The sequence below is a fragment of the Ovis aries genome, chromosome X (assembly GCF_016772045.2).
Source record: "Ovis aries strain OAR_USU_Benz2616 breed Rambouillet chromosome X, ARS-UI_Ramb_v3.0, whole genome shotgun sequence".
Taxonomy (NCBI): domain Eukaryota; kingdom Metazoa; phylum Chordata; class Mammalia; order Artiodactyla; family Bovidae; genus Ovis; species Ovis aries.
In genome coordinates this window covers 51,876,945-52,000,635 of record NC_056080.1, presented here as the reverse complement: position 1 = coordinate 52,000,635, position 123,691 = coordinate 51,876,945, and the positions used below count along the sequence as shown (strand labels likewise).

At 39.6% G+C, this 123,691-nt stretch overlaps 1 protein-coding gene and 1 non-coding gene across 7 annotated transcripts; one reads left to right on the top strand and one right to left on the bottom strand.

Moving 5' to 3' along the window:
* Positions 1-5,525: 5,525 nt before the first annotated feature.
* LOC114111804 (U6 spliceosomal RNA) lies at positions 5,526-5,629 on the bottom strand. Its single transcript, XR_003587548.1, has one exon. It is a non-coding gene; the product is annotated as a U6 spliceosomal RNA (small nuclear RNA).
* Positions 5,630-7,851: 2,222 nt separating this feature from the next.
* Positions 7,852-114,596, top strand: PHF8 (PHD finger protein 8). 6 transcript variants are annotated; one of them, XM_042242186.1, is made up of 22 exons: positions 7,852-8,278; positions 9,480-9,669; positions 48,001-48,086; positions 48,470-48,578; positions 50,928-51,088; positions 52,455-52,596; positions 53,322-53,508; positions 55,976-56,138; positions 63,961-64,048; positions 64,410-64,516; positions 66,051-66,142; positions 68,471-68,560; positions 70,417-70,719; positions 71,483-71,586; positions 76,213-76,391; positions 76,676-76,761; positions 77,240-77,340; positions 77,983-78,296; positions 95,669-95,764; positions 106,865-106,974; positions 110,759-111,095; positions 112,002-114,596. In XM_042242186.1, exons 2-22 carry the CDS (start codon positions 9,572-9,574, stop codon positions 112,088-112,090), a joined length of 3,042 nt encoding a protein of 1,013 aa, XP_042098120.1. In that variant the 5' UTR covers positions 7,852-8,278; positions 9,480-9,571; the 3' UTR covers positions 112,091-114,596. The 6 variants fall into 6 exon arrangements, with proteins under 6 accessions (XP_042098120.1, XP_011962027.1, XP_060263796.1 ...); XM_012106637.3 differs by having other exon boundaries at positions 77,240-77,373; XM_060407811.1 differs by lacking the exon at positions 7,852-8,278 and adding an exon at positions 17,403-17,466 and having other exon boundaries at positions 9,494-9,669; positions 77,240-77,373.
* Positions 114,597-123,691: the final 9,095 nt, after the last annotated feature.

Genomic DNA, 123,691 nt, shown 5'->3' with positions numbered 1-123,691 from the left:
TATGAAGATCTACAAGACATTCTAGAACTAATATGAAAAAAAAGATGTCCTTTTAATCATAGGGGACTGGTATGTAAAAGTAGGAAATCAAGAGATATTCAGAGTAACAGGCAAGTTTGGCAATGGAGTACAAAATGAATCAGGGCAAAGGCTAACAGAGTTTTGCCAAGAGAACACACTGGTCATAGCAAACACCCACTTGCAACAACACAAGAGATGATTCTACAAATGGACATCACCAGATGGTCAATACCGAAATAAAATTGATTATATTTTTTGTAGCCAAAGATGGAGAAGCTCTATACAGTCAGCAAAAACAAGACCTGGAGCTGACTGTGGCTCAGATCATGAACTCCTTATTGCAAAATTCAGACTTAAATTGAAGAAAGTAGGGAAAACCACTAGACCATTCAGGTATGACCTAAATCAAGTCCCTTATGATTATACAGTGGAAGTGACAAATAGATTCAAGGGATTAGATATGATAGAAAGAGTGCCTGAAGTACTATGGATGGAGTTCTGACATGTACAGGAGGCAGTGATCAAAACCCAATAAGAAGAAATGCAAAAAGGCAAAATGGTTGTCTGAGGAGGCCTTACAAATAGGTGAGAAAAAAAGAGAAGCAAAAGGCAAAGTAGAAAAGGAAAAAAAATATATCCATCTAAATGCAGAGTTCCAAAGCTGAGCAAGGAGAGATAAGGCCTTCCTAAGTGATCAATGCAAAGAAATAGAGGAAAAACAATAGAATGGGAAAGACTAGTGATCTCTTCAAGAAAATTAGAGATACCAAGGGAACATTTCATGCAAAGATGGGCACAATAAAGAATAGAAATGATATAAACCTAACAGAAGCAGAAGATATTAAAAGAAGTGGCAAGAATATACAGAATAACTATATAAAAAAGATCCTAATGACCCAGATGATAATGATGGTATGAAAACTCACCTAGAGCCAGACATCCTGGAATGTGAAGTCAAGCGGGCCTTAGGAAGCATCACTATGAACAAAGCTAGTGGAGGTGATGGAATTCCAGCTGAGTTATTTCAAATCCTAAATGATGATGCTGTGAAACTGCTGCACTCAATATGCCAGCAAACTTGGAAAATGCAGCAGTGGCCACAGGACTGGAAAAGGTCAGTTTTCATTGCAATCCCAAAGAAAGGCAATGCCAAAGAATGTTCAAAGTACTGCACAATTGCATTCATCTAACATGTCAGCAAAGTAATGCTCAAAATTCTCCAAGTAAGGCTTCAACAGTATATGAACTGAGACCTTCCAGATGTTCAAGTTGGATTTAGAAAAGGCAGAGGAACCAGAGATCAAACTGCCAACATTGGTTGGGTCATAAAGGAAGCAAGAGAATTTCAGAAAAACATCTCCTTCTGCTTTATTCACTACACCAAAGCCTTTGACTGTGTGGATCACAACAAACTATGGAACATTCATTCTCAAAGAGATGGGAATACGAGACTACCTTACCTGCTCTTGAGAAATCTGTATGCAGGTCAAGAAGCAACAGTTAGAACCGGACATGAAACAAAGGACTGGTTCCAAATTGGGAAAGGAGTACATCAAGGCTGTATATTGTCACCCTGCTTATTTAACTTAAATGCAGAGAACGTCATGTGAAATGCCAGGCTGGATGAAGCACAAGCTGGAATCAAGATTGCCAGGAGAAATATCAATAACCTCAGATATGCAGATGACACCACCTTTATGGCAGAAAGCAAAGTGGAACTAAACAGCCTCTTGATGAAAGTGAAAGAGGAAAGTGAAAAAGCTGGCTTAAAACTTCAACATTCAAAAAATTAAGATCATGGCATCCAGTCCCATCACTTCATGGCAAATAGATGGGGAAACAATGGAAACAGTGACAGATTTTATTTACTTGGGCTCCAGGATCACTGCAGATGGTGACTGCATCCATGAAATTAAAAGACGCTTGCTCTTTGCAAGAAAAGCTATGATAAACAATCTAGACAGCATATTAAAAAGCAGAGACATTATTTTGCTGACAAAGGTCTATCTAGTCAAAGCTATAGATTTTCTAGTAGTCATGTATGGATGTGAGAATTGGACCATAAAGAAAGCTGAGTGCTGAATAATGGATGCTTTTGAAGTGTGGTGTTGGAGAAGCCTCTTAAGAGTCCCTTGGACTGCAAGGAGATCAAACCAGTCAATCCTAAGGGAAATCAGTCCTGATTCATTGGAAGGACTGATGCTGAAGCTGAAGCTGCAATACTTAGGCCTCCTGATGTGAAGAACTGAATCCTTAGAAAAGATCCTGATGCTGGGAAAGATTGAAGGCAGGAGAAGTGGATGACAGAGGATGAGATGGTTGGATGGCATCACCAACTTGATGGACATGAGCTTGAGCAAGCTCTGGGAGTTAGTGATGGACAGGGAACCCTGGCTTGCTACAGTCCATGGGTTCGCAAAGAGTTGGACAGGACTGAGCAGCGAAATGAACTGAACTGAACTGAAAGTTGTTGTTCTGCAATGTCCATGAGTACCTTTTTATTTTGTAATAATTTACTGACAAAGTTTACTGCCTGAATGCTAGCAGTTCCTGACCCAGTTCTCAGGCCAGAGTTAATATTTGTGTATAGTGGCAGGGACAGGTTCTGTGACAGAAGGGCAAGATTGCCTCTCACCACAGGTCCCATCACTACCCTCATGCAGAGGTTATCCTTTCTATCAGGGCTACAGCTACTGCTGCCTCTGCTGCTGCTGCTGCTACTGCAGCCACCATTGTCAATGGCTCAACATCCCCCACTCCAGGCCCCATAGTGTCCCAGACTGCCCCTGATTTGCTTATACATACCAGGCACTGCCGTGTCCACAGGCTGTGCTCACTGCCACTCAGTATATCTCTTCTGCTCATTTGTATGCTCCATTGTCACACTGGACCATACTTAAAAGACACAGGTTCAAACATAAAATTAAGAATGTCAAGACAGTGCCAGGAGAGCATTAAATCAAGCCTGAAGTCTTTTCTGGGAGTACAGCTCTGTACATCTGGCACACTCCAAGATGGCCATGGAGGAGTGGGCTGGTGTTCTTAGTTACCTAGTTTGGCACCTGGGGGACTATCTTGTTAGTTTTCATTCTAAGTGAGTGTAAACCCTATTTTGCTTCTGTGATTCAAATTGTGCAAATAACTGTTGATCACCTTCTCCTATTACATGGATCTTAGAGTCACCAATTGCTGTTAGATTCACAAATGGAGTGGTGAAAAGCCTGGAACCTGGTCCTGTACTGCCAGGAACCCCAGCTTGCATACATACTAGCCATATGGCCTCGAGCAGGTGGTTTTAAGTGTCTACACTCAGCTTCCTCATCCATAAAATGGGGATAGTACTAGTACTGTCATTGGGTTAGTACCCAATGTACTAGTATCACTAGTACCTCATTGGGTTGCTGTAAGGATTGAGTTAATGCATATAAAGAGGTTAGAACAGGTGCTTAGCACACAATAACTTCTCAGATAATGTTATTTATCGTTATTCTGTCTTCTGTTTTCACTGTCTTTGTACTTTCCAGTCTATTTTGGAGCAAGTCTGTTCTTATGTAATGCTTTCCCATTTCCCTCTTGTTTTTCTTCATGAATTTTATAGTTCACTTTGGCCCTCGTAATTTTTTTTATCTCAACAGTTATATGTATGTACATTTAGACAGATGAATCAGAAAAGAGCTCGCTGAGGTTCCTTCTAGGAAACCAAGCAGGGATTGAATGGTGGTCAGTGTGGATCTTTAGCCTGTTTGGATGTTAATTTACAATGGGAATGCATTTCCTATTGTTTATATAATTAAAAGTAAATGTTTACAGCTGCTAAGTAGAGGTGGCGTAGAGGAGGAAAGTTTCCAGGGCAGCCTGTGCTATGGCGGCCAGTTCAGATCAAGTACTGATGTTGTAAGGCACAACTGGAGGACACATTTTCAGGGCATCAGCGGGCTCCTGCCCAACCAGGACAGTGTGAGTTACTTTGTCAGCAAATCTAACTGGCTTGATTAGCCCCCTTACAGCTTTGCTTTCCCCATTATCTTTTATCCCACCAACCTCACCACTCAAGATCACTGGGGATAATTTTAGGGATGGGTACCACTGTACCTAGGTCAAACACCACCTCCTGTGAAGCCTTTCTTGACACACCCACTGAATATATTTGAATTAATTGTGGTTCCCTTTCTGTTTATACATGTTATTCATACCTCTAGTTAGCACTTGAGAGGGTTTGACCTTTTAAGCCTTGTTATTATTCATTGAACCTTGCCTTCCTAATTAGATTGTACAGGGTCTCTAATTCATGTCTGGAGACCCCACCCCCAAACCCCACCAGTCCATCATAAATGTTCAGGAGGTGTTATTGAGAGAGAGCCCTGAAATGGCCCCCACAACCAAATTAGGGGCTTTACACTTTTTATTCCTTCTATCCTGTCCCTGGCCAGTTCTTCCTGTTATTCAGGTCTTCTGCTCACATGTCAGCTTCTCCAAGAGGCCTTCCTTGACTATTTAAAATAGACTAGTGTCTATTTAAATCTTTGTCTCGTAACTTGTTTTATTGTCCTCATTGAACTCACTGCAGTTTCAAATTCTCTTACTTAACTCAATTGTCTCGCTCTCTGGAATGTGAACCATAGGAGGGCAGGGACCTTGTCTGAATCCCCAGTGTCTAGAACAGTACCTTGTATATTAGTTGTTGTTCAGTTGTTCAGTCATGTCTGATTCTTTGCAACCCCATGGACTGCAGCATGCCAGTCTTCCCTCTCCTTCACCATCTCCCAGGGCTTGCTCAAATTCATGTCCATTGAGTTGGTGATGCCATCCAACCATCTCATCCTCTGTTGTTCCCTTCTCCTCCTGCCTTCAATCTTTCTCAGCATCAGGGTTGTTTCTAATGAGTCAGCTCTTCACATCAGGTGGCCAAAGCACTGAAGCTTCAGCTTTAGCTTCAGCATCAGTCCTGTCTGCCAATGAATATTCAGGATTGATTTCCTTTGGGATTGACTGGCTTGATCATTTACAGTAGGTGTTCAGTAAATATATGAATGAATTGTACATGATTATTGACTGATCTCCATGAAGAATGTTAATATCACGAGGGCCAGGACCTTATCTGGGTTACTACTACATCCTCACACCTAGTACAGTACCTAGTGCATAGCAGATGCTCAAGAATTGTTGGGTGAGTGAATTAATGTTCAACACACTCTTTAACCCAGCATATTCAGAACTGAACTTAGTCTCTTCTGCACGAAACCTGCTTTTCCTTCTATGTACCCTGGCTCAGTCAATGGCATCATTATCCAGAAATGACACCCAATCCATAAATGAACTCATACTCCTTTCACTCATTCATCTAATATTTTCAATTAGTCTCCTAGCCCTGCCTATTCAACCTCCAAAATACCCCACTTATCTGATCATGTTCTACCCCCTGCTGCAACTGTTCTGATTCAGGCCTCATCTTTTTTTCATGGCTATTGCAACTGCCTCCTCTCTGCCTTCTCCCTTTTCTGCCATTTATTATGGAATCCTTCATAAATTTGCATGTCATACTCATACAGGGACCATGCTTAATCTTCTCAGTGTCTTTTCAATCTTAATATATGTGCTGCTTAAGCAAACATCCTTCTGCCTTCATGTGAAGTTAAGAAAGCTTAGCTGCAGGGTTTGTCACCTGCCATATGGTTATGTGGTTATATGTTTTATAAAGTTTACAAAGTGTAATTAAACCACAATTGGTTAAAATTGCTGTCCCTTTCTACTGAGAGTTTTCCTCGTCACATTTTCCTTGTAGGTGGTGTTGGAGCTGCCTCAGACATTTTTGAGATTCAGCTAAATAGAAGTTGATTTGTGGGATAAATTTAGTTTGGGTTTAGTGGGGACATCTATATGTTTGTGCCATTTCCATTTATAGTTATTACCCAAGTATAAGAATGACTTCTAGAAAAACTTTACCTTTTAATGTAATTTTGCATTTGCAAGTCTATATTCTTTTCCTAATGAAATGAACCTCACAAACTGCATAAGCTTCAGGTCCCACTAAACCTGGACTGTCCTCTGTCTAAGCCACAAATGTGACCCTGTTGCTTCTGCTCAAAAACTATAGTGATTTCTTATTGTTTACAGGATAAAATCTAATAGTCAACTTTTTTGTAAATATTTTCCCTGTGCATCCATGCATTTGTACACTATGTGTGTGTGTGTGTGTGTATGTGTCTGTGCACGTGCATGCACTCAGTGGTGTTTGACTCTTTGCAACCCCCATGGACTGTAGCCCACCAGGCTCTGTCCATGGGATTTTCCAAGCAAGAATACTGCAGTGGGTTGCCATTCCTTTCTCCAGGGGATCTTTCCCACCCAGGGATCCAACCTACATCTCCTGTATCTCCTGCATTAGCAGGCAGATTCTTTATCACTGAGCTACCTGGGAATCCCATTTGTACATCATAATCGTTTTACATACAATGTTCTTGTTAATTTAATGAACTTTTATATACTCTCCAAGTCTCTCTAAAATCTTCCTTGACATCATCAAGCAGCTTCTGAGGCACTTTCTTAGCCTCATTCTACATTTTGCAAGAGGTTATCTGTGTACTTATTGGACGCTATATTCCAATCGTTTACTTGCAGCCTTGTCTCCTGCACTGGCTGGCAATTTCCCACTGCAGTGTCCCTCTTTTTCATCATTCTATCCCCAGGGCCTAACCCCCTCATCACTTAGGAAATCGGTGTGCACACACGCATTTTCTTTTCTAAAGCAGTGGGACCTGTTAAGAAAATGAAATAGTAAGAGGACTCCTAGAGAATTTTCTAGACTGTCTGAGAAAACCGGCGCCACCCTGAAGCATGTGTGTGGAGTTCCATCCCCTCAACCTCTTCTACTCCATCCTCAGGCTGTAGTAAGAAAATCATGGGACAGGTGCATGGAAACCCTTCAATTGTATCTGAACTGAACTGGCGGGGGGTGTGGGTGTGAAAATGAAAGTTGCTCCTTCGGGTCTGACTCTTTGCGACCCCATGGACTATATAGTCCATGGAATTCTCCAGGCCAGAATACTGGAGTGCATAGTGTTTCCCTTCTCCAGGGGATCTTCCCAACCCAGGGATTGAGCCCAAGTCTCCCAAACTGCAGGCGGATTCTTTACCAGCTGAGCCACTAGGGAAGCCCAGACGGGGGTGGGGAGTACCAAAGAAGAGAGATTTCAGAGGGAGCTGGGGAGTTCACAGAGGCTTTATGGAAGGACTGAGGGCAGGACCCCTTGGGTAGTAGAGGGTGCAAGGTTCAGCCTTCTGGCTCTGAAACTCAAGCAACTTGGCCTCCCTAAGCCCGTGTCCTCACTTGGGGATGACAGCTTCTCTTGCATGGTGAAGATTAAAGACCCGGAGACCCTGTTAAACAGGCCGATCTGCTGAAGGTGCTCAGTGAACAGGAGACTCTGTGAGTACTCGCCCTCCCCCATCTCCCCCCACACTGCCACCTATTAAGTTTGCGGCGCACAGTCGCGGAGTTCACCTCCTCTCATAAGAAAAAGCTGGGGAGGAGTGGGAAGAGAGAGTATGTGTGTGTGTCAGTGTCTGTTGGGGGTGGGTGCTTAACTCCCTGCTTGCCCGGAGGGGGAAAGCAGGGAAAGCTCTGGCCCCACTCAAAATGGAGCCAAGTGCCTGCCTCGCCTAAGATGGCGGCCTCTCCGCCTCTTGGTTCCGGGTCCTCGGCGTCGACTGGGTACCTGGGGAGTCCAGCGGGTCCAAAGGTGGCCGAGCCCCGCCCTACTTCTCAAGGTGACGCTCCGCCCCTCATGGCGTCACGCGGGAGCCGAGGCCCGCCTCTGCCGCGGTTACCTCGCGAGTACGGACCTCATAAGATGGCGGTTGGGTCGCCTCCCCACGGCGGTGCCGCCACTCTCAACATGGTAGCTGTTTACCCCGTATTTCTCCAGCCCTCTCCGCCCCAACTTCCTCGTTGTTTTGAATAAACTTTATTGACTACTCCGAATTGCCTACCACCGCCACTGAGCATCTCCCAGCGACTTTCCGGACTGCTTTTCTCCAACCCGGCCGCCGGTTCGTCTCTTTCTTCGTTGGTTTGCCCGCGGCGATCTCCTGCCAGCCCAGCGACGCCGCCGCTAGCCCGTTCATTGGGAGGCCGCCGGACTAGGCCCGAGCCGAGGGCTCCAGTAGGCCCTAACGGCCGGGCCCGAGGCAGAGCTGTGGAGAAAGCTGCTCTGAAGCACCGCCGGGCGGCCAGCGAGACCCAGCGGGTGGTTCGAGGGTAAGGCGAGCGAGGTTCGCCGCGTTGCCGTGACGATCCCACAATTCGGCGCGCGCAGCCTGTGGGGCCGGAACTGCCGGCCGAGCCTCCCGCTGAGAGAGGCGCTGAGCCGCTCCGGAGCGAGCCTGGCCGCTGGCAGTTCGGTGGGACTGGGCTGCGCGGGCTCGAGGACTCTCTGCAGCTTTACGGATGAGGAGGTCCCTGTAGGGTTCGGGACCGAAGACGTTCTTGTCAGGTTTGGGTCATGAGGAGGTTCCTGTCAGTTTGGGAGGCGTGAGGAGATTCTCCTAAGTTTCTGGAGCTGGAAGGATATTCCTGTCACTTTGGGATCTGTGATGAGATACTGTCAGTTTTAAGGGGGCAGAGGAGTCTTGGTCAGTTTGAGGGGGCTGTGAGGAGATGTCTGCCAATTTCAGAGCTGTGGGAGGAAAATCCTCACTTGGTTGCGGAGTGTGAGGAAATTCTAGTCAGTTTCAGGGGTTTTGAAGTGAACTATTTGAGTTTCTGGGGTGCAACAGAAGCCTGTCAGCTTTGAAGAAGTGGGTGAGCTGATCAGTTTTGGGGTTGAGATTTATTTCGGTTATTGGGGTGATGAGACTCCCGTCTGGTCGTGGATGGAATAATTTTGAAAGTAAAGGAGCAGATAAGTTAAACTCTCAGAACACGACCCCAGAACTGTGATTTTAGTTGGGCGCCTAGTCTTGTCTCCCTCGTTCCTGAAGGCATCGAGGTAATTTTCGAGTAATCTGAGGACTTCCAGGGATCCCTATTCTCTCTCTTGTTGCCTCTATTTTTGGAGTGAGAGAAGGGGCTCTTTCTAAGATACCCCCAGCCTCGTCTTCTAGGCTGTCGTTTGCGTCATAATAAAGAGAGCCCTGGGAAGCAGCGTTGCTAACAAGGAGAGGGTGCAGTGAGAGATTAAAGGAGCTTCCTGAAAAGGCGTCAGATCTTTCCCTGAAATCCGGAAAGAAGTTATCACTGACGCAGGGGGCTGAAGGAGGTAAGGAGGGGAAATAAAGCTTCGAGAGCAGAGCGCTGTTCTTTATTTGTTAAAGCGGCCCATGGACTTTCTCCAGTTGCCCCCTACAGCCCCAACCAGCTGTGTTGCATCCCAGCTGCAGCGGTAACTGTCCATTTGAGAGCTGAGGGTTGGTACCCTGGGGGACCTGATTCACTCTGTAAAAGTGTCGTTTGTGCCCAGCCTTGGTCCAGAGGGGACGCGTGCTGCCGCCTCCTGCTCCTTTTGAAGCTAAGAACCTGGCCCACTGCAGAACACTCCAAGGCCTGGTGAAGATGGCTTCAGTACCAGTGTATTGCCTCTGTCGGCTGCCTTACGATGTGACCCGCTTCATGATCGAGTGTGACATGTGCCAGGACTGGTTTCATGGCAGGTAAGGAGGGCAGGGCATCCTGGACAGGGTGCAGTGGCCAGGTGCTCACTGGCTTGCTCCTTTCTCAACTCTGGTTCAGGTTCCTCCTCAGAAACTTAATTTCCCCTCTCTCCAGGACAGTTAGGTCCAACCCACCCCCAGACACAGGTTCTTACATCCCTCCTTGTAGATTATGGCCTAACTTAACATTGACATTTGGTTTCTCCTCTTTTTTCTTTTCCTATATATATTTCTATTTTGAACCCTTCTTCTATTTTTTTTTTTTTCTTAGAAAAATACTTTCTTTTCAGTTACAAAGAATGTATCATCTTTATATTCTGGTAATTTTGTTTTTCCTCAGAGGCTGGCTTTGGGAGAGACTGTACTGCATTTTTGAGATATTTGAGTCCAACAAACATGGATTTGAGTTGTGGTTTTGCAGCTTACTATCAGAGTGACCTTGGACAAGTTGCTTTGCTTCTCTGAGTCTCTTTGTCTTCAGGCAGACAGAGTGTTTTCTTTATTTATTAGATAAAATATATCTAATACAGCCTTCCTCTTTATTTAAAGCATTTTTGCATGCACTTAGTAAATGGAGGCAGAAATGCAATAGTATTTTATTTCTACAGTATTACCTGCAGAACCATCCAGGTAAATTGAATTAAGCAGAGGAGATATTGGGTAAAACAGTAGGAGTAAAACCACTAATGAATTCCCTCCAGGTAACCATGTGTGCACATAAGCACCTGTCACCCAGGATTCCAGAAAGGTTAGTGTGTGGAATAAACCTGTAATATTATCCCATTATTGGGACTTATGTCATCTCTAGAAAGAAAACCATGAGAGGATTTGTACATTGGAGTACAACAAAACAGTGTACGGCGCCCTCCTGCTGTTGCATGTTGTTAGGTTCTAAAATTTTCAGTTGTTAGCAGTCCTTTTCAAAGGGAGGCTTCACAGAGGCTCTAGTGACCTGCCAGTGCAGGAGACACAGGAGACGCGGGTTCAATCCCTGGGTCAGGAAGATACCCCGGAGGAGGAAATGGTAACCCACTCCAGTATTCTTGCCTGGAAAATCCTATGGACAGAGGAGCCTGGCAGGCTACAGTCTATGGGATCGAAAAGAGTTGGACATGACTTAGTGACTGACCACATGTGCACTTCCTGAAGGAGATGTTCCTGTTACCACACCCAAGACCAAACTGAAGGTTTTGGTACTGGTAAAATTCTACTCTTAGCAAGGACTGTCCCATGCAGCACATCCAAATTCATGTTCAGCTGATCTTTGTTGAGTATTTACTGTGTGCCAGGTGCAGAGTTCTATTTACTGCCTCATATTATTTCATTTAAGAGGGGACAGACCTAGATGATGGGGCCTTTTTCTTTCCCCTGGAAATAAATGGGCATTAAAATGTCTTCAGGATTCCTGGTATCTTTGCTAGTGCTGATCAAGTCACTCCTCTGCTTAAAATTCTTTCAGTGATCCTCCTACAGAATAAAAATCAGTCTCTTTTGTGTGACAGACAAAACCTTTTGTGATATACTTGTTCAGTCTCATTTACCATCACTCCTCCTCCCTTGTTCTTTATATCCCAGAAAGAGTTCTGGGGAAATTTTATACTTCCTTATGCCTCTTTGTCTTTGCACATGCAAAGACACTAATGTCCTTCCATTTACAACTCATAGCATACCTCTTTTGTAGAAGGCCTCTTTTTGGGTTCCCATGGCACTTTATGTATATTCTTATTGAAAGGAATTATTTCATCATATCATAGTTATAAATATATTTTTGTCACTCATTAGCAAGAGCTACGTGAGGGCAGAGATGCAATCTTTTCATATTTGGTATCCTCAGAACCTAGTTTAATGCTAAACATGTAATAGATGCTGAGTACATTTTTCAGTGAACAAATGAATGAATCTTCTTGATTTATTGCCTGTGGCCCTTGCTTTGGATTGTGTAGGTTTAAACCTAAAAAGTGAACTTTCTGCACGCAATACAGAGACCCTAACTCTGCAGTGTGGGAACAGGAAATAGGAATGAATGCTTCCTGAGTGTTTACTGTGTGCCAGGCCCCATGACAGAGACTTGGCATACATTTATCTCATCTAATGCAAATCCAAGCCTGAAAGTTAGATATTTCTTTTCAAATAATATTAAAAAATTTTCCCTGACTATGTAAGTGAGACATGCTTATTGTAGAAAATACAGAAAAAGAATAAAGAAGGAAATAAAAATCCATGGGCCTTTTATCCAGCACAATCTACTGTTTAATTTTTTGTTGCATTAACTCCCATTGTTTGACTTAGAATATAAACGTATATTTTATTGGGTTGGCCAAAAGGTTCATTTGGGTTTTTCCATAACATCTTACAGAAAAACCTGAACCAATTTTTTTGGCCAACCCAATACAATATGGGATTGTATTATAAACACAATTTTGTAACATGATTTTTATTCTTAACATTATAAAGTTACAGTCATTAAATATTGATCTAAAGATGATTTCTGATATCCCATTATATATCTATGTCATCAGTTACTCAGTCATTTCCTTTGAGGTTGGATATTTAGGTGGTTTTTACTTTTTTATATTATAAATAATACTATGATGTGAGGGAAACTTTAGGGTTTCTGAAAATGTTTGGCATTTTTATTTGGGTGCTCGTTGAAACAAAAAGGAAAACATTGTGGTAAGCATCTTTGCACAGTAGAGAGCTGACATTTATAAGGAATACCACTGAGGCCTTTAACAGTTCCAAATTTACAATATGAAAATGTGTTTATGGGCCAGGCCCCTTCTTAATCACATTTCTGTGGTGAGTCCTGTGTTTCTGTGCACACCCTGACATAAGTTAACTGCCTTAATTTTTTTTTTCCCATGAAAGAGACCAAAATTTTATCTCTTACTGTGCTTTTCTATGGACTGCCAGAGAATAAGGAAGCCAGCTGAGAATCAGGTCGTTGGTGGGTGGCTGTTCTTGCTTACTAAGTGCATTGCACACATGCACACACATGCATATACACACATCCTAGGCTCATAGTACTTTAGCATAATTGAAAATTACTAAATATTGTGCATTTTTCATGGTTGCCCACAATAGTTAAGCCCACAGATGCCTGTAGATGATATAAATCTGTTCATATCTTTGATGACTTCCAAAGGCCAGATTTCTTAAAGTCCAGTTAGGGATTAGTAATGCCATGTTACTTCCTGGAAAGGTTATAACAAGGAAGATGACTATTCCATTTTGCTGGTGAGAATCTGGAACTCATGGAAGTTGTTACTCTTTGAGTCTGGATTTGAACTTAGAATTATCTGGCTTGAGACCAGGTTCTCAAAAGTGGAAAAAACAATGGTATAGCTCCATTCCTCTATTGTAAGGGGCTGGATTTGGAAGAGCACTTCGATTTGTAGAGCAGTGGTTCTCAAACTTTAGGGTGTATCAGAATCACTTGGAAGACCTCTTAAAAGATGAGATAGGTAGGCCCCACCTGCAGGATTTCTGATTCAGTAGGTGAGTGGGAGCTACTCTCAGAGCCACTGATTTAGAACATTGCTGCTGCTGCTGCTAAGTCGCTTCAGTCGTGTCCGACTCTGTGCGACCCCATAGACGGCAGCCCACCCTCTGTCTCAATTCCTTCCCATTCTTTGGAGTGTGACAGCTTCTGATATTGTGGGATGGGTGGGCTAATATATCATAACTGTACACTGTTGTTCTCAAAATATGGTTCATTAACTGGAAATTTGTTAAAAATGTGAATTCTTGGGTTGGAACCCAACAGTCTATTTTAACAAACAGGTAGATTCTGATGTATCCTAACTTTTGAGAAACCTTGCTGTATACTAGCGGGGGAAGTTAGTTGGCAAGCATATATCTGGGGCTTTGACAAAACCTCACTCCTTTATAGTTTTCCTATCTATAAAGGAAGTATTGGTTGCCACATCCCCAAGGTGGTGGCCGTGGTGTGGACTCTTAAACTCTAGGGAAATTGGCACTGGCTTCAGATCTGGGTTCAAATTCTGACTCTGTTTCTGTTACTTTTTAGCAAAGGATTTCATCTCTGTGAAGCCTCAGTTTCCCCAAGAGAGCTTGTAATGATTTAAATAAAATGGTAATGACCGTTGTTTATTGAGTACTAGCTAGTCTGCCAGTCATTATACTAAACACTTGATGTATGAAACCACCTGATGTGAACAGCTGACTCATTGAAAAGACCCTGATGCTGGGAAGGATTGAGGTTAAGAGGAGAAAGGGACGATAGAGGATGAGATGGATGGATAGCATCACCAGCTCAATGGACATGGGTTTGGGTGGACTCCAGGAGTTGGTGATGGACAGGAAGGCCTGGCGTGCTGCAGTTCATGGGGTTGCAAAGGGTTGGACACGACTGAGCAACTGAACTGAACTATCTTTAATCTTTTTTTTTGAGTTTTAAAATTATCAATTCAATTCATTTAATAGTTATAAGACTATTTAAATTATCTATTTTATATTGGATATGTTCTGGTAATTTGTGCTTTCCAAGGAATTGACTCATTTCTTCTAAGTTGTCAAATTTAGTGTGTATAGTTGTTCATAATATTCCCTTATTATCCTTTTGATGTCTGCAGGCTGGCTCTGTGGTGACATCTCATTTCATTTCTGATATTGAAAATTTTTATTTTCTTTTTTTCTTTTCAGACTTGCTATAGTTTTGTCAGTTTTATTGATCTTTTCAGAGAGCAAGCTTTTTATTTCATTGAATTTCCCTTTTATCTTTCTGTTTTCAGCTTCGCTGATTTCCATACTTTATTATTTCCTTCCTTCTGCTTGCTTTGGGTTCATTTTGCTCCTCTTAATATCTTGAGGTGGGAGCTTAGGTTATTGATTTGAGACTTTTCCTGTATTCTAATATAAGTATTTAGTGCTATCAGTTTTCCTCTTAGTACTGATTTAGCTATGTCCCTCAAATTTTGATGTTTTCCTTTTCATGTAGTTCACTCTAATTTTTGCTTAGCTTAGAGACTTCATGTTTGACCTGTGAATTGTATAGAAGTATGTTGTTTACTTTCCAGGTGTTTGCAGATTTTCCTGTTATTCTGTTATTGGTTTCTGGTTCGTTTCCATAGAATATACTCTGTACAATTTTAGTTCCTTTAAATTTACTGGGTTTTGTTTTATGGCCCAAGATATGGTCTGTCTTGGTAGATGTTTCCATGGTCACTTGAAAAGAATGTATATCCTGCTGATGTTTGGAGGAGTTTTCTGTAAATGTTGATTTACCCCTGTTGGTTGATGGTGTTGCTGAATTCTTCTCTGTCTTTGGTGATTTTCTGTGTAATTGTTCAGTCAGTTGTTGAGAAAGAGGTGAAGCATCCAGGTATAATTGTCAATTTTTCTATTCTTCCTTTCAGTTTTATCATTTGCCTCATATCTTGCAGCTTTGTTGTTTGATGCAGATGCATTTAGGAGTGCTGTGTCTTGGTGGATTGACCCTTTAATTATTATGTAACGTCCTCTGTCACTGGCAATTTTCTCTGCATGGAAGTCCATTTTATAGGATATTAATATAGACATTAAAATAGCCACTCCTTCCTTTTGATTAATGATTGCCTTGTGTCTTTTTATATCCCTTTACTTTCAACTGACACCATTATATATAAAGTGAGTTTCTTGTAGAAAGCATATAAGTTTGGAATTATTTTTTTCCACTCTGCTAATCTCTGTAATTGGTATATTTAGACCAGATATACTTAATGCAATTATTGATGTGTTAGGGCATAAGTTGGTAATTTTTTTGTTTTGTTTGTTTTCTCTGTTCATTCTGTTTTCTTTCTCCTGCCTTCCTTTGGGTTACTTAAATCTTTTCAAGAATTCCATTTTGATTTATCTATAATAAATTTAGATATAAATATAAATATATATATAAATAAGTATAAATTTATCTATAATGTTTTTGAGTGTATCTCTTTGTATAGCTTTTTCAGTGCTTGTTCTAGGCATTAACATAAAACATACATAACTTATCACAGTCAACTTATAGACATTTTAGTAGTTTGAGTAAAGAGTAGAAATCTTATTTTAAATTTCTTTATGCTCTCCTGCTGTAGTTATCTTAAATATTTCATCTATATATGTTGAGAACCATATCATATAGTAGTATAATTTTTGCTTCAACTGTCAAATATGATTTAGAAAACTCAAGTGGAGAAGGAAAATATATTGTATGTACCCATATTTTCAGTCTTTCCCTTGTTCTGTCTTCCTGGTGTTCTTAACAGTCCTTTTATCATTTCCTTTCTGTTTAAAGAACATCCTTTAGACATGCTTTTAGAATTGGCCTATTGGCAACAAATACTCTTAGTTTTCCTTCATATAAGAATGTCTTGATTTCCCTTGAATTGCTGAGGGGGTCTTTTCATTTGATATCAGATTCTAGGTTTCTAGTTCTTTTCAGCCCTTGAAAACTGTTGTGCTACTGCCTTTTGGCTGCCATGGTTTCTGATAAGAGATCTTCTGTCATTTAAATTGGCATTCTCCTTTAGGAAATATCATTTTTCTCACTGATGTCAAGATTTTTTCTTTGTCTTTTTTATGTTCAGGAATGTGATTTTTTTTTTTTTTTTGGCTGTACCACATGGCTTGTGGGACCTTAGTTCATGAACAAGGATCAAACCTGGACCACGGCAATGAAAGCACCAAGTCCTAACCACTAGATCATCAGGGAGTTTCCTGATTATGCTATTTCTGAGTGTGGATTTCTTTGGGTTTATTTTTGTTTTAGTCTACAGGTTGCTAAAGCTCTGTTCATTCTCCTCAGTCAATTTTATTTCAGTTTTATTGAGATGTAATTGACATACAGTACTCTTTAAGGTATAGAGTATAATGATTACCACAATTACGTATAGATACAATAACTATACCACAATAAGGTGTAGAATGAAATGATTACCACAATTAGTTTAGTTAACTTCCATCATCTCGTGTAAATACAAAAAAGAGAGGAAAACTAAGCTTTTTGCTTGTGATGAGAACTTTTATGAATTACTCTTAGCAATTTTCAAATATACCATGCAGCAGTGTTGTCATCATGTTGTGCATTACATCCTCATTACTTATATAACTGGAAGTTTGTATCTTTTGACTACCTTTATGCAATTCTCCTACCCTACTCCCACCTCTGTAGAGTAACCACAAATCTAACTTTTTCTATGAGTTTGGGTTTTTTCCCTAGATTTCATATATAAATGAGATCATAGAGTAGTCTTTGACTTGTTTTACTTAGCATAATGCCTTCATGTATCTGTTGGTCATCTGTGTGTCTTTGAGAAAATGTCTATTCAGTTCGTCTGTTCACTTTTTTAAAAAAATTGGATGATAGTTGCTTTACAATATTGTGTTGGTTTCTGCCATATATCAACATGAATCAGCCATGGGTATACACATGCCCCCTCCCTCCTACCTCCCACCCCATCCCAACCCTCTAGGTCATTACAAACACCAGGTTTGAGCTCCCTGTGTCTTACAGCAAATCCCCACTGGTTATCCATTTTATGTTTGGTAAAGTACATATTTCATTGCTACTCTCCCAATTCATCCCACCCTCTCCTTCCCCAGCTGTGTCCACAAGGCTGTTCTCTGTGTCTGCATCTCTATTGCTGCACTACAAATAGGCTCATCAGTACCAGCCTTCTAGATTCCATATATAGGCATTAATATACGATATTTGTTTTTCTCTTTCTGACTTTGTTCTGTATAATATGCTCTAGGTTCATCCGCCTCATTCAAACGGACTCAAATGTGTTCCTTTTTATGGCTGAGTAATATTCCATGGTATGTATGTACCACAGCTTCTTTATCCATTCATCTGTCAATGGACATCTAGGTTGCTTCCATGTCCTAGCTATTGTAAATAGAGCTGCAGTGAACATGGGGTTACATGTGTCTTTTTCAGTTTTGGTTTCCTCAGGGTATATGGCTAGTAGTAGGATTGCTAGGTTGTATGGTGGTTTTATTCCTACTTTTTTAAGGAATCTCCATACTGTTCTCCATAGTGGCTATATCAGTTTACATTCCCACCAATAGTGCAAGAGGGTTCCCATTTCTCCACACCATCTCCAGCATTTATTGTTTGTAGTTTTTGATGATGGCCATTACAATGACGTAATACCATATTGTAGTTTTGATTTGCATTTCTCTAATAACGAGTGATGTTGAACATCTTTTCATGTGTTTCATCTGCCCACTGTTTAACCAAATTTTTTTTGCTATTGACCTGTAGGAGTTCTTAAATTTTTTGAATAATAACCCATCATTTAATATTTAACATATTTGCAAGTATGTTCTCCTGTTCCATAGGTTGCCTTTTTATTTCTGCATAGCAGAAACTTTATAGTTTGATGTGGCCAAACCAAATTTTTGATTTATTTTTGAAATTATTTATTTTTGATTTTGTCACTTTGTGCTTTCAGTGTCACAGCCAAAAAATTATTGCCAAAGTTCCACATTAAGGACCTTTTTTCCTGTGTTTTCTTCTAGGAGTTTCATGGTTTTCGGGCTTACCTTTAAATCTTTAATACATTTTGAGTTAATTTTAGTGAGTAATATAAGTCAGGGGTCTATTTTCATCCTTTTACATTTGTTTTTTTTTCTTTTCTAATATAAAGTTATTTATTTTAATTGGAGGCTAATTAATTTACAATATTGTATTGCTTTTGCCATACATTGACATGAATCCACCACAGGTGTACATGTGTTCCTCATACTGAACCCCCCTCCCACCTCCCTCCCCATACCATCCCTCTGGGTCATCCCAGTGCACCGGCCCTGAGCACCCTGTATCATGCATCGAACCTGGACTGGCGATTTGTTTCACGGATGATAATATACATGTTTAAATGCCATTCTCCCAAATCATCCCACCCTCGCCCTCTCCCACAGAGTCCAAAAGACTGTTCTATACATCTGTGTCTCTTTTGCTGTCTCACACACAGGGTTATCCTAACCGTCTTTCTAAATTCCATTTATATGCGTTAGTATACTGTATTGGTGTTTTCCTCTCTGGATTACTTGACTCTGTATAATAGGCTACAGTTTCATCCACCTTATTAGAACTGATTCAAATGTATTCTTTTTAATGGCTGAGTAATATTCCATTGTGTAAATGTACCACAGCTTTCTTATCCATTCATCTGCTGATGGACATCTAGGTTGCTTCCATGTCCTGGCTATTATAAACAGTGCTGCAATGAACATTGGGGTACACATATCTCTTTCAATTCTGGTTTCCTCAATGTGTATGCCCAGCAGTGGGATTGCTGGGTCGTATAGCAGTTCTATTTGTAGTTTTTAAAGGAATCTCCACACTGTTCTCCATAGTGGCTGTACTAGTTTTCACTCCAACAGTGTAAGAGGGTTCCCTTTTCTCCAACCCTCTCCAGCATTTATTGCTTCTAGACTTTTGGATAGTAGCCATTCTGACTGGTGTGAAATGGTACCTCACTGTGACTTTGATTTGCATTTCTCTGATAATGAATGATGTTGAACATCTTTTCATGTGTTTGTTAGCCATCTGAAGGTCTTCTTTGGAGAAATGTCTGTTTAGTTCTTTGGCCCATTTTTTGATTGGGTCGTTTATTTTTCTGGAATTGAGCTGGAGGAGTCGCTTGTATATTTTTGAGATTAATTCTTTGTCAGTTGCTTCATTTGCTATTATTTTCTCCCATTCTGAAGGCTGTCTTTTCACCTTGCATATAGTTTCCTTCATTGTACAAAAGCTTTTAAATTTAATTAGGTCCCATTTGATTATTTTTGCTTTTATTTCCAGTATGCTGGGAGGTGGGTCCTAGAGGATCCTGCTGTGATTTATTTCGGAGAGTGTTTTGCCTATGTTTTCCTCTAGGAGTTTTATAGTTTCTGGTCTTACATTTAGATCTTTAATCCATTTTGAGTTTATTTTTGTTTATGGTGTTAGAAAGTGTTCTAGTTTAATTTTTTTATAAGTGGTTGACCAGTTTTCCCTGCACCACTTGTTAAAGAGATTGTCTTTTTTCCATTGTATTTTCTTGCCTCCTTTGTCAAAGATAAGATGTCCATAGGTGCATGGATTTATCTCTGGGCTTTCTATTTTGTTCCATTGATCTATATTTCTGTCTTTGTGCTAGTACCATACTGTCTTGATGCCTGTGGCTTTGTAGTAGAGCCTGAAGTCAGGCAGGTTGATTCCTCCAGTCCTATTCTTCTTTCTCAAGGTTGCTTTGGCTATTCGAGGTTCTTTGTATTTCCATACAAATTTTGAAATTGTGTTTTCTAGTTCTGTGAAAAATACTGTTGGTAGCTTGATAGGGATTGCACTGAATCTCTAGATTGCTTTGGCTAGTATACTCATTTTCACTATATTGATTCTTCCAGTATGTGAACACAGTATATTTTGCCTTCTATTTGTGTCCTCTTTGACTTCTTTCATCAGTGTTTTATAGTTTTCTATATATAGATCTTTTGTGTCTTTAGGTAGATATATTCCTAAGTATTTTATTCTTTTTGTAGCAATGGTGAATGGAGTTGTTTCCTTAATTTCTCTTTCTGTTATCTCATTGTTAGGGTATAGGAATGCAAGGGATTTCTGTGTGTTAATTTTATATCCTGCAACTTCACTATATTCATTGATTAGCTCTAGGAATTTTCTGGTGGAGTCTTTAGGGTTTTCTATGTAGAGGGTTTTCTATCATGTCATCTGTAAACAGTGACAGTTTTACTTCTTTTCCAATCTGAATTCCTTTTATTTCTTTTCTGCTCTGATTGCTGTGGCCAAAACTTCCAACACTATGTTGAATAGTAGTGGTGAGAGTGGGCACCCTTGTCTTGTTCCTGACTTTAGGGGAAATGCTTTCAATTTTTCACCATTGAGGATAATGTTTGCTGTGGGTTTGTCATATATAGCTTTTATTATGTTGAGGTATGTTCTTTCTAGTCCTGCTTTCTGGAGGATTTTTATCATAAATGGATGTTGAATTGTGTCAAAGGCTTTCTCTGCATCTGTTGAGATAATCATATGGTTTTTATCTTTCAATTTGTTAATGTGTATTATGTTGATTGATTTTCAGGTACATTGATTGATTGAAGAATCCTTGCATCCCTGGGATAAAGCCCACTTGGTCATGATGTATGATCTTTTTCATATATTGTTGGATTCTGTTTGCTAGAATTTTGTGAAGGATTTTTGCATCTATGTTCATCAGTGATATTGGCCTGTAGTTTTCTTTTTTTGTGGCATCTTTGTCAGGTTTTGGTATCATGGTGGTGGTGGCCTCATAGAATGAGTTTGGAAGTTTGCCTTCCTCTGCAATTTTCTGGGAGAGTTTGAGTAGGATAGGTGTTAACTCTTCTCTAAATTTTTGGTAGAATTCAGCTGTGAAGCTGTCTGGTCCTGGGCTTTTGTTTGCTGGAAGATTTCTGATTACAGTTTCAATTTTCATGCTTGTGATGGGTCTGTTAAGATTTTCTATGTCTTCCTGGTTCAGTTTTGGAAAATTGCACTTTTCTAAGAATTTGTCCACTTCTTCCAAGTTGTCCATTTTATTGGCATATACTTGCAGGTAGTAGTCTCTGATGATCCTTTGTATTTCTGTGTTGTCTGTTCTGATTTCTCCATTTTCATTTCTAATTTTATTGATTTGATTTTTCTCCCTTTGTTTCTTGATGAGTCTGGCTAATGATTTGTCAGTTTTATTTATCTTCTCAAAGAACCAGCTTTTGCCTTTGTTGATTTTTGCTATGGCCTCTTTTGTTTCTTTTGCATTTATTTCTGCCCTAATTTTTAAGATTTCTTTCCTTCTACTGACCCTGCAGTTCTTCATTTCTTCCTTTTCTAGTTTCTTTAGGTGTAGAGTTAGGTTATTTATTTGACTTTTTTCTTGTTTCTTGAGGTAAGCCTGTATTGCTATGAACCTTCCACTTAGCACTGCTTTTACAGTTTCCCACAGGTTTTGGGTTGTTGTGTTTTCATTTTCATTTGTTTCTATGCAGATTTTGATTTCTTCTGTGATTTGTTGGTTATTGAGCAGCATGTTGTTCAGCCTCCACATGTTGGAATTTTTAATAGTTTTTCTCCTGTAATTGAGATCTAATCTTACTGCATTGTGGTCAGAAAAGATGCTTGGAATGATTTCAATTGTTTTGAATTTACCAAGGCTAGATTTATGGTCCAGGATGTGCGCTTGAGAAAAAGATGAAATTCATTGTTTTGGGGTGAAATGTCCTATAGATATCAGTTAGGTCTAACTGGTCCATTGTGTCATTTAAAGTTTGTGTTTCCTTGTTAATTTTCTGTTTAGTTCATCTATCCATAGGTGTGAGTGGGGTATTAAAGTCTCCCACTATTATTGTGTTATTGTTAATTTCCCCTTTCATACTTGTTAGCATTTGTCTTACATATTTTGGTGCTCCTATGTTGGGTGCATATCTATTTATAATTGTTATATCTTCTTCTTGGATTGATCCTTTGATCATTATGTAGTGTCCTTCTTTGTCTCTTTTCACAGCCTTTGTTTTAAAGTCTATTTTATCTGATATGAGTATTGCTACTCCTGCTTTCTTTTGGTCTCTATTTGTGTGGAATATCTTGCTAGCCCTTCACTTTCAGTCTGTATGTGTCCCTGGTTTCAAGGTGGGTCTCTTATAGATAACATATATAAGGATCTTGTTTTTTTATCCATTCAGCCAGTCTTTGTCTTTTGGTTGGGGCATTCAACCCATTTACATTTAAGATAATAATTGATAAGCATGATCCCATTGCCATTTACTTTATTGTTTTGGGTTTGAGTTTATACACCCTTTCTGTGTTTCCTGTCTAGAAAAGATTCTTTAGCATTTGTTGGAGAGCTGGTTTGGTGGTGCTAAATTCTCTCAGCTTTTGCTTGTCTGTAAAGCTTTTGATTTCTCCTTCATACTTGAATGAGATCCTTGCTGGGTACAGTCATCTGGGCTGTAGGTTTTTCTCTTTCATCACTTTAAGAATGTCCTCCCATTCCCTCCTGGCCTGAAGAGTTACTACTGAAAGATCAGCTGTTATCCTGTGAGAATCCCCTTGTGTGTTATTTGTTGTTTTTCCCTTGCTGCTTTTAATATTTGTTCTTTGTGTTTGATATTTGTTGCTTTGATTAATATGTGTCTTGAGGTGTTTAGCCTTGAGTTTATCGTGTTGGAACACTCTGGGTTTCTTGGACTTGGGTGTCTATTTCCTTCCCCATTTTAGGGAAGTTTTCAACTATTATCTCCTCAACTATTTTCTCATGGTCTTTCTTTTTGTCGTCTTCTTCTGGGACTCCTATGATTCGAATGTTGGGGCGTTTAACGTTGTCCCAGAGGTCTCTGACATTGTCCTCATTTCTTTAAATTCTTTTTTCTTTTTTCCTCTCTGCTTCATTTATTTCTACCATTCTATCTTCTACCTCACTTATCGTATCTTCTGCCTCCATTATTCTACTGTTGGTTCCCTCCAGAGTGTTTTTGATCTCATTTATTGCATTATTCATTATATATTGACTCTTATTTCTTCTAGGTCCTTATTTAACATTTCTTTCATCTTCTTGATCCTTGTCTCCAGGCTATTTATCTGTAACTCCATTTTGTTTTCAAGATTTTGGATCATTTTCACTATCAATATTCACATTTCTTTATCTAGTAGATTCCCTATCTCTTCCTCTTTTGTTTGGTTTGGTGGGCATTTATCCTTTTCCTTTACCTGCTGAGTATTTCTCTGCCTTTTCATCTTGTTTACATTGCTGTGTTTGGGGTGGCCTCTCCATATTCTGGCAGTTTGTGGTTCCTCTTTATTGTGGAGGTTCCTCCCTGTGGGTGGGGTTGTTTGGGTAGCTTGTCAAGGTTTCCTGGTTAGGGAAGCTTGTGTCAGTGTTCTGGTGGGTGGAGCTGGATTTCTTCTCTCTGGTGTGCACTGAAGTGTCCAGTAATGAGTTTTGAGATGTCAGTGGGTTTGGTGTGACTTTGGGCAGCCTGTATATTGAAGCTCAGGGCTATGTTCCTGCGTTGCTGGAGAATTTGCATGGTATGTCTTGCTCTGGAACTTGTTGGCCCTTGGGTGGTGCTTGGTTTCAGTGTAGGTATGGAGGCGTTTGATGAGCTCCTATTGATTAATGTTCCCTGGAGTCAGGAGTGCTCTGGTGTTTTCAGGATTTGGACTTAAGCCTCCTACCTCTCTGGCTTTCAGTCTTATTCTTACCATAGCCTCAAGACTTCTCCATCTATACAGCACTGATAATAAAACATCTAGGTTAATGATGAAAAGTGTCTCCACACTGAGGGAAACCTAGAGAGGTACACAGAGTACATGGAGAAGAGAAGAGAGAGGAGAGAGATAGAGGTGACCAGGAGAAGAGGGGGATTCTAAAGGGGAGAGAGCAAGCCAGCCAGTAATCACTTCCTTATGTGCTCTCCACAGTCTGGATCCCTCAGAGATGTTCATGGAATTACACAGAGAAGAGAAGGGGGAGGAAGGAGACAGAGGTGGCCAGGAGGAGAAAAGGGGGAGTCAAAAGGAGAGAGAAAGATCTAGCCAGTAATCAGTTCCCTAAGTGTTTTCCACAACCCAGAATACATGAAGATTCACTGAGTTGGGTAAAGAAGAAAAGGGGAGAGAGTAGTAGAGGCGACCTGGTGGAGAAAAAGGAGAGTCCAAAGGGGAGAGAGCAATCAAGCCAACAATCTCACTCCCAGGTAAAATAGGGTACTCAAGATTGGGTTCTCAAAGGTACAAAATTGATAACAAATATAAAAAACCAAAGATTAAAAATCTAGAGTAGAGGTTAGATTCTCAAAAAAAAAAAGTCACAAAAATTATAATATATATATATATTATATATATATGTGTATATATATATACACGAAGTTTGCTTTAAAAATAGGGTCTTTTTTTGCGAACTTACAGTAGATTATAAAAATGAAAATTAAAGGAGTAATAGAGGACTTAAAATTTAAAAAAAATTTTTAAATGATAATAGTAAAAATATATCTAGGACTTTGTCTGGTGTCGTTGTGGACAGTGTGGGGTCAGTTCATTTTCAGAATGTTCCTTGAACCAGCTTATACTTCTCAAGATCTATAGGCCCCTTCCTATGTAGTCCGTGCTAATTGCAGGGTTTTAATCTATTGTACCTGTCACTTCCAAAAGCGGTTCCCTCTGTTTATTTTAGTTTCTTTTGTTTGCTGGTCTCTTCAGTGTCTAATTTCTGCCCTGACATAAGGGGGCAGTGGTGGTCACTTTCTTAGGCTTACTTGTTCAGTCGTTCTGTGGGGAGGGCGAAACACTGCAAGCAAATATCACTGGCTCGCAGTGCCTCAGCCACAGTGGGTTTGCCCCCACTCATGGTTTATGTGCTTTCCCAGTCTGCACTGTTCAGGCTCTAGGTTGCTCTGCCGGGAACTGTCTGAGGTGGGCCCTGGGTTCACCTCCACTTCCCAGGTCTAAGATGCTCAGATTCAGGTTCTTGGGTACTCCACAAAGGCGCAGATTTGTTTGGGCCTGCGTTTTGTGCCCTTTGTAGGTCCGAGCAGCTCAGGTGACGAGGTGCTTGGTGAGCGCAGTTGCCCCCAGTTGGGGGCTGTGTCTTATTGCCTCTCCGGTCCCAGCCACTCAGTTTTCTGGGTGTACAACCGGCATGCCTTCTCAGGTGTGCCGTGTGTCTCTTCTGGGGGCTGATCTCTGGCTGCGACCCTTCTGGTGGATGTCGACTGTCCAGAATCCCAAGAAGTCTTGGTTAGCAGTGAAGCCTGCTTGCAGTTTGGTAGATGATGCCTCCCTGGGGCCGCGATTGCCCCCTTCCGGCTCTGGCCACCCTCGCCTGCCTGTCTCCAGCAGGGGATGGGCTGGTCCACAGCCAGCTAGCTCTGCTCAGTCCTTTGTTATGTGAGCAGGCCTGGCAGTGTCTACAGTTCAGTTCAGTTCAGTCGTGTAGTCATGTCTGACTCTTTGCAACCCCATGAATCGCAGCATGCCAGGCCTCCCTGTCTATCACCAACTCGCGGAGTTCACTCAGATTCACGTCCATCGAGTCAGTGATGCCATCCAGCCATCTCATCCTCAGTCGTCCCCTTCTCCTCCTGCCCCCAATCCCTCCCAGCATCAAAGTCTTTTCCAATGAGTCAACTCTTCGCATGAGGTGGCCAAAGTTCTGGAGTTTCAGCTTTAGCATCATTCCTTCCAAAGAAATCCCAGGGCTGATCTCCTTCAGAATGGACTGGTTGGATCTCCTTGCAGTCCAACACCATAGTTCAAAAGCATCAATTCTTTGGCGCTCAGCCTTCTTCACAGTCCAACTCTCACATCCATACATGACTACTGGAAAAACCATAGCCTTGACTAGACGAACCTTAGTCGGCAAAGTAATGTCTCTGCTTTTGAATATGCTATCTAGGTTGATCATAACTTTTCTTCCGAGGAGTAAGCGTCTTTTAATTTCATGGCTGCAATCACCATCTGCAGTGATTTTGGAGCCCCCCCAAAATAAAGTCTGACACTGTTTCCACTGTTTCCCCATCTATTTCCCATGAAGTGATGGGACCAGATGCCATGATCTTCGTTTTCTGAATGTTGAGCTTTAAGCCAACCTTTTCATTCTCCTTTTTCACTTTCATCAAGAGGCTTTTTAGTTCCTCTTCACTTTCCCCATAAGGGTGGTGTCATCTGCATATCTGAGGTTATTGATATTTCTCCCGGCAATCTTGATTCCAGCTTGTGCTTCTTCCAGTCCAGCATTTCTCATGATGTACTCTGCATATAAATTAAATAAGCAGGGTGACAATATACAGCCTTGACGTACTCCTTTTCCTATTTGAAACCAGTTTGTTGTTCCATGTCCAGTTCTAACTGTTGCTTCCTGACCTGTATACAGGTTTCTCAAGAGGCAGGTCAGGTGGTCTGGTATTCCCATCTCTCTCAGAATTTTCCACAGTTTATTGTGATGCACACAGTCAAAGGCAGTGTCTTAGGTTAGGGCTTTTCGTGGGATAGCTATTCCACAGTTTGGGTTGCTATCTCAAGTTAGTTCCCTCAGATTGCCCTTGGGGTATTCATGCCTGGTTGATATCCTAAACAATGCAGCCTGGGCCTGCTTGTCCAGCCCCCGCTTGCTAGTCCTGGATGTGGAGCATCTGTGCTGCTTCTCTGCTGGGAGTTGCCGTTAGGTACATAATCTTTGGGTTTTAATTACTATTTTTTTTTCTTCTTGGTTATATTGCCCTCTGAGGTTCCAAGGCTCGCCACAGACTCGTCGGTGAGAGTGTTTCCTGGTGTTTGAAAACTTCTCTCTTTTTTAAGACTTCCTTCCTGGGTCGGATCTCCATGCCTACCTCTTTTGTCTCTCTTTTTATCTTTTAGATTTTTTCCTACCTCCTTTTGAATACAATGGGCTGCCTTTCTGGGTGCCTGATGTCCTCTGCCAGCATTCAGAAGTTGTTTTGTTGAATTTGCTCAGTGTTCAGACATTCCTTCGATGAATTTGTTGGGGAGAAAGTGGTCTCCCTGTCCTATTCCTCCGCCATCTTAGGACCGCCCCTCCTTTTACATTTGAATATCCAATTTTCCCAGCACCATTTAAGGGACTGTCTTTACTGCATTGAGTATTCTTAACTCCCTTGTCCATTATTAGATGACCGTGTATGCAGGGTTTATTTCTGGTCTCTTGATACTGCTCCTTTGGTCTATGGGTCTGTTTTATGCCAGTACCACACTGTTTTGATTACCATAACTTCGTAATACAATTTGGAATCAGGAAATGTGATACTTCCCACTTTCTTCATCAGAATTGCTTTAACTATTTTGGGTCCTGTGTGGTTCCATGTTAATTTGAGTGTTGTTTTTTCTACTTCTTTAAAAAAATAACATTGGAATATTTTTAAAGATTTATTTTGAATTGAAGGATAATTGCTTCATAATGTTGTGTTGGTTTCTGTCATACATCAACGTAAATCAGCCACAGGTATATGTATGTCCCTTCCATCTTGAACCTTCCTTCTTTCTCCCACCCCATCCCACCCCTCTGTATTGTGACAGAGCACTGGGTCTAGCTCCCTGAGTCATACAACAAATTCCCACTGGCTACCTATTTTACATATGGTAGTGTATATGTTCAGAGAAGGCAATGGCACCCCACTCCAGCACTCTTGCCTGGAAAATCCCATGGACGGAGGAGCCTGGTAGGCTACCGTCCATGGGGTCACTAAGAGTCAGACACGACTGAGCAACTTCACTTTCACTTTTCACTTTGATACGTTGGAGAAGGAAATGGCAACCCACTCCAGTGTTCTTGCCTGGAGAATTTCAGGGACAGTGGAACCTCATGGGCTGCTGTCTGTGGGGTCACACAGAGTCACACACGACTGAAGTGACTTAGCAGCAGCATCAGCAGCAGTGTATATGTTTCAGTGCTACTCTCTCAATTCAAAAATATGAAATGCTTCATGAATTTGCATGTTATCCTTACACTGAGCAGATGACTCACAAACTGGAAAACAATTATACCAAAGAAATTCTCACACTTTTGTGAAAATTTTAGGGCCCATAACAGATTTCCTAACCTGGGGATCTGGCATAGGGACTGAGAACCCCCAGGGAATTTGACTTTGAAGGCCAGTGGGATTTGATTACAGACTTCCATAGGACTGAGGGAACAGACTTTTGGAGGGCACAAACAAAACCTTGTGTGTACCAGGACCTAGGAGAAAGTAGCAGTGACCCGACAAGAGACTGAGTCAGACTTGCCTGTGAGTGTCCAGAAGTCTCTGGCAGAGGTGTGGGTTGACAGTGACCTGCCGTGGGATCAGGGGAAATGAATACAACAGTCCTCGGAGCCATGGCATGCTGGCAGAAGTCCTTTTTAAGGAGGTCATCATTACCCCTGCCATAGTTTGGCCTGAGGCCAAACTACAGGGAGAGAACAGCCCCACCCATCAACAGAAAATTGGATTAAAGATTTACTGAGAATGGCCCTGCCCAGCAAAGCAAGACCCAGATTCCCCTACAGCCAGTCTACCACTCAGGATGCTTCCACAAGCCTCTTATCTTTATCCATAAGAGGGCAGACAGAATGAAAACCACAATTACAGAAAACTAATCAAACTGATCACATGGATGACAGCCTTGTCTAATTCAATGAAATTATGAACTGTGCTGTGTAGGGCCACCCAAGATGGACGGGTCATGGTGGAGAGTTCTGACAAAATGTGGTCCACTGGAGAAGGGAATGGCAAACCACTTCAGTATTCTTGCCTTGAAACCCCATGAACAGTATGAAAAGGCAAAAAGATATGACACTGAAAGATGAACTCCCCAGGTAAATAAGTGCCCAATATGCTACTGGAGAAGAGTAGAGAAATAGCTCCAGAAAGAATGAAGAGGCTAAGCCATAGCGAAAACAGTGCCCAGCTGTGGATATGACTGGTGATGGACATAAAGTCTGATGCTGTAAAGAACAATATTGCATAGGAATCTGGAATGTTAGGTCCACGAATCAAGATAAACTGGAAGTGGTCAAACCGGAGATGGCAAGGGAAAATCGATATTTTAGGAATCAGTGAACTAAAATGGACCAGAATAGGCAAATTTAATTCAGATGACCATTATATCCACTATGTGGGCAAGAATCCTTTAGAAGAAATGAAGTAGCCATCATAGTCAACAGAAGAGTCCAAAACACAGTACTTGGATGCAATCTCAAAAATGACAGAATGATTTCTATTCATTTCCAACACAAACCATTGTATATGACAGTAACCCTAGTCTATGCCCAAACTTCTGGTGCCAAAGAAGCTGAAGTTGAATGGTTCTATGATGACCTACAAGACCTTCTAGGACTAACACCAAAAAAGATGTCCTTTTCATTATAGGGGACTGGAGTGCAAAAGCAAGAAGTCAGGAGATCCCTGAAGTAACAGGCAAGTTTGGCCTTAGAGTACAAAATGAAGCAGGGCAAAGGCTAACAAAGTTTTGCCAAGAGAATGCACTGGTCATAGCAAACACCTTCTTCTAACAACACAAGGAAAGACTATACATGCACATCACCCGATGGTCACTACCGAAATCAGACTGATTATATTCTTTGCAGCTGAAGATGGAGACGCTCTATACAGTCATCAAAAACAAGACCAGGAGCTGACTGTGGGTCAGATCATGAACTCGTTATTGCAAAATTCAGACTTAAATTGAAGAAAGTAGGGAAAGCCACTAGACCATTCAGGTATGACCTAAATCAAATCCCTTACAGTGGAAGTGACAAATACATTCAAGGGATTAGCTCTGACAGTGACAAATACAGTGGAAGTGACAAATAGATTCAAGGGATTAGCTCTGATAGAGTGCTAGAAGAACTATGGATCGAGGTTAGTAACATGTACAGGAGGCAGTGATCAAAACCATCCCCAGGAAAATGAAATGCAAAAAAGGCAAAATGGTTGTCTGAGGAGGCCTTACAAATAGCTGAGAAAAGAATAGATGCTAAAGGGAAAGGAGGAAAGGAAAGATATATCCATCTGAATGCAGAGTTCCAAAGAATAGCAAGAAGAGATAAGAAAGCCTTCCTAAGTGATCAATGCAAAGACACAGAGGAAGACAATAGAATGGGAAAGACTAGAGATCTCTTCAAAAAAATTAGAACTACCAAGGGAACATTTCATGCAAAGTTGGGCATCATAAAGGACAGAAACAGTATGGACCAAACAGAAGCAGAAGATATTAAGAAGAGGTGGCAAGAATATACAGAAGAACTACACAAAAAAAGATCTTCATGACCCAGATAATAATGATGGTGTGATCACTAATCTAGAGCCAGACGTCCTGGAATGAGAAGTCAAGTGGGCCTTAGGAAGCATCACTATGGACAGAGCTAGTGGAGGTGATGGAATTCCAGCTGAGCTATTTCAGATCCTAAAAGGTGATGCTGTGAAAGTGCTGCACTCAATATGCCAGCAAATCTGGAAAACTCAGCAGTGGCCACAGGACTGGAAAAGGTCAATTTTCATTCCAGTGCCAAAGAATGTTCAAACTACTGCACAATTGCACTCATTTCACATGTTAGCAAAGTAATGCTCAAAATTCTCCAAGCCAGGCATCAACAGTACATGAACCTAGAACTTTTAGATGTGCAAGCTGGGTTTAGATAAAGCAGAGGAATGAGAGATCAAATTGCCAACATCCTGTGGATCATAGAAAAAGCAAGGGAATTCCAGAAATACATTGGCTTCATAGACTATGTAAATGCCTTTGACTATGTGGATCACAACAAAGTGTGGAAAATTCTTTAAGAGATGGGAATCCAAGACCACCTTACCTGCCTCCTGAGAAATCTGAATGCAGGTCAAGAAGCAACAGTTAGATCCAGACATGGAACAACAGACTGGTTTCTTATTGGGAAAGGAGTATGTCAAGACTGTTTATTGTCACCCTGCTTATTTAACCTATATGCAGAGAACATCATGTGAAATGCCAGGCTGGATGAAGCACAAGATTGCAGGGAGAAATATCAATAACCTCAGATATGCAGATTACACCACCTTTATGGCAGAAAGCCAAGAGAACTAAAGAGCCTCTTGATGAAAGTGAAAGAGGAAAGTGCAAAAGCTGGCTTAAAATTTCAACATTCAAAAAACTAAGATCATGGCATCTGGTCCCATCACTTCATGGGAAATAGATGGAGAAACAATGGAAACAGTGACAGACTTTATTTTTTTGGGCTCCAAAATCACTGCAGATGGTGACTGCAGCCATGAAATTAAAAGACATTTGCTCCTTGGAAGAAGAGCTATGAGAAACAATCTAGACAACATGTTAAAAAGCAGAGACATTTCTTTGCTGACAAAGATCTGTCTAGTCAAAGCTATAGCTTTTCTAGTAGTCATGTATGGATGTGGGAGTTGGGCCGTAAAGACAGCTGAGTGCTAAATGATGCTTTTGAAGTGTGGTGTTGGACAAGACTCTTGAGAATCCCTTGGACTACAAGAAGATCAAACCAGTCAATCCTAAGGGAAAGAAGGGCTGATGCTGAAGCTCCAACAATCTGGCTACCTGCTGCGAAGAACTGACTCATTAAAAAAGACCTGATGCTGAGAAAGATTGAAGGCAGGAGGAAAAATGGATGACAGAGGATGAGATGGTTGGATGGCATCACCGACTTGATGGACTTGAGTTTGAACAAGCTCCAGAAATTGATGATGGACAGGGAAGCCTGGAGTGCTGCATTCCATGGGGTTGCAAAGAGTCAGACACAAGTGACCAACTGAACTGACTGACTTGCACAGGGGCCATAGTAATCTTCTGTGTATCATTACCATTGGAATCTGGATAAAGATTGTTTTGTATCTATAGATGGCTTTGGGCAATGTGGACTTTTTAACAAAATTGATTTTTCCAATCCATGAACCCAGGATATCCTTCCATTTCTTGTGTTTTCTTCAGTTTCTTTCACTGATGTCTTGTAATTTTCAGTGTAGAGATCTTTCACCTTCTTGATTAAATTTATTCCTAAGTAGTTTATAGTTTTTGGCACTATTGTAAATGGAATTGTTTTATTTATTTTTCAGATAATGTTTTTGGTGTATAAATATGCTACTGATTTTTTCATATTAATTTTTTAAATTAATTTTTTGTTTTTGGTTATACTAGGTCTTTGTTGTAATTTTCAGTGTAGAGATCTTTCACCTTCTTGATTAAATTTATTTCTAAGTAGTTTATAGTTTTTGGCACTATTGTAAATGGAATTGTTTTATTTATTTTTCAGATAATGTTTTTGGTGTATAAACATGCTACTGATTTTTTCATATTAATTTTTTAAATTAATTTTTTGTTGTTGGTTGTGCTAGGTCTTTGTTTCTGCATGTGGGCTTTCTCTGTTGCAGTAAGCAGAGGCTCCTCTTTATTGCAGTGTGCAGGTTTCTCATTATGGTGACTTCTCTTGTTGTGGAACATGGGCTCTAGGCCCATGGGCTTCAGCAGTTTTGGTGCATGGGCTTAGTTGCCCCATGGCATTTGGGATCTTCCCAGATCAGAGGTCGAACCTGTGTCCCCTGCTTTAGCAGGTGGATTCTCAACCACCAGGGAAGTCCCGCATGTTAATATTTTATCCTGCAACTTTACAGAATTTATTGATTAGCTGTAACCGTTTTGGGATGGAATTTTAGGATTTCTTATATATAAAATCATGTCACCTGCAAACAGATAATTGTGCTTCTTTCTTGCCAATTCTGATGCCTTTTCCCCCTCTCTTGCCTGATTGCTCTGGCTGGGATTTCTAGTACTCTGTTGAATAGAAGTGGTGAGAGTGAGTATCCTTGTCTTGTTCCAGATCTTAGAGGAAAAGCTTTCAACCATATACCACTGAGTCTGATGTTAGCTGTGGGCTTATCTTATATGGCCTTTATTATGTTGAAGTACATTTCTTCTATACCCCAGTGAGTGTTTATAAATCAGTGTTGAATTTTGTCAAATGCTTCTGTATCTTCTTTTGAGATCACTTTTTTCTGTCATTCTATTAATGTGATGTATCACCTTTATTAATTTGTTTATGTTGAACCAGCTTTGTGTTTCAAGGATAAATCCCATTTGATCCTGGGAAATGATCCCTTTAGTTTGCTGCTGAATTTGGTTTGCTAGTATTTTATTGAGAATATTTCCATGTGTATTCATCAGGGATATTGACCTGTAGTTTTCTTTTCATGTAGTGTTCTTACCTGTCTTTGGTATCAGGGTAATCCTGGCCACATAAAATGAGTTTTGGAGTGTTCCCTTCTCTTTGATTTTTTTAAAAAAGAGTTTGGGAAAAATTGGTGGTAATTCTTCTTTAAATGTTTGATAAAATTTACCAATGAAGCCATCTGGTCCTGGGCTTCTCTTCTCTTTGGGAAATTTTTTTTTTATTTATTACTGATTCAATCTCCTTATTAGTCTCTTCAGATTTTCTGTTTCTTTCTGATACAGTTTTGTCAGGTTGTATGTTTCTAAGAATTAATCTATTTCTTCTAGGTTGTCCAATTTTTGACTTATAGTTGTTCATAGTTCAGTCTATTTTCTTTCTGTTGTTCAGATTGGATAGTTTCTGTTGTTCTGTCTTTAGATTTACTATTTTTTTCCCACTATTGTCTACATTCTGTTGTTGAGCCCATGCAGTGAGTTTTCATTTAAGTTGCATTAGTTTTTTCTAAGTGCTTCCTTGGTGGCTCAGTGGTAAATAATCTGCCTGCCAATACAGGAGACGCAGATTTGATCTCGGTTGGGAAGGTTCCCATGGAGAAGGAAATGGCAACCCACTCTGGTATTCTTGCCTGGGAAATCCCATGGCCAGAGGAGCTGGTGGGCTACAGTCCATGGAGTCTCAAAAGTGTCGGACATGACTTAGTGACTAAGCAACAACAGCTTTTTCTAAAAATGTCATTGGTTCTTTTCTATATCTTCTATTTCTATGCAGAGATTCTAGTTTTTGCTTATACTTTTTATTTATTCATTTGTTTCTGGCATATTTGTAATTGTTATTGAAGCATTTTTGTGGTTGCCCTTTTAAAATCCGTCAGATAATTCCAGCATCTGTGTCATCTCATTAGTGAGATTACTGATTTTCTTTGTTCATTCAGGTTGTGATTTTTCTTGTTCTTGATAAGCTGAGTCATTATTTTCATTATATCCTGAATATTTGGGGTATTATGTTATGAGACTCTGGATATTATTATATCTTGTTTTTGCAGACTTCTTCAGACACTGCACTTCATTGTCAGGGTAAGAGGTAGGTACTGCTCTTGACTGCCAGGTAGAAGTGGAAGTCCAGGTTCCCCCACTTGCTGTCTGTTGACACTCACTACCTCAGGTCCTGCTGTCATCTGGTCAGGCTGCCTTCTCTCCATTTTTCAGAGTCATTTTACCTTTTATTTTTCTTAATGTCTGAGATTTTTAGCTGTACTTAGTGAGAGTAATAGGGAGAAGTACATTTACTCCATTATTCCTGAACCAAAAATTGACCAATTAATCTTTCAAATAGCTCTTTGGAGCTGTTATTTTCTCTCATGAGGTTAAATAGCTTGCTCAAAGCTACACAGCCAGTTAGTTGTTCAACCACAAGTCAAACTTGGGTCCCTTGGACTCTTGCTGTAGGATATAATACTGTGGATAGTATAAGGCACTGCTGGGTTAAACCATTTTCAAGTGGGAGATAGAGAAAATCAGGCTTATAAGCTCACACACACTCCACATTTTTGTTCCAAGTGAAGTCAAGTTAAAGTGGATACCACTCTCTTTAAAGCAGCAGAAGGGTAACCCACAGCTTTCAGGGTGTGTAGCAAAGGGAAGAGAAGGCCTAGCATTCATATTCAGAGTTTGCTAGATGCAGTGTATGGGCTGCTGAATCCCTGGTCTGGTGAAAGTCTTGTAGGGTGTGGAGTTAGAAGGATCAGAAGGACAGCCTGCTCTGTCAGGGCTCATAGGTTGTCTTTGGAGTGGTGTATTTTTTAAAATAAATTTTATTTTTTAATAATTATAGATTCATGTAAAGTGAAAGTGAAGTTGCTCAATCGTATCTGACTCTTTGCGACCCCATGGACTGTAGCCTACCATGTTCCTCTCTCCATGGGATTTTCCAGGCAAGAGTACTGGAGCAGGTTGCCATTTCCTTCTCCAGAGGATCTTCCCAACCCAGGGATAGAACCTGGGTCTCCCGCATTGTAGGCAGACGCTTTACCATCTGAGCCACCAGGGAAGTCTCAGCCTTAGTCCTTCACATTCTTTTTTTTTTTTTAAGGAAGTTGCAAAAAATGTATGTGGAGGGCCTTTGTACCTTTATGCAGTTTCCTCCATGGTGGTATCTTATATAACTGCAGTGGTACAACTCACCAATCTTATTCCAGTTTCACCAGTTTTATACATACTCATTTATGTATATGTATATTTAGTTCTATACATTTTATCATATTTGTAAATTCATGTAACTGCCAAAATCCAGATTCAGAGCCATTCCTTCACCAGTGGGGTAGCATAATTTTTGCCCCAACTCACCTAGGAGAAATTTGGAATGGCAAATATGTACCAAAGGATGGGTAGTCAGTACCCAAGAGGAGTTATAAAAATTCAGACCAGAAGACCTCATAGGCATGATGCCCAGGAATGAGTTATGGGAACTAAATGAACATCTGCTTTTGGTAATAGAGGAATAGTGATGAAAAACTGGCCTGGAATCCTAACTTTCCCTTTTACTAGCCCCATTTCTTTGGGTAGATCATTTCACCTCTCTAAGTGTCTGCTTTCTCAGCTTTACTCATATATTAAAAAAACTTTTTTAATTGAAGTATAGATTTCACAATAATTGCACTAGTTTTGGGCATGCTATCTTAGCTTTAAAACAGAAAGAATCTATATTTCATTGATTGTTATGAAGATCAGTAAGAGAATCTCTGTAAAGCACCTAGCACAGTCCTAGCACACAGTAGATACCCAGTTCTGGCTGTCACCTAGAATATTCATGCAATAAATATTTCTTGAGTATTTACTCTTTGCTAAGGTGTGAGCTAAGAGCTGTCGGAGATAGAGATGAATGACACACAGGCTGTGACCTCTAGATTATTTCATGTTAGAGAACAAGATGAATTCATTCATTTATTCACTCATTTATGGACTGACTTATTCAGTATGTGTGTGCTATGGTATTTTCTAGACACTGGGAGAGTGGATACAGCAGTGAACATGAGACAGTAAGCTTACAAGTAAATATATAGTGTGTTTGGCTTCCCTGGTGGCTCATACAGTAAAGAATCTGCCTGCAATGCAGGAGACCTAAGTTTGATCCCTGGATCGAGAAGATCCCCTGGAGAAGGGGATGGTTACCCACTCCAGTATTCTTGCCTAGAGAATTCCATGGACAGAGGAGCCTGGAGGGCTACAGTTCTTGGGGTTGTAAACAGTTAGACACAACTGAACAACTAACACTTTCACTTCACTTTCATATAGTGTGTTAAGTGATAGTGCTGTAGAGAAATGTAAAGCAAGATGAAAAGGAGTGCCATCTCCAGGGCTGGAGGCATAGTTATTTTATTGATGTATAGGGTGATTATATGGGTGACACTTGAGCAGAGGCCTGAAGGAAAGTGAGGGAGGGAAGTTGGGGAAGAGGGTTCCAGGTAGAGGAAATAAGGGACCTGAGTGGGGAGCACACCTGGCATGTTCCAATTAAAGTGAAGAAGCCAGTGTTACTAGACAGAGTGAGGAGAGAGTAGTAGAAGCTGATGATAGGGGCTGGGAGTGGGGGTGGGGGCATAAATCATGTAGATCAATGGTTCTCCAAGTAGGACCAGCAGGATCAGCATCACCTGGGAACTGGTTAGGCAAAGTCCATTGTCCTACCCCAGACAAATCAGAAACTGGGGGTCCACTCCAGGAAGCTATGGTTTAACAAACCTTCCAGGTGATTCTGATGCACACTCAAGTTTGAGAACCACAGGTATAGGGCCCTATGACCCGTTGTTAAGTTTTTTCATGCCAAGTGGGATGGGAACCACAGAAAAATTTTGAGTGAAGGAGAGTTGTGATCTCGTTTAGGCTTTGGCTGTTGTGAGGACAGACTCAAGATGAGGAGTATGAGATGAAGCAGGGAGAGTTTTGAGATCACCGTAGATCACTGTTTCTTAAAGTGTGGTCCTTGGACCAGCAGCATCAGCATCACCTGGGGTCTGGTTAGAAATGCACATTTCTAGGCCCCACCCCAGATCTATCAAATCAGGATCTCTGGAGATAGACCTAGGAATCGGTCTTAAGAAGTTTTCCAGGTGTTTCTGATGTGCCCTAATATTTGAGAAAATATTCATCTAATTAGGTAATGGTGATTTGGACCAGAGTCAGTGTTGATGAGAAGTGATTAGATTTTGAGTATATATTGATACAGGATATGCTGTGTGAAAGGACTCAAGTTTTTGTTTTGAAGGGCTTTGATATACAGGGGAACAGAGTAATAAGGCAATAACAGAAGGGGTCACAAAAGGCTTTTTTGTTTGCGTGGGTTTTTTGGGGAGATGAGGTGACACCTTGTTTGTGTGCATGTCAGTGCATATAGAATAGTTCTTTTGGTACATCCAGAATTTAGTGAAACCTGTTATTGGCAGAGTTATGTGCCAAAGACTGGGTAGACCAGAAAAGAAACTTCCCTGGTACACTGAAACTTGCTCAATGTTCTTTGTACTCCTCCAGTTCTATGTGCTTGGAGGCAGAGGGAATTGGTATGAATGGTGGGTGCCTCAACATCTGGGGATGGATCATCCCTGTTTTTATAGATTGTGCTTGACCTGATCAAGATTGTAGCAGGAACCAGAATTTGACTTGGATTTTCTGATAGTTTTTGAATAATGAAGAAAAGTAAAATATTTTCTTTTTCCTCTTTATTGATGAAAGAAGATATTGTTTTTGCAGGCATAGGTGGTGACAGCACTTGGCTCTTTGGACATCCTCAGAGAGCAGAGCTTGAGCACATAAGAAGCTAGACAGGATCCTGAGCAATATTGTTACCTCTTAAGCTTCTCCAGCCCTTAGTCCCCATCTTAGTTCCAAACCCTAGAAGCGTTAAATGCCCACTTTTGTATTCTCATAGCACTTGTACTCTAATAACCCTACATTATATTCTGATATATATTATAGTGGTATAGTGGAGTCAAACGGATCCAGATTTTTATCCTGCTCTTTTATTTATTAGTTTTGTAATGACCAACAAGTTACTTAGCCACTCAGATTTCTCATCTGTTAAGTTAGAATAATATTAATAATGATGTGCCAAGTACTCTCGGTTTCTTTACCTACTTGAGCTCATTTAAGCCTAACAACCCTATGAGGTGGGGTACTATTAATATTCTTATGTTATAGATGCTGAGGCACACCAAAGTTAAGTAAACTGCGTAAGTTCACACAATTAGTAAGTGGCAGAGGTGAGAGTTAAACCCAGGCAGTTTTGCTCCCAAGTTTGTACTTTTAAACTCTGTGCTTCTGAGTACTGTACAGATGCCCTGGTTTGTTGTGGAGGTTAAATGTGATAATATATTCATAGCTCACTTTTCTCCTCAATTCCTTTTATGAAGACTTCAGATTCACTCACCATCCCCTTCAGTTCAGTTCAGTTCAGTCACTCAGTCATGTCCGACTCTTTGCGACCCCATGAATCACAGCACATAAGGCCTCCCTGTCCATCACCAACTCCTGGAGTTCACTCAGACTCGCATCCATCGAGTCAGTGATGCCATCCAGCCATCTCATCCTCTGTTGTCCCCTTCTCCTCCTGCCCCCAGTCTTTCCCAGCATCAGAGTCTTTTTCAATGAGTCAGCTCTTCACATGGGTGGCCAAAGTACTGAAGTTTCAGCTTCAGCATCATTCCTTCCAAAAGAAATCCCAGGGCTGATCTCCTTCAGAATGGACTGGTTGGACCATCCCCTTACCCTGCTTTATTTATTTTATAGCACTTATGAAACTGTTTTTCACCACCCCTCTAGAATGTCCAGTCCATGAGGGCAGTAGCTATTTTCAATCAATGTTTATTGAATTTGTGCACCAACTTATATCCAAATACTGAGTACCTACCATGTGCCGAGCTCTGTGGTACATATTGGGAATGATTCATTTTAATCTTGAGACCTGGTGCTGTAATAATTGTCCTCCTCACTAGGGAAGCAAAACAGCATTTAGAAACCTTGGTCCAGGTGATAATTATTGAGACAGTGCAGCCAGAAGTCTGATGTGAGATGTTGTCTAGCCCAATGAATTGGATTGAATAATAAGCTGACTTGGGAGATGGATAAGGTGAGGACTTGGGGTGAACAAGAGATGCTGTCTGCTGTATGTAGTAGAGGCAGATAGCAAGTAAATGGGCAATTGCAAGTCTGTAGGGTGGGTGCTGAAATAAGAATAGTTGGTGAGGGGTGGGTGGCATGGGAGTAGGGAAGAGAAAGAGAAGGAATGTTCTGGGCATAAGGAGCCATGTGTGATGAGTGCCAGAGACCAGAAAGAGCTTGGCACTGAGAGTTCAGCTGGGTTTTTAGAGCAAGGCTGGCTTCATGGCATGTGTGACAACTGTAGTCACACACAGCCTCATATTTGAAAGGGGGCCCCATGCCCATGCTTGAGGTTTAATGCTATGTGATTGTTGTCTTGAAATTCTTAATAATTTTACCTTTGAATTTGTGTTTTGTATGTGAGGTTCAATGGGATAGTGTAGTTTGTCCTGGAGACCTGGAGCTTCAGCTCACCTGTGGTCCTACTTCTTGCTGCTTCCCTGCCTCCCTGAACAGATTCTCAGCTGGCTGCCTGTATCACCAGGCTTGGGTGCAGTTCCTGGAGAGTCAGGGTCAGGTGCATGGGTCCTGCACTCTGAGTGCCTGTGAGGGCCTGTGCTTGTCCTTTGAATAGTCCCATGCCCAAGGGAACATGACAGGAATTAGCAAATAAAAAGCCCCATGACAAGTTTGAGAGAGAAATCATGGAAGAGAGGAAAAAGCTTTGTTCGTTTGTCAGCAGGGAGGCCCTGATTTTCATTTGCACTAGCCCCACAAATTATATATAGCTGATGCTGTGTGTGAAGGGCAAATGGTGGGGCCTTTTAGGCCATGAGAAGTTTATACTTTACCTTAACAAAAATAGAAAGCATGTGGTGGGTTTGAGAAGCATTGACAGGATCAAATTTGCATTTAAAAATGATCACTTTTGGCTGCAGTGTGGCTGGCCATTTGGGTGAGGACAGAGTAGAGGCCAGGAGCCCATTTAGGAAGGCAGGACAATAATCCCAGTTAGAGATAATAGTGGCATGAATTAGGGCAGGGGCTGTGAGGATGACAGGACTATCTAGTGGACAGGACACTAGTAGAAGGGCAATTGATAGCCAATTAGGACATGGTGATAACTTGGATGATAATAGCATCATATACAGAGCACTTGGCCTGTACAAGGCACTGTTCTAAACACTATATAAAATTAACTCATTTACTTTTGAGAGAAGCTTTATGATACACAAAACAGTTTTTATCCCCATCTTACCGACTAGGAAACTGAGGCATAGAGAGGTTAACTCGCCTAAGATCTCACAGCTAGTTAAGTGGAGGTCTAGCTAGGATGTGGGCTTCCCTGGTGGCTCAGCCGTAAAGAATCTTAAGTGCCAATGCAGGAGACATGGGTTCAGTCCCTGCATTGGAAAGATGCCCTAGAGAAGGAAATGACAGTTTACTCCAGTATTCTTGCCTGGGAAATCCTGTGGACAGAGGAGGCTGGTGGGCTACAGTCCATGAGGTTGCAAACAGTTGGACACAACTGAGCAATCACACTAAGCACAAGCACTAGCTAGGATGCAAACCCAAGCAATCTTGGCTTAAAGTCTTAACGTCATGAGCTTGAATACCTACTAAGGGTATAGTGGAGGGAGAAAGATGAGAGGCACGTCATTAGTGGCTGCCAAGTTTCTGACTTAAACACCTGGTAAGCTTATGGTGATAGTTTAGAGAGGGAGTAGGTTTAAGGGACAGGCAGGGAGACAAGTTGAATTTGGACATGTTAATTTGAAGTGCTATGTAAGTGGGCTATCCAGTAGAAATATCCAGGAGACATTTCAAGGGAGTAGTCTGAAACTCACCAGAGAGATCTGGCTTGCAGTTGTAGGTACATAGAAGGCACATGGAGCCTTGGGAGTGAGTGAAACCAACGAGGAAAAAATGAGAAAAGGGTGCCCAGGCAAGAGGACCTAAGAAATGTCAACATTTAAGAAGGGGACAGGAGAAAAAGAGTGCACGGAGAAACAGAAGGAGCAGCCAGAGATGTAATTAAGATCACATCACATCCCTGCTCATAATCCTCTGGTGGATTTCACCCAGTTTTTCACTCAGGCAAAGCCAAAGTTCTTTATGATGGCCAACAGGACCCTATTGCATGAGCCTTTCCAACCTGTTATTGTCCCCCTTGCACTCTGCTCTTCTCTGTTTCCTTAATAATCTGGGCAGACTCCTGCCACAGGGCCTTTGTACTTGCTGTTCTAATTGGAGTGCTCTTCTCTTATATACATATGGCTTGCTCCTTTACTTCCTTCAGGTCAAAACAACAATTCAAAAGTTGTTTTGTTGGTGAGACCTTCCCTGGCTGCCCTACCTAAAATTCCAGCACCGCTGTCATTCCTCTTGACGCCCCCCAACCCACTGTGTGTGTCTGTATACTTGCATACACATGCATACATATTCCCCTTCTGCTTTATTTTTCTACTTAGCTCCTCTTACTATCTAAGGTACAATATATTTCACTGATATATTGAGTTACTTTGTTTCTTGTCTGCATCAACCATTAGAATGTCAGCTTCTAAAAGAATACATTTGGATCAGTTCTAATGAGGTAGATGAAACTGGAAGTAAGCCAGAAAGAAAAACATCAATACAGTATACTAATGCATATATATGGAATTTAGAAAGATAGTAACGATAACCCTATATGCGAGACAGCAAAAGAGACACAGATGTATAGAACAGTCTTTTTATGATTTGGGAGAATGGCAGTGAAACATATATATTATCATATGTGAAATGGATTGCCAGTCCAGGTTCGATGCCTGGGACAGGGTGCTCGGGGCTGGTGCATTGGGATGACCCAGAGGGATGGGACTGGGAGGGAGGTGGGAGAGGGGTTCAGGATGGGGAACACATGTACACCCGTGGCTGATTCATGGCAATGTATGACAAAACCACTACAATATTGTAAAGTAATTAGCCTGCAATTAAAATGAATAAATTTATTTTAAAAAACAAACAAAAAATGTACTAATCATACCACTGCTGAAAATTTTATCAAACTAGTCAAAAAAGTTAGTGAATTTTGGTTTAAGGTCCAAAATCAAAAAATTTGCAAAATTATTTCGCCATATAACACTTTTGGACCTTCAGTTCAGTTCAGTCGCTCAGTGGTGTCCCACTGTTTGCAACCCTGTGGACTGCAGCACAGCAGGCCTCCCTGTCCATCACCAACTCCTGGAGTTTACTCAAACTCATGTCTATTAAAAAGAATGTCAGCTTCTTAAGGGCAGGGATTTTTGTATGCTTGTTCTGTGTCTTTGTTTCTCCAGCACCAAGACCAGGGCCTGGCAGATGCTCATTAAATATTAGCTTGAGGAATGGACCCCAGGCAAATGGGGTATTATGGAAGTCAAATAAAGAGAGCATAGGGTCAGTACTGTGATAATGCTGCTAGGTCAAGTGAGATAAAAAAGAGAAGTACTTATTGCATGTATCAATAAGGAGGTTAAGATATCAGTGAGGTCTGTTTTTGCTTTCGAACTGTGGTGCTGGAAAAACTCTCGAGTGTCCCTTGGACAGCAAAGAGATCAAATCAGTCAATGCTAAAGGAAGTCAATCCTGAATATTCATCGGAAGGACTGATGCTGAAGCTGAAGCTCCAGTACATTGGCCACCTGATGCAAAGAGCTGACTCGTTGGAAAAGACCCTGATGCTGGGAAAGATTGATGGCAAGAGGACAAGGGGATGACAGAGGATGAGATGGTTGGATGGCATCACTGAATCAATGGACATGAGTTTGAGCAAACTCTGGGAGATAGTGAAGGACATGGAAGCATGGCATGCTGCAGTCCATAGGATCACAAAGAGTCAGACATGACTTAGCTACTGAACAACAAGAAGACTAAAATCAGACTGCAGCAGTGGGTGAGAAAGTGTACACAGCAACCTGAAAAAATTCTTTTTATTGGTTTGGTCCCTGTGGAAAGTCTCTGGATACTACCAGTTGGCTAGGAATAGGAGGGAGACTTTTTTAAAAAAGATTTTTTTTTGATGTGGACCATTTTTACCGTCTTTATTGAATTTGTTACAATGTTACAATGTTGTTTCTGTTTTATGGTTTTATGGTTTTTGGGGTTTTTTTTTTTTGCCACAAGACAAGCAGGGTGTTAGTTCCCCAACCAGGGATTGAACCCTCACCCCCTGCACTGGAAGATAAAGTCTTAACTACTGGACCATCAGGGAAGTCCCAGACGGGAGACTTTTCACTGTAAAACACTTCTGTACCTTTTGAGTTTCATAAAATGTATAATTGATACTTATTTAAATAAAAGTCATTGTGAAGCTGCATAGGTTAAACAAAGAAGATATTTAGCTTTGAAGTGACAGAGAAGGGCAGACAGGAGGGAGGGTGTTGTCTTTTTTATATCTGTAAAGATTAGTGAGCTAGTTTAAATGCTATTATGAAGGAGAAGGTGAAGAGGGAGAGGAAAGAAAAGATAATTTATTGAGAAGGTAAAAATGTGACCCGGGTAGAAAAGCTGACTTTACAAAGAAGGAGAGAGTTCTTTTGTTGTGGCAGGAGGGAAAGAAGGGTGTAGAAGGAGGTGGATTTGGTGTGGGAAGTTGAGGTAGTTCCCCTCTGTTTACTTCATTTTATCTAAGAAGTCGGAGGCAAGGTCATTTGTTTCAAGAAAAGAAGAAGTGGGGTCAGAGATTTGAAATAGCCACTGTGGATAATGGAGGAGAGAACTGAGCAGGGAAATACAGGAGAATTATCAGACAGCATTACCCAGATTGTTTTTTAAATAGGCTTTATTTTTTAGAGTAGTTTTAGGTTCACAGCCAAATTGAGTGGAAGGTACAGAGATTACCCATTTGCCTCCTGCCTGCACATGCATAGCCTCCCCCATTAGCAACATCTCCCACCACCAGAGTGGTATGTTTGTTAAAGTAGATGAACCTATGTTGACACATGAGTTACACCCCAAATCCATAGTTTACATCAAGATTTACTCCTTGGTATTATACATTCTGTGGGTTTTGGGCAAATGTATAATGACTTGTACCCACAATTATATTGTTTTAGTAGCAGAATAATTTCACTGCTCTAAAAATTCTATGTGCTCCGCCTATTCATCTCTCTTTTCCTGCCATCCCCTGGCAACTACTGATCTTTTTACTGTCCCCATTGCTTTGCCTTTTCCAGAATGTCATGTAGTTGGAATCATAAAATATGTAGCCTGATGGCATTCTTTCAGTTTCTTTCATATCTATTCATGGCTTGATAGCTCTCTTTATTTTTTTTCAGTGCTGAATAATATTCAGTTGTCTGAATGTACCACATTTTATCCATTCACCTACTGAAGGGCATCTTGGTTGCATCCAAATTTTGGCAATTGTGAATGAAGTGGCCATAAACATCTGTGTGCAGATTTCTGTGTGGACATAGTTTTCAGTTACTTTGAGTAAATGCCAGAGAATGCAGTTGGTTTTGTAAGAAACTGCCAAATTGTATTCTAAAGTGGCTGTGTTTTGCATTCCCACCTGCAAAGGATGAGAATTCCTGTTGTTCGACCTCCTTGCCAACATTTGGTGCTGTCAGTGTTCTGAATTTTGGCTATTCTGATAGGTGTATAGTGATATCTCATTGTTTTAATTTGTATTGTCCTATTGATAGATGAAGTGGAACACCTTTTCATATACTTATTTGCTATCTGTACATCTTCTTTGGTGAGGTATTTGTTCAGATCTTATGCCCATTTTTAATCGGGTTGTTCATTTTCTTACTGTTGAGTTTTAAGAGTTCTTTGTGTATTTTGGATAACAGTCCTTTATTAGATATGTCCTTTGCAAATATTTACTCTCAGTCTTTGGCTTATCTTTTCATTATCTACCTTTCATAGAGAGGGTTTTCATTTTAATGAAGTCTGGCTTATCAATTCTCATTTTTCACGGACTGTGCCTTTGGTATTACATCTAAAAAGTCATTGCCAAACTTAAAGTTATCTAGATTCTCTCCTATGTTATCTTCTAGAAGTTTTTTAGCTTTACATTTTGTATTTCGGCCTGTGATCGATTTTGAGTTCTTTTTGTGATGAGTATAAGGTCTGTGTGTGATTTCATTTGTTTGCATGTTCAGTTGTTCTGGCACCATTTGTTGAAAGACTGTCTTTGCCACATTGTATTACCTTTGCTCCTTTATCAAAGATCAGTTGACTATATTTCTGTTGATCTATTTCTGGGCACTCTGTCCTGTTCTATTGATCTGATTATTCTTCCATCAGTGCCACACTGTCTTGATTATTGTAGCTTTTTAAAATTTTTGCCGCACCATGCAGCATGTAGGATCTCAGTTCCCTGATCAAGAATTGAACCTGCTACCCCTGCATTGGAAGCACAGAGTCTTTACTGCTGGATCGCCAGGGAAGTCCTGATTACTGTAGCTTTACAATAAGTGTTTGAGTCAGGTAGCATCAGTCTTCCAACATTGTTCTTCTCCTTCAGTGTTGTGTTGATTATTCTATGGCTTAGATATTTTGGACACTCAGTTTATTGTGGCACCAATTCATTGAATGATTTTTTTTCTTCTAGCCATGTCCAGTTGTTCAGTGGATTGAGCCAGGGCTTGGATTTGCACATGGGAGTGATGTAAAGGCAGTGGGGCAAGTGAGTTGAGGGTATCTGTAAGAGAATGGTTGAAGTGAGGAATGATGGAATCTATAAACTAGATAGGGAAGAAGGGTGAAGGCAATAGTAGTTGAACAGGTGAAAAGTAGAATCAACAGATTTTGAGGGCAAAGAACAGGTGTAAAGAATGAGAGCTGGATGGATGACCTTGTGGTCAGAGAGTGATGTGTGCATTTTGTATTCCAGAGGTGGAGCAGTTGCAAGTATTGATAGGGTTTTGGGGGATGGCCATGAGAACTGGCAGCTGAAATTGGAGTGGAATCTCTGAAGATGAGAAGGTCAATGTGCTAAGAGGCTGAGATGTTAGGCTTCTATATCCTTGATTATATCATGTGAGAGGTTGGCAGGACTTGAGATGGAGAGGAATCTGTGAGCAGGTTCTTCAATGAATGAAAAAGGTATGTTTGGGAGATAAGTAGCTGACAGTGAAGAAGAGTGGGAAGAGGTATGGATGAATGATATGAAACTCAGAAGAGTAGGAGATCTTATACAAGGATAGAGAAGAGATGATTTCAGAATCTCACTGGAAAGTGAGGGGGACGTCCACCCCCAGCCCAGCCCTGAGTTGTAAGGGTCTGGGAGAATGTGCAGCTTCTACCTGACCAAGTTCTAACACAGTGCTTCTGAGACTTTCTGAGGTGAAGGACCAGGGTATTTTTTAAATTTCCAATCTGTAATGGACTAATGCTTTTATGAAATAAAATGTCCCCAATTTATTGATCTGCAACAGATTTACAAGGTTAGCCATGGGGAAGGTGGTGGCGTCCTGATCCCAGGAAGTCAGTTCATGAGCATGGTCTTGAACCAAAATGGTTGGAGCTCTGCCTTATTTTTATGTACCCTGTTCTGTGTGGCTGACCAAAGATTTTTAAGAGTTAGATCTTAGCCAGAAGATTTTTAGAGGGCTGCTGATGACTTCTTTGGTGAGGAAGGGTTTACATTTTGTGAGATTACTAGCTCACATACATGTAAACTCAGATTTTCAAAATTATGTTTTTCTCAGATATTATAATATGAAATTAATAATGTGTGCTCATTGTAGAAAATTAGGAAAAACAGATAAGGAAGAAAAAATGGTTACCATAATCCTTCACTGAGAGGGAACCACTGTTTTCATTCCTCTTCATTTAATAAATTGCTCAATAAAGTTAAGAAGAAGGCAATGGCAGCACACTCCAGTACTCTTGCCTGGGAAATCCCATGGACAGAGGAGCCTGGTATGCTGCAGTCCATGGGTCGCGAAGAGTCAGACATGATTGAGCGACTTCACTTTCACTTTCCACTTTCATGCACTGGAGAAGGAAATGGCAAACCACTCCAGAATTCTTGCCTGGAGAATCCCAGGGACAGTGGAGCCTGGTGGGCTGACGTCTATGGTGTCACACAGAGTTGGACACAACTGACGCAACTTAGCAGCAGCAGCAATAAAGTTTAAATGTTTGATTTTATATAGGCATAATATTTTAGATATAGTGGTTAAATAAAATATTATTAAATTATTAATAAAATTAATTTCACTTGTTTCTTTTTACCTTTTAATGGGGCTATTAGAACATTTAAAATTATGTATTTGACTCACATTATATTTCTGTCATACAGCACTGCTCTAGAGTCTCTTCCAGCTTTGACCATTCTGAGTCTTAATGAAGCTTTATTGTCTACATTTTTAGGTCTGTCATAATTATTTTAGACCATTGTGGTGCAATAGAACTTTTTGCATTGACAAAACAGTTTGATAATCTGCCCAATATGGTAACCACATGTAGCTATTGAGCACTTGAAATGTTCCTAGAGTGATGGAGGAACTGCATTTAAAATTTTACTTAATTATGTATTGAACAACACAGTTCTAGACCTTATGAAAAATAACATTTCCACAAACATTGGCTGATTTTCTCTTTTCTAGTTGTGTTGGTGTTGAAGAGGAGAAGGCTGCTGACATTGACCTCTACCACTGCCCCAATTGTGAGGTCTTACATGGGCCCTCCATTAGTAAGTAGATCTTGGGATTTTAAAGAGAAGGCAATCCAAAGAGACAAAGCAAAGGAAGCTTGGAAGGGAAATTGCCTTCGCCTGAGTTCTTCAGATTTGTCTCCCTTGAGAAATAGGAGAAGCTTATGTAGGTCCTGCAGGCCAGCAGCTGCTCCACTGAGAGGGCAGAAATGTAGTTTCACCTCCCTCCCTTATTTAGGGATTCCCCAAAGGAAGCACCTATCCTCTCCAAGTGCTTTTCTGAGTCCATGAGGGCTTCCTTGACTCCAGATGCTCCAATAGGTTGTTAGATTGGAAGAGAAGCAGGATCTGCTGAGGCTTTTACTTTTAGAACCATAGCCTGTAGCCATTTTGACTCAGTCTCTTGTCTTTTTCTGGCTTAGTGAAAAAACGCCGTGTATCTTCAAAAGGCCATGATACACACAAGGGGAAGCCAGTGAAGACGGGAAGCCCTACATTCATTCGAGAGCTCCGGAGTAGGACCTTTGACAGGTGAGGACCCCCTACTCCACGGGCCAGTGAACACTACTGCTCTGGGAAGCTGGGACCCATCTCTTCTCAGCTTTTCCACTGGCTGTCCCACTAGGTACCTCCATCATTTGGTGATGTCTGCAGGGCTCTGAGTTCCCTTTGTGGGGAGATCTGTTTTAGTCAGTTTCTGAGAAACATTGTTAGAGTTTCATTTGATGTACAGAGTACATTAAGGTCTACTTGTAGAAACTATGAGTAGATAGAGAGGCAGTTTTTGCCTCAGTCAGGAGAGGATATTTACATGTACCTAGGGAATGCTATAACTAGAAAGAGTCTTAAAAACTAGAAAGTTTAATTCTTGCATTGTAGAGAAGTGGAAACTCTCTGGAAAAATTTTTTTTGAGTAGTCATGTATTTCTTTTACAATCAAGAAAATATTTATTTCCTTAAAAAATTAAGATTGGCTTATTGAAATAAACTACTTGAACAAAAATAATGAGTTAGAAAAATTAACGAAGAAAGCACTGTCTTTTGCTTAGTTTTTAATTCATTTGACCATTTTCAGCTCTCCTGTAAATGAAGTGTTATTTAGGATTATAAGTGTTTCTTCAATTTAATATTTGTTTTATTTAAAGGCAATGAGTTTCGTTTTTACTCTACCCCCTCAGGTCCTGTCTCCAAAGTCAACCAATTTCTTGTGCATTCTTTCAGAAATAGTTTTTGTTTATACAAACATATATGAATGTGTGTTTCCCCTTTTTTAAAATTAAAAAACACAAATAGAAATACTTACTGTTCTATATCTTGCTTTTTAAAAAATATAAATTCTATATCTTAGAGATCAATCCATAACAGCATATACCAATGTTCCTCATTCCTTTTCATGGATATTTAGAACTCCATTGTATGAATGTATAGTTTATTTAAGCAGTCCTCTTGATAAACATTTAAATTGATTCTAGTATTTTGCTATTAGGAAAAGAATGCTGCAATTAATGTCTTTGTACTTAAGTGTTTGCATATGTGAGTGAGTGTATGTGTAGATTTACTACCTAAAAGTAAAACTGCTAGGTTAAAGGGTATGTGCTTTAAACATGTTTATAGATATTGCTAGGTTGTTTCTGATGTGACCACATCATTTCATACTCCCACTAAACAATGTGTGAGGGTGCCTATTTCCCTATTATCCTGGCTAACACTATTTATTATCAAACTATTTTGCCTTTCTGATAAGATAAAAAATGAGATTTCACTGTTTCCATGTGGATTTCTTTAGTGATTAAGGAAGCATGTATATTATGATGCATTTATAAGTCATCTTTATTTTTCTTCTCTGTTAACTATCTGCTTACATTGTTTGACAGTTTTTCTGTTGGGTTACTGCCTATTTCTTGTTGATTTGTAGTAGCTTTCCATGCAGAAAATTTTAAATTTTAGGTAGTTTAATTTACTTATTACTATTTTTAATGGCTACTGGGCCTTGTCTTTTCCATAATTTTTTCTACCCTGTGGCTTTATTTTTTTCTAATTTAATCTTTGTTCCATCTAGAATTATGTAAATAATGAGCCAGACATTGATCTTAATATTTTTCCAGATGTTTATCCCAACACAATTTGTCAAATAGCCCAGCTTTTTCTCCAACATGATTTTAAGAAAACCAGAAACCCCTGTTTTCTAGTTAACTATGTATGTCAAGAGAGTAGTTATAAAAATTGTTTTTGTTTTCTAAATCAGTCTTTTCTCTATTTTCCAGTATTTTTAAATTTGGTAGTACTTCTCTGAAAGTGAAAGTCACTCAGTCATGTCTGACTCTTTGTGACCCCATGGACTGTACAGTCCATGGAATTCTCCAGGCCAGAATATTGGAGGGAGTAGCTGTTCCCTTCTCCAGGAGATCTTCCTAACTTAGGGATCAAACCCAGGTCTCCCACAATGTAGGTGGATTCCTTATTAGCTGAGCCACCAGGGAAGCCAAAGAATACTGGAGTGGGTAGCCTATCCCTTCTCCAGCTGAACTACCGGGGAAGCCCAAGGTGCTGCTCTGGGTTAGTGTAAATCAGCTAAACTTGTCTGATACATCTTTTCTTCTGGGGCAGGTGGTTGACTGATTTGTTCCTTTGTCATCTAGAGAAGAGCATCATATTGACAGGATATCCTGGATTTAACTTCCCACCTCTGCCAGTGGCCTGGCTTCTTGCCTTCGATAGGTCATTTCTTAGCTGGGATGTGAAGTTTATGCCACTCATTAGTTGCCAGCCCACACTAGGTCCCCTCAGGAAGACCCCACACCTTTGGTGAGTGAAAGCATCCAGTGAGACCTTCAGTAGCAGAGCTTGTAGGGTTCATGCTTTCTCTTGTGTGGCCCACAGTTCAGATGAAGTGATTCTGAAGCCCACTGGAAGTCAGCTGACTGTGGAATTCCTGGAAGAGAATAGCTTCAGTGTGCCCATCCTGGTCTTGAAGAAAGATGGATTGGGGATGACGTTGCCCTCACCATCATTCACTGTGAGGGATGTGGAACACTATGTTGGTAAGCACCACAGACCCTCTTAACTGTGACATTGTTCAGTCCCATCAAAACATATGACCCTTCCCTTCCAGTTTTCATTTCTTTTCTAGCCATCTTGGAAATCTAAGGTAATGTACCTTGCCCAGAGTCATTCTTAGGCAAAGCTAGAACCAAAATCCTGGTCTTTTTTCCTTTTTCTCCTGCTGCTGCTGCTGCTAAGTCGTTTCAGTCATGTCTGACTCTATGTGACCCCATAGATGGCAGCCCACCAGGCTCCACCATCCCTGGGATTCTCCAGGCAAGAACACTGGAGTGGGTTGCCATTTCCTTCTCCAATGCATAAGAGTGAAAAGTGAAAGTGAAGTTGCTCAGTTGTGTCCGACTCTTAGCGACCCCTGGACTGTAGCCTACCAGGCTCCTCCATCCATGGAATTTTCCAGGCAAGAGTACTGGAGTGGGGTGCCATTGCCTTCTCTGCCTCTTCCTCCCACTGCTGCTAAGTCACTTCAGTCATGTACAACTCTGTGTGACCCCATAGACGTCAGCCCACCAGGCTCCCCCATCCCTGGGATTCTCCAGGCAAGAACACTGGAGTGGGTTGCCATTTCCTTCTCCAATGCATGAAAGTGAAAAGTCAAAGTCAAGTCGCTCAGTCGTGTCTGACTCTTAGCGACCCCATGGACTGCAGCCTACCAGGCTCCTCCATCCATGGGATTTTCCAGGCAAGAGTACTGGAGTGGGGTGCCATTGCCTTCTCTGCCTTTTCCTCCTAATAGACCACAAACTCCAGGCTGAGCCCCATCTTTTACCTGGGGAATTCCAAAGATTGTTTTGACCTCTCTGTACTCTGTTGAAATGAGAAAGCCTTTGACTTTTGCCCTCATATGCTAGTTGTATTCTGGAGATGAGTTTTAGGGGAGAGGAAGAGAAGTGAGGAAGCAGGACCCAGGCAGATGGATTGTACTGTGAGACCGTGTGTCAAGCATTTCTGTTGCCCTAGCATGTCTGGACCTGGCACATAGGTCTAAGGAGAGTGTGAGAAATACCTACCCCCACTTCCTATATGTGTCCGACTCTTTGCGACCCCATGGACTGTAGCCTGCCAGGCTCTTCCATCCATGGGAGTTTCCAGGCAAGAATACTAGAGTATGTTGCCATTTCCTTCTCCAGGGGATCTTTCTGACCCAGGGATTGAACCCGGATCTTCTGCATTGCAGGCAGACTCTCTGCCATCTGAGCCACCAGGGAATCCCCCACTTCCCATATATGTGTAGATAAATACATTGAGAGAAGTTTTCAGTGTAAGGTCACTCTAGGAACTGATTAGGGGATGAGTGTTCCCTGGTCCCTGAGGCCACTTGGTACAGAGCCTGTCTCTTTATTCCAGGTTCTGACAAAGAAATTGATGTGATTGATGTGGCCCGCCAGGCCGACTGCAAGATGAAGCTTGGTGATTTTGTGAAATATTATTATAGCGGGAAGAGGGAGAAAGTCCTCAATGTTATTAGTTTGGAATTCTCTGATACCAGGTAAGAGGGGCAGGGGTAAGTAAAAAGCATCACAGAGTACCTAGGACTTGTATATACTGAGTATGTATTAGTGTTCCTCTCCCTTCCTTCGGGTGGTTTCTTCCTTTGGCATGGGGAGCTGGTTTATACTTTCTAGGGTAGTTGCTCACATTATAACAACCAAATCATGTTTCTCCTTTACAGTTTCTAGCATTGGATAGATTATTCAGTGGCTGTTTTAATTAATTTTTGTCTCTTTTAAGATCCAGGACAGCTTCCTTAGACCTTTTTTTCTGGTATGTAGATTGTGGCATGGTCACTGTTTAACTCCCAGGATAGCTCCACTGTCCCAGGTAAACACTTCTTTACCTGGAACTGAGCTCTGATAGGTTTCTCTACTTGATCTTCATAAAGAAGAAACTGTGAGATAGGGACAGTACAGTACTGTTAAACACCACATGCCAAGTGAGTGGGCCTGGGTGTGGAGATTCTGAACATTCAGTGGAGGAAATGATCACCTTTGACTGGGGATGGCTGTGGAGCTGGGACTTGGAACTTCCATAGCTGAGTGGAAAGAGAATGCTGACTTGTCTTATAAAAATAAGTGTACTGTGTGCTCTTGGGGATTCTGTGGAGAGAACTTCTTTGTCTTCCCTGATTCTCACTAGGATGGGGGACATTTTATACTGGCTTCAACCTTCAGTTCCCAATCAGCTGACATCTGCTCTCCACCCCTTCCTTGATAGGCTTTCTAACCTTGTGGAGACACCCAAGATTGTTCGGAAGCTCTCATGGGTGGAGAACTTGTGGCCAGAGGAGTGTATCTTTGAGAGGCCCAATGTGCAGAAGTACTGCCTCATGAGCGTGCGGGATAGCTATACAGACTTTCACATTGACTTTGGTGGCACCTCGGTCTGGTACCATGTGCTCAAGGTAAGAATGGGTATGGTTTCTGAAGACAGCCAGGCCTTGGGCCTCCCTGTTTGTTTCAAGTGGTAGCATAAAACAGGCTGCTAAGGCCTTACCTGCATCCCAGATTCTATTTGGGTAACATTTACACTTAACTGCTCTTATCAAGGTTGGGTATTGAGTGGATATGCAGTATAAGTTGTCTCTGCTTCATAGTTTTGATGATTAACTTTTTAAAAAATAACAGATGTGTAAGATTTTCTCTGTTAATTGAACCAATCTGTACTCCTACCTCTAGGTATGGAAATGTCCATATTTATTGCAGAAATTTCTGGTAACATGAGATACTCCGCCTCCTCCCAAGTTTATTGAATTATAATTTTTGTACTATGACATTCATCGATTTTAAGTTTATAGTTTGATGAGTTTTGACAATTGTATAAATAGTTGCATGACTGCCACCACTGAAGATAGAGCATGTATGAGCTGTTTGGTTTTTTAAAAAAGTTTTTATTTCTTTCTTTTTGGTTGCACTGGGTCTTCATTGTTGCACATAGGCTTTCTCTAGTTGCAGCAAGTGGGGGCTACTCTCTAGTTGTGGTGCATGGGCTTCTCATTGCACTGGCTTCTCTTGTTGCAGAACATGGGCTGTAGGGCACATGGGCTTCAGTAGCTGTGTTATACAGGCTCAGTAGTTGTGGCTCGCAGTCTCTAGAATGCAGTTCTGTAGTTGTGGCACATAGGCTTAGCTGCCCCAAGACATATGGAATCCTCCCGCATCAGGGATCAAACCTGTGTCCCCTGCATTGGTAGACAGATTCTTAACCACTGGACCATCAGGGAAGTCTGAGATGTTTTTTTTAAATGTCAGCCTTCCTATAGCTTCCCTTTTCATGGTTGTTACAGTTTTGTAATTAGCATATTGATTGTCAGTATGTGCATCTGAGTGAACTCCGGGAGTTGGTGATGGACAGGGGGGCCTGGCGTGCTGCAATTCATGGGGTCGCAAAGAGTCGGACATGACTGAGCAACTGAACTGAACTGAAACAAATTTCTTAAATAACTTGTTTTCTACCACTGTTCATGCTATTTAGTTTTCTTATCAGAAATGCCAAGAAAAGAGCAGAAATTTGGATATAGCTCTTGTCCAAATGATCACAAATCCTGAACTAGTTGTTTATCATGAAGAAATTGGAGTGTGTAAATGAAACTGCTGTTATACAAATGTTATATTTAACTGTTTATTTTATTTTTTGACTTTTTATTTTGGAGTATAGCCCATTAACAATGTTGTGATAGTTTCAGGTGGACAGCAAATGGACTCAGCTATACGTATACATGTATCCATTCTCTCCCAAACTCCCCTCCGATTGAGGCTGCCATATAACATTGAGAATTCCCTGTGCTATACACTAGGACCTTGTTGGTTATCCATTTTAAATATAGCAGGAGATCCCAAACTCCCTATCTCTTCTCCCATTAACATTTTAATTTTTAAATAGTTTCATTTTTACAGAAAAATTGCTAATAGGAAGATTTCCTGTGTGCCCTTCACTCAAATTCCTATGTTACTATTTTATTATATTCTCTTTCTCTGACGCAAACATAATAAAATAATCTTATATATATTTTTTTCTGAAATACTCGAAAGTATTTTCAGACATGATATCCATTTATCTTGTAATAATTCAGTGTGTATTTCTTAAAAACAAAGGTATTCTCTTATATCATCATAATATAGTTATCGGAATCAAAATTAATATTGATACAGTACTATTATCTAATCTGATCTGATTCAAATTTCTCCAGTTGTACAGTAGATATTTGCTAGTGTTGCTTTTCTACACTGAAATGTATTGTCATGAAATATTGATTAAACTAATCAAGCTATGGGTTGGGGAGACTTTTGTGCTAGTGGGTTTTTCTTTCTTTTCTGCTAAATTACCTATGTGGTGATTATCCAGACAAAGCATAATTAAGAAATAAAATGTTCTTCCAACAGATAATCACGCAACATATAATCTTCCAGAAGTCCTTGGGCGATTACTGAACTTTTAAACTTTTATTAGCTGTGATTACAGGTGTGAGAAGAAACAGTCTCTGCAAATGGCATTTAAAGGCAAATTCAATTTTCTTCTCATTAGTAATGTGGCCTTAAATTCTCCTGGGGCTGGCAGTATTGATCTGCTCATCTGTAGAGGACATTTTTCATTTGGTATTGCAAGAGCCTTTGGTGTACATTTGACTTAAGTTGACAATTTTGTTTGAAATGCCCTTTCCAGATTGTTTTTGTTAGTCTTATAGAAACTTAAAAGTACAAAGTGAAAAGGAACTTTTGAAGTTTTCCATATTTGTATATAAATGATCCTTGGACAGAAAGAATTCTAGCATACTACATGGTCCTGGAACATGAGAGAATATTCTTTTGGAGAATCCTGGAAGTCTTTTCTGGAAACCCTTGATGTCTTTGGCCCTTCCATCTTTGTTTCAGGGTGAGAAGATCTTCTACCTGATCCGTCCAACAAATGCCAACCTGACTCTCTTTGAGTGCTGGAGCAGCTCCTCTAACCAGAATGAGATGTTCTTTGGGGACCAGGTGGACAAGTGCTACAAGTGTTCTGTGAAGCAAGGACAGACACTTTTCATTCCTACAGGTCTTCCCTGGGCCCATCTGGGAGGGTTTGAGGAAGGTGGGAAGACGAAGGGAACTTGTGGCACCAGAACCAACCCCTTCCCCTAATGTTTTGACCTGAATGTGAGATACCCCTCTCATATCAGTTAAAGACTCAGAATTGCACATCAGGAAAAATCAAATGGTAACCAAAGTGGTGACCAGTATGGTTGTTTGGGGAAGTCCAGAAGGAAGTTGATAGGCTTCTTTTGCACTGAACTGATGTCAACTTGGTGGACAGTTAGAAAACAGGACTCTCAGCCCCATGACTCTAGAGATAGTGACTGGAGAGACTGGCATTGTAAGCTATAAGTCAGAATGACCTGGGTAGGGATAGGTTTTTTTTTTTCTTCCCTGAAACAATAAATGCCTAGGCTTTACCCCTAGAATTATGAATTCATAGATCTGAAGTGAGGTCTGAGTATGGCTATTTTGGGGGAAAAAACCTAGTTGTCTCAACTTGGGGAAAGTTGACATCTTTAGTATGTTGCATCTTCCATGAACACAGCGTGTCTCTCCATTTATTTAGATTTTTCTTGACTATCTAATTTCTTAATTCCTTGATTTCAGAATTAGTGTTAAATTTTCTCAAAATGTTCAGTATCATTCTCTATTGCAGCCTCACGGACCTAGAGCTTTCCTTTTGGGAGAGATTTTAATTAACATCCAATTTCCTTAAACTTTATTAGGCTATTCAAGTTATTTTTTGCTGGGTGAGTTGTAATAGTTTGTGCTTTCGGAGCAATTGGCCCATCTTATCTAAGTTGTCAAATTTATATGTGAAGAGTTGTTCATAGTATTTCTTATTATTCTTTTGATATCTTCTAAGTCTCTAGTGTACCCTCTTTTCATTCTTGATGTTAGTAATCTGTGAATTTCAATTTTGTTGAACGTTTAAAAGAATCGTCTGTTGTTTCATTGTGATTTTCAATGTAGTCTTTCTGTTTTCAATTTCATTGATTTCTGCTTTTATCTTTTTTCCTTCTTTCTGCTTACTTTGGGTTTATTTTGCTCTCCTTTTTTTCAGTCTCGAGACAATAGCTTAGATTATTGACTTAAGATTTTTCTTCACTTTTAATGTATTTAGTGCAATAAATTTCCCCCTCAGAACTGATTTAGCTATGTCACATATTTTGATATGTTGTAGTTTTCATTTTGTTAGATGTGCTTTTTTAAAAGAAATTTATTTATTTATTTGGCTGTGCTGGGTCTTAGTTGTGGCATGTGGGGATGTAGTTTCCTGACTGGGGATCAGCCCAGGCCCCCAGCAGTGGGAGCACAGAGTCTTAGCCACTGGACCACCAGGAAAGTCCCCTAAATGTGCTTTCTAAAAAGTTGAGATATAATGCACATACCATTAAAATTACCGTATTGTTAAAGGGTACAATTCAGGTTTTCATCAAGTTGTACAAGCATCAGCACTAATACCAGAAAGTTTTCATCACTTAAAAAAAAAAGAAACCTTGTACCTATTAGCAGTCACTCCCCATTCCTTCTCCTCGCCAGCCCCTATCAGCTACTTTTGTACTTTTCTTTGTATATGAATTTTCCTTTTCTGAATAGTTCATGTAAATGGAATCATGCAGTGTGTGGTCTTTTATGTCTGGATTCTGTCATCCAGCATATCAAGGTTCATCCATGTTATAGCATTTATCAATACTTCATTCTTTAAATGGCTGAAAAGTACTCCATTTGTAAGGATACACCACATTTTGTTTATCCATTCATCATTTTATAGACATCTGGGTTTTTTTCGCCTTTTGCCTATTATGAATAGTGCTGGTATGAACATTCATGTACAAGTTATTGTGTTAACAGATATTATATTTTCAGTTATCTTGGGTATATCTACTTAGGAAAGGGATTGCTGAGTCATATGGTAACTCTGTGTTTAACTTCTTAAGGAATTGCCAAACTATTTTTTAAAGCAGCTGCATTTTACATTTCCACCAGTGATTTATGAGGATCTCAGTTTTTCCACATCCTTCCCAACACTTGTTTTTGCTTATCTTTATGATTATAACCATTCTGGTGGTGTGAAGTAGTAGCTCACTGAGATTTTTATTTTGTGTTTCTTTAATGGCTATTGATTTTAAACATTTTTCCATGTGCTTATTGGATGTTTATATATTTTTTTAAAGAAATATCTATTCAAAACTTTTGCCCATTCTTTAATTAGGTAATTTATCTTTCTATTGTTGAATTGTAAGAATTCTTTATGTATTTTGGATTAGACTTTTATCAGATGTATGATTTGCAAATACTTTCACTTATTCTCGGGATTATCTCTTCACTTTCTTGCTATTGGTCTGTGAAGCACAAAAATCCAGTTTATCTATTTTTTTCTTTGCTTGTACTTGGTATTATATCTAAGATACCGTTGCCTAATTCAGAGTTATGAAGAGTAACACCTGTGTTTTCTTCTTCGTTCTTACATTTATGCCTTTCATCCATTTCAATTTAATTTTTGTGTATGGTGTGAGATATGGGTCCAATTTCATTCCTTTGCGTGTGGATATCCATATGTCCTGGAACAATTTGAAAAGACCATTCTTTCCCCATTGAATTGTCTTGACACTTTTGTCAAAATTCAGTTGACTATACAAAACACTCCCCCATCAGTATTTATATTGATTGCTCAGACCTAATTTAAAAAGTCCATGACCCTTATTTGTACACTGTTAATCAAGTCATTAATGTAGTATAAGTTATCTGTGAAATGAGTCTTTGATCTTTCATAGAGAGAATTCTTTTTGCATTTAAAACAAATTCACATTTTTTGTAAAAGTCACTGTTTTGAGCACATTTCTTTGAAAAATGTTGATGGTTTTGTAATTATTTATTTTCTTAGATTTCTTTCGCACTACAGTTTTTAGGATCCTTTTGAAATAGTGTGACTACTACCTTTTGCAGCATGAATGGTAGTAAATGGTCTTAAGTTCTTAACAACAAATAGATTTCTCTAGAGAGACCAAAATGGTGACTAATCAGTTTTTCTTATGCCCCCTAAAAAGTGGCTCTGCTTCAGCAGATACTTGCCAGTTTTTAATTTATCCATGACTTCTCACCCTACCCCACTCCCATATACCTCCTAACATCAGCTGTCTTGTTTCATCACTTCTCTGGGGTTCAGTGTGCAGTGAGCAATTTTTGTGTCAGAAATCCCTTGTCATAACAAATAGATTTAACAAACTCAACTTATGTAAAGCTACCTGTGTTCTCTTCATATATCTGTAAAAAGATATCCCTAATTGATTATATGTAGTATAAGAATAGTTGAAGATAGACCAGAAAGACTATCTGTGAATTAATTATCCTGCCTATGTAGAAGAACAGTGATCACTGAAGAAAACTAATTAGTTGTTACTAGCCAGTTTAACTTATTCAAAGCCTCTGTTATTTTATTGCATACTAAACTAGTGAATTAGTTGGAGAAGGCAATGGCACCCCACTCCAGTACTCTTGCCTGGAAAATCCCATGGACGGAGGAGCCTGGTAGGCTGCAGTCCGTGGGGTCGCGAAGAGTCGGACACAACTGAGCGACTTCACTTTGACTTTTCACTTTCATGCATTGGAGAAGGAAATGGCAACCCACTCCAGTATTCTTGCCTAGAGACTCCCAGGGATGGGGGAGCCTGGTGGGCTGCAATCTATGGGATCGCACAGTCAGACATGACTGAAGCGACTTAGCAGCAGCAGCATAGACCATATGTTGGTTTATTTCTGAACTTTGAATTCTATTCCATTGATCTATATGTCTGTCTTTATGACAGTATCACACTGTCTGTTACTGTACATTTGTAGTAAGTTTGAAATTGGAAAGTATCAGCCTTCCAACTTTGTATTTCACCTTTAATTTCCATATAAATTTTTTAGCTTCAGATTTTGTATAGTTTTTTTTAGTGTTGGCTCTAGTTTTATATGTGTGAATATATATGTGTATACATGTATACACATATGTATATGTACACGTATAGATAAATATGTACATGTGTTTACATGTGTAAATATGTCCATATCTATATATGTATATACTTACATACATATATGAATCTTACCACAGTAAGATGTCTACTGGTATTGACATTTTAATTGACATTTTACCAGTTTGAGGAAAGGGTTCAAACCTTACCTCTTTTCACATCTCTTTACCTTTTATAATGTATTTGCCTTAAATATTTCCTCTGCATACATTAGATCCACATCACATCATGTTTTAATTTTTGTTTCAACTGTCAAACATAATTTCAGTACCCATATAGCAAGAAAGTCTGTTGTTTTTACCTGTATTTTTACTCTTCCATTGTTCTTCCTTCTTGGTGTTCCAGGATTCCTTCTCTTATTTCCCCTCTGTTTAGAGTTTCAGGGTAGGTCTGCTGCCAATAGATTATCTTAGTTTTCCTTCATCTGTAAATGTCTTGATTTCCCTTTCACTCCTGAAAGATATTTTTGCTGGATATAGAATTTAGGGTTGATAGTTATTTTCTTTTAGTACTTTAATGTTGTGCTGCTTCCTTCTAGCTTCTATATGAAAAGATTTTGACTATCCTTCAAATTATTTTTTCTCCTGTATGTGTTATTTCTTGCTACTTTCAATATTTTTTCTTTTTTATTTAGTTTCTCAGCAATTTGACAATAATATGTGGATTTCTTTGGGTTTATACTATTATGTGTTCACTGAGCTTCTTGAATGTGTAGGTTTATGTCTTTTGTCATATTAGCAAAGTTTTTAGATATTATTTCTTCAGATACTTTTTCAGCCCCACACTCTAACTTTTCTTCTGGGTCTTTGATGATACGAATATAACACATTTTGCTGTAGTCTCACAGGTTCCTGAGACTTTTTTTCTGTCCCATTGCGTGGTTCTTTGTTTTTTGGTCTTTTAAAAAATTTTTACTGACATATAGTTGATTTACAGTGTTTCAGGTATACAGCAAAATGATTCAATTTTACATATATATATCTTTTTTAGATTATTTTCCTTTATAGTTTATTATAAGATATTAATATAGTTCCCTGTGCTATACATATACAGTAGGTTCCTTGTTGGGTTCCTGAGTTTATTTTTCACTCAGTCTGTTTCCTTTCTCTTGTTCATGTTGGGTGCTTTCTGTTGCCCTGTTTTAAAATTCTCTGATTCTTTTCTTTATTGTCTTCATTCTTCTGTTGAATCCATTGTTTCATTATATATTTCAGATGAAGTATTTTTTTAGTTCTATAATTTCCATTTGCTTATTTGTGGATTCTCTCTCTACTTCTTTTGCTTGTTTCCAGCATGTTTGTAATTGTTTATTGAAGCATTTTTATGATGATTCCTTTAAAATTCATGTCATATAATTCTAACATCTTTGTCTAACATTATATTGTATAATTCTGGACTTTTCTGTTACTCAGATCTATTTGTTTATTCTTATATTGATTTGATTACATTGGTTTTATAGAATGTTTAAGGCAAGTCACACACACCCACCCCCATACCCATCTGCTTTCCTCTTTTATAGTTTTCTATTCCCAGGCATTTATTTACCCATCTTTAAATTCTTTGCTGAGTTTTAACATGGTTTGTTTTTTTTTTTACACTGGACACTTGGTAACTGGTAAATTGAACTTGTCTACCAGAGATTTGAGTTGAATTCATTTGTTTCTTGGTAGATACTCCCACAACTGGGGGAATCTGCTTAGTTCTAGAAGCATTTCATGTTTACTGTCTGCCCCAACATTGTGCTAGGTGCTAGAGATTAAAGATGTATAGGCCATTTCAGTATAATGTTCTAATAGACACAATAGAGGTATTCACCAGAAGTTTGGGGAGCACAGAGAAGAACACTTAGTCTGGCCAGAAGTTTGTGACAATCTTCTCAGAAGAGTGACACCTGAAGGGTAAGTGGCTACTGATAAAGGAAATAAAGGTATAAAAGACCTCTCAGATTAGGGAAAGACATAAGCAAAGCAAAGATGTGTGAAGCAGTTTATGAATACTAGAGCCTAAAGACCAAAGGCTGGGAGCAGATGAAGCTGAAAAGATTGGCAGGCTGAACTTACTTCAGAGGCAACTGGGGACTATTAAAGATTTATTTGTTCAATTTCTCATGAAATATTTTAGATGAAGCAAAAGATATAAAGAATAATATAGTGAACATTTATGTGTTTATAACTTAACTAAAAATATAATATGTTACAAACATATTTGAAGCCTTCTATATATCTCCCCTCAATTTCCCATTCTGCCCTCTCAGAGCTAGCCATTGTCCTAAAGTTGATGATATTATTCTCCTGCATTTTTATCCCTTTATTACATAGGTAATGCCTTAGTAAGCAACTAAGCAGTGTATAGTATTGTTTTACATGTTTTTTGGTGGGGGGGAGGGGGTGTGGTCTTAACCTGCAGTTACTAGAGAAGTCTCTGTTTTACATATTTTTGTTATATAAATAGAATCATATTACATATATTTTTCTCTGAACATTATAATTGTGAGATCCTGTTGATAGGTGTGGCTATTGCTCATTCATTTTACTTGCTTTCTATTATTCCACTCTACAGCAATTTACCTATTCTCCTGTGGATGTACATTTCATTTAAGAGTTTCAAGCAAGAGATGATATGGGCAGATTTGTATTTTGGATATATCACTTAGGATTGGGATTTGGAAGATAGACTTCAGAGATCAAGATTGTTGTGGAGCAGTAGTTTACAAACACTTGGGACTCTAGCTCTCTTTATACCCTTAAGTATTATTGAGGATCCCAAAGAACTTTTATTTATGTGGTTTATATGTATTAATATTTACCAAATTATAAATTAAAACTGATTATTTAAAAATATTTATTAGTTCATTGAGAAAACAAGAATAAACCCATTATATGTTAGCATAAGTAACCATTTTTATGAAAAATAACTATTTTCAAACTAAAAATTTAGTTAAAAGGTTGACCTTCACATTTCTTCAAATCTTTTTAATGTTTGGGTTAATAGAAAACTTAAGGCCCTCAAATCTGCCTCTGCGTGTTATGATATCATGTCCTATACCCTTTGAAAAACTCTACTGTATACCTATGAGAGAATGAGAATTAAAAAGACAAATAGCATCCTAGTATTATTATGAACATAGTTTTGACCTTGCATATGCTCTGAAAGAGGCTCTAGGAGCCCCAGGATTCCCTGTATCACCTCTTAAAGAACCATTGGTGTTAGAGGAGACAGTTTGGAGGCTGTTATAAGCAGCATAAGTAAGAAATAATGAGGGCTCTGAACCAAACCATTAGTAGGTTGGATGGATGAACAGTAGAAGAGGAGATGAATATGAGATTTAAGAAGGAAAATCAGGAGGTCCTAGAAAGCAGTATAGGGTCAAGGGCAAGGAAAATAATTTAGTTTCAGCTAGGTATATTCTTCACAATCAACCTGTGAAGTGGATATTTAGCTAGAAAATGGCAGGATTTGAACCCATGTCTAACACAAAAGCTCTTTGTTTTACTTAGGACAGAGTTCAAAGAGGTAGTCATAGCAAGGAGATGATGCCTTTCTTAGTGATAAGAGAGAAGATAGGTGAGGCACCAAAGAGATTTTGAAGTACAGAGAGGGGGATGTAGAAGGAGTTTATTAACCCCATAGATTGGTCCAGGGTTATAATGATGGCAGACTTGGCGTGGATGGGTGTTGGGAATGTGGAGGAACCTAGAATATTCTGAGTTACTTCCAGACTGGATTCTCCAAGGTATTGTGTTTGAGCTGAGTGGGCAGTGGAGATGTCCAAAGGAAGAAAGGCCCTCTGCCAGCTATGATTTTTGCCTTGTTACACTGCAGGATGGATTCATGCTGTGCTGACCCCCGTGGACTGCCTTGCCTTTGGAGGGAATTTCTTACACAGCCTTAATATTGAAATGCAACTCAAGTGAGTCCTGAAGCTCTGGTGATCCCAAGCTGGCCATTTCCATCTGCTGGAGTCCTTGAGTTCTCCCCTTGTAGGGAGAGAACAGCATAGAAGGAGGCGAGATGATCATAAAGGAATGGATGTTGGTTCCTAATGATGTTCAGTGGAAGATGAATACCTCTTCCTCACTTAGCAGTCATGTGACTATCAAGTCACATAATCTTTGAGCTCAAATTTCCTAACCCATAAAATAAAGTCTTAAAGGATAGTTGTGAGGATTAGAGATAATGGATACAAAGCATCCAGAACAATACCTGATACATAGTAGGTGCCCAGTAAACAGTATCCTCATCATTGTTATTGTTGTAACTACTTCCTCCAGAGCCTATGAAATTGAGAAGCGGTTGAGCACAGCAGACCTCTTCAAGTTCCCCAACTTTGAGACCATCTGTTGGTATGTGGGAAAGCACATCCTGGACATTTTTCGAGGTATGGAGCCCTTTGCCAACTGTCCTTTTTGCCCTGTTCTCATAACCAACACCTCAATCAAGATACAGTACTATTCTATCACCACAAAAATCTCTGTAGTGCTACCCCTTTATAATCTCACCCACTCTCTCCTGTTGAACTATCCATAACTTTAGGAAACCACTGATCTGTTTTTCTTCTCTCTAATTTTGTCATTTCAAGAATGTTATAAAAATGGAACCAAATGTTGTGATCTTTTGAAATTGGCTTTTTACTAAGTATAACGTAGGGTAAGGGATGGATTTTAAATATCTTATTTAATAAAAGGAGCTGAGAAAATTGGATCACAGTAAAAGTATTCCTATTCTTAAAATAAGAAACTCAATCTGAATAGTGTCAGAGTTCTCTGGATATCCCTCCCTTGGGGACAAGGCCCAGTCCTATGCTGACCTCATTGGTTTGGTCTTGGATATCAGCCCAAGTAGAAGCCAACCTCCTGGGTTTCTTCTTTCCTGGTTTGCTCTGAAATAGAGTGGCTCCCTTACTCAGACCTGAGATTTCCCAAATGACTTGGCCAGGAAGAGTTACAAAAAAACCTCAGAGGCCAGTGAGTATAGTCTCTTATGCAATACCTCAAGCCCTTATTCTGCCACCTAGATAGACTGTCATGTAAGTGTTCATTCAGGGGCTAGATGACTAACTGCTTATTATCTGTTCTGAACAGCTTCAGTTCAGTTCAGTCGCTCAGTTGTGTCCGACTCTTTGCCACCCCATGAATCGCAGCACGCCAGGCCTCCCTGTCCATCACCAATTCCCGGAGTTCACTCAGACTCACATCCATCGAGTCAGTGATGCCATCCAGCCATCTCATCCTCTGTCGTCCCCTTTTCTTCCTGCCCCCAATCCCTCCCAGCATCAGAGTCTTTTCCAATGAGTCAACTCTTTGCATGAGGTGGCCAAAGTACCAGAGTTTCAGCTTCAGCATCATTCTTTCCAAAGAAATCCCAGGGCTGATCTCCTTCAGAATGGACTGGTTGGATCTCCTTGCAACTTAGTTCTGTAGAAAATTCTTTATTGAGCCTAAATTTGGATGTTTGTTATAATCTCCTCCTGGAGTAACTCAGAACAAGGCATTAATGGCTCTTCAGATCTGAAGAGCCATCTGTGTAGGTGGCAATTGTGGTCCTCTTGAGTGTTTTGAAACCCAAGAGGCAGAGTAGTGTAGAAGGAAGACTGGTGTCAGATTCTGACAGTCGTGGTTTCAGTCTTGGCTTTGTCACTTACCAGGTGTGGCCTTTGTATTCTTTGCCTCTCTGGGCCTTATCTTCTGAACTATAAAATGAAGGTGATTATCTGGCTTACAGGGTTGGGTATAGGGTTCAATGAGATAGTAGATGTCAAGGTATTCATAAAATGAACACCATTATAAGAACTGAGATCTAGAGTTAAGCTCAGAACCTTGAACATTTTCTCTGGTTGCCTGAAAAAAAGTAAAAAGTCCTTCACTTCCCTGCATGGTTTCTTTGACACTCTACCTTCCTCTTTCCCCCTGTAGGTTTGCGAGAAAACAGGAGACACCCTGCCTCCTACCTGGTCCATGGTGGTAAAGCCCTGAACTTGGCCTTTAGAGCCTGGACAAAGAAAGAAGTAAATATACTTATTTCTCTATCCACTTTAGAGGTCTACTGTCAGTAGGGACTGGCTTTGGAAAGATCTTCTGGGGAGGTAGAAAATACCAGGGAGTTTTGTGGGCTCCTGGCATTAGAGTGAAGGACAGAAGAGTATTAAGAAAGAAAAACTTCACCTGTAATTTTAACACTCACAGAGGGTATTAACATGTGGATATATTTTGTTCTGTTTTTTTGTAATATGTATTTTAATAACATGATTGCTATCACCCTGTACATATAATTTTGTATCTGAATTGATTGGTTTATCTTAATTTTTCTGTGTCACCAAGTTCTCCAAAAACATTGATAGTTACATGATATTCTTTTGCCGGGATGTACCATCCTTACCTAATGACTTGTTTACTGTTGCTTCCTTTTTATTTATTTATTTGGGGAATAGTTCTAGAAAATCATGCAGTAAATACCTATTTGCATTAGTCTTTGTCCTTCATCTCTTGATTGTTTCTTCAGGATAGATTCCTCGAAGAGCAATTGCTAAATCAAAGTATATGAAAAATGTAAGACTCTTGATGCATGCTGCCAAAATGGCTTTTCCATCTATCCAACTGAATACTAAACAGCTATAAAAGAGATTAAGGAAGCTGTCTATATACTGATTTGGGAAGACTTTTAGAATTTATCATGTAAAGGTGTCTAACTGTATGTATAGTGTGCTGCCTTATGTGTAAAGCAGGAGAGGGGGTAAGAACTATATTTGTATGTGCTTGTATTTGCCTGAAGACACAATCTGGAGGGATTCAGAAGAAAGTAATAAAAGTGGTTACCTGTTGGGGTGGGCTAGAGGGGCTGATGGCAAACAAAGTCTTTTCAATATATATCTTTTTATATTGTCTGTTTTTTGAGCTATGTGAATGGATTACCTACTCAAAATATTGGATTTATTAAAAAAAAAACAATTTTAAGAAATGCAAAAAGGAAATACCAATATATTCTTTTATACTTCTGATATTCTTATAGATTCCTTCCCCTGCATACAGTAGCATGAGGAGACTCTTCAGCCACTGAAGGCTTAATTTGCTCAATTTCCCCTTTTCCTGTTGACAGCCTTCCCCTCAAATATTCTTGCACTTCATGTTTTGGGCCTTCTCTTGCTCTCTGGACTCACCTGCACCTGGGCTTTAGCCTTTGATTCTGTTTTGCCACATCCCTCAGGTGTGGCTGCCTTGGTTTTCATTTCTGACTGTGCATCCCACCAGACCCTTCTCTGAAGTGAACTTCGATTGACTCTGTCTCAGGAATACCTTTAAGGGAGGGAGGAGGGTTGGTCCTAAGCACTCGTGTCCTGGGCTAGGATGGCCTCAAGGACCAAAGAATGGCCCCAGACAGTGTGACCAGAGGGAGCTGGAAGAGAGGAGGACATAGAACTGAGGAGCCCGCATTCATGGAAGAAAACTTTTGTGAAGTGCAAATGACTTCCATGAGAAGCACTTGCTCCTTCACCTTTCCAGAGCCCCTGGGCAGGGAGGAGGGAGCTGTCAGGGTTATCCAGTTGGGTCACATGGGTTCTCAGCCCCCATTGCTGCCCAGCCACCAAAATAAATTCCAGATGATTAAAAGAGTTAAACCATGGGAAGCAAGGAAGAAATGCTGAGGAATTTTTATCAGTACTCTTTGGATACAGATTTCAAGTCAAAACTGGTGGAAGAAATCACAGAGGAAAAGCTTGAGAGGTCTGTCTGCATAAAGATGTAAATAAAATCATTAATGAATTTAAAAAGAGATAACCAACAGGTCCCTTCCTGGGTTGCTGTTGGGCTAGCTGTGGGCCTATAGCTGCTCAGCACTGAGTTCTGTGCTCACAAGTGAAGAGGCTGGGTTCTTCCTGAGGTTCTTGACTTTCTGAGGAGTATGGTTAAAGCCCACAACTAAGTTCCTCACACCTCTTGACACTGTCCTTTATGTTTTGCAAATATTTCCTCCCAGTCAGTGGTTTGCCTTAACAATGTTTTTTTAATAAGTCTGATTTATCAGTTTTTCTTTTATGATTCATACTTTTTATGTCCTAAGAAATCTTTGCCTAACCTAAGATCACAAAGATTTTCTCCTCTGTTTCCTTCTAAAAGGTTTATAGTTTTAGTTATGGCATTTAGTTCTATAATCCATATTGAGTCTGTGTATATCTGATACAAAATATAGAATGAAGGTCTTTTCTTGCATGTGGATATCTGATCAGTCTAAGTACCATTTGTTAGACTACCCTTTCTCCATTTAATTGCCTTGGTAACTGTTGAAAATCAGTTGTTTCTTACGTGTGGATCTATTTCTCATGCCTTTTGTTTGACAGGCTCTGCCAGACCACGAGGATGAAATCCCGGAGACAGTGCGGACTGTTCAGCTCATTAAAGATCTGGCTAGGGAGATCCGCCTGGTGGAAGTAAGAAGCATGGGAACAGGGGAGGCATTTGAAAAGGGCTTAAGACTCAAGTGGCAGGTCAGGCTTTTGCAACTGGCGTGGGAGCTCGGGAAGGATTGAGAAGACCCCACCAAGGACCCTATTCATTCATTCAAATAATTATTATGTGCCTCAAGTATGCTACATGTTGGGCTAGGTGCTTAGGACACATAAGTAATTATAGTGCCTGCCCACAAAGAACTCACAATCTAGCAGAGTACCCTGGGCAAAGTTAACCTGTCTGAGCCTCAGTTTCCTCATCTCTAAAGTGGCTATAGCTAATAACTACTGAGGGATTGTTAAGAGGATTGAATAAGGTAGTATAGATTGAGCACAAAGTATAAGACTGGGCAGATAGTGGGTGTTCAATAAATTCTAATGGTGGGTCATGTGATTGTGGGTGGTGGAGGTCATAGTAGTAGTTGTTGTTATTAATATTTTTACTCAGTCTCTGCATTCTACAAAATGGCAGTTCTCCCGGGTTGAAGATGATTACAAAGCCATGTTTCAACAGGTGGCATATACCACGAGGCAGTGAGGTGTAGTGGTAAGAGACTCAGAGAAACTTGGGTTCTGGTTTCTGCTCTGTCACTTGCTAGAAGTTCAGGGCCTCAGTATCCTTATCTGTACAGTGGGGACAATACCACCTTTTCAGAGTTTTGTTATGATTAAGAGCTAATGTATGTAGAGCCCCTTGCACAGTGCCTGGCAGAGTAAGTACTCAATAAATGTGAGCCATTGTTGTTACTAGACTTTGCAGTGAAGAGAGAACTCAGTGTGGGCTGGTGAAGTAGCAGAGGCACCAGAGGAGAACTGGACTTGAAGTTTCAACTTTCTTTTAGCTCAGAAGCTGTAAGGTTCCATTTAGCACCCAGAATATAGGCACGAAACATGCTAAAGGGTGGTCAGAGTGTACTACTGGGAAGTTGGACTTCTAGCCTCACCATCATGTTCCACTGCCTGCACCATTACACCATGGCTTACGTTGCCCACCTCCTACCTAATTTTCTTCCACTTCCATCTGTCAGAATCCATCAGGGTTTACTTAAAATGCCTATCTTTTCTCTGGCTATGTAAGTTTTGTATACATGGAACTTTGGGCTGGTTGGAAGAGGACTTAGAGGTGGATGATATCTTTTTCACTGGCTTTCAAATGTTTTGAAGAAGTGAAATCCTTTTTTTCAAATGAAATCTTACATGGAAGCTCAATATACGCAACCAACTGAAGCATAGCTATTATGAATAAGTAGCAGTTATGAAGGTGGGAGGCTTAGAGCTCCACTTGCTTCCCTTATTTGCCTTCCACCTACCTCCAATCCCCAGGGAGGCTCTTCCCAAGAAGTTCAAAGAAGCCACAGAGCATCTTTGAAAACCTTATTTCCAGTCTGCTCTGTTAAATTTACAGCTGAGAAAACAGATCCCCAGAGTGATCAGAGCACTTACCCTTGGTCACAGAGCTAATGAGTAGCAGATTTAGAACTAGAAGCTCTCTTCTCTTAAATCCTGTAGTCCTTAGAGTTGGAACCACACATTTTAGTATTCAATTATTTTCTGTCTCATGTCAGCTGCTCTTGGAGTCTTTTCTCTCCAATTTTGATAGTAGTGCTGGGCTTTTTCTCTGCTCGTCTTCTTACTCGTCAATGGCTGGGTAAAGAAATGCCACCCGGTAAATTCTTGATGACTTATTGTGCAAAAACTAGGGTGTGCATAAGTGCCTATGTGGAGCATCTTAAGCCCCTTCATGGCAGTACCACCAGTGCCATGAACAGACCTCTGCTCTTAGTGTAGAGAGAACCCTTGAGTAAGCTCTAACCCATCATGTCCTAACACTCTTGTAGGATATCTTCCAACAGAACGTTGGGAAGACGAGCAATATCTTTGGGCTGCAGAGGATCTTCCCAGCCGGCTCCATTCCCTTAACCAGGCCAGCCCATTCCACTTCAGTATCCATGTCCAGGCTGTCACTGCCCTCCAAAAGTGGTTCAAAGAAGAAAGGCCTGAAGCCCAAGGAATTCTTCAAGAAGGCAGAGCGAAAGGGCAAGGAGAGCTCAGCCTTGGGGCCTGCTGGCCAATTGAGCTATAATCTCATGGATACATACAGTCATCAGGCACTGAAGACAGGCTCTTCCCAGAAAGCAAAGGTGGGTGCTGGCCAATGGGTTCAGCCCAACCCTTTTGGGTCCCTTGGAAGAGCAGAGTATCAAAAGGAAAAGCTCTCCTGTCTTCCCACCTCCCTTAGGGCCCCTGGTGTTTGGCTACCAGTCCCACTCATTTAACAGGCATTTATTGAGACCTTGTCTATGCTGGGCACTGTGATAGCTGCTGCAGACAATAACCCTCAAGAGGCCAACAGGCTAGTGAGAAAGATAGGCATAAAAAGAAATGAGTGCAATGAGATGTGGATGCCACAATTAAGGGTGAGTGTGGGACCCTGAGACACAGGGGAGGGGATGATTGTATCTGGGTAGGGATGATGGTCAGGAGCTCTTCTCAGAAAACATGACACTTGAGCTGATCTTGAAATACTAGGATAAAAATGATATTTGAGTACATGGTATATGAGTGGCAGGTTGGAGTCTTGAACAGATTTTTTAGAAAAGTCCTCCTCCAGGGCCCCACCTTGCTTAAAGATTGTGGTACCCTCCATGGGCATGTGAAAATGCTCCACCCTCCTTTTAAGAAACATGTTTTGCAAGATTGATAGGTTTCCCCTGAGCCAGCCATACATTCTCAACCTTCTGCTCTTGTGATCATTTGGGTTGGGGATGGGGGGACAGCATAGTTGAAGACCTTGGTTCAGGTGGTTTTGATAGTGAACTCTACCAGTAAAACCAGAGGGAACTGGTTATTCTGATTCACATGGGAGTTCCAGACAGGTGACAACTGAGCCTCCTCCTCCTGCAGTTCAACATCACTGGCACCTGCTTGAATGACTCAGATGATGACTCGCCAGACTTGGACCTCGATGGGAATGAGGGCCCGCTGGCCCTATTGATGTCTAATGGCAGGTGAGGTGGGAAGAAGAAGCAGAGATGCTGGGATTTTTGGTAGCAATATGCAAGGCATGGAATTGGGACCTGGGGCTGGGACATGGGTGAGGGAGGGACTGTACTTGGGGAAATACCCAGATATTATCAGAAAGCATTGCTTAGTACAGAGAACCACGGTAGTGCTGGGAGTGGGTAAGGGGAGAGGTCTGGAACTAATTGGCAATTCTGAGAAAAATTTTGTATAAGTTCTAGTAATTTCAGCAAGTCAGTGGATCAGAACTGTTGGCAAGAATAGGAAGTAGTATAGTATACTGGATAAGAGCATTAGTTTTTTATATACCTTTTGTGATTCAGTTTTTAGGAACTTATTTTGTAGAAATATTTGCCAGGTATGTAAAGAGAAATATTCAGTGTTCACTATATCATTGTAATAGTAAATAGTTGGAAGCGTTCATTAATAAGGGTTGGATAAATTATGGTACATCTATGGAATAGAATACTGTGTAACTTAAAAAGAATGAGTTTAGTAGCTATTGATGTGAAAAGATTTCCAAGATACATTTTAAGTGAAAAAATCAGGTTGCAAGATAATATATGGGAATAGTTCATTTTAATTTTTTAAAAAGGCATGTATGCATATGTGTGTATGTAAAAAAGTAATGTACAGTCTTTTATATTTATTTATTTGGCTGTATTGGATCTTAGTTGCAGCATGTGGGATCTCCGTTGCATCATGTAGCATCTTTGGTTGGGGAACAGCGACTCAGTAGTTATGATGTGCAGGCTCTGTGGTTGTGTCCTATGGGCTCCAGAGCATGCGGGTGTCAGTAGTTGCAGCATGTATGCTGTCAAGTTGAGACACACAGGCTCCAGGGCTCATGGGCTCAGTAGTTGTGGCATGTGGCATGTGGCTTTGTGGCATGTAGAATCTTAGTTCCTGACCAGGGATTGAATTCCCTACATTGCAAGGTGGATTCTTAACCACTGGGCAACCAGGGAAGTCCCTTGACTTTATTTTTAATTTAACTTGTTAAAAGAGGTTTAAAATGTATGCAGTTTAAAATTCAATAAGTGTGAAAGAATACATATGAAAAAATTTTGCTCCCACCCTTCTCTGTTCTCCAGTTTTCCTCTGCACACATGGAAGACCAATGTCAGTGCTTTCCTTCCAGAGATGTTTATACACATTCACGCAAATAAATATATCAATATTTGTTATATATTTTATGCTTGTCACACCAAACTTGTAACAGTAGTTATCTCTGGAAAGTAGGATAGGGGAGGCAAGAGAGGAAATTTTCACTTCAAAAGCATTTGAATTTTGTACAGTGAATATATATTAGTTTTCTTAAAATAATTTTTAGCAGACTGTTTTCTAAAAGAATAAAAGCACATTTTAACAAAAAACTTGAGCTTGGGAATCAGACAATCCCGAATTTGAATCCCAGCTCTGACACATATTCCCTATGGCAAGCTAATTAACATATCTGCATCTCTCTGTCTTCATTTTATCTGTTCTATAGGTAAAAATTATCTTAGGGTTGTTGGAGGACTAAATGAAGTAATGTATATAAAGTGCTCATTGCAGGTCCTGGCACATAGTAAATGTTTAATAAATGGTTGCTTTTACAAATATAATAATGAAGTTGAAAATGAAAGATGACAGTGGTGGTGATGATGATGATAGTTGTGGGTATGGCCAGAAGCTAACTAGGTTGTCAGAAATTCTCAAACATGTAGGGAGGCAGAGGAAGATGGTAAAAGTTATTTTCTGGACACTCAGTACACCAGACAGGAGCAGTCAAGAGCTAAGTATAGAGTATGAACAGTGTAGGAACACGAGGGACAAGGATACCTTAATAGCCTTTTTGTAGGAAAAGATTGTTTTCAGATCTCAAGGGTGAGTATAGTAAGTCTACCTGGCTGGGAAATACAGGAAAAGGGAGTGTGAAGGCAGGGCAGATTCTGAAAGCAGCAGAGCTGTCTTTGTGATTTGAGAACATAGTTTCTCAAGAATAAGATAGACTGAGCATTGCCTTTGTCTAGAACCTGTGGTTGGTCTGCTGGGGAAGAGAAAGTTGAGAGTCCTGAGGTTCCAGCCTGTAATGGTTTTTAAGGACATGAGATGTTTTCCCTTTCCTCATCAGTATTCCTTGTGCTGCTTCTAGTACTTCCTCCCACCTGCTAGAGGCTGCTGCTAAGTGAACCTAGGGAGTCCAGGTACAGTAATATTTACAGATGATATGATACTTATTATGTCTGATCTTTTCTCCAGAGTAGTGCCATGTTTTGTGGGAGCTGAGGTGCAAATGAAACAAGATTGGCTGTATGTTGATAATTGCTGAAACTTAGCTGGGTCCTCGGAGAAGGCAATGGCACCCCACTCCAGTACTCTTGCCTGGGAAATCCCATGGACGGAGGAGCCTGGTGGGCTGCAGTCCATGGGGTCGCTAAGGGTCGGACACGACTGAGCGACTTCACTTTCACTTTTCAGTTTCATACATTGGAGAAGGAAATGGCAACCCACTCCAGTGTTCTTGCCTGGAGAATCCCAGGGACGAGGGAGCCTGGTGGGCTGCCGTCTATGGGGTCACATAGAGTTGGACACGACTGAAGTGACTTAGCAGTAGCAGCTGGGTCCTAGATACATGGGAGTTTTTAATATTTTTTTATGTTTGACGTTTTTCATAGTTAGAAGTTAATAAAGATGAAGTTGAATAGCTACCATTTATTGAGCAGCTGCTCTGTGTCAGACTCTATGTTAGCAATTTACATACATTATTTAGCCCTTACAACAACCCTTAGGGGTAAGTGTTGTTATCCCTATTTTACTAATGTGGGAAAGTGAGACCCAGAGAACTATAAGATTAGCTATCATTGGGTCTCTTGTTATATGTCAGTCTCTACATTAGCTCATTAATCCTCCCAGCAACCCTTTGAGGTAGAAAACAGCTAATTCACTAAAAGCCAGTTCACCAAATGACTATTCGTTGAATGTATACTCACCAAAAACTTGTTTCTCTTGACTTATAAGGCTTATTTGAGCAGTTTGTACTGGTTAACATTGTTTACCATATGTGGTAGAATTATTAAGATTTAAGCTACTTTTGAGTTCTTTCTACTTTATATATTTTAACACATTTTTTGAGATATAGTTTACATATCATATAATTAACCTTTTTTAAGTGTATAATTAAATGACTCTTAGTAAATTTAAAGAATATGCAACTGTCACCACAATCCAATTTTGGAACATTTCTATCACATCAAATAGATCACTCATATCCACTTACATTCAGTCCTGGTTTTCTTCCCCAGACCCAGGCAACCAGTAATCTTTCTATCACTATGAATTTGCCTTTTTAGATACTTCATGTAAATGGAAGTCATTTATTTCCTATGTAAATATAGTCTCTTGTGTCTCTCTTCTTTCACTTAACATGTTTCTGAAGTTCATCCATAATGTAGACTGTATCATTAATTCATTCCTTTTTATTGCTGAATAGTATTTCATTGTGTGGATCTACCACATTTACTTTGTCCATTCTCTAGTTGATGGTCATTTGGATTGGTTATGCTTTTTGACTGTTACGAATAATGGTGCTTATGAGCATTTGTATGCTAGTTTTTGTGTGGACATGTTTTTGTTTCTCACTTAGGAATAAAATTTAGCTTTTTAAGTAACTGCCAAAATTTATCCCAAAGCATCTACCATTTTACACCCTCACTAGCAATTATGAGTTTTTCCATATATTAGCTAATGCTTATTATTGCCCATCTTTTTTATTATAGCCGTTCTGATGGATGTAAAGTGGTATCTTACTGTGGTTTTAATTTGCATTTCCCTAATGATGTTGAGCATCTTTTGGTGTGATTATTGGACATTTATGTATCAACTTTAGAGAAATGTCTGTTCAGATCTTTTGCTTACTTTCTAATTCATTTTGTCTTTGTTGTGTTCTAAGAGTTATTTAAATATTCTGGATTCACATCCTTTTCTAGATAAATGATTTACAAATATTTTCTCCCAGTCTGTGGCTGGTCTTTTCTTTTTCTTAATGGTATCTTTTGAAGCACAAATGTTTTGAATTTTACCTAATCCCAGGCCACAAGATATTTTCCTACATTTTCTTCTAGAAGTTTTATAGTTTTAGTTTTTACATTTAGATATGTGATCCATTTTTAGTTAATTTTTGTGTATGATATAAGGTAAGAGTTCACATTCATTTTTTTGCATGTGATATCCACTTATTTCAGCATCATTTGTTAAAAAGACTATTCTTTCTCCACTGAATTGCCTAAGCACCTTTGTCAGAAATCAGTTGACTATAAATTTAAGGATTTAGGTCTAGATTCACAGTTTTGTTCCATTCATTTTTATCCTTATGCCAATATCATATTACCTTGATTACTGTAGCTTTATAGTAAATTTTGAAATTGAGTAGTATAAGTCCTCCAACTTTGTTCTTTTTTGAAATTGTTTTGGCCATAGCCTTTGTATGCCCATATACATTTTAGTATCAGTTTATTAATCTCCACAAAACTAGATGGATTAGATAGGATTGCATTGAATCTATAGAACAATTTGGAGAGAATTGCCTTTGTGTGAGACTGTTTTTATGTTCTCCTTCACTTTCTCTCCAGTACCAAGAGGGTGAAGAACTTATCCAAGTCTCGGCGAGCCAAGATCGTGAAGAAGGCAGACAAGGCTAGGGTGGTGTCAGAACAGGTGATGGAGGATGAATTGGACTTGGATTCAGATGATGAACTGCAGATTGATGAGAGACTGGGAAAGGAGAAGGCGACCCTGATAATAAGACCAAGTGTGTACTTGTTCTATTTCTTTCTTGCCCTGCCCATTTCAGTTTGGTTTTGGTCCCTTCAGTAGACTCAAGACCTTAGGCCTAAGCTTGTTGACTTTCTGATTTACCAGCTCTGTAGGCTTTCTTTGCTCTAGAGATTAATTTATGAACTAATTCCTTACCTCCTTAAATTACTTATCTGTGGTCATTACTTTCAGGAAAATTAGTTTTATTCTCTTTCCCCTGGGTATTTGGCTCAGATACTAACCTTAGCTTCATGGTAAGTACATTCTATTGCTTTCTAGAATTTCCCCGAAAGTTGCCTCGTGCGAAGCCTTGCTCTGACCCCAATCGAGTTCGTGAACCAGGAGAAGTTGAGTTTGACATTGAGGTAGGAGCCTTCCCTGTTTCTTATCTTCTGCTTGTTCTGGTTACAGAACCAGAATATGATTTGTCATTTTAGTTGAGGTTGGGGGAGACATCCTATGCATTCAGTTCCTAAAATATTTATAAAGTGAAAGATTGTATGCTAAGTGCTCCTGAATATATAAATGGAAGATTATACTTTAGTTGAAATATTTTAAAAATCTTTAATATAGAGTAGACTAAAAGGCAGTGTGATGTAGCAGAAACAGTATCTGATTTGGAATATCTGATTGTGACTTTACATACATTAACTTCACTGAGCCTTAGTTTCCTTATCTGTAAAATGGGAGTTAGTACTTGCCTCACAAAGATGCTTCAGAGACTAAGATGAAAAAACAAATATTCTGCTTAGTGCTTGGTAGATACTTGGTGCTCAGAAGATATTAGTGTCAACCGTGTATTAGGGCCTGGGCAGCTGAGGTGATATCCCTTTTCTCCAACAGGAGGACTATACAACAGATGAGGACCTTGTAGAAGGGGTCGAAGGCAAGCTTGGAAATGGGAGTGGAGCCGGTGGAATTCTTGATCTGCTCAAGGCCAGCAGGCAGGTGGGGGGACCTGACTATGCTGCCCTCACGTGAGTACTAGCTTTGTTCTCCCCTTTCTAGGTGATCAGACAACACACACCCCCACCTGCCACCTTTGGCTAGGTCAGCCAATCAGTAGATATTAATTGAGTCATTTAAAGGGACAAAGAATTATATAGGGCATTTGGGCTGAAAGAGTAAAGTAGACATGAAATCTGTCCTGAGATATTTAAGATATGACTTAGAAAGGAGGTACAGATTTCAAGGACAGTGAGTTTGGGGTTCTTTGGAAATCAGAAGAGGCATGGAAGGAGAGCTGGGCCTTTTCTGGATCTTGTTTTTTTTTTTTTTTTCCTTAAAAAAAAAAAAAGAATGTGGCATGTGTGAATAGGAAGGGAGGTGCACCCTTGTTATTGCCACCTTGCCTGCTGTCTATGGAGAGATTTCAGTCAAGAAGGACTGGCCTTTTTATGGAAATAGTCTTTGATACTATTTTGATCTTTAATTTGGTTTCTTGTTTTTCACTTGGGATAATTCTCTCCTGCTTGTTCCTTTCTTGACCCAGGCAGCTCTTGTCCCTCCTCCCTGACTATTCTGATGACTAGTTTCCTCAGACAACTAGAGAAACTCCTTCAGCATTTCTTCTCTGTCCCTTACAGCGAGGCTCCTGCCTCTCCCAGCACTCAGGAGGCTATCCAAGGCATGCTGTGCATGGCCAACCTGCAGTCCTCATCATCCTCACCAGCTACCTCCAGCCTGCAGGCCTGGTGGACTGGGGGGCAGGACCGAAGCAGCACGAGCTCCAACAGTGGGCTAGGCACAGTGTCTAGCAGTCCTGCTTCCCAGCGCACCCCAGGGAAGCGCCCCATCAAGCGGCCAGCCTACTGGAAAACCGAAAGCGAGGAGGAAGAGGAGAATGCCAGTCTTGATGAACAGGACAGCTTGGGAGCATGCTTCAAGGATGCAGAGTATAGTAAGGGCAGCTGAGCACTGGAGTCAAGGCCAGGAGGGCTCCCCCCTAGCCCCAATCTCAATCCCAAATCCAGTCCAGGACAGTCTGTAGTGAGCAAAGGCCTGGCCATAAGCCTGATACTGTTTCTCTGTGCTGTATTTTCTTAGTCTGTAAAATGGGTGTGTCTCACAAGTTGATGTACAGACTACCTGGCACTGTGTCTTGCTTATGGGAGGCCCTCAAAAAATGATAGCTATTATAGGGACTTCCCTGGTGGTTCAGTGGTTAAGGCTCCATGCTCCCAATGCCGGGGGCCCGAGCTCAATCCCTGGTCAGGGAGTTAGATCTCACCTGCCACAACGAAGATCCAGTACAGCCAAATTTAAATAAATAATTTTTTAAATGGTAGCTATTATCCATTTTTAGCATTGTCCAGTTGTCACTGCAGGTGACTCTTTTTCCCTCTTGCCTATTATACTTCCATTTGTTGTTTAGTTGCTCAGTCATGTCCGACTCTTTGCGACCCCATGGACTGTAGCCTGCCAGGCTTTTCTGTCTGTGGGATTTCCCAGGCAAGAATACTGGAGTGGGTTGCCATTTCCTCCTCCAGCAGACTTTCCTAATCCAGGGATCGAATCCATGTCTCTTGCATTGGCAGGTGGATTCTTTATCATTGAGCCACAAGGGAAGCCCCTTTACTTCCATTACCTGTATCATTTGTGTTATGTGTTGTTCAGTTCATCTCTTGCAAAGGTATATGATGACTTTTTAGTGGGCTTTTCACATTTAATAGATGACTCCTTTTTTAAACTAAAATGTATTGAGTATGCAGTGTATAAAGCACTTTTTTTTTATAGTGCAACTGAGTTGTAGGTTTTCGTTTTAACATTATTTTAAAAAGTAATCCTTGTTGACCAAAAGTAGGACAGAGAAAGCAAAAATTCCCTTTGACTAACGTTCTCCCCTCTCTGAGGAAGTTATCCAGAGGTAACCTTTATTATCAGTGTGAAGTATACCTTTTAATTTTTTGTGTTTATACCCATTTGTAGACATAAATAGAGGTATAGTTTTGTTTTGTGTGTAGGTGGTTCTACAACTTGCTTGGATTTCTTTCAACATCAGTATGTAGAGGTCTACTTCCTCAATGCATTGAGACCTACCTGCGGCATAGTAGTCTGAAGCATAGGTGTACCATCATTTGTTTAACTGTCCCCTACTGGTTAACATTTAGGTTGTTTCTAATTTTTAGTGTTATGAAAATTCTTGTAAATAACCTTTTGTTTTCATGTGCCAGTTAGCATTTCTCTAAGGTAGCTAGACCTGCTGAGTTGAAGGGTATATACAAAATAAATGTTAATGGTGCTGAATTCCCTCCACAAAGGTCAGTATATGAGCAGTGTATGAGAAATACCTGTTTCTCTACAGCCTTACCAACAGTGGATGTTATCAGCCTTTTTAATTTTTGCCAATCTGATGGCAAAAACTGGTGTCACAGTTTGTTTTATATATTTACTGACTTCTCCTTATTCCTTTCCTGTGAATTAATTACTCAGTTATTCACTCATTTTTAGAATGTTAGTTTTTTTATTGATTTATGAGAATTCTTTATATATTCTCAATTTGTTGGAGTGTTTTTTATATATTTTGCAAATGTTGAAAAATATTTTAGTCTGTTGCTTGTATTTTAATTTTACTTATGGTATCTTTGTGTGTAGTAGATTTCAGTTTTTACAGAGTTGTCTTTATCAACATTTTGTATTTTATGTTTTGGTAAGAAAATTTCTTTTATTTTCACCTAAAAAGTATATAGAAGTTAAAATTTTAGTTTTTTTTTTTTTTTGGAATTAAGTTTTATGAATTGTGGGAGGTAAGAATCTAACTTATTATTTTCCACACGGATAGTCATTTGCCCCAATACCATTTATTGACTGGTTCATCAATTATCCCCTGATTTGAAGCTCTTCTTCTGTCTTAAACTAAATTTCCTTATATGTGTGGATTTCTTTCTTTCTTTCTTTTTTTTTTTAGGGGATGGGGTGTTGAGTGGCTTGTGGGATCTCAGTTCCCTGATCAGGGATTGAACCCATACTCTCATCAGTAAAAGCACAGAGTCCTAACCACTGGACTTCAAGGAATTCCCTGAATTTGTTTTTCTGCTCTATTCCCAGTTCTATTCCTAAATAGCTATATTACTTTGGGCAAGCTAAATAACTTCTCTGTGGTAATAGTACTTACCTCTTAGATTGTTGTGAGGAATAAATGAATCATACATAAAGCAATTAGAATATTGCCCAGCACATAATAAGTGCTGTGTGTTAGATGTTATTAATAATACTCTGTTCCATAAAACCAATTTGTCCATTCCTGTGGCACTACCTTATAGGTTAGTTACTACAGGCCTTGTGTCTGGTAGGGCAAATCCCCTCTGCAGAACTTGCTTTGGACCTGAGGAGAACAAGGATGTTCAGCAAGCCCATTATCTCTGGGTTGAACTGTGATTAGTCTTAATTTGTTGCCAAGTTTCCCTGGCTACTCATCCTACCTTTAGCAATCACGTTGACCAATAGGATTAGGGTTAGGGGAACTAACCTTAATAAGTTAGGCTTAGGGGAACTAACCTTAATAAGATTACCTTAAGTAATTCTTGCCCAGTTTGAACCAATTTGCATTTGCACCCAGTATTGTACTGGGTAATCAGTGGATCCTTTGTAGCCTTAAACTCTGCCTGGGCTTCTTTTAGAAGTAGGTTCTTGAGGGTATTTGCTCAAGATAGATAGCAACTTCATTAAATTAAAATCTGATCTAGAGCTTAATCATCAGCAGTCTTTGTTGTTAGTTTTAGACACAGGGAGAAGTGTCTTCACAACTTCTTCATGTGCACTTTCCACCATCCTCCTCGCCCACTGGCACTTAATTTTGTAGAAAACAAAGCCACCATTTGCCCTTCCTGATAGGAGGCACTATTGCAGGATTTTTAGCTTTTATATGTAGATCTTCATATATAGGTTTTCTCTGAAATGTGAGAAAACTTACCACTGATTGGTTAAAAACAACATGCCAGGGAAAATTGCTTTTGAACCAGTGCAACTTGTAGATGACATTGGTGTCATTCTGCCATTTACCTTTGAATAGTCACAAAACAGGCCATCTTGTCCTTTTGTCTTCAGACACGGTCTGTCTCTATTCAGGCTTTCTTGTGTATCTCTTCTTCAGTTTTTTACTATGTATTTTATTTTATAGTTTGGTTCCCATTGAAAATGGCACTTTTTTAAAAATTTTATTATTATTATTTTTTTTTACTTTACAATATTGTATTGGTTTTGCCATACATCAACATGAATTTGCCACAGGTGTACACGTGTTCCCAATCCTGAACCCCCCCCCCCACCTCCCTCCCCATACCATCCCTCTGGGTCATCCCAGTGCACCAGCCCCAAGCATCCTGTATCCTGCATCGAACCTAGACTGGCGATTCATTTCTTATATGATATTATACATGTTTTAATGCCATTTTCCCAAATCATCCCACCCTCTCCCTCTCCCACAGAGTCCAAAAGCCTGTTCTATACATCTGTGTCTCTTTTGCTGTCTCGCATACAGGGTTATCATTACCATCTTTCTAAATTCCATATATATGCGTTAGTATACTGTATTGGTGTTTTTCTTTCTGGCTTACTTCACTCTGTATTCAAATGTATTCTTTTTAATGGCTGAGTAATGCTCCATTGTGTATATGTACCATGGCTTATCCATTCATCTTCTGATGGAAATCTAGGTTGCTTCCATGTCCTGGCTATTATAAACAGTGCTGCGATGAACATTGGGGTACACATGTCTCTTTCAATTCTGGTTTCCTTGGTGTGTATGCCTAGCAGTGGGATTGCTGGGTCATAAGGCAGTTCTATTTCCAGTTTTTTAAGGAATCTCCACACTGTTCTCCATAGTGGCTGTACTAGTTTGCATTTCTACCAACAGTGGAAGAGGGTTCCCTTTTCTCCACACCCTCTCCAGCATTTATTGCTTGTAGACTTTTGGATCGTAGCCATTCTGACTGGAGTGAAATGGTACCTCATTGTGGTTTTGATTTGCATTTCTCTGATAATGAGTGATGTTGAGCATCTTTTCATGTGTTTGTTAGCCATCTGTATGTCTTCTTTGAAGAAATGTCTAGTTCTTTGGCCCATTTTTTTATTGGGTCATTTATTTTTCTGGAATTGAGCTGCAGGAGTTGCTTGTATATTTTTGAGATTAGTTGTCAGTTGCTTCATTTGCTATTATTTTCTCCCATTCTGAAGGCTGTCTTTTCACCTTGCTTATAGTTTCCTTTGTTGTGCAGACGCTTTTCATTTTAATTAGGTCCCATTTGTTTATCTTTGCTTTTATTTCCAATATTCTGGGAGGTGGGTCATAGAGGATCCTGCTGTGATTTATGTCGGAGAGTGTTTTGCCTATGTTTTCCTCTAGGAGTTTTATAGTTTCTGGTCTTACATTTAGATCTTAGTGGCCCTTTTTATCTATCATATTTTCCAATTGGCGATTGCTAGTATGCAGGAAAATAGTTTATTTTTCTATATCGTTCCTGTGTTACCTTACTATGCTCTTGTTAGTTCTGTTAGTTTTTCAGGTAATTGTCTTGGGCTCTTGAAGTAGGTGATCTATGTCCCCTATCTTAGTTTGCTAGGGCTGCCATAACAAAATACCACAGACTGGATGGCTGGAAGTGAAGTGAAGTGAAAGTCGCTCAGTCATGTCCAACTCTTTGCAATCCCATGGACTGTAGCCTGCCAGGCTCCTCTGTCCATGGAATTCTCCAGGCAAGAATACTGGACTGGGTAGCTGTCCCCTTCTCCAGGGAATCTTTCCAACCCAGGGATCAACCCCAGGTCTCCCACATTGCAGGTGGATTCTTTACCATCTGAGCCAACAAGGAAGCCCAAGAATACTGGAGTAGGTAACCTATCCCTTCTCCTTGAGATCTTCCCGACCCAAGAATTGAACCAGCGTCTCCTGCATTGCAGGTGTATTCTTTACCAGCTGAGCTACCAGGGAAGCCCACAGAACAATAGAAATTATTCTCTTCACAGTTCTAGAGGCTAGAAGTCCAAAATCAAATTATTAGCAGAGTTGCTTTCTCCTGAGGACTCACCTTGGCTTGCAGATGATCTCCCTCTTGCTACATTTTCATGTGGTCATCCCCTGTGCATACGGGCTCCTGTTGTCCCTCTGTATATCCCAATCTCTTCTTAAAAAGGGAGCAGTCTGATTGGGTTAGGGCTGACCCTAGTGGCCTCATTTTAAGCTAATTACCTCTTTCAAAGCCTTATCTCCAAATACAGTCATACTCTGAAGTACTAAGAGTTAGGAATTCAACATATGAATTTTGGAGAGAGGACACAGTTATCCCTGGTATTCATACCTCTAGATTTTCCTAGTTTTATTACAGGTGGTAAGGGCATCCTTATGTTGTTTCTGACTTTACAGTAATGTTGCCAGTGTTTGTCCAATCAATATATAGGGCTCTGTAGGGCTCTGGTAGACTACTCTCATGAAGTTCAGGGGAATCTCTATCTAGTTAGAGAAGTTTTTGTTTGTTTTAAAATCTGGAGTGGAATTAGGTTTTATCAGATTTCGGGGGGACACCTTTTGATATAAACACATAGTTTTTCTCTTAATTTGTTAATGGTGATTTACATTAATACAATTGCTGATTTAGAATTGATATTTCTGTCTTAAAATTAACTGTATTTGGGGCTTCTCAGGTGGTGCTAGTAGTAAAGAACCCACCTGCCAATACAAGAGACAAAGAGACCCAGCTTCAGTCCCTGGGTCAGGAAGATTCCCTGGAGGAGGGCACGGCAACCCACTCTAGTATTCTTGCTTGCAGAATCCCATGGACAGTGGAGCCTGTTGGGCTACAGCCCATAGGATAGCAAAGAGTCAGACATGACTGAAGCAACTTTGCACTCAATTTCTGGTTTTATTTTATTCCTTTTTCTTAATGTACTTTGTACAACATCTTGAGTTGAAAGCTCTGTTCATTTATTTTCAGTCTGTCTGCCCTTTTGATAAAATATTTTTTTAATTTTATTTTTTAAATTAACCTTTAAATAAAATTGGCTTTGTTGATATACACATGCTTAGATTCTTGTAACCACCACAATCACCACTACTACCACAATGAGTAGAACACAACCCCCTTAGTAGTCATGCCCTCCCTCTACCCCTAACTCCTGGCAACCACTGTTCTTCATCACTGTGATTTTGCCTTTGCCAGAATGTTGTATAAAGGAATTATACAGTATGTAATATTTGAGACTGACCTCTTTTACTTAGCCTAATGCCTTTAAGATTTATCCATGTTGTCACATATTGATAGCTTGTTCTTTTTTTATTGAAGAATTGTATGGATCTACCACAGTTTCATTTTGTTTATTTTGAGTGAGCCATGTGGCATGCAGGATCTTAGTTCCTTGACCAGGGATCAAACCCCTGCCCCCTGCAGTAGAAGCACAGAGTCCTAACCACTGGACTGCCAGGGAAATTCCTCTACCACAGTTTCTTTATCAATTTACCCATTGAAGGACACTGGATTGTTTACAGCTTTGGGTGATTATGAATTGGGCTGCTGTAAACATTTGTGTGCAGGCTTTTGGGTGAACATGAATTTCCCTAGGGTAAAGACCTAGTAATGGGATTCCTGAACAGTGTGGGCAGTAGATGCTTTAACTTTATTGGAAACTGCCAAACTGTTTTCCAGTGATTGTGCCATTTTACATTCCCACCAGCAATATGTGAGAGTTCCAATTGTTCTGCATACTCATCAGCACTTGGTATTGTTAGTACACTTATTTCAGTCATCCTAATAAGTGTGTGGTGATATCTCATTTTGTGGCTCATCTAATGGCTAATTATGTTGAACATCTTTTCATGCATTTATTTGCTACTCATATACTCTTTTTTGAAATGTCTTTAAACAGACACTTGGAACAACTACTGCCTTTTAAAAAATTAGGTTCTTTAACTGTTGAGCTTTGAAAGTTCTTTATATAGTCTGGATTCAAGTCTCTTGTCAGGTATGTGATTTGCAAATATTTTCTCCCACTCTGTGGCTTATATTTCATTCTCTTATGACTTTTTTAAACATGTTCACATTCTAGAAAGTCTAATTTATCAGTTTTATCTTTCATGGCTTATGCTTTTATTTAACAACTCTTTCTGTAAACTCAGGGTGCAGTTTTCTCCTTTTTTAACCTAACAACTGTATGGTTTTAGGTTTTGCATTTCTATCTGTGTTCCATTTTGACTAAATTTTCACATAACGTATGATGTTTAGGTTGGGTGAACCTTTTTTTGGCATATGCATGTCCACTTGTTCCAACACCATTTCTTGAAAAGACGATTTTTAATTTTTATTTTTCTGTTGACTTGGATTTGTGCCTTTGTCAAAAGTGGAATGACCATATTTGTGTGATTCTGTCTCTGATTTGTTCTTTTCCATTGATCTACATTATCAATCTCTTTGTCAAAACCTCACTGTCTTGATTGCTGAAGCTTTATAGTAATTTTTTTTTTAAGATTTATTTATTTTTGGCTGCACTAGGTCTTTGTTGCTGTATACAGACTTTTTCTAGTTGTGGAGATTTGGGTCTACTCTTCGTTGTGGTGTGCTGGCTTCTCATTGAGGTGGCTTCTCTTGTTGCAGAGCACTGGCTCTAGGTGCGCAGACTTCAATAGGTGGCACCTGGGCTTAGTTGCTCCGCAGCCTGTGGGATCGTCCCTAACCAGGGGTCAAACCTGTGTCCCCTGCATTGGTGGGCAGATTCTTAACCACTAGACCACCAGGGAAGCCCTATAGTAATTCTTAAAATCAAGTAATACAACGTCTTCAATTTTGTCTTTCCATAAAATTTAAGAGTCAGTTTGTCTGAGTCTACAACAATTTCTGCTAGGATTTTGGTTGGAATTATGTTAACTACATAGATCAATTCAGAGAGAATTGTGATCTTTATTCTTTATCAAGGTGAAATATATAGCTAAACATATATATATAATTAAACATGAAATATATAATTATAAACATTTTAAAGTTTACAATTCAGTGATATTTAGTGCATTCACAGTGTGGTGCAACCACAGCCTCTCTCTGTTTCCAATATATTTTCGTGGCCCCAGAAAAATATCCTGGATCCATTAAATAATTGTGTCTCATGTCCCCACTCATCTCATCCCCTGGTAACCAATAATCTGCTTTCTGTCCATATGGATTTGCCTGTTATGGATATATGATATAGTAGTAATCATATAGTATGTGATCTTTTGTGTCTGGCTTCTTTCACTTACCATAATGTTTTTAAGGTTTATCCAAGTTATAGGATGTATCAGTGTTTTGTTCCTTTTTATGGTTGAGTAGTATTTCTTTGTATGGATATACTACATTTGTTTATCCATTCATCTGCAGATAGGCATTTGAGTTATTTCCACCTTTTGGCTGTTATGAATAACGCTGCTATAGATGTTTGTGTGCATGTTTCTATGTGGACACATGTTTTCATTTCTCTTGGACATATACCCAGGAGTAGAATTACTCAGTCCTATGGTAATTCTGTGTTTAACTCTTTGGGGAACCACCGAAACATTTTACACAAGGACTGCAAGAGAATTGTCACCTTAGATATATTGAATCTTCTAATTTGTGTGCATGATATGTTCCTCCATATTTACTCTTTGAAAAATTTCATCAGTGTTTCATAGTTTTTAGCATACAGATCCTGCGTATGCTTTTTTATTATTAGATTTATCCCTGAGTTCTGTATTTTTTTTTGCAAATACTGTAAATGGTACCTTTTTAAACCCTTGGTTTCTAATTGTTTATTACTAGTGTAATATATGTGTGTGTGTGTATGTATATAAAACACAAAGTCAGACACGACTTAGCAACTGAACAACAACAAGTGTATATAAATATGATTGATTTATATTGACTTCATATCCTGCAACCTTGGTAAACTCACTTATTAATTCTAAGAATTTTTTTTTGAATTGTTGTTCAGTCACTAAGTCGTGTCTGACTCTTTGTGACCTCATGGACTACTGCGTGCCAGGCTTCCTCATCCTTCACTGTCTCCCAGAGTTTGCTCAGACTCATATCCATTGAATCAGTGATGCCATCCAACCATCTCATTCTCTGTCGCCCCCTTCTTCTCCTGCCCTCAGTCTTTCCCAGCATGAGGGTGTTTTCCAATGAGTTGGTTCTTCACATCAGGTGTCTAAAGTATTGGAGCTTCAGCTTCAGCATCAGCCCTTTCAATGAATATTCAGGGTTGATTTCCTTTAGGATTGACTGGTTTGATCTCCTTGCAGTCCAAGGGACTCTCAAGAGTCTTCTCCAGCACAATTTGAAAGCATCAGTTCTTTGGTGCTCAGCCTTCTTTATGGTCCAACTCTCACATCCATACATGACTACTGGAAAAATCATAGCTTTGACTGTGCAAACCTTTGTTGGCAAAGTGATGTCTCTCCTTTTTAATATGCTATCTAGATTTGTCATCGCTTCTTTTTTGGTATATTCTTTGTATTTTTTATCTAGATAATTGTGATCATGTCATGTGCAAATAGGGACAGTTTTATTCCTTTCTTTCCAATCTTTATTTTCCTTCTTGCCTTTTTGTTCTGGCTACGATTTTCAAGCACAATGTCATGAGTGAACTAACACCCTTGCCTTGTTTCCAATCTAAGGGAGAAATCATCTTTTCACTAATATAATGTTATCTGTATAGATTATCAAGGTAAGGAAGTTCACTTCCATTTCTTTTTTGCTGAGTTTTTCTTTTTTTTAATGAATGAATGTTGAATTTTCCCAATGTTTTTATTCCACCAATGGATATAATCATGTTGTTTTATTCCTTTAATCTGTGATTTTCAAATATCACAGAATTGAAATCACAGCATAAACCTTAATTGCTAATGATGTATTATTCTTTTTATATATTATTAGATTTGATTTACTAGTATTTCACTGAGGATTTTTGTGTCTTTGTTCATGAGGGATATTGGTCTATAATTTTTTTTTTTTCTTATATTTTAGTTTTGGTATCAGGGCAAGCAGTGCTGGCCTCAAAGAATGAGTTGGGAAATGTTCCTCCTCTATTTTCTAGAAGAGATAATGTAGAATTAGTGGGTTTTTAAAAATGTTTAGTAGAATTTTTGAGTGAAACCACCCAGGCCTAGGGATTTCTTTTTAGGTTTTAACTATGGATTTATTTTCTTTGGTAGATACAGAATTATTCAGATTTTCTATTTTGTCTTGGGTAAGTTTTGATAGTTTGTGGTATTCAAGGAATTGGTCCACTTTAGCTAAGTTGTAGAATTTATGAGCATAGATTTATTCATAGTTTTCCTCTATTATCCTTTTAGTGTCTGTGAAGTCTTTAGTGATATTTTTAATTTGATGTTATTTTTTTCATTTTTATACTTAATGTTAGTAATTTGTATCTTTTATTGTCATTCTTGTTGGCATCTTATCAATTTGATCTTTTCAAAGAACAGTTTTGGTTTCACTTAAAATTTATTAAGATTTGTTTTTTTCACATAGGATTTAGTCTGTCTTGATAATTTTGTGTTGTGAACTTGAGAAGAATGTGTATTCTGCTACTATTGGGTTGAATATTCTATCAGTTTCAATTTAATCATGTTGATTAGTGATAATCTATATCTTTGCTAATTTTTCATCTACTTATTTTCTTGATTACTGAGAGAGATGTGTTGAAGTCTCCAAGCATAATTGAGAATTTATCTGTTTCCCTTTTTAGTTCCATCAGTTTTTGCTTTGTACAGTTGGAAGCTCTGATGTTAGGTGCATCCACATTTAAAGATTGCTATGTTTTCTTGTCATTATGTTTACTATCTTATCATTGTTTTCTATCCCTTTTCATCCCTGCTAATTTTCCTTGGTCTGATGTTATTTTATTCATTATTTATTTATAACTGGATATTTGTGCCTTTGACCACCTTCATCCAATTCCCTTGCTCCTCACCTGCTGCCTCTGGTAACCACAAATCTGATTTCTTTTTCTATGAGTTTGGGCTTTCTTTTTCAGGTTCCACATATAAGTGAGATCATATATTATTTGCCTTTCTCTATCTGACTTATTTCACTTAGCATAATGCCCTTCAGTTCACATGTGGTAGGATTTCCTTCTTTTTTTGGCTGAGTAGTATTCATTCATTTGTATGTGTATGTGTGTGTATCACATTTTCTTTATCCATTTGTCTATTAATGGACATTTAGGTTGTTTGATTTTCTTATGTCGAACTACTCTTGCATTCCTGGGATAAATCCCCCTTGGTCATAGCATATAATCATTTTAATAGGCTGCTGAATTTGGTTTGCTAGTATTTTATTGAGGGTTTTTACATCAGTATTCATAAAGCATATTAATGTGTAGTTTCCCTTTCCTGTAGTATCTTTTTCTGGCTTTGGTATCAGGATCTCATAGAATGAGTCAACATGTGTTCTCTCCTCTTCTGTTTTTTGAAAGAGTTTGACAAGGATTGATGTTAATTCTTCATTAAATGTCATGTCCATGAGAGATGGACTATAAAGAAAGCTGAGCACTGAAGAATTGATGCTTTTGAACTGTGGTGTTAGAGAAGACTCTTGAGAGTCCCTTGGACTGTAAGGAGATCCAACCTGTCAATTCTAAAGGAAATCAGTCCTGAATATCCATTGGAAGGACTGATGCTGAAGCTGACACTCCGATACTCTGGCCACCCGATGCCAAGAACCGACTCATTGGAAAAGACCCTGATGCTGGGAAAGATTGAAGGTGGCAGGAGAAGGGAACGACAGAGGATGAGATGGTTGGATGGCATCACTGACGCAATGGACATGAGTTTGAATAGGCTCTGGGAGTTGATGATGGATAGGGAAGCCTGGAGTGCTGTAGTCCATAGGATTGCAAAGAGTCAGACAGAAATGTGACTGAACTGAACTGAACTGAACTAAACTGAACTGAACTGAGAAACCACCAGTGAAACCATCAAATAACCTTAACTTTTCTTTGTTGGAAGCTTTTTGATTTTTTATTCAATCTCTGCACTTAATATACATGAGTTCAGATTTTCCACTTCTTCAGTCAGTTTAGGTGATTTGTGTGCTTCTAGGAATTTGTCATTTTGTATAGTTTATCTAATTTGTTAGCATACAGTTGTTCATAGTATTCTCTTATAATCCTTTTTATCTCTGTAAAGTTTGCAGTAATGTCCCCACTTTCATTTCTCATTTCAAGTATCTTTGTCTTCTCTTTCTTCTTCTTTGTTAGTCTAGCTAAATATTTGCATATTTTGTTGATTATCTTTCAAGCAACCAAATTATGATTTTGTTGATTCTGTTTTTTTATTTCACTCATCTCTGCTCAGATCTTTATTTCCTTCCTTCTATTAGCTTCAGATTTAGTTTGTTCTTCTTCTAGTTTCTTAAGGTGTAAAATTAGATTACTGATTTGATATCTTTCTTCCTTTTTAATATTGTAAGCATTTACACACATAAATGTCTCTCTGAGCACTGCTTTTGCTGCATCCCGTAAGTTTTGGTATGTTGTGTTTTGGTTTTCCTTCCTCTCAGTGTTTAAAAATCAACTTTTGATTTTTTTCCTCTGATCTATTGATTTTTTTCAGAGTATATTATTTAATTTTCACCAGTTTATAAATTTTCCAGTTCTGTTACTGACTCCTAGTTTTATTCCATTGTTTTTGGAGAACATACTTCATCTGATTTTATTCTTTTAAATTATTGAGACTTGTAGGCTAAATTGTGGTCTATCCTGGAGAATATTCCATGTATACTTGAGTAAAATGTATATTTTGCTGTTTTGGGGTAAAGTTTTCTGTATTTGTTGGTTAGGTCTAGTTGACTTATAGTGCTGTTCAAGTATTCCATTTCTTTATTGATCTTCTATCTGGATGTCTTATTCACTATTGAAAGTAAGGTATTGAAGTTGCCAACTATTATTATAGAACTGTTTCTCCCTTCAAGTATGTCAATATTTGCTTTATATATTCTCCTGTAACAATTTTGTACTTAAATTCTATTTTGCCAGATATTAGTATAGCTACCCTAGCTCTCTCTTTGGTTGCTGTTTGCATGGGATACCTTTTTCCATTCTTTTCACTTTCAACCTAGTTGTTTCTTTGGACCTAATGTGAATCTCTCATAGGTAGTATACAGTTGAATCCTGTTTTTGATCCATTCTATCTTTCTTTGCCTTTTGGAGGGTGAATTTTCAAATAATTTTATTTATTTATTGGCTGCAATGTGTCTTTATTGCTTTGTGCAGGCTTTTTCCAGTTGCGGTGAGTGGGGGGCTACTCTTCATTGTGGTGTGTGGGCTTCTCATTGTGGTGGCTTATTTTGTTGCAGATCATGGGTTCTAGTCATGCAGGCTTCAGTAGTTGCAGCATGCGGGCTCAATAGCTGTGACTTTCAGGCTCAGTAGTTGCAGTGCATGGTCTGTGGTGCATGGTCTTAGCCTCTCTGCAGCATGTGGAATCTTTCCAGACCAGGGAGCAAACCTGTGTCCCCTGCATTGGCAGGCAGATTCCTACCCAGTATGCCACTAGAGAAGTCCTGAGGATTGAGTTTAAACCATTTACAATTAAAGTGATTTCTGGTATGGAAGGACTTACCTATGCAATTTTGTTATTTGTTTTAATATGTCTTTATTTTTTTTTTGGTTGTTCCTCATTTCCTAAGTTGCTGCTTTCTTTTATATTTAATTGATATCTGGTGGGTAGTACACCAAGAAGGCAATGGCAACCCACTCCAGTACTCTTGCCTGGCAAATCCCATGGACGTAGGAGCCTGGTGGGCTGTATTCCATGGAGTCGCTAGGAGTCGGACACAACTGAGCGACTTCACTTTCACTTTTCACTTTCATGCATTGGAGAAGGAAATGGCAACCCACTCGTGTTCTTGCCTGGAGAATCCCAGGGATAGGGGAGCCCGGTGGGCTGCCGTCTCTGGGGTCGCACAGAGTCGGACACGACTGAAGCGACTTAGCAGCAGCAGCAGTTTGAATTAATACACTCCAGCTTCTATAGCATACAAAGACTCTGCTTCTATATAGCTCTCCCACCCATGTATGTTATTTTTGTCACAAATCACATCTTTAAACATTGTGATCCTTTTGACATAGATTTATGGTACTGTTTTATACACTGGAATTTCAAATAATGTATTAAAAAAGAGTTAGAAATCACAAATACAACAATACTGACTTTTATATTTACCTCTGTAGTTGCTTTTATTGATGTTTTTCTATACTCTCAAAGGTCCTTTTATTTCACTCTGAAGGACTTTGTTTAGCATTTCTTAAATGGCAGATTTATTAATGGACTACCCCAGCCTTTGTTTACTTGAGATGTCTTAATTTGCCTTCATTTTGGAAGAATTGTTTTTCCAGATATACTTTTGGTTGATAGTTTTTTTCTTTCAGCACTTAAAATATATCATCTCACTGTCTTCTGGCCTTCATTGTTTCTGATGAGAAATTGGTTGTTTTATTGTGCTGTCTTGCTGCTTTCAAGGTCCTCTCCTTTGTCTTTCTTTTGACAAAGTAGTTCTATATTTTCTTCTTCCTTGTCTTTGTCTATTGACAGTTTAAATATAATGCATCTCCATGTGAATATCTGAGATTATCCTACTTGGAATTTGTTGAGCTTCTTAGATATATATTTTCATGTATTTCATAAAACTTGGAAAGGTTTTGGTCATTGTATCTTCATATAGTTGTTTTGCCTTTTTCATGCTTTCCTCTCCTTCTGACATTCCCATATGAATATGTTGGTTAAGCTTGATAGTGTCCCAACAGTCCCTTTACCTCTGTGCATTTTTCTTTTTTCTTTCTTTCTGCTCATCAGATTAAATAATTTTTTCTTCATGTTTGCGGAGTCTTTGCCTACTCAAAATCTGCTTTTGAATCCCTCTAGTGAATTGTTTATTCAAGCCATTGTACTTTTCAACTCCAAAACTTATATTTGGTTTCTTTTTATATTTTCTATTTCCTGATTGATAGTCTCTTTTTAAATTGAGACATGATTTTTTTTTATCATATTTAAGGCAATTGATTTAGTCTTTGTATAGTAAGTTTAATGTCCAGGCTTCCTCATGGATAAGTTTTATCAATTTTTTTTTTCTATAAATGGGATATACTTTTCTGTTTCTCTGCATGACTTATAATTTTTTTTGTTGAAACCTGGACGTTTTGAATAATATAATGTGATAACTGGAAATCATACTTTCCTTTCTCCCTAGAGATTAACTGTTGTTGCTTATTATGAGCTACAATTATCTATTTACTTAATGACTTTACAAATGATTTTTTGCAAAATACTGTGTTCTTGTTGTGTGTGGTCACTGAAGTATACATTTCATTGCCTCAGCAGTCAGCTGAGGTTTCCTGAAAGAGTTTTTATAAGTGCCTTAATTTAGTAGGTTTTTTCTTTGTTAAGCATTCTTTTTGTTGTTGTAAGTCTTTGATTGGATTACAGAATCCTCCAAAAGTTTATTATATAAGTTTTTGACACCCTAATGGTTGCTTTAATGGAGGAACAACAGATCCTTGGCACTCCCAATTCTGTCATTTTTGGAGGGGGCATCACTCCTCCCACTCTCATATTTTTAATATGCATATTTTAACTTGTATTTTTAAAATGTCTGAAATTAATTATTATCTACATCTTATTTCATCTTGAATAAGACATGAATCTTAGGGTAGATTTCCTTTTGTATATTACTTTATACCTATTATCTCTCAGTCCTCAGAATTTTGCAAGGCAGGTAGCATCTATTATTTCAATTTTATGGTTGAAGGTAGTGAGACTTACAGAAGTTTTCCTTGGCTGCAGAGCTAGTGTGTCAGTCCAAATTTCAAAGTAATTGTCTAATCCTGAAACTCGAGGTCTTTCTACCATAGGTGGAAAAAACCTTTCAAACTCAATGAAATAATCGACAAACCCAATATTGACAGCCATTAGGCTAGTAGGGATGGAACCTTTGTCACACAGCTCTATTACCAGTAGTCTTTTCTTTCTAGGGACAATTAATAAAATTTTTTAAAAGTTTAATGAGTCAGGAGGCAGAGGTTTTACTTCTTTGCTCAAGGAAGAAGGCCTGAAAAACAGACTCATTTTCCTACAGAGAGGCCCATCTGGAAAGAACTGTGAGAGTGGATTCTTCCTCTCTGATGAAGTAGAATTCTAGAGAAGTTTGAAGCTTATCCTTAGTAGGAATGGGAAAATTAGGAGGAAATTTTCGCTAAGAAGAAATTTTTACTCTCATTTTGCTTTTCTTTTAAGCTTAGTAGCAGTAGAGTAACCTCATCAGTAGGACCTTTCTAGACTTTCTTCCTATTAAATCATATAGATGTTGTATCTGTATGATAAAACTGGGTGTTCGTATGTATTTGTACAGGATAAAATATATGTGTGTGTTTTGTCATTCACATCATTCAATTCCAGTAACCTTGTTCCCAGTTCAGCCTAAGTGGTCTTTTTGTTCCCTTTGCATGAATGTGTGAACCACTTCTTTTTCCATTAATTTAACAAACACTTACTGAGCAGCTACTCTGCATTGTGTTTGGCTCCCTTAGTTTAAAATCAGATAACACATATCCTTGCCCTCACAGTAAATTGGAGGTGGCAGATTTACTAATTATCTCTTATATACTATGTAACAACTCCAATAGAGGTATACACAGGATACTGTGGAGAGTTGAGGCATCTGAAAGAGATTAAGAGAAGAGGGAAAGCTTATTTAGGAAGTGAATCTAAAGCTGAATTTTATAGGGTCATTAACTCATGAAGTTGGAGAAGGCAATGGCACCCCACTCTAGTACTCTTGCCTGGAAAATCCCATAGTTGGAGGAGCCTGGTAGGCTGCAGTCCATGGGGTCGCTGAGAGTCAGACACAACTGAGTGACTTCACTTTCACTTTCATGCATTGGAGAAGGAAATGGCAAGCCACTCCAGTAATTCTTGCCTGGAGAATCCCAGGGATGGAGGAGCCTGGTGGGCTGCCGTTTCTGGGGTTGTACAGAGTCGGACATGAGTGAAGCGACTTAGTAGCAGCAGCAGCAACTCATGAAGTCACTCATTAAATGGTTGTTGGGCGAGTGAAATTAGAGTTAGATGATGCTGGTAGAAGAACATTTGCAGTAAGGGTGCACAAAGTAGAAAGATATGAAAAGTATGTGACATATTCAGGAATTCCTACAGTTGAATATGGATTAAATAAAGGGTCCACTTGTAGGGGAGTGGGAGGAACCCAGGTAGGTATCATTCTGTTGTCACTATTCTGGATGAGATCTCAGTTTACCCTGCTTTTCCCTCTCACGCAGTTTACCCTTCCCTGGAGTCTGATGATGATGACCCTGCTTTGAAATCTCGACACAAGAAAAAGAAGAATTCAGATGATGCTCCGTGGAGTCCTAAAGGTGATCCAGTATTCTGTCCTTAAACTCTGTGGGGGCGGTTGGGAGGGAGATAGACTGGCTAGGTGGGACATTAATATAGGAAGACACTTATTTGATGAGTATCTGCTATATGCCAGGTACCGTGTTAGGTACTGGAACAAAAATGATCAATAAGACACAGAGTTCATGCACTCACATCAGCAAAGCCAGAGGTAATGGAGCATGTTGCTTTTGATATATGGCTTGAGATGAAAGGAGGAAGATCTTGAACAGACTTCAGCAAGCAGTCAAAGGCTCCTGAGAACATTCAGCTACCATCATCCAAGCCCTTTCATAATAATATTATTGTCAAAGGAGGGAAATTCTGCTGACTGTTGAGTTCTGCAAGGCCCAAGACTCCTAGATTGTCACCTGTACTGGCTGAGAGTCCACCTCTGAGGAAGGAAGGAAAAATGATTGTTGAGTTGAATATGGAATTTAGAGGGTAATAAAACAATTGTATTAATGTCACTGGTTGGGTGGTTTTTACAGTGGATGGTATGTCAGTTAACCAAACCACTCAAAACTTAGTGTCTTACAACAATAGTTGATTGTTTCTCATGATTCTGTACATTGGATGAACTATTATTCTAGTTCTGGACCAGATTGCCTGGAGCTGGATGGTCTAATAAGATCTCCCTCAGGTGTCTGGGACCTAATTTGGGGGTGGCTGGGGCCTTTCTCCAGAGGGTCTTTCATCCACCAGAAGGAGGTCAGCCTAAGCTTTTTCACATGGTAGGAGAAGGGTATCCAGGAACAAGAGAGGATAAGCCCAATGTGCAAGCACTTTGCAAGCCTCTGCTGTGTTGTTTTCTATTGTCCTATTAGTCAAAGCAAGTTACCTGGCCAAGCTTTGATTCCAAAAGCAGAGAGGTAGATTCTGTTTCTTGGGAGTGGGAGCTGCAGTGTCTTCCTTTGCATACAAGGACATGTGAACAAATTGAGAGCCATTATTCCAATAGTCTGCCAAAGAGGGTACTAGCATTGCAGTATCCCTGTGGTTTTCTAGGAAATAAAGGGTCTTCTGTCTCCACCCAGCCTTATTTGACCTTTCTGGTAGTTGCTTAGGATTGGGGGAGTGGGCAGGCAGGACAGTCCTGGGAAGTGTTCTCTTAGTGAGTCAGTCAGCAAATGTTTCTTTTTTTCTTCCTTCAGGCCTCTTTTATGATTTTATTTTCTCCTATACTTTCTGACTTTTAGCATAATAGAACATTTGGAGAATACAGTAAATCGAGGAAAGGGTAAAGAAGAAATCACCCATGATTCTGCTACCCAGAAGCAGCTATATTTCCTTCTAGTCTTTTTTTATGCATTTTTCTTTTTATGGTTGAAAGCACAATCATATATCCTATTTTAAAAATTTTTTGCCTTTTAATCAAAATAATGTCTATATCTGGTAGCAAATAGTACAGAGGAGTTTAGGATGAAATGCAGTGGTCTGCCTCTACTTTCCCTACTTCCAATCCCATGCCTGAGAGGCAACATTGTGATTTTCATTTTTCTGGTAGTTGAGTCCAAAACCCAAGATAATAGGGTTTATACTACCATTTCTTGATTTATTATCTTAACCTCTGTTTCTCCTTCCATTGGCTTTTGTCAGTCTCTCTTGATTACCTACTGTCTAAGATGTGTACATTAATGCTGCTACTCTTTTTTTTCTTCCTCCACCCTTCTATAAGCTGTTCATTTTTGTTTATATTGTCACAGTTGTTAACACTGTCTTGTAATTAATACTCCATATTGACTAGAAGTTGACTGTAAAAGTTGAAAACCAGTAAATATATCTGATATATCTGGCCTTTTAAATATTATATCATAAACATATCCCTATGCCATTATTTATAAATAGTATTTTAATGGCTACAAAATATTCTATTCCATGAATATACCTAATTTACCTAACCTCTCTAATATGGGACATTTAGCCAATTGCCAAATTTTTACAATTAGTGATAACATTTGGAGTGAACGTTTTTCTGTGTAACTATGTCTCTATTTATATGCTTTAGGATAGATTCCCATGAAACTCTTGAAGGGCCAAGTCAAAAGTCTCCCTCCCACCCCTGTTCCACAGCCTTCCAATTCCCCACCTAGAGACAGCCACTGTTAATCAGTTTCATGTGTATCCTTTTAGACATAGTTTATGCATATACAAGTAAATGTGTGTATATATTTTCTTTCACCCCTTAACTCAGTTGGAAGCATACTTTATATACTGTTATGTGCCTTTACTTTTCTCATTTAACAATTGCATGTTGAAGATTGTTTACACTCCCACAAGCAATACATGAGTGTGCCTGTTTCCCTACACTCTTGCCAATATAATTTGTTAATATGAATGTTTTAAAAGGTCTTGATATGTATTACCAAATTGTTTTCCAGAAAGGTTTTACTGGTTTATACTCCCACCAGCCATGTGTGAGAGTATTTGTTTATGAATCCTCATAGGCATTGAGCATAATAGGAACCTCTCAGGCATCCTTAGTGAGTACTTATCCCCTCCAGTGGAAGGGTCTGAGTTGCAGTTAGGAAGAAGAGGAGGAGCAAAAGGAGAAATGAATAGGCCTGGTGGGCATTCCTCCCCAAGGAGTTTTAAGTTCTACTTAAAAAAAAAAAATCTTGGCTGAAATTGTGTCATGGCCAATGTTATCTGCTAAAAAGGCCAGGAAGTGTAGTTTTGTAGATACCAATTAGCTAAGTTGTTCCACAAAGTTATATTTTTTATTAGTAAGCAAGAAAGGGAGAATGATACTGGGTTGAAAACAAACAGTCTCTATTATGGTATTTTCTTGGCCTTTGGTGATTCACAGGCAAACAATAGCATTTCACTGATTTAATTTGAATTTTTTGATTAGATATTTCCTATATGTTTATATTAGCGTTAGAATTTCATGTTTTGTAAATTTTATGTCTGACTTTTTCTCATTTATTCATATAGGTCTTCAAGATTTTCAGAGGCCCTCTTTATATATAATAATAAGTAGTCAAATATATATAATTTATTTATGATACTTTTTCCTCATTCTACATAAAAAATATGAATATTTCTATGTCAAAACGTGATCTTATCCATTGTTTCCCTTTTCAGAGAGCAGATAATTAATTAACACCACTGTATTTTTAATATAAATATGCATATATGCATGTATATTTCTCTAAAGAGAAAGCCAATAACTTTTATCACGTTTTTAAAGTAGATTCTTAACCCAGAAAAGATTGAGGCAGTCTACTAAAGATTTTCTCATTAAAATGAGGAATAAGACAAATATACCCATCATCACTGCTGTTATTTAGCACTGCTGTAGAAGTTCTAGACAGCATAATTAGGAATGAAGCAGAAATAAGAACTATAATTATTAGAAATTAAGAGACCAAATTATCATGATATAAGGCACTGTAAGGGTGGCAATCCTGATCATTGTATCTGTAACAACTTGCAGAGTGCCTGGCACATGGGAGATAATAAGTGTTTGACAAGTGAAAGAAATGATATTGACTGTATAACTAGAAAAATGTAAGGGAAACAGCTGAAAAACAACTAATATGAGAATTTAATAAATTGGGTAATCTCTGCATATAAGCCACATATCTAAGAATCAGGAATTGCCAATATCAGTAATAACCATAATACACTGAGGGGCAAAAAAGATCCTATTGACAATAACAACAATTATATAAAATACCCAAGAATAATCTTAAGATATGTGTGAGACTTATGTGAAGAAACTTCAAAACATTACTGAGGAACAGATAAGAAGACCTGAATAAATAGAGTTATAGCATGTGTCTGATTATAAAGACTGATTTTTATAAAGGGTCATTTAATTAATATATATACTTAACACTATCCTAAATCAAAATCCTAATGGAATTTTGTGGGGAACTCATTCTAAAATTAAAAGAGTAAACAGATATGATGAAAGGAAATTACCCTTTTAAGATTTAAATATACTATATTTCTATAATCAAATGGTTACAAGTACAAGAATAGTGAATATTTTTTCTTTTGTGTTTAAAGAATTCTTGCTATGAAAAATTTCAAATATACACAGAATTAGAGAGGCTGGTATCATGAATACTCATATTTAACAACTAATGTTTTACTATATTTGCTTCATCCTTTTTTTTAAGCATTTTATGGGAAATGTCAGACATCAGGACATTTCTGTTCCCTTGCTTACTTTATGTCTAATTGTTCTATCCATTAGAGAAAGTAGGGTATTGAAATCTCTAGCTGTTGTTGAATTATCTGTTTCTCCCTTCAATTCAGTCAGTTTTTGCCTCATGTATTTTGGGCTTCTGCTGTTAAGTGCATATGTGTTTATAGTTCTCATACCTTCTTGATCTACTGACCCTTTTATCATTATAAAATATCCTTTGTTTCTAGTAATAGTCTTTTAATCAATTAAGTCAATTTTTTCTGATATTAGTATAGTTTTGAATCTGAAATATGTTTCTTGGAGACAGTATATAGTAAGATTATGGTTTTTTATCCCTGCCAATCTGTGCCTTTTAACTGGGGAATTTAGTTCATTTGTACTCAAGTGTAATAACTGACAATGTAGGGTTCACATTTCTCTGTTTGTTTTCTCTATGTTTTATTTATGTTTTGTTCCTCAATTCTTCATTTCTGCCGCCTTTTGTGTTTAAAAGCTACTTTCTAGTGTCCACTTTAATTTTCTTCTTTTCTATATATATTTGAGTTAGTTTTTAGTGATTATTCTAGGGATTAACATTAATATCTTAATTTATACGGTTTAAATTCAGATTAACATCAACTTAATTTCAATGGTATATGAAATCTTTGCTCCTGTATATTAGTAGTTCCATTCCATTTAACCTTTATGTTATTACTGTCACAAATTAAATATAACATTTTTATAAATTGTGTGCCCATGAGCATAGAGTTATAATAATTGTTTTATGCAACAGTCTTTAATTAGGAGGAAAAAATGAGATACAACAAAAATATGTTTATACTTCCTTTTATATTACTTCCTTTTATGTTTACATATATAGTTACCTTTACTAGTGCATTTTATTCATGTGGATTTCACTTACTGTATAGTGTCCTTTCACTTTAAGCTGAAGAGCTCTCTTTAGTATTTCTTATAGGGCAGGCCTACCAGCAATGAACTCTCTGGAATTTTTTTTTTGCCATTTTTTAAGAGTGATCATTTATTGTTATTGGCCACACTGTGTGGCATGCAAAACTTCCTCAACCAGGGATTGAACTTGCACCCCCTACTTAGGAAGTGTGGAGTCTTTAACCACTGGACCACCAGAGAAGTCCTATATTTGTTTATTTGGGAATATTCTGATTTCTCCTGTTTTTGAAGGATAATTCTGCTGGATTTAGATTTCTTGGTTGACAGTGATTTTCTTTGAGCACTTTCATTATGTGATCCTACTGCTTTTTATCTAACTCCATGGCTTCTGATGATCAGTAAACTAAGTCTTTTATGAGTCACTTCTCTTTTGCTGATTTCAAGATCCTCTGTCTTTGGTTATGATATATAAACTCTTTGAGTTTATCTGTCATGAAGTTTGTTGAACTTCTTGGATATGTAGGTTAGGTTTTTTAATCAAATTTGGGAATGTTTCAGCCATTATTTCTTCAAATAGTCTTTTCACTCCTTTTTGTCTCTCCCATATGCGTATGTTGATAAATTTGATCACATCCCACAGATCCCTTTGGCTCTGCTCATTTTCCTCATTCTTTTTTCTTTCTGCTCATTAGACTGGGTAATCTCAAATGACCTCTCTTTAAGATCACTGAATATTCCTTCTGCCTACTCAAATCTGTTGTTGAAACCTTCTAGTGAAATTTTCATTTCAGTTACTTTTCAACTCTAAAATATCCATTTGCTTCCTATTTATGGTTTGTCCCTTTCTTGGTATTCTTTATTTGGTGAAACATCATTCTCATATTCTCCTTTAGTTCTTTAGACATGATTTCCTTTACCTCTTTGAACATGTTTAAAATAGGTGGTATAAAGTCCTTGTCTAGTAGGTCCAACTTTGTTTAGAAAGTCATGGAGGGTTGGGTTTTTTTTTTTTTTTTGGTTACTTTTTCCCTGTGTGTTGCTACCCTTTCTTGTTTTTTTGCATATCTTCTAAATATTTTTGAAAACTAAACGTTTAAGTTAATGTGGCAACAACTCTGGAAATCAGATATTCCATACTTCAATCCCTAGGGTTTGTTTTGTTGCTACTTGTTATTTATTTATGGAATTTATTCAGAAAAATCACTAAAGTAGAAGTTTCTACTCAGTTAGCTTAGTGGTCAGCTAATAATTGGATGGTGATTTCCTTAAATGCCTGGAACCAATAAATCTTCCAGGGCTTGACAAAGGGCTCTGTGTGCATGTTGGGACATACCTTCAGCACTCAGGCAGACAACTTACAACTCTGCCTTAGCCTTCACTTCCTACTTTGCAGAGCCTCAAAGTCAGCCACATGTGAGTACTTAGTATTTCTCAAGTCTTTCCAGATTATGCTCACAGCCCCTCTGCATGCAGAAGTGAAATTTTGGAAGCCCTTAACTGCCATTTTTGGTGATGTCATTCCATCATGACGTACTAAATATTATGGTTCAGTATTCATCTCTATGAAAATGACTTTTTCTTCTATAATCATAGTACTGTTATTGGACACCTGAGTAAAGTAACATTTATTTCCTAATATCATTTAATACCAAATGCTTATTCAAATTTCCCCCAGTTATATCAAAAATATCTTATATAATTTGCTTATTTAAGCCAGGATCTATTCAGGAATTATGCATTTCATTTGTTTTTTATAACCACTTAATCTTATTCATTATTTAAAATTTTATGAGAATTTTCAAATGTATAAATGTAAGAGAGAACATAAACACCCATATTCTCAATACTTTCATCCTACAGTTGTAATATTTTGCTGTATTTGCTTCATTATCTATATCTATCTGTCTATAGTTTTTGCTGAGCTACTTCACTGTGCAGCCACCGTAACATAGTATCTTACCACTTAGTACTTCAGTATCTCCTAAGAATAAGAACGCCCTCCTGCATAACCACACTACCTTTGTTTTACTTAATAGTTAATTCCCTAAGATCTTTTAATAACCCAGTCCATGATCAGATTTCCTCAACTATCCCTACAAAATGTCTTTTATAGTTTTTCCCCCAAAATCCAGGTCTGGTCAGGAGGTTAATTTCTTTTTTCAGATTAAAATAACTTGCTCATGTGTTAACAGGTCAGGAATTTGGAAAGGACACAAGGGGGACAGCTTGTGTTTATTCTGTGATATCTGGGACCTCAGCTGGAATAATTTGAAGACTGGATGATCAAGAGTTTGGATCATCTGAAGTTTCATTAACTCATGTCTGGTGCCTGGGCTGGGAAGACTCAAAGACCAGAAGTACCAAGCAGAGTGCCATTATGTGACCTCTGCGTGTGATGGTTAATAGCTTCCTCACTGCCTGATGGCCTCAAGGCAATCAGACTTCTTATGTGGCTGCTTAGGGCTCTTAAGTGTGAGTGTTCCAAGAAGCAACATAGAAACTAAAGTTGCTTTTTCTGACATAGTCTCAGAAGTCATGCAGTGTCACTTTTGTCACATTCTATAGGCTACAAATGAGTCTGCTCAGGTTCAGTGTGAGGAAACATAGACCCCCCCCCCACCACCTATTAATAGGAAAAATGTCAAAGAATTTGGGGTCTTGTTTTAAAACCACCACACATACAAAGCTATGTTGTTGTTTAGTTGCTAAGCTGTGTCCTGCTCTTCTGTAACACCATGGATCCCTCTAGGCTCCTCTGTCAATGGAATTTCCCAGGCAAGAATATTGGAGTGGGTTGCCATTTCCTTCTCCAGGGGATCTTCCTGACCTGAGAATCGAACCTGCATCTCCTATATTACAGACGGGTTCTTTACCACTAAGCCACCAGGGAATCTCTACAAAACTATAGAGAACACTATAAAATACACCCAAGAATCCATGACTGAAAATTGTGCAGTAACATTTTTGCTAGATTGGCTCCAGATCATTTTTAAAACAAATAAAACATCACCTTTTAAAAAAGGACTTCACCCTCCTGAATTGCCTGTTCTAGAATTGGCATACTGCTTATACAGAAAGTTTCCTTTATAGTAATAACAATAGGTAACCAACCAAGGAATCTTTAAATATAGATCCAATAGTACCACCACTTCTTTTTTTTTCTATGACATTTTTTTCATTAATTAAAAAAAGTGAAATCCCATACATCCACCACTGAGAATCAAGTTATAAAAAAATTTTCCATATCTGTCTCATCTATAACTTTGTTTTTTAAAAACTGTCTAAAGCAAATCCCAGTGTCACTCCCTCCCTCTCCACACCACCACATACTTCAGTATGCATCTCTAAAGTATACATTTGCTCACATAACCACTGTCCTGTCATCATATATAACAATATAATAATTTTATAATTTGCCTCAATGTTACCTAATACTGACTCTGTAATCAAATTTCTTAACTGTCTAACAAAAAAGCACTTTCATAGTGGATTTGTTTAAATCAGAATCTAAACAGGGTCCGTATGGCATTTGGCTGTCTTGTTTCTTGAATCTCTCTGAATTGAGAGAAAGCCCTTCCTTTCTTGTTTGATGCTGTTGAATTGTTACAAAAACTAGTGTAATTGTCCTGATTTGTTTGCTTCCTTGTGACATTGTATCTTTAAAGAAACCAAGCCAGTTATCTTGTAGGACACTGATGTAGCCCTCAGTATCATTTAATTTTTTAAATATCTCTGTGTTTCTTGAAAACTGGAAGTAATATGAACTGCTTACTTGATGTCAGGTCTTTGGCAAAACTACTTCGGGGTGATGCTGTAAATTTCCTATTACATTACATTTAGGAGCTGCATGAAGTTTGCCATCTTGCTGTTAGTGACAGTAAGAGGTGAACTCCTGATCTCACCATTGTAAAATCCTTTTTTTTTTTCTTTTGAGACTAGCAAGTAATCTGTAAGATAATACTTTGGTACTATCTGAATATCCAGTTCCCTAAAATCAGTTAATTCATTAGGACTTGCAAACCTGTGGTTTTCTTTCTTTTAAAAAAAAAAACATACTTTTAATTGGGGGAAATTGCTTTACAATGTGTGTTGGTTTCTACCATACAATAACACAAATCAGCCATAATTATTCATATATCCCCTCCCTCATGAGCCTCCCTCCCCTCCCTCCATCCCACCCCTTTAAGTCATCATCACAGAGCACCAGGCTAGGCTCCCTATGTTATGTAGCAACTTCTCAGTAGCTATCTGTTTTACACATGGTTGTATATATATGTCAACACTACTTTCTCCATTCACCCCCCTCTCTCCTTCCCCCACTGAATCCACAAGTCCATTCTCTATATCTGAGTCTCTATTCTTCCCCTGCAAATAGTTTCCTCAGTATCATTTTTCTAGATTCCATATATATGTGTTAATATGTGATATTTGTTTTTCTCTTTCTGACTTACTTCAATCTGTATAATAGGCTCTAGGTTCATCCACCTCACAGGAACTAAAATTCATTCTTTTCTATGGCTAAGTAATATTCCATTATATACATATGTGCCAGTTTCTTTATCCATTCATTTGTTGACGGACATCTAGGTTGCTTTCATGTCCTAGCTATTGTAAATAGTGCTGCTATGAACATTGAGGTCATGTGTCTTTTTCAGTTATGGTTTTCTCAGGGTATATGCCCAATAGTGGGATTGCTGGGTCATATAGTAGTTCTTTCTATTCCTAGTTTTTTTAAGGTATCTCCATACTGTTCTCCATAGTGGCTGTATCAATTTACATTCCCATCTACAGTGCAAGGGCTTCCCTGGTGGCTCAGAAGTTAAAGCATCTGCCTCCAATGCAGGAGACTGGGTTCTATCCCTGGGTCGGGAAGATCCCCTGGAGAAGGAAGTGGTAACCCACTCCAGTATTCTTGCCTGGAGAATACCATGGACAGAGAATAGCCTGGTAGGCTACAGTCCACGGAGTCACAAAGAGTCAGACATGACTGAGCGATTTCACTTTCTTCTTTCTTTCTACAGTGCAAGAGGGTTCCTTTTTCTCCACATCCTCTCCAGCATCTATTGTTTGTAGATTTTTTGATGATAGCCATTCTGACTGGTGTGAAATGATACTTTATTGTAGTTTTACTTTGCCTTTCTCTAATAATTAGTGATGTTGAACATCTTCTATGTGTTTGTTGGCCATCTGTAAAGATGTGTTTGTTGGCCATTTCTGTTTGGAGAAATGTCAAACCTGTGATTTTCCAATTTTGTTATTCCTTCTACATTTATTAGCTGCCATCTGTAAAGAGCTTTCCCTCATCATCTAGGGCTGTTTGGTTATCCTGAAATACAATTCCTATATAAAATGTGGGATGAATAACTATTTTTTCATTCAAGATTGTTAAGACATTATAAAAAAGGTTTTATAAGAAAATGATCTTCTTCAGGAATTCATAGCCTGGTTATTAGACAAAATAGCACACATTAACATTAGGGAATGAGACAGGATGGTATGTGCTATGTATTGAGTGACTTGTACATAAGTTCAAAGGAGGGAGGGGTCAGTGTGAGCCAAAGAAGCCCTAGATGTTTTGCATAGAAGATTGATTTTGGCTTGCCTTTGAATATTGGGCAGGTTTTAAAGAGGTAGACAAAAGGGAAGTGGGTACTCGAGGCAGTGTGGATGGTGAGGATGAGGGCACGGGGGAGAGGATGAGCTGTATGTGTTCTGGAGGTATATATAATAAGGAAACCATTCTGTCTGTAGAAGCTGAAGGTATAGGAGTGGAAATAAGATTGGGGAGGTAGGTAGGGAGCAGAACATGCACAACTTTACATGCCAGTTCAGGGAAATTAACTTTTATCTTTTAATCAGTGTGTGTTTTGTGTACCTTGGGCATTCGTGAATTAGCTTTTTACCCATTGGGAAGCAAAATCTGGCTTTGTAAAAAGCTAAATGGAGGAAAACTAAGGAGACACCTTTTGGGGGCTCAGGGGTCAGGAATATGATTGGCATTCAGATAAATGCCTTCATCCTGTTCTCTCTGCAGCCCGTGTGACCCCAACCTTACCGAAGCAGGACCGTCCTGTGCGTGAGGGGACCCGGGTAGCTTCCATTGAGACAGGCTTGGCTGCAGCAGCTGCAAAGTTGGCCCAGCAGGTAGGTGCTGACACTTAGGCAATGACTCTGCCACTGATTGCAGTTTGACTTGGAATCTCAAAACTCAGACCTTCAGGCTGATAGGATCCCACTGTTCTCACTGGGAAGTGGGTAACTTGTGATCTTTATCCATGGCAGTATTCCAGCTCTCTTCTATATCCTACATATCCCAAATGACAAAGCTACTTCCACAGGTCACACAGTTGACATGATTTAGGGTGAAAGAAAATAAGGAGCCAGAGAAAAGCCCTTGCATATATAGCTTGGATGTGTAAAAACCTCTCATATGGGAAGGACCAGATGTCCTTGGGTGAGAGCATTTGGCTTCAGATGAAGCTCTGAGGAGGTGACTCAGTTGAGTACACTCAATTTCTCAGTCTCCCATTAGTATGGGAATTTGTTTTTGTTTTTGTTTTTCGGAAAGAGGCTTTTCTTATCCTCTATACCAGATCCTATTGCCTTAATCTTTACCCTCTGCTTCCCAAGAAAGTTTCACCCACCAAGTTTTGCCCTAGAATCAAGTTGACTTCCTAGTATGTTATAGTTTTCAAAGTTCTTAAATGTTCTCCACCTGGGAGCAGTTGGAGGTGAGTCTTAATGGTTCTCTCCTTATCAACATCCCCTTATATCCCATGTCGTATAGCTTAGAGCATTTATTCACCATCAGCTTTATGTTAAGTGCTTCCATGTACAAGTTTCATGTAATCTGTCCAGTAGCCCTGTTCAGTAGGTGATATTTTCATCATTTTACAGGTGAAGAAAATGAGGCTCTGTTTAAGTGACTAGTCCAGGATAATGCAGCCAGTAAATGGAGGAGACAAGATTCAAACTCATATCCTCTAACTTCAAATTTCATGTTACTTGCTATTTAAATAAAATGAAATTATTAAATGTCTATATGAGTCAGTAATTACATCCTATTTAAATTAAATTTTAATAGAATGATGTTTTTAATATGATGTTCTTTGAAGTTCTAGAGTTACTTAGAAATATCTTGGAGACTTTTGATGGGAGCCAGCAGAAGAAACCAACCAGGCCAAGTGGCCATTCTTTGTCCAGAACTTCTCTCTGTTATGTGTACCATGTAAGATGTAATTTGAAAAAAAAGAGAGAGAGAGAGAGAGAGAGAGAGAAAGAGAGAGAGAGATTTGACTGCTTTAAATAAACAAATTAATTAAAGTTGTAAAAACTACTCTTAGTCCCTTCTGAGGAGCTCACTTCTGGTTGAGTTCATCAGGGATGACCTCAAAGAAGAGGTTTTGAATTTGGGAAGGGTTTTGCAGGCTAAACTTTTGGAGGGGATAGGGAGGCATTCCAGGATAAGGGAATTCCTTGGTACAGCACACAAGGCCCTCTTGATTTGCTCTCTGATTACCTCTCCTCCCTGACCTTGTATCAGGCCCTCATGTATGCCATTTATACCAGTCATACTGTTGCATTACAGTATTTATATTCATTCTTTGTATTAGATTGTCTCAGGCCTCTGTGCCTTTGCACAAACTGTTCCCTCTGCACACTGGGAATCATGCCCTCTTAGATGCCTTTACCTAACACCCCTTCACGCCATCCACCACCAGTTTATTTCAGTGGCCTTCTGTGCTTCCATAGCATTCTCTCATGGTACTTATAGTGTGTACTTTTCTGTGTTTCTTATTAAACTGTAAGGGCCTCAAGGGTGGGGACATGTCTAATTTAACTTGGTATCCCTACAGCATGTGTTTAGTCATTGTTGACTGAATGAATGAATGAATGAATGGATGAACAGATCTTTCTGGATTATAGACTTCTTGTTGGGAAATGGAGTAAGATATAGTTTTAAAAATGCGTTCTGGAGCCAGCTGCTTGAGTTCAAATCTTCACCCTTTCACTTAAGCAAGTAACTTAATTTCTCTGTGCCTCGGTTTCCTCATAGACTCTTATCTGAGGATTAGATGAGGTAATATGTGTAAAAGCTCTGAGAACAGCACTTGCCACCGAGTAAGGACTATAGCCACATTAACTTTTCATCATTATCATTATGGGTTAGCTAGGTATAAGTGGCAAGACTGTGGAAGACCATGAATGTCAGGCCAGGGAGTTTGTACTTGGGTAATGGCCTTTTGAACAAAGGAATTGATAAGGTAAAAGTGGCCCTGTCATAAGATAGATTAGTCTGTGGGGGAATCTGGATGAAATATATGAGAAGGAGATTAGCAACAAAGGTAGAAAATTTTAAGTGACCTAGGTGTGAAGAGATAATTTCTGGATTCAGATAAGAGAAATGAGGTCAGAAACAGAGTTCTTGGTATTGATGGAGTAGCGAGCACTTTGGCTGAGAAAAGAGACTCTGAAGACAGATGGTTCCCAATTTGGGATTAAGTGACACAACTCTCTTCATCCCTCCCATTATTGTTCCTATATGTGTGTATGTTAGTCACTCAATCATGTCTGACTTTTTGCGACCCCATGGGCTATAGCCCACCAGGCTCCTCTGTCCATGGAGCTCTCTAGGCAAGAGAACTGGAAAATGACTTAATCTTTCTGTGGCAGTTTCTGCTCATAAAATTGAAATTATAATTCTTCTTCCTCATGTTTCATATGAGTATTAAATGAGTTAAATTACAGAACAGTGCTTGGCATATATTACTAATATTATTATTCTTGTCCCCTAGAAATTCCTATGGTAGCCACAGCCTGTCAGATCTTCCAAAGGCAGGAATAGGCCTGTGTTGCCAAGAGAAGGCAAAGAAATGTAATCACTGAGTTGGTCTGTGTGGCTGTTTAGCATTTCAGAAGGTGAAGTCATTCACATGCTCCCAGCAGCACTTTTCCAGGTTCTCAGGGGTCCAGGTACTCATTATAAAGGTACTTACTACACGTGGATAGTATATCCATAGAGGGATGGATGGGTGAAACCCAATATATTGCAAGAAGTGACACAACTCCTTATTCATCCCTTCGATCCAAAATTGAGATTTTAAGATCTAGTAACCTGAAGGACTGTCCTTTATTAAAAGAAAAAGACCAGAAAGAAGATGTAAGAGATGAAGATAAAATAATAGTTTACCACTTACTGAGTACCTATTATTTGCTATGTGTTGTTATATTATTTGATGTTTCCAACAACCCTGAAAAATAGCTAGTGTTTTGCTCATTTTACAGAGGCAATTGAATTTCAGAAAGGTTAGTAACTTGGCCAACGTCATCCAAATTAGGGAGCACAAGCATAGATTTAAACCCAAATTTATCTCATTCCAAAGCTGCTGCTCTTTCACTTGCAGATGTCCCATTTTGAGAAGTGTGCAGGGTGGGTATTCTAATATACCTAGTTGAAACCTGAACCCAACAACTCTTCAGCTGTGAGGCTTTGGGCTTAAGTTACTTAATATCCCTGTACCTCAGTTTTCTCATGGGTAAACAGGGATTTTCCTTCTCAGGGCTGTTCTAAGGATTATATGAGGTCAAACATTCAAAGTGCTTCAGCTACTAGCATAAATTTAGCTATTATTATTAGGCATGTCCTTGGTCCATCTCATAAATGGCAGTGCTAGGACCGAAACCCAAGTTTCTGAACTCATTTACCCTTCTGTTGCCACTGTACTAATTTGTAGCAGTGATGAATGAAGAATGGATGGTACTAAAGGACCTGCAGTATTGGAACGCCTGTATGTACATACATCCAAGCTAAGCAGGGTAGTTGGGGGGGGGGGGGGAACCATACTGACCACCGTCTAGTTTCTCTGGGGAATTTTCTTCTCTTTTATTCATTCCTAAATTCTCCCCTCTTACTTGGCTTGTGTTTTAGGAGCTACAGAAGGCCCAAAAGAAGAAATATATCAAGAAGAAGCCTCTGTTGAAGGAGGCAGAACAGCCTCGCCCTCAAGAGCCCAATCTCAGCATGGCAGTACCAGCCCCAACTCTGGCTGCTACACCCCAGCTTCTTACCTCCTCATCGCCCCTGCCTCCTCCTGAGCCTAAACAAGAAGCGCTCTCAGGAAGTCTTGCTGACCATGAGTATACTGCTCGTCCCAATGCCTTTGGCATGGCCCAAGCAAACCGCAGTACCACACCCATGGCCCCAGGTGTCTTCCTGACCCAGCGACGCCCTTCAGTTGGCTCCCAAAGCAATCAAGCAGGACAAGGTATGACTGCCACATGGTTGTAGAACTGAGAAAGATCTTAGGATCACCGGCTTCAAACCCTAAGCACTCTGGGAAATTAAAACACCCATGAGGGACACTTATGGGCAACCTAAGATGCTTGGATTTGACCTCATAGTTCAAGAAGAGACATTGGTGTTAAGCAGAGATTAACTCAGATATGAGTTTGGAAAGATCTTTCTGGTGGGCCAAAGTGGAGGGTGAGCTTAAGGTGGGAAGTCTAGGAAGGAGATGCATACACAAGTCCAAGCTGTAGTGAGGAGAAGCTAAGGGCTCTGGCAGAGAGAATGAAGGAGGGGATACATTGATCAAATATGGAAGAGTTCACATGGGACATAGGAGGTGGTTTGATGTGGAGGAAGAGGATTGAGAGGGTTCAAGCTCTCCTTTTCCTCACTTTGGCTCTGAGAGTACACAGCTCAAGGATGATGAGATTGGTGTGGCACTGGGGTGATGAGGATAGGGGTTTCTAATGAAGCAAGGCACTGGGAGTGGCAACTTCAGGGACACTGAGCTATAATCACTAACCAGGTACTTGTTCAATCCTGATGGGCAGGATGAGAGGATGGGGAGGCACAATCACCTCATTGCAGAATTTAGGAAGGAAAATGATTGGGACTAAAAAATCAGTGGGGAAAAAGGATCAGAGTAACCAGAAAATCTGTAGCCACTGCAGGAGGTCATAGAAGGAAGAGCCAAAGCATGTGGTGTTGGATGAAAGTAACTAAGGAGGGCTTCTTGGCCCAAGATGGTCCTGGAGCCAGCCATAAGGATGGGGAGGCTCTGTGGGCAGAGGAACAGGATGGGGATGGCTCAAGGACAGTTGGTCCTGGAGCTGCTGCCATCATCCTTGCCATAGCCTTTGCTTACCTCTCCTTTCCCCCACAGGAAAGCGTCCCAAAAAGGGCCTGGCTACAGCAAAGCAGAGACTCGGCCGTATCCTGAAAATCCACAGAAATGGCAAACTGCTTCTGTGAGCCCCTTTGTCTTCTGCCCCTCACCCCTTCACCCCCATTGCCTTCTCCATTGTCAACTCTCGGGGCACTCCTGGATCCTACCTGCCCTGGACAAGGTGCTGAGGTGCATTGTCCTGCTTTCTTGGAACTGACCAAAGGCACGGACTCTCCCATGGGCCCCTTCACCTACTCCCACAGCTCCCTTCCCCACTTCCACTAGAGCATCCTGCCTTTCTTTTCCATATCTCTGAGTAGCAGGTAAATGGGAGAGGTTTCCAGCTGACTAGAACCCTCTTTTCTGCTACTCCAATCCGTTTCCCTTTCACCAGCCTTGTCTGCCCTTTACTCTCATCCCCACTTAAAGCTGGAAGGCAGAGTGAGAAGAAGCATGAGGAGAGCCTGGGCCCCTTGGTGTTTCCCTGGTCATGAAGTGGGAGGCCCAGCACTCAACACTTTCTGCAGCTCTAGCCCTATCTCCAGAAGCCTACCCATCTCTGCCCATTCTCCTTCATCCCCTTAGCCCAGTGGATGTGTCTCATTCAAGACTCATTCCTGGGAGAAGGCTCTGGCTTCAGCCCCCTCTTGCCAAATGCTTCATGGAAATAAAGAGGAGGGCCCAGAGTCTTCTTACTGCCCCATTTCCAGGGTGGCCTAGAAAGCCCATGGGCTGACTTCATTCATCTTTGGAAAGAAGAAAGATTCCTGTCACTCCTCAAGGTGGGGACAGGACCAACACCCAAGACTTTGAGACTTTGTAGCCTGTTGGAGGAAGCTACTTTTGGGTGACTATAGACAAAGCCACCTCTCCCAAGGTGAGCTCCAGGGATTTGCCTGGAGTTTGAGGTCCTGCAGAACATTATCCACATAGCTTTGGCTGGGCACCAGAAGGCAAAAACCATCTCCCAGAAGCTTGAAAACATCTGCCACTGAAGCAGATAGCCCATGCTCAATGGCCTGATCCCTTCACCTATACCACGGAGCACAGCTTGGACCTTCTGGAGAGGATGTGGCAGGACAGTTCATCTTGGATTCTCCATCAGGAGCCTCCCTGCTTCTCTCCACACCTTGAGGTCTTGGTCTGAAGAAGGCTACAGAACTCACACTTTCACTTCTGGGGCTCTGTACTCCCAGATGTCAAGTAGATACTCAAGCAGAGTGCTGATGGGTCACTCAGAACCCCGAGTGTAGGAGTGGTGATGCCCTTCTGTAAAGGAGCAGATCATCTGGTCCTCCTACCCTCTCTTCCCTTTGTGAATGTTTCTATTGTCCAGACAGAGCCCACCCCCTTCCTGGCCCTCCCCCAGCTCCCTCCACCTCCGCCTGTCTTCCCTCCCTGGTGACCTGGACTGAATGGAGAATGTCTCCCTCTCTCCATTTTTGGCACTACCCAGTGGAGTGCCTCCTTGTCCTCTACCCCCCACTTTAATGTCACCTCAGTTTTCCCAGTGCTTCTGGGGAACCTAACAGCTACCATGCAGGCTGCAGGGAATATGGGAGGCTTCCTTAGTCATCTTCATGTCACCATTTTGTCTTTCTTTTCTCCACAGCCCCACATCTACTCTCCTTCATTGGAATCAGAGGTCCCTTAACCCCATTTGCCTTTTCTGTCTTTTGGGACCCCAGGGCCAAGCAGTCCTCCATCTAGTCACACCAAAGGCAGAAAAGCCTGGCTACCTCCCCCCTAGCACTTGAGGTTACCACTCCCTTCCCCTCTGTTTCTGCCCAGCTTTGCTTTTCTTGGGGATTTCAGAGCAACAGAAGGTAGTGACGGGAGGGAAGGAGGGCAGCCTGTGTCCCTGTGTAGGCAACTGCCTGACTAGGCCCTGACTGCTTTAACCAAGACCAGGACCCCAGCCCTTCTGCCCATTAACAACCTCCTCCCCTTGCTCTTTCAAAGGCAGCTAATTACTAGCATATTCCCCCTGGTTCCAGGCCTCTTTCCCCTCTGTTTCTTTGTTAAAAGTTTCTGTGGAGCTGAAACCCAACCTCAGTTTGACTGGGTTTCTGTTTAATTTAGTTGGGCTCTCAGAGCCTGCTGTTTGTTGTTTTGTGTTTTAAATGAAAAGCAAGTTTACCCTCAGATTTATGCTTTTCCAAAGAGGCTAGTGTATTTTTTTTTTTAATGTTTCAGGTTCTAAGTGAGTTGGGAAGGGATTGGGAGTGGCCATAACCAAGGTTTAGAACATGGTGAGAGAGTACCTCTGGTCTCTAATCCCCAGCACAGAGCTGGGGGTTGGAAAGGGGGAAGGGAGAGAGGATTTCTATTTACCTTTAATATATTTTTACAGAAAAGCAATTTAAAAACAAACCCACCGCTTCTGTACATGTCTAAATATATTTTTAGAAGTGGGTAGGATTGTGAATTTCTGATGCAGGGCCTTTTTATAAACAGGTTAGAATAGCATCATACAGACTTCTCTGTTGTTTTTTTTTCCCCTGTTTTTTTCTTATGTTGTGTTACTAATGTAATTTATATTTTTTTTGATCCTTCTTTTCCTATAGAGATAAAAGTGATTTATCTTGGCAATTGCTTTGCTCGGCATTCTTTTTTTTTTTTTTTTTGGTGGTGGTGGTGGGAGTGATGGGGTGTTGGGGTCCAGGAGTATTGCCTTCTCTTTACATTCCCTCTGTCTCTTCCATCAACTCAGCTCTTCCCTAGTGCCCAGCCTTATACCTGAGGTGGGGATGGGATAGGATCCCTGCCCTCACAGGAGACACAGTTCATACACCAAAAACAGATAATCGAAAGTACAGTGAGCAGAAAATCGTGCAACAATTCAAAGGGGCCTGACAAGTTTGTTGGGAAGGCTTTCCATAGCTTCCATGGGCTATTTTTACTGGCTATACCTGTATCTTCTTTCTGTGAATGTGGAGTTGTGGGGTTTATATTTTTTATTCCCCTTCTGTCTCTCTGACATACTTCTCCATACTGCACTTGATTACTGTGTTTAGGGCCACTGCAAAGAATATAATTATTAGAGCTAGCATATCATGCTTATTTCCTTGTGCTAGACGTTGCTCTTAGCATTCTATTTATATTCATTTCATCGTCTCCAATAGCTTCATCCTACTGATGAAGTAATAGGCAAAAGAAACTTCTGGTATCACATATCTTACAAAGTGGAGCCAACCTGGTTCCACACTCTGTGTTCTTATTCTATCACTCTGTTCTAGCACCTCTCACTGATAACTGCTACCATTTAAGTGCCTTTTCTGTGCCAAGGGTTGGGCTAGGGATTTTACCTGGGATATGTCATTTAATCCTCACTGACAACCCCAGGAGATAGTTATTAGCCCTATTTTATAGTGAAGGTGACTGAAGCTTGCCACTGGCCTTCCATAGCAGGATCTGCCTGACTTGAAAATTCATGTTCTTTCCTCTCATAATGTTAGAAGATTTTAGCAGCTCAGTGACCCAGTAAATGTTTATTGAGCATTTGTGTGCACGATGTAGCATTGAGAGTGTGTCCTGAGGAGAGCCTCAGGGGTGATGTTGGAAGCCTCAGTTCCAAATTTACCACCACATGGACTCTCTCTGACCAAAGGCAAGCTGCTTACTGTCTGAGGGTCACTGTAAAAGAAGTTTGAACCCAATCAGGATTTCTTTATCTTGGAGATTTTGCTTCTGTGTCACTGGGGCATGACTGGCTGGGTTTAGCACCTACTGGTTATATGACTCTCCCCCACCCCCCCCAGCTCTCCCAATATGAATCTTGACATTGGGCAGGATTTAGATAGAGAAGGTTCTTGTCTGGAGCATGGGGAACTGTGTCTCCTGGTAGAAAGGCAACAGGAAAGAGGAGGGATTTTAGAGCCCTTGCAAGAATGGTGGGCTGGGTTCTTTTTGTCACGAACTCCCACCCCACCCTTTCCAGTAAGGGGACAGAGCACTGTCACCAGCCTTGGATTAGCAGATAAGAGTCACCTTACTCCTCATAAGATAGGAGGTACCAGCAGATAAGAGGCTTCTGTCTGAAAAATGGAAAGAAAACAAGAGCACCCAACTTCAGTCTTCTCTCCAGTGTGAAGTGGAAAAGTGCACAGAACTTGTCACTAAGAGCCTGCCTTCTCAATGACTAACTGAGTAATTTGGGGGAGATTGCTTGTCTTGATACCAGTTTCTACATTTGTCAGATGGAATTATCTCAGCTATGAAGCCCTCTAATGCATTGTCACTCCTAAACTTCCTGGGTGCTGTGATGCCCAAACTGAATCTCTAGTCCTGACCTGTCCTTAATACACACCACACACACTTCTGCTTGCCTGTGTTGTATTCACTGCCTCAAGTACATGGGCTCCTCCCTTTCCATCAAGACCTTGTTCATACCAGAAAGTGAAAGAAAGTGAAGTCGCTCAGTTGTGTCTGGACTCTGCGACCCCATGGACTGTAGCCTACCAGGTTCTTCCATCCATGGGATTTTCCAGGCAAGAATACTGGAGTGGGTTGCCATTTCCATCTCCAGGAGATCTTCCTGACCCAGGGATTGAACCCGGGTCTCCTGCATTGTAGGCAGATGCTTTACCATCTGAGCCACCAGTTGACTGAAATGGCATTTGCTCTCCAGTAAACTGAGTGGAGGAGAAGAGCACCATATGGTGCAGTGTGGTGATAGAGATGAGCACTGGATACTGATCAGGGAATCTGTCGGGGAAGCTGGGAGTTCAGACAAGGCTTCCTGTCTGGGGGCGGAGTGGGGGGAGAGGGGGGCAGGGGGAGGGTGAGTGGGATGTTTGAAGCTGAAGGATGAAAATTAATTAGTCAGGCAGAGAACAGTGGAAAGAATATTCCAAACTAAGGCAATAGCATGAATAAAAAACAGAAGTGGAGGCAAAAAAAAAGAAAAAACAACCCACATGCATATAGAGGACAGGTAATTTAGTATAACTGTAGCTGTGATTTTCATCTAGGGGAACATACAGAGTCTCCAAGAGGGAATGTGTAGTTTGAGAAGTCATACGATCAAAATTGATTAGTTTTTTGGCACAATATTAATTTTAAAACCTCAGATAATGGAGGATATGTAATTTGATGTTTGTCCAAAGACTTAACTGTATCCTGTGAATGACAGAGAACCATTAAAGGGTTTTAAGCAGAAAATGGCATGATCCAACTTGCTTTTTAAAAAGATCCTTTCTTTTTACTGAAAGAAGCATGGGGAGGGTACCATCTTCTAATGCCCTATCAAATGCCACTCCCCTAAGGAAGCCTTCACCCAATTCTGTAGTTGATTCTGACCTTTTTCTGGACTTTTGCATCTCATAAAGGGTGGATATTCCAGGTCATTTCCAGGAGGCTGACCCATGGAGTCAGCCACTCATATAACACAAGAGATAGAAGTTGCACTTCTCTATCCCCATTTTCAGCTTTTAACTCTAAAGAAAGTTCTCCTTTCCTATAGGACCACAACATAATGCCAGCACTCAACAATGAATGTGGTAAGAGAGATACAATATCCATTTTATATTTTGCTTGTCAGGAGTCCAGCAAGCCTCTGTCATATTCCATCCCATTCTGTCATACACAACTTTTCAGGGTTATCTCCCAAAAGTCCTCATTTTTTCATCTCTTCCTGCATAAAAACATCTATGGCTTCCCACTGCTGTTTACACATGAGTTTCAAGGCTTTTCAAACCTTTCCCAACCTGGAGACAATGGGCTATGATGGAAGGAGGATCTGCCTGGGAGTTGAGAAAACCAATGACTCAATTCCAACTCTGCCAGCTACGGGATCTTGAGCAGGTTGCTTCATGTTTCCTTGACTCAGTTCCATCATTTATAAAAATGAAGATAGAGGATTGTTGAGAGTGTCGTTAACCCTATCAGTGTCTTTAAACAATTCTATGCCTGACATTCAGGTAAATCAAGTTTAATTTTTCCCAATTAAAATGTGCCCAACAATGCCTGGGTGTTTCCCAGGTGGCTTAGTGGTAAAGAATCCACCTACCAATGCAGGATACATGGGTTTGATCCCTGGGTCAGGAAGGATCACTTGGAGGAGGAATAGCAATCCACTCCAGTATTCTTGCCTGGAGAATCCCATGGACAGAGGAGCCAGACAAGTTATAGTCCATGGGGCCACAAAGAGTCAGACACAACTGAGTGACTGAGCGCAACCACTACCAACAAGGCCTGTAATCTTAACAAAGATTACAGAGAAAGCAAGCCTCAAGGGAATTGGAGAGACTATTTCAACCTGAGGCGGGAAATCAAGTTGGCTTCATGAGGAACATATTTTAAGGACATAGAGAGATGACTGAGTTAATTAGTACGGTGAGCCTTATACTCTTTTAGAGGAAATACAACTAAATCTATGACACTAAGTTGTTGGAAGGTGCTAGATTATCATCCATGCCAGTTCAATATCATTGGTTCCATTCTACAGTGATTTACCAAAGCTTTTGTGTCAGGCCCTGTACATGCCTTTGGAGGACTTGATCCTAAGAAGTATGTATGTGGTTTATTACCCAGACTTGGAAATCCAAATACAGCAATGCTAGGATAAATACTATATTTCAAATTAGTATAGGATGCTATGAGAGCATGAAGCAGACCAAACCCAGTCTGAGGATCAGGAAAGATTTCAAGGAAAAAAAGAACACCTGAATTAACTATTGAAGGGTATTCACCAGGCAAGAGAAGGCAGAAGAATGAGTTTCAATAGCATTATAAGCAAAAATAGAAAATCAAAGCATCTTGGCGTGTAGGTGGAACTATAAGCTTTTGAGTTGGGTTGGTATACAGGCTGGGGTTAGATGGCACATATTGGGGGATGAAACTGAAGAGGTTGGCAGGAACGTGATCATAGAGGTCCAGTTTATGCTTCAGGATGTTTTTTCTGGTGATCCTTGGAGTGGGGAGAGACAAAAGCAAATTAGTGTGGAGGCCAGTGTGAAGGTAGTTGCAAGATTCCAGTTAAGATGCAGTGAGGTCTAACCCAGGGCAGTGGTTATGAAGATACTAGAGGTGTTAACTCACCCCTCCCTTTTTTCCCCTTGATATTTTACTATAACATTTTCAAACATTCGAAAAGTCAAAGTAATTGTACAGTGAACACCTATATCTCTACCATCTAGACTCTACAATTAGTGTTTTACTACACTTGCTTTGTCAAATATATCTATTATATCTATTCATCCCTCTATCTGTCCATCAGCCCATCTTATTTCTATGCATTTCAAAATTTGATACCTGTACACATTCTCTTAAACACTTCTGCATGCATGCCATAAACTAGAGTTCAATATGTTTGTGATTCTTTTTTAGCTAAAATATTCACACAATGAAGTGCATATGCTTTGAGTATAATTTTATGTTTTGATAAATGTATATATACCCGTGTAATCAACACCCCTATCAAGACACACAACATTACCATCCACCCAGAAAGTTCCCACATGTTTCTTTCCAGTCACAACCCTTCTCCCTTCCACAGTAGGCCTTGTTTGAAAGGATAAGATTTGAAAATAGTTGATCCAGGTGGAGAGAAACTGGATGGCTTCCCTTTTCAGCAGAGTCACAAAGGCAGGTAGTCATGGGGGATACACAGGCTTTACTAAACAAAATTGAACGGATAGATGCCTTTCAGCCTCCCTTCCCCTTGCTGGGCCTCATCAATGCATGAAATGGTGAGGCAGAGAGGAATTGAGTCAAGGGACTGCCAGGCCCTCAGGAACTAACAATCTTGTGAGGAAGACAGAAACATAGTCACAATTCTATGTAACAGATGTTGAATGTTGTACCAGGGTCAGTGCTATAACAGAGGAAAGGATGGAAAATGAGATAAAACAGCACGAAAGTTCTGCAAGGGTTTGGAGTGTGTGTAGGTGGGTGGAGAAGGAAGAGATAAAGCAAGTGGCTCAGACTTTGGAGGGACTGGAGGAGCTCAAAGGAAAAAGGGAGGAAGAATCATTAACAGCCATGAAAAATTTCCTGGAGGTGAGAGGACTTAAGTCTTGAATGATGTTGACTTTGATAATATGAATGGTAGACACAAAGATATTTTAAGTTCCAAGTAACAGAAAATGCAAGTCAAGCATGGGACATTGGCTTATGTAATGGAAAATTCTAGAAGTATGTAGATTTTAGGCACAGTTTCATCAGAGCTTTGGTTCTGATTATTTCAGATCTGCTCTCTTCTGTATGTGTTAGCTTTGTCTTTGGGATATTTCTTCATGGTTAAAAGATGGCTGCACACAACAGCAAAGGAAACCATTTTTAAAAAGTGAGGAGATAACCTACAGAATAGGAGAAAATATTTGCAAATGGTGTGAGAGACAAAGGCTAATCTCCAAAATATACAAATAGCTCATACAACTCAGTAACAAAAAAGCTAAAAATCTAATTGAAAAATGAACAGAAATCTTAATAGACATTTTTCCAAAGAAGACATGCAGATGCCCAGTAGGCCCATGAAAAGATGCTCAATATCACTAATTACTAGAGATATGCAAATCAAAACTATCAATACAATGAGATACCGCCTCACACTGGTTAGAATGGCCATCACTGAAAAGTCCACAAATGATAAATGCTGGGTCCCCTGGAGAGAGTGTGGAGAAAAGGGAACCCTCCTACACTGTTGGTGGGAATGTAAATTGGTGCAGCCCCTGTGGGAAATAGTGTGGAGGTTCCTCGGAAAAGTAAAAGAATCACTATATGATCCAGCAGTCTCACGCCTGGGTATATCCAGAACTATAATTCAAAAAGGTCAGAAGGAAAAACACCAATATGGTATATTAACGCATATGTATGGAATCTAGAAAGATGGTAATGATGACCCTGTATGCGAGACAGCAAAAGAGACACAGATGTAAAGAATAGACTTTTGGACTCTGTGGGAGAAGGCGAGGGTGGGATGTTTTGAGAGAATAGCATTGAAACATGTATATTACCATAAGTGAAATAGACCGCCAGTCCAGGTTTGATGCATGAGACAAGGTGGTCAGGGCTGGTGCACTGGGATGACCTTGAGGGATGGGATGGGGAGGGAAGTGGGAGGGGGGTTCAAGATGGGGAACACATGTACACCCATGGCTGATTCATGTCAATGTATGGCAAAAACCACTACAATATTGTAAAGTGATTAGCCTCCAATTAAAATAAATAGTTTAAAAAAAGATACATACCCACCTATGTTCATAGCAACAATATTCATAGTAGCCAGAACATGGAAACAACCTAAATGTCCATTGACAGATGAATAGATAAAAAAGATGTGGTACATATATACAATGAGATACTATTCAGTCATAAAAAAGAAGAAACAAAATAATGCCATTTGCAGTAACATGGATGCAACTAGAGATTATCATACTAAGTATGTCAGAAAAAGACAAATACTATATGGTATCATTTAGGGAATCTAAAATATTGCACAGATAAACCTACCTACAAAACAGAAACAAACTCACAGACATAGAGAACAACTTGTGGTTGCCAAGGGGGAGGGATGAGGGAGGGAAGGACTTGGAGTTCAGGATTAATAATGAAAAAAAGATGGCTACTACACACAACACAGTGCTTCCATTTGTGCTCATTTGCCATCTTATACTTCCTCTTTGGTGAAGTGCCTGTTGAAATTATTTGACATTTTTTATTGGGTTGTTTGCTTACTATAGAGCTTTGAGAGCTGTTTATATGTTTAGGATACAAATTCTTTGTTGGATATGTGATTTGCAAATATTTTCTCCCAGTCTTACCTTATCTTTTTTATTATCAGTACCTTTTACTGAGCAACAGTTTTTAATTTTGATAAATTCCAATTTATCAATTTTACTTATTTTATGGATTGTTATGTTTAAGAATTATTTTATTAACCCTAGGTCATGAAAATTTTCTCCTATGTTATCTTTCAAAAATATTTTACATTTAGACCTGTGATCCATTTTGAGATATTTTTGTATACTATAAGAGGTTTAGGTCAGAGTTCTTTTTTTGCCTATGAAGTGTTCAGTTGTACCAACATTGCTTGTTGAAAAAACTGTCCTTTCTCTGTTGAATTACCTTTGCCCTTTTGTAAAAATTCAAGTGGCCATACTTGTGTAGGTCTATTTATGCAATCTCTATTCTATTCCATTAATCTTATGCTTCTATGCTTACACCAATACCACACTATTTTAATTGTAGCTATATAGTAACCCTTAATATCAAATAGAGTTATTCCTCCCACCCCAGTCTTCTTTTTCAAAATTGTTTATCTATTCTAGGGCCTGTGCCTTTTCATACATATTTTAGAATAAGCTTTCCTGTGCCTGAACATACCTTGCTGGTATTTTGAAAGAAATTGAATTATATCTATAGGCCAATTTGAAGAGAATTGACATGTTGTTGAGGGGTTTTATTTATTTATTCACTTTTTGTTGCACTAGGTGTTCGTTGCTGTGTGTGGGCTTTCTCTAGTTGCAGGGTGTGGGAGCTACTCTTTGTTGTGGTGCACAGGCTTCTCATTGTGGTGGCTTCTCTTGTTGCCCAGGACAGGCTTTCGTCATGTGGGCTTCAGTAGTTGTAGCACCCAGGCTCAGTAGTTGCACATGGGCTTCAGTAATTGTGGTGCATGGGCTTAGTTGCTCTGTAGCTTGTGGAATCTTCCCGAACCAGGGATGAAACCCATGTCCCCTGCATTGGCAGGAAGATTCTTATTCACTGAGCCACAAGAAAGTCCTTATTGACGGTCTTTAAATATTCTTAGCTTTTTATTTAAACTGAAGTATAAGTATAATATGTATAAAGAGAAAGGCACAAACTCTAAATGTATAAATTAAGAAATTGTCATAAAGTGAACACATTCCTGACATGATGCCAAAAACAGAAAAGAAAAAATTTTGATAAATTGAACTTCATTAACATTTTGTTCTAACACCCTGTTTAGAGAATTAAAAGGCAAACTAAAGACTGGGAGAAAATATTTGCAAACCACAAATCTGACAAAGGACTCATATCTAGAATATATAAAGAACTATCAAAACTCAACATTAAAAAATAAGATGTCACTGAAGAGGATATATAGATGGCAAATAAGCATGTGAAAAGATGTCTAATGTCATTAGCCATTAAGGAAATGCAAATTGTGCCTGGGTTGGGACATCTCTACACACCTCTCAGCTAAAATAAAAAAATAATGAAAATGCCAAATGCTGACAAAACTGAGAAACTAGTTCTATCATACATTGCTGGTGGGAATGTAAAAAGATACAGCTACTCTGGTAAACAGCTTTTCAGTTTCCTAAAAAACTTATCATATGACTCAGGAATTTGACTCCTAAACATTTATCCTAATGAAAATGTCTGCATAAAAACTTGTACACACACATTCATAACAGCTTTATTTATTATTTAATAGCCAAACACTGGAAATGAACTTTTGATATACACAACTTGTATGGGCCTTAAGGTCATTATGTTGAGGAAAAGCCAGTCATGTGCTGCATGTCAGTATGTAAATGGTTTAAACAAACTGATACATCTATGCCATTGAATACTATTCAGCAACCGCAAGTGGTAAACTATTGGTGCGTACAACTTGAATGGGTTCCAGGGTCATTATGCTGAATGAAAAAAGTCAGTCTTAAAATGTGATATACTGTGTGATTCCATTTATATGATGCTCTGGAAATGACAATTAT

What these genes read in the sequence shown, in the direction of transcription:
- PHF8 (XM_012106637.3), top strand. Translation starts at nt 9,572, where the DNA reads ATGGCTTCAGTACCAGTGTATTGCCTCTGTCGGCTGCCTTACGATGTG. An exon ending in CAGGACTGGTTTCATGGCAG is followed by an intron (nt 9,670 to 48,000) that starts GTAAGGAGGGCA and finishes TCTCTTTTCTAG; the next exon opens with TTGTGTTGGTGTTGAAGAGG. An exon ending in AATATTGAAATGCAACTCAA is followed by an intron (nt 64,049 to 64,409) that starts GTGAGTCCTGAA and finishes TACTTCCTCCAG; the next exon opens with AGCCTATGAAATTGAGAAGC.